Below are 144179 nucleotides of genomic sequence, written 5' to 3' on the forward strand. Positions count from 1 at the left end.
TAAATTATTATTATTTATTAATTCAAACATATCTAAAAGTTACCTATAATTCCTCTTATAACATATATATATATATATATATATATATATATATATATATAATTAAGAAAAAATCTCACTGTATGTGGACATGCCTGGTTCAAAAATCGAAGCCACGTGTATGTGTATTATGTAAATGTACATTCGATGACGTGCATATTTTGTATATTATTACATTGGGAGTAGATTTACATTAGTAGCTACTTAAGTGTTCTACACTATATGTAAATGTTTTAAAATAAAATTTATATAATTTTAGGTGTTATATTTACACATAACCTATTATCATATTAACTTATTTCTAAATAGTTTAATCGGCAAGATATCTAATTTATCTAGATATCAAGGTTTATGGTAAACACATTGCTTTAATATTGTAAAGTACATTATTTTATTATATAACCAACCCGGAAAACAGTTGGTAATTCTGCTAGAACATATATATGTATGTGAAATAAAATGGAGGTGGAAGGACCTGGATACTCAACGTTTCGCCCGACCTATGCGGGCTTCTTCAAGAGGGACGGTCACTGACATTTTATTTCATATCGTCGGATTTAATCCAGCTCAACAATCATATATGTATGTACAAGAAATGTATTTAGTGTTTATATGTATTACCGCATTCACCACGAAATTCTCCGGTAGCTGAACTTCAAGCTATTTACAATCAATCAGCCTATTTCAAAGGAATAATTCAAAGCCTAGAAGGGTGTGCTTCCAGGAATTGAAGACGTAAAAAAAGCAAAGACCAGCCAAGAAGAAAAATCTTCTCAACAATAACCAAGGTTTTTTGTAGCATTAAGCCTAATGCAGATTTAAACTGTTGATATAATTGAGTATATAATTAAGCTTTTAAAAAAGAAGAAAGCCATGATATGATTGATTTTAAGAAAATTTTTAAAATGTACATAAGAATAATTGATGACGAAGAGATAAAGACAGAAAGAGAGAAAACTAGAGTATCTATGATGGCATCTCAATTCATTTAATCTCTTTGTGCATAAGGTTATATTTATGAGACTTAAATTTACTATGTTATTTTAATGCTTTAATTAGTAATCCAATGCAAAAACATAAATTGCATATTCTATAATACACATAATAAAATTCATCCATATACTTAAAATGGTTTAGTATATATAAATACGTCATAATCACCTTTACACACGGTTCTCGTTAGATCACCGTGGTTAAGCAATATTGAGTCTGGTAAGAACAAGATAAGTGACTAATTTGGTAAATCCAGGCGCTGTATATAGGAGGACGCCGACACCTCCCTGTAAGAGTTGCAGAAACCCAACGTCGTCATATATCCCCTAACGGAGATAAACATGCGACTGAGGACGACTCGTTAATTTCATACTGCCATGGAACTGCCTATTTTGGAAGAAGCCGTTTAATCACGCATATGGTTAGTATCGATTACATTTAATATATATATATATATATATATATATATATATATATATATATATATATATAGAAAGCCTCGTTAGTGTCTTAAGTGTGCATTCTCAATTGTTTCATTTCATTGTTTCATCAACGGTAGTAATTACTTCCTATATAATTTTCTGGTGTGGCAAATGTTTAACCAGTAAAATTCATGATGGAAGACATTTCACAGGTTTAATGGATGCATTCATGTGGTTGACCCCCGGGCGAGCTAATGAGCAATATAACATTAGAGAAAATGACAGGCTTCTATTTCTCTCGAGTCATTATCTGTCAAGTCCAGGTGTCTCTTTTATAAGGTTTTCTTTAACTTTTCTGATTTGTGTCATTAATATAAGCATATCCTAGCAAAGATACAATGTCGGTTCTTAATGAGCGTTAACTCATAAAAAAGCCCTATGGATTCGCAATCATTAAATAATTTCTCTCCGATAGGCTCATAAGAGTAGTGGTCGATGGACAAAAATCGGAGGCCTGCAATATAAATACTGGAGTCCCTCAGGAGGCAGTTGATTGAAAAACCAGTGTGTTTTAACACAAATAATCAATTGACAACTGGAAAGAAATATCTATAAATCACTTTGATCTCATCCCGAAAACCTACTAAAGTGTAAACATTAGACACCGCCAAAAATGGCCCAAAAAACAAGTTGTTGTTTTTTAAAACGAAACTACATTTATTAAAATCCATTATTTCTGAGTAACTTTTTTTTCCAGAAAGATAAAAGCCTGAATTTTATCATATAGGAAACAGAATAATGTAAAACTTTTTCTACTATTTTTAGTTAAATTTTAAATGTTAAATTTTCCCCAAAAGTTAACAATTGATATTTTTGTCTTGCACAAAAACGTACATAAATATTTTTAATAAAAGTGTTTTTAAATAATTAATTCATATATTTGTTGTCTAACTAAGACTTAGGGTGATTTTCTATGAGAATATGCAAAAATATTATAATATAAATACCTGGATTTCAAATAATTCCTCTTATTCATATAGGCAACCAGTTACTTCGCGTCGATCTAGACAATGTTTACGTTTCTACTTGATAAAAAGCAAACTATGCAAAACCAAACAGGCAAAAAAAAACTTATTTTTCAGTGAAGAAAATTTCAATGCATTATTAACGCTGAAGCTGGCCAGTACCAGATAGCTGACCATTTGTATAAGTTTGGTTTTTAATGTGTATATGTGTTGGGGGCCAGGCTCCCCAAAATGGGGTGGGGCAATTTAAAGCAGAATAAAAAAATTATTTTAACGCGTTTGGTACACCGTAGTCGAAAGGCGGCAAACGTTTTCAAACGAGATCGAAAAAATGATGTTATTTTTAACAAAATGTGCACAATATTTATCGATTTTTTTGTATCGATTCTTCAAAGAATGCCCTGTTTAATAATGGGCATGCATTATTCGGCTCGCTAAAAAAAATTGTTGATTTATTTATCAAAAAATTTAAAATGGCTTTTTTCGTATAAATATCAAATTATTATTTTTTTGTTGTTTTACTTAACTTAAATTAATTATTTTACTTAACATATTCACTGAATTTCACACTGAAAAACTCAAAAGCGGGATAACTAAACACAATCGAAGTTCTGATATTCAGACGTCAAAATAAGATATGCAAACAAGTTTTTTTTTTAATCTATAATCCTGTCTCTTACAACAACACAATATGTTTTGTTCAGATTCAGATGATTATTTTAAGTATATTTTGAACCCCCTCAAAACAAGGGGGGTTGTAAGCAAAAAAAAAATATATATATATATATAGATATCGTTTATGAAAAATAAGTACACTTTCATGAAGTTCATTCTTCTCTTTATAATCGTTGAAAATTACCGATTGATTGGATAATTACTTGATTTTTGGTAGATTTTAAAAATACGGTCCGTCAAAAAGTACTTACCTGCCCCCACCCAGTTTTGGCGGTGCCTAGTAAACATAGATTAAAAATTCACGTCTGAATACTCGTTCTTTGTCCTTCGTTTGTGGAAGACATGACATATTTTTATACACACTTAATATATAATACACTGAATTATTATGCATACATTCAACATTATTAATAATTGCCTACAATTTAGGATGTAAACGTTCCTAGCACGCGGAAATATATATATATATATATATATATATATATATATATATATATATATATATATAAAGAGAGAGAGCGAGGGAGAGAGAGAATGAATAAATGCCATGTATTCATTCAATGCTCTGTAATAAGAGTGACCTTCTTAAATAATGATTGGTATATATAAAAACGGAAATACAAGTCAATAAAGAATATTCCCCACGTATATATATATATATATATATATATATATATATATATATATATATATATATATATATATATAATAAGAAAACTTAAATGCTCTTGTAACGGGTGTTATAAGCTAAAATCCGGTTTCTGACTTCCGGTTGCGCATGTGTACATAAATATATACCCATAACAGCATAAACAAATATACACAAATCGCTGAACCGGTTTCGTTCTAACAAATGGTCGGCCCGAGAGAAGCGAATATCTTAAATTTATTTAATAAAATCTTCAAGATATCAGAAGCAAACAGACAACATGACTACAAGTAATACGTATAATCATCGACCTGTTTTATCTATACGATATATATTATACTAAATAATCAATGTGACAATAAATCGTATTGTTTTACTGCGTACGTTTTCAGCGTCCCAATTTTGTTTTCGCGTTTAAATTATCCAAATAAACAATTGTTAATAATTTTTCTTTTCTTACATCATTCGTTACGTATAACATTTAAGTCATTTTAAGGCAATATTCTTACAAATAAATATATCTTAACCCGGCAATTTACCCACCGCCTCCTTTTTTAAAATTTATTCTCCATTTTTTCATATATTTTCTTCTACACTACTAACATGAATAAATAACTCTGAAATATGTATTTTTTAAATTGAGTTACAAATAAATAATCAACGCAACGTTAAAACGTATTGTTTTACTTTTCAGCGTCCAAATTTTTTTCGCGTTAAAATTAAAAGATATATCAAAATTGGAATTTAGCTTTAAGTAGTATGTTATTATGTTATCTGTTCAGTCCACATTTACCTATAAGTATGGTAAACATCTTATAATCCAATGTATTTAAGTTTTTTTTTCAAAACAAAAAAACAATTATAAAAAGAATGACTCATAAAAATCTAACTATATTCTTTTTTTCCTTCGAATATACTTTCATAGAAATGTGTCTGTTATGTCACAAAAAACTATATTTTTTTACGTCACAAGTGTCCCGCTCATACATTAATTATATAGCTAATATAACATAGTGACCTAACTTGCTACGTGTAATCCAGTATATATATATATATATATATATATATATATATATATATATATATATATATATATATTAGTTCTCGTGCGAAAGAGCAAGACAATATGTTTTAAATAATAGTAATAATAGAATAACAATAACAAAGACTTTCGCTGGCGAGGACTACTATTGAGCGTTACCAGTAATATATATATATATATATATATTTATATATCCATGTATATATATATATATATATATATATATATATATATATATATATATATATATACAAGTTAGAAAAACATTCTATCCAAGGCATGAAAATTGTTAAATAAAATGTTTTTACTATATGCTTTAAAATAAAGGTAAAAGATTCAAATTGAAATGTATTTATCTTCAAAGTGCATTTTTACAAATTTTACAAAGTAAGGTATAAAAATTTAATACCTTACCTTGTAAAATGTATAAAAGTGCACTTTAAAGATAAATAAATTTTAAATTGAATCTTGTAACTTTATTTTTAAAGCCTATAGTAAAAATAATGTTTTTCTAATTTGTATCTTTTTAGGATTATATATTATTTAATTTATTAATTTGGATTTTGAAAAAAATGAATGTGGTTTTGCATGTATTTATAAAAACTCTCCTACTCTCTATTTCAGTTTGTATTTCTCCTCATTTTGCAACCCCCTCTTTGTATTATTACAGGTCTGAATATTCTGTCTGTCTAAGTTTGTATTTCTCCTCACACCACAATTTTTTTTGCAACTCCCTCTTTTTTATACATGTCTGAATAATGAGAAAATTTGATTTTTTTAACAAAAACCTTTAAAATAATTTTTTAGATTAAATTTTTTAAACTTCTTACAGAATAGAAAATCTTTACAATTGTATATGGAACATATTTCATATAGGTTTCATTAAAAATATTCAGTAGATAACGAGAAAAATAAAGATGAACATTTCAAAAGGACTATAACTGGTTGCGGTCAATAGTAGTCCTCGCCAGCGAAAGTATGTGGTATTGTTTTTCTATTATTACTAGTATTTAAAACATTTATTGTCTTGCTCTTTCGCGCGAGGAATAATAGGTATTTAATTATTTTAATTATTATAGTAAAAAAAATAATTATATATATATATATATATATAAATATTCTAGGTAGAAAGATATACAAAAATTAACTACAATTTAATTTCAACAAGGGCCGTTGATAGTTCTCAATCAAAGAGAGCAAATGATCTGAAGATCATTAACGTTGCTTCACGCCAGTCATGTCGAAAAATGTTTTATCTCCCCTTTTAATTGAAAATGATTTTAAATCCCTTTTTAATTTTTTAATTTTTAATCTTTTTTTCTGATGAGATCAAATATGATTGAAACGGTCTGCACATCACAGCACGCTATTACTGTATTTACATAATGGAAACTATATATATATATATATATATATATATATATATATATATATATATATATATATATTATATTATATTATATTTAGTAATGTGATTGATAATTTAAAAATCAAATTATAATTAAATTAAAAATCCGTTTCATAAGAAGGAACAACAACAAAATCAATTATTTGTACGATCGTTTCGGAAAACAGTGTTTTTATTGTGGTAGACATCAAGTTACGGACAATAATTATTACATATAGTTTTTTAACAGACAAGGTTTCCTCGTCAGCAAATATCATGAAGGGTTTTTATCAAACGTAAAAGACACCATAAATAAAGCTAGCATTAAAAGTAAGGCAGATGTATCTGGAAAAAATTAAAATAAAGGTATGGATTTAAATTTGATAAGAAAATTTATATGGGTTAGAGATAGAAATGAAATAGAAAAAAAATATAAATTTGGTTTAAGTACTACATTATACATACATACGCAAATATATACATACATATATATGAAAAAATATACACATATATACATATACATAGATATACAGATATATACATAAAAATATAGGTATAAATATTTACCTTTTAATTTTTCGCCTTTTGAAATCGGGATACAATTCGCACATTAAATTCATAAATAAAAATGATAGAAACATAAACTGCATTGAAAATAAACCTATTAAGAGCGTAATAACATATAATATGGCAATGTCTTCCCGTATGCCAGTTAAGAAAAATGACCAAGACACAAAAAAAGATAAAACCAAACCACAAATATTAGATAATAATACAAATAAACAACAAACCAAAACCTGTAAACGTAAGAATAGACATAAGGAGACCCTATGGTTCAACCCTCCATATTCCAAAAACCTAGAGACAAACATAGCCAGAGAATTTTAAAAAATATTAGATAAGCACTTTAAAGCCCCCCATAGATATAATAAAATGTTCAATAAGAATTCAATCAAAGTCTCTTACTCTACTATGCCTAACCTTCACCAAAAAATAATAGTTCTAATAGTAAGAAAATTAATAAGCTACAAAATACAACTATACAAAATATAGCAGACTGTAACTGTAGAAGAAAAAATAAATGTCCCCTACAAAGCTCATGTAAAATTAAAAACGTTATCTATAGCTGCACAGTATCAAAAACTCCAAATCTACAAGAACCTATTAACAGCCATAACTCAACCACCAGATGAAATAATGACACCAACTTAAACCAATCTACCGATCAATTACAAATCAGCCCACCATATAATAATCCAGCACCAGACCTAACGGAAAATAATCACAATAAGCAAGAGGCAATATATTTTGGCTCCACATCTGGCCTAATAAAACATAGAATTTCAACGCACAAATATTCTTTTAAAAATAACTCTCTGTCAAACCAAACTACTCTATCCAATATATTTGGCAACTCAAAAATAGCAATATTTCTTTCAACTTGAAATGGCGAGTAATTGAATCTTGCAAACCATATACACCAGGAGATAAATTTTGTGCACTATGTACAAAAGAGACCCTAAAAATTTTGAAATATGAAGATATAAAAAATGCAACCACCCTATTAAATTCAAGACAGGAACTAATCTTCATATGCAGTCATAAACGTTGGTTTAAATTTAATAAATATAAACCACCTTAAATCATTAAAAATTACTTATTAGTAAAACTAGATTACGATTTTTTTTTTATTCTGTAATAAATTAAGTTAGACTAATTATCCCCCTTACATCCTTTAATGAAAGAAAATATGACTAATTATCCCCCTTGCATTATTCAATTATACAAATAACATTAACCTATAATTTCTTTCGAATTAAAAACCGCGGTGTCTTTAAATCAAAAGTATGCTAACGGAAATAAATTATTGCTAGGGCTTCTTCTAAAAATTTATCATTTAATAAGCTGAAAAGCTATAGCAAACATCTATATGAGTACTTTAACCATAATTCCTGATTTCAAAAGGCGAAAAATTAAAAGGTAAATATTTGTACCTATATTTTATGTATATATCTGTATATCTATGTATATGTATATATGTGTCTATTTTTTTCATATATAAGCAGTATATATTTGTGTATGTATGTATGTATAATGTAGTACTTAAACCAAATTTATATTTTACTCTATTTCATTTCTATCTCTAACCCATATTAATTTTCTTATCAAATTCAAATCCATACATAGGTTCAACGCTCTTATCCCCAGCTGGCATCAATTGTGATGGTTGGCTCTCGTCTGGGTGAGGGCCCGTGTTTTGACAAGCTTCTGGGTTTGACCTTTACTCCTGATCTGAAATGGAACACGTACATAAAGTCTGTTGCCAAAGTCGCTGGAAATATGGTGGGATCCTTCTACCGCTCCAGAAGATATCTCACTACTGATGCAATTCTCTATCTATATAAAAGCCAAGTATTTTGGCAACAGTATTCCAAAGGATGGAATACTGTTGCCATATCTGGGCAGGAGCTGCTAAAAACAGCCTATCTTGCCTTGACAGAGTACAAAATAGACTTCGTGGCTTAGTGGGGGATGCCCTTTTCTCTACCCTGCAACCTCTCTCCCACAGAAGAGACGTTGCGAGCCTATCCTTGTTTTATCGTTATTTCCATAGCAGGTACTCGTCTGAACTTCAATATCTGGTCCCCCTCGCCAATCTTTCACGAAAAACACCCGTCTAGCTGAATCAACTGTGAAAAATTCCCCAACTCTATATATGTGCCTGAATCAAAACGCGGATTCCATGAACAAAGCTTCTTTCTTAGAACTGCACGCCTGTGGAACTCTGTTCCGTCTGCCTGCTTCCCTCCGGACTACAACTTGGATGTCTTCAAGTCCAATGTTAACAAATTCATAATGAACCGCCCCCTTAAGTAAACACTTACTCAAATATCCACACTAACGTAATGTACTTGCAATAACCCTTATCCCTGAGTGGTTCCGCGCCTTGATAAGTTGTGATCACTGTGTAAAAAAACAACATTTGTTTTATTTTTTCCAGATACATCTTCCTTACTTTTAATGCTTGGTTTATTTATGGTGTCTTTTACATTTAATAAAAAACCCTTCACAATATTTGCTGACGAGGAAACCTTGTTTGTTAAAAAACTATATGTAATAATTATTGTCCGTAACTTGATGTCTACCACAATAAAAACACTGTGTTCCGAAACGATCGTACAAATAATTGATTTTATTGTTGTTCCTTCTTATGAAACGGATTTTTAATTTAATTATAATTTGATTTTTAAATTATAAATCACATTACTAAATATTAAATTAGTTCTAGGATATTTACCTATCGAGCTTATTATATATCTAAATTACAACGAGCACTTTTTTTATCCTGTATTTTAATTAAACTAGTAATTTCACTATTGCATTAAAATACACTCTGCTCTTTAGACTATTGTTCTAATCTGTTTTAAAATATATATATATAAATATCAGCCTCTAAATAACTTTATATAGATAACTTTCAATCCCCAAAACATAGCTATTCCAAGACACAAAATGTACAGAAAAAAAAACACACAGAGGGATGCACACAAACTAACCTGAATTACACAACCACAACTGTAAATGGAAATACAGAAATCCCTTATGATAGAAAATATAAAAGTGTATCCAGGAAATTCCCAACAGTAATTTCTGCCTTAGAAGCGTTCGAATTAGACGTGTTAAAATGGATAAAAAAACTAAAAATCAAGAAGAAACATGAATACATAAACCCAACAATGGAAAAAATCAATAATACTTTCGAAAATATTAAAGACAATCTGAACTTGATGATTCCAACAGACAAAACTATGAATGTAAACAGCATGGATATTGAAACCCACAACATCCTAATTATAACGGAACTACATAAAAACTATAGAATAGGAAATAATAAAGAACTGAATAGTATAAACTCTGAAACCTTAAAAATAAGTGAAAAAATATACATACAGGATAAGGCAGAGGGATATACACCACTTTGCCCACGCTTTACCCTAAAAAATCATAAACCAGAATTCAAAAATAATCCGAAAATTAGACTGAATAAATCCTACCTAAATGAAAAAAAAAATTACCATAACGTGTGGAAATCATCGGAAGAGGTAATTGAATGGTTCGGCACACTACCCCAAGACAAAAATAGAAAATTCCTTATGTTTGATATAGATTCCTATTACACCTCTATTTCACCAAATCTCTTTGAGGAAACAGTAGAACTAGCTAGAAAACTAACAAAGATAACAAAATTAGTATTAGATATTATAAGATTAGCAAGAAGACCTCTAATCAAATATGACAACAAACTATGGACCAGAAAGAACAGAAACTTCAACTTCGACGTCACAATGGGGTATCCGGATAGTGCACAAGTAACCGACATTATAGGTCTTTATATACTAAATGGACTATATAAAAATATTCCAGAACTAAGAGGAGGACTATACCGGTATGATGAATTATTCTACATGACCTCAACAAATAGTTTATTTGAAAAAAAAAATTAAACAATTCTTCAGTAAAATGAACCTAGATATAACAATAAACCCAAACCATAAATGTGTAAACTTCTTAGACATAACCCTGAATCTAGACAAGACCTCCTATGAACCCTACAATAAACCTAACCAAACGCTATTCTACATAGATCACAAGTCCAACTATCCGAATAGTATGAAAAAAGCACTTATTCCTAGGATCTCCAAAAGAATATCCAAAATATCACAAAATGAAAAATTATTCTATAAAAACAAGGAATATTATAGCCAAGCCTTAGCTAGATCAGAATATAAAGAACAAATTAAATTTGTTAAGGAAACTCAAAAATTGTCCACAAGATAGTAAACTAAGTAAGATAATTAACAAAAATACTGTTAAGCTATCATTCTCAACGACTGCTAACTTAACAAATACCATAATTGGCTCAAATAACACAAAATTAAACATATTTTTGAAAAATACAGATGGGACAGAAAATAAATCTTACAATGTAAAAGAATGTAACTACCGGAACTACTGAATGTCCAATAGGTGGTAACTGTTTAACTTCAAATGTAGTATACAAATGCGAAGTTATAACAAATAATGAAACTAAAGTATATCTGGGGAGCACCGGAACTGGCTTTAAGGACATATATCGTAATCACCTAGCATCGTTTTAAAATAAAACTGAGGACGATAATTACACCACAAATAACGAAAACAACAACAATGTGGAAAAACATTAAATCAACAATGGAAAGGATCATAACAATAATGACAACTACAACTACTATAACGGAAATAATATCAGAACCAATAGTAATAACGAAAACAACCGGGAAAAAAAACAAAATAAAACTCAACCACTTCAGCAATATAGATTAAGGAATTAAAGAAAAATAAAAATGAATATAAAGTAAGATGGTCAATAATTGATAAACGGAAAAATATAAATCTAGAAAATCGAACAGATGTAACCTATGTATATTAGAATCATACTATATACTATTATCAAAAGAAAAAATATTAAACAAACGACTAGATGTAATCCACGATTGTTTGCACAGAAACAGATATTTAATTTCACTCAGATTAGGAAACAAAAAAAATCCGAAACGTATAATATAAGGAAAGATAAAAGATGCAAGGGAGGGAATCTTGAATACAAAAAATGATTCCGCGAGGTGAACGTCAGAGGGTGCAAGGTCAGGAGTGTAGGGACGATGAGGGAGGATTTCATAATCACACGCCCGTGCCTCTGATCTGGCGACATGCGAATTGTGGACCGGAGCGTTCTCCTGCAGGACAACGCTCCGGTCCACAATTCGCATGTCGCCAGATCAGAGGCACGGGCGTGTGGTTATGAAATCCTCCCTCATCGTCCCTACACTCCTGACCTTGCACCCTCTGACGTTCACCTCTTTCCAGCCAGGAAAATGTGTTTGCAAGGAAAATGTTTCCCAGATGATGAAGCCTTGATTTCTGAAGTCACGTCGTGGTTGGCGGACCAACCTGAAGTGTTCTACAAAAACGGTTTCCAGAGCTGTATCAAACGATGGGAGAAATGCATAACTCTGGGTGGTTCATATGTAGAGAACGACTAATAACTTTGCCAAGTTTCGTTTCTCTATTGCTATAGGAAGTGGGTCAGGGGCATTACTTATTGCACGCCCCTCGTATCTTTGCTGATCTTGCCTCGTCTCTTGATTTTGGTAGCTTTCCTTAATTTTCTCAAAAGTGAAGCATAATAAGCTCCTGTAACTGTGGTACCCTTTGCCAGGAAATCTGTCATCACTACTCCGTCCTGGTCCCAGAAGACTGTGAGCATGACCTTGCCAGTGGAGGGCTGCAACCTTGCCTTGTTTGGAGGTGGTGAGTCCAAGTGCTTCCACTGCATGGACTGGGATTTGGTCTCTGGATCATAGTGATGGACCCAGGTTTCATCCTTTGTAATCTGTCTTTTGAAAAAGTTTGACACATCTTCTCGGCACATCTCCAAATTAATCCTCGAACACTCGACGCGTTCTCGCTTCTGGAATTGTGTGAGTAACCTTGGAATCCATCTGGTAGACACCTTATGCATATACAGATGGTCATAAATGATTGTTTCACAGACCCTGTTCTAATCTTGACATCTTGAGCTATTTGGCGAATAGTAATGCGCCGATCTTCGAAAATGGCAGCCTCAACTTGACGGACAGATGCCAACCCAATGGCAGAAGGGGGGCGACCAGGTCTGGGAGCTGTTTCCTGACTTCCGGCCATGTTTGAATTTAGGATGCCACCGTTTTACAAGGTCATATGATGGGGCATTATCAGCATGTTTCTTTCAGTTCATCAAAAGTCTCCTGTGGTGTGCGTCCTTTCAAATACAAAAACCGGATCACTGCTCGACATTAAATATGCTCCCTTTCACACCTGACTCAGTTCAAACACCTGTAAAACAGAAACCACAATTAGTTCAGAGCGGTAATTTGTCACAAAACTCGTAGAGATATAAATATTTGCATATGCAAAATTTCAGCTAGATCAGACAACTGGAAGTGGGTGAGGGGCATTACTTATTGCACGCCACTCGTATACATTATATATGTATATATATATATATATATATATATATATATATATATGAGCTTGTAACTGTGCGTGCAAAGTGTCTCCATCAACATTCTCTCTGAATACAGAATCTACAGAAGTAAAAGTTGATATATTGAGTATTTGGACCGGTAGCACATATTCGATTCGGAAGAATGGTTTAATATTCCTGGCGCTGTGTGTAGGAATTTAGTAATGTCGTATAGAAAACGTCTGGAAGATGTTATTAAAAACAAAGATTTTGCAAGTGGCTATTGATAAAGGCTGCCAGTAAATTTGAATTCGTCTATTTTTGTTATTATTAATAATATTTATTTTTAATATTTTATAAACTACAAGTGTTTCAGGAGATATGTAAATGGTCGATATAAATATTCATCAACACTTTAATAAAAATAATTAGTTAAAAATGTGTTTTTTCTGCCAAAAACGTAAAGGGTGCCAATAATTTCGGCTTTAACTATAATATATATATATATATATATATATATATATATATATATATATATATATATATATATATACATTAGCAGCTTACTCTTTCATATTTTCTTTTCCATTGATCGACCAGCAATCTGATACTCTGTGTATACAAAACTCGCCACTTGCAAAACACATTCGACTCGCGTGTGTTGCCATTGGATACGTAATTATGTAAGCACAACAAATTAAAAAAAGGCTAAAGTTATTATGACTGACGAACAAAGAAGATTACGATTAAATATGAACTGGGAGCTTGCAATCGAGAAAAATTTTATTACAACGATAAAAAAAAAACGAATGTACGTAGTTGATCTGACTTCGGACCAAAACGATGCTTCCTAAATCTATGTCTCAGTAATCATTATGATAGATCGATATAAATGGTTTTAAAAATGAAATTACTTTCATAACTTATAACTGATCCTGATCCACTAAAATGTGAGACGAAACACAATCGTCAAAATAAATATCTGTCATAAGAACGTTCACATTTTTATTAAATAAAAGTTAAAGTTCCTTCTAATTCTCTTTTGTCTTGGATATGACCTTAAACTATATTCGATGGTGAGGCCCCAGCTTGCGGGTTTTGGGGAGTGATGAGCCACCCTTTAATTGCCATTGCTCCCAGGTCCACTCTCACCCGGAGTGGTAGTACTTGTTAGGGTCCCAACTATGGATTGAATAGAAATTTGAAAAAAAAAAAACAAGCGTATTCTATTTAAAAAACTTTCTTCAAATTCACTGAATTCGGAATTAAATAACCTGAAAAGGGTTGATATGCCGGAAAGCAAAAACAACCAACCATCTTAATTCTCTTTCTTACACTTTGTTTGGCAATTGCTATTCTAATGCTATATTCAAGTGTATACAAAAACTCGTTCAACTGGTACTGCGTTTTCCTGGGGCAGCTGCTGATGTAGGTTTTACTAATTAAACAGAGTAAATTTCTAGAACAGTTCAATAAGAAATATTTTTAAATCTTTAAAGATTTTTTTCCAACATTTTACTGAGGTTGGTCGATGGTGTACTTTGTGCGCTGTTCTGCAACATTTAATAACACATACATTCTAAAAGAAGGAACTTCATATCTTAAAAGCTATCTAAAAGAATTTCAGTTTTCGATATTTTAAACTTTAGTCTTCGCCTCCCTTCACAGCCGACCAACAGCAACACCAGAAACCGTTAACGAGCTGCCATTACGATGTTTCAGTTCTAAGTTTGGTCCTGATTGATGCAATAATTGAACATCGTTTTTGGATTGAATAATAATTGGCCATTTCTCAGGCGAATTTAAAATAACCATAAAAGCTGATTAAATTAATAATAAAAAGTTTAATTCCTTTTTAACATCCACACAGAAGTGAGTACAATTGATCACCTTGTTTAAGCAACCCCCAAAATAAACTTCTCTTAAAGCGCAACCAAAGCATTTCTTTAATTCTGAATCTAGATTCAACATTGATTTGAACATCAAAGTTCAATATAGTGACTATCGCACACACATTTACATAACATACACGGATGTGCATATCTACTTACTCAGGGTCTGAATGAGTCGTTACAAATATTTTCATGCATGCTCTTGTTTCCTAGCTTTACAAACAGGACAGTAATCCTACACATTTTCATTACATTTGTTGAATTACATTTTCACCCCGAACAAGGTACATTGCCATTTTGATGTAGGGGGTTACTATCAGAGACATAAGCTACAGTGAAACAAAGGATAGTTATCTAGATATCTATAAAAGTGAGAGTGTGCATGTGTGTGAGAGCACTTCTCAACCTGTACACTAAAAGAATATTTTATCTATAGATTTAAGATTTTGTATATATGGTATTCAGAGATGTAAAAACTTTTTAATCGTGTTTTTCTCCGGAAAATGTTACTAAGGGGTCAAATTTGGGGATGTTTTATCTGTTAACTCTTTTACGAATAGGCGTGAATGAATCGTTCACATGACAAATTATGTATGTTAAATATGTAGATTTAAAAACACATTTTAAAGATCATGTCGAAGCTGATGGAATGGTTATCGTACGTTACTTATTGTCTTTAGGTATTGGTTTCGCTCTCAGCACAAGTATCTTTTTTTTATTACCAGAAATAAACTGTTTAGAGAAAACATAATACTCGGATGCACGTCTCATTTTCTGAACTATCTGATCTAATAGTTATCGTACTTGCCACACTGACTTTAGATTTTGCTTTGGATTTCTGCTTAATTTTTATTTTTTTTATATTTTCTTACAAGAAGTGAACAGTATAGAGAAAACAATACTCGCATGCAAATGTCTCAGTTTATTTCCATTATTTTTATTTCTTTTTATTAAAGGAATATAACGTTACGTTTAATGCCGGGCAATGCCGAGTATATATTATATTATTTAATAAATTATTTATTATGTAGTCAATAGAAACTAAATTAAAATTCAATTGATTTTATTTAACACAGTATATTAAGTTATGTATTGACTTAATGTTAGTGATGTATTAGCTTTATTTTTCACTGTATTATTTAAGCATCCAATAAATAAATTCATCGATTTCATTTGTTTCATATATCTCATTATTCTGGAGTTAATCCATCTCATTAACGCCTTTGTTTGTATAACTTTTTAGTCTCCCTAAGGCTGACTCATTAGAAACAAACATGTTCACAATATATGCTTATAAAACAACTTAGCTATTAATGTATAATTTAAGATATCTAGAAGCTTAAATAGTTTATCAAGCCGAACAAAATTTAGCATTCAATACACGAAAAAAATATATACGAACTTTAAAATATGGCGTGTATATAACTATAGGCATTCATTATCTGTGTGCATGTCGATGTAAATTGTGGTAAACGTGTTATATCCTGTGAAAACCGTAACGTTTTAACATTACAAAGACATAAATATATAAATAAATTTAATGCGTTTTGGTGAGCCCGCGTTTATTAGAAAACTAAGTGTTTTATCATGGTTAATTTCGTAATATTAATGATGCGTTTAATTTTCTTCCGCAGTGTTTAATATCTGCATTATATGAACCTACAAAACGGCAATTAGCTAATTAACCATTCAGGCAGTACTTAAAATTTGCAAACGAGATTATTTTTAACTAGGTCGAGCTTGTTCGTATATCATTTTCTTAACTTTTATAACAGCCTCATAATTAAACAAAAAAAAAAATGAATTACACCAAAAAATAAAAAAAATAAATAAATGAATAAATAAAAACAGATCCTCAGAACAGTTCGTTATATACATCTTAAAATTAAAGTTAAGATATTACTTCCATGGTGCAAGCGGTTATTAGGTATGATTGCCGTAATCTTGTTCGTAGCAGATATGTAAAATTAGTAAGTAAGCTTTACGATTTTAAACAGATGATGTTTCGCCTCAAATGAATTGGAATCTGATTCTAAAATTATATAAGCAATATCCTGTTATACAGTTAGTTAAAAGTCATGCGAGCTTCATGTTAACATTTATATATTTCATTCGATACTTGATTATGTCATGGAAGTAATTCGAAATGGCCCGTGTTGTATTGAATGAAGTGCTTGGAAATATTATGTAGTAAGTTATACTTTCAAGGAGGTTGAAATTTACATCATTATTGTAGGGACAACTAAAATAGAATTGCGAATTACTTACAACTTTTCCAGTTTTAGTTGACAGAAACAGATTATTCTACCCTAAATGTATTAAATAAAGAGTCTCCCTTGAAATTCCGTAGTGTTTTACAGACAGATTCTCGAGTGCGATCGAAATATTCCCGGGTTCGTCAAAATACACCTGAAAATGTCCGAGGTTAGATCAAATGAGATGTTGTGTAATAATGAGAACATTCAAATAATAATGAATTCAATGTTATCCAATTCCGTTAAATATTTTATTGTAGCTTATTTATTAATAGTTATAAATTAACACTTTATTTATTCATTAATAATATAAGAAAATAATGCATATTGTTCTAAAACATTATAAGTGTCTTAATATTTAAATAGAGGGCTCGCCATTGCCAGTGTTTTTAGAAAGAAATGCCAAGACATAATTTAATGAAGGGGAATGACAAAAAACATTACCTAAAACATTTTTCTGACTCTATTAATTCCTAAAAATGATTGTGTAGAAATTCACAAGCATTTTCAGTTTACTTAGATAAATATTAAGTAGTATATTTCGGAAATATGTAGTGCTATTTATAAGTAGAAATAAACAAGCTTTAAACGCTTTGAGAGTTGTGCATCATTTTGCAGTTAACATATATATATATATATATATATATATATATATATATATATATATATATATAAATATATATATATACTAGCAAAAGTACCCGTCGTTGACTGGGTTCAAAACAGCCTACAGAAAATGGACTCTGATTTATTAAAGTATGATAGATTATGAAAAGGGAGGGTTGTAAAGAGATAGCTTCGAATTTGGGAGTATCAAAACCAAAGCAAAATGTGATGAAAATAAAAATAAAATATATAAACCACATAATTTATTATACAATACCCGTTCACACTGAAACACTTATCACAATATTATGTGGATCTATATTAAAAAAACCTTGTTTAACTTTGTGGCGTATTTCCATTCTATGAAGGTCAGGCGCGAACGAACATCCCATAATTTTATTATACAATATTTCTTCAAATTGAAACATAATTATCGAAGTATACTTTCGCAGATAGATATGAAGAGTCTTTATTAATGTTTGTGCCTATTTCCATTCTATTGAGGCTAGGCGCGAACGCAGACCCCACAATTTTATTATACCATCCCTATTTAAGTTAAAACATACTTATCAAAGTATTATTATGTACATCTATATCAAAAACACATGTAAACGTTTTTTGTTTATTTTTTATTTCCATACTTTGTGGACCAGGCGCGAACGCGGACCCCACAATTTTAATCAAACACCGTTCTGCCAGATAAAACATACCCATTCCTCTGTCTCGATACATCTTGTATCATTATATGTCATCAGTTTTTTAAAATAGTCAACCAAATAGGAGTCTATTCGTGACCAGACACACACACATATCCACACACATTCAGATTTATATATATATATATATATATATATATATATATGTGTGTGTGTATGTATATATATATATATATATATATATATATATATATATATATAAGAGCAAACAGTTAATACAATATGTTAAAAAACAACATTGAAAAAGAGTTGAAAACATATTTAATCTGAAAAGGAAACACTTGAAAAGTGGATAGTCATTAATCCGCGGAGTTTCGAAGAAATACTTTCTTTCTCATCAGAGGGTAAGAATTCGCAAAATGCGGGATCGGATTTTGCATACAAAAGTATTTGATGAAACTACACGTAAGTCAAAGATCTTACTTGGTAACAAAAAATGAAGCAGAGGGAATATGGTGAAGAAAAAGGTGATTATACGTGAATGGATAGTCTGGTGAAAGGTAAATAATGCAATGACGGCAAAATCCAAAAATATAACTCCAAGAAAGTTAATTGAGTTTCCATTTCCATAGGTAAATCACGTAATTGGAAGATGGTCCAAAATAATCCAAAAAGTTTGAAATCCATGGCATAATTCACAAATATGTACAAAGAAAAGAAAAGGGGAAAATTCCAATAATATTAATAAAAGAAAAATAAGATATACTTTTCACACGACTGCCGAAACATAATAAGCTCTATCTCCTATTTGGTTTATCAAGCTTTTACATCTGGTTGAGATTACTTTGTAAATATTAATTCTTTAATATGTATAATATACTTTAGTTTTACCATCTCGGATCATTTTGGTAAATTTAATTGTAATTTTTATTTTATATATATATATATATATATATATATATATATATATATATATATATATATATATAGGGTGACCAAAAAAGCACAGGACATTCAATTGATTATCTGAGCATTTGACAGTCAACGGAGAAAAAACGCCCAAAGACCCTCGTGTTTTTATGTGATGTCTTGAATGTAATAAACTAGTTATGACCAAAGTTTAATTTCATTCGGACAACACACTAAGACACAGGGCGTAATTAGATTCGGGGCCCATTTTTTTGAGGGGGTCAGCTTTTATATATATATATATATATATATATATATATATATATATATATATATATATATATATACTAGACTACCTGTAACCCGTAGGGTCAGTATGTTATATTAGTTATGGAATCTCCCACTTTGCCGAAAGCACTCATACAGACATATTCACGGGCGGGGTCTACATTCGAAACACCTCCTTTTAACTAGATAAACAAAACTAGAATCAGCCGACCAGGCCTTTATGTGCTTCAGACTTCACACGCAACATAACATTAGCTACTTATATTTGCAATACCCCTCTCACACAGCCCTAGACTGTACTCTAATAAACAAAGTATCTGACAAGATGGATATAGCACTCTCCCTAGATACCAGCGCACAAGTACATGCATTTGGTGATTTAATTCCACCACAGAAACTGCCTTGAATTATCTACTTACACAAACTCGGCTGGTAGCATAACTTATAGCTTCTCTATATCTCATTGCCTATCACAGACGGTTACATTTCCGACGCGTATCTCAGAGAAGCATGATCAACATGTCTCACTTCTCGATCTGTTTCTGACCACAGTTTCCGATAATTGTATAAGGAAAGCACACAGTTCATTTGGGAATGCTGATCACGCTGTCAGCATGGTAAAAATCGCCCTGGATTTTCGACCCAAAACTGAAGAGCCGCTGCTCAATACAACGAGGTATTATAAAAAGGCGGACTGGAAACCCATCAAAAATCTCATCAGAGATGCCTCATGTGCAAATATATTTTCTCTTCAAGCTGAACAGTGCGCAAATGAAACCACTGAATGGTTCAAAACTGCAATTGAAGCACACGTTCCCCACGCTCCCCGAGAGTTTATTTCTACTTGTGCAACTGTCATTGCTCAAAAGTAGAATGCGTACCGCAGATTTAGCTCAAACAGACAGCAGTTTATAGAAGCTAGAAGTAAGTGTAATAGAGAAATAGTGGCAGCTACGAGAGAATATACTGAAACCACAAAAAAAAAACGCACCGAATCACAGAAATTAGGAATTTGTGATTTCTGGAAAATCTACAGCGGTGTAGTAAATCAACAATTCCCCCACTATCAAACAATCGTGAGTTGTTTGAACGGCAACCGAAAAGGCTAACACGCTTGCCAGCCGGTTTATCTCAGACCCCACATAGGACTCGGTAAACCACTCCCTCCCTGACTTTCCTTTTCGGACAGACGCTACACTGAATGCCCTTAACATCACCCCTTCTCATGTGCATTGTATCATCCAAACCAAGACACATCGAAAGCATGTGAATCCGATCTCATCCCGGCGCTACTATTAAAAGAATGCTCCACCGAGATTGCACCAGTTCTCTTCAAACTTTACAACAAATTCCTTAAAGAATCTTGCTCTCCTGACTGCTGGAAAACTATTCTGTGGTACCAGTTTTCAAGAATTATGTCGAAAGAACGAACCCATTAAATTATCGCCCCATTAGCCTCCTCCCACCTCTTGCGAAAATATTTGAGTCAATAATAAATCAAGCTCTAGTCCATCACCATACTTCTGACTGACCAATGAAATTAGGCAAGCCGTTCGACAGCACATACCAAAACTAATCTCTGACCGTATATACTATTCACTGGACAAAGCGAAGGAGGGTACAGAAGCACCCCTAAATATATCTAAGACTTTGACAGGGTCTGGCACGATGGTCTTCTACGGAAAATCAGAACATATTCTCTAATTGGGAGAATACATAATTAAATCCATCTTAAGCAAGAGAGGGATCCAGGAAGTCCTCAATGGTCGTACATCTAAACAATATGATATAAATACGGGAGTGCCTCAGGGGTCCATCCTTGGACCTTTATTATTCCCAAGATTCATAAATGACTTGCCTGATAAAATTGTTTCGGAGATGGGTATATTTGCTGGTGACATAACAGGCACAAAGGTAAAATGAACATGGGGAAATGGCAGAAACACTGGAGGATAACCTCCAATCATTAGTGGAATGAGGAAAAACAGTGATGGCCACAAAATATACTGCCAAGATAAGCTTGTTTCCTTCAATAATTACAAGAAACCTTCTTTACCACTAATAGCAATGGGCAAAAACACATAACCTGAAAGTACTTCTTTTAAACTCCTCGGCCTAATGTTCACAGACGGCGTGAGGTGGAACAGCTAAATTAAGAGCATTACCAAGGCTGCTGCGAAGAAGGTAGGCTCTCTCTACCGTGCTAGAAAGCTGCTTACGCCTAAAATATGCTGTACCTCTATAACGCCACTGTCTGTCCATGTATGGAGTATTGTTATTATATTTGGGCTGGCGCATCTGCTACTAGTCTCTCGCTTCTGGACAGGATTCAAAAGAGTCGCCAACCTGATAGGTCCTGCACTGTCATCTAAGCTACAGTCTCTGTCCTATCGACGAAATATGGCATCCCCTTGCCTGTTCTACAAGTATTATAATGGTGAATGTTCTGACGAACTACAAGCACTTGTATCCCCTCGACGAAATACTCCCGACAAATCCGACAAGCAGCTTAATCCCACCCTACACAGTAGATATCCCTAGATGTAAGAAAATCTTCTACTCCAATAGTTTATTCCCCAGAACTACTAGATTTGGAAATCTCTTCCGGGATTCTTCTTTCCGTTCCATTTTTGCACCGTTCCAATTTTTTAATAAGTCTGAATAATTATATTTATCTGGTGATAATAATATCGCCATAATTCAGTTCACGTGTAATGTGAACAAACATCTTGCTGCTCATCTCCCTTCATAATATCCCTGCAACTTATGTCCCCGATAGTAGCCCCCCCTACTTCAAAGTGACTCTGCGCCTTGTTTGAGTAAAAATAGAATCATTTTTTTTTTTAAATACGCAATTCTCTTCTCTGTATAGTTAACAGATATGGAAATCTAGATCAACACCCAACAACAAATATAAAAAATAACGATTTCATACATAATTCATTGCATTATTCAAAATATAATTTCAGTCCAGGGTAGTTATTCTTTTGTTTAACTCCTGTGTTTATTTACAAGTAAATCTGGAGTAGTTGGTAAAGATTTTTGCAATGCTTTCTGTTTTAATAATCACATACATACAGACTTAACACTAATAATCATATACGACTGTTATATTCGGCAATTTTACAAAACCTCGTGTGTTAACTCGAGAGCAACGGCAGTATTTGTAACGCTACAAAAGTAATACTAATATTTTATTAGTAATAATAAGTGAATAGTTGTTATAATACACATAAGAGCATTAATAGTATTAATGATAGTCATAATAATAGTTGTATCAGTAATAGTAATAATAATAGTAACTGAAAGATTACAAGTAATAATTATAATTTATGAAATAATAATATACATGTTATTAATAATAGTGTAACAATGTTTAGAAGCTATAACGTAATTCTTATTGGTGTCAAAGTTAATTAGTAGTATGAGGTGTGGCCGTCTAAGTCTGGATAAGATAATGGTTGCAACAAGATGACAAGTTATTTCTCTCTAAAAATACAATAAAATAGGAGCGCCTAATTCTCTTCATGTGAGACCAAATAAATGCCATGACATTTCTAACAGGATGAGTTATGATGGAAAATGGCTGTGATGTTCCGCAATATGTATTGTGTCCAAATGTGTCTGTTTGTTTGGACGTGCGTATGTGTGTAAATTGTCGGACCACGCGGATGCGCGGACTGACTGTAACAAATCCATGACGGATGATTTTGCACCGCTCCATTTTTTTTAACAACTCTGAATTATTACATTTATCTTGTGATAATAATATCGCCAGAATTTAGTGCTGCTATTTCTGGGAATTATCGTAGCAAAAAGTAAATCAGGATGTATTTGGGTCAACTGATTATGCCGGGTTTCGGCTGAGATAGAGGAAAACCTATTCTCAAAACACATACAACCATACGCACAGATATATATATATATATATATATATATATATTTATATATGTATATATATATATATACACACATATTTATATATAGATATATATATAGATATATATGTGTATATATACATACATATATATATATATATATATATATAAATATTGTCTTGCAAATTTTATATTGTTTTTAATTTAATTTTTAGCCTGTTGTGCGTATAGTCTTGGAAATTCCCTTAAAGTTTTTAAAACTATGAAAAAGATGTTTTCGTTGAAACATTATTTTGACAGTTAGTCAATTGATCGCCCGTATCACAGAATAGTTTTACTTACATTAATAGGCAAACTACCAATGTTCTTTAACAGATCATCAGTTGTTCATTATGAAACATTATTAAATCATGGCTCCTCACCATTGTTGATCATCGTATATATATATATATATATATATATATATATATATATATATATATATATATATATATATATAACTACTTCATTTATTCACATAAATTTATAATAACGCTGCATAAGCCTGAGGAATCCTAGACTGGATGAAACGCGGAATATTCAGTGTTGCTTAATCGCCATATATATTTTATAACTTACTATACGTGTATATATATATATATATATATATATATATATATATATATAACTGCTTCATTTACTCACATAAAATTAATATACGTAAGTATAAATTTATGCGTAAACTTTAGGTATTTAATTCAACAGTGCTCAATACGTAGGTAGAGAGAGTTAGTAAGTTATAAACTATATATGGTTATTAAGCTACATGGCATATTCCGCGTTTCATGCACTCTAGGATTCTACAGGCTTATGCGGGAAATTTGTGGTTGTCTCGCGTTTTTATATACACCCCTTCTATTGAGTTTTTAGTTAACCAATCAGCTTTCTAGTATCGAACCCGCCCTTTCTAATCAGCAATTGAGCAGGCACTTGCAGGACAAAGGCCCGTTTGACCTCAGGTTGTACGGTTCCATTGTGTGTGCTATTTAGCGTAGATATCTAGTGTCTTCACCTGTTATATATAAATGGGCGCATTTCCATTATTTATTATTGAAATCTTTTTTATTGTTTCACCATATATCATTAAAGAAGCAAAATTCAAAATTATTAAATTATGTTCCTATCAAAACTGCATTTACGTATTGAACATTGTTTAGGTAAATATTAAAAAAGTATTTCCTGTTTTGTAACATAATATGTAAAAATATTTTATTTGTATTAGCTAGAACTTTTTAATTTAGATACACGCACAATTTATTTGTATACATTTTTTAAGTAATATTTTGTGTGGACATACAGTATATTTTTTCAACACAAAAGATGCGTATTACTTACATTCTTCTGACGTGTTCTCATCGTGAGTTTTATTTTAACAACTTTTCGGTCAATGTAAAATCCGAATGGCTTCAGATGGAGGTCGTCGAATTCAAGTACTGAGAGTGTATATTATAAAGTTCGTTTTTTCACAATTTAAGGTAGAAAAGGTTGGATTGTCTGTACGACAGAAATCAATTTTCTTTATGTATAGAAGATATCTATCTATCTATCTATCTATCTCTATGTTTATCTACGTTTATCATAGTAAAAGTCCACGAATTCTTCTAGAATATTGAGTTAAACGTTATTAGGTGTTTTTTAAATTATTAACACGATGTTTTTTTTGGCATTTCATTTTTTTATTTCAATAATTTGATGCGCAGTGTATATATATATATATATATATATATATATATATATATATATATATATATATATATATATATATATTAACGCGAGCAAATACGTAGCTTTTGTAAATGTTGTTTTTCCAATATATGAAATTGAAAACTATTATTACAGCAAACAGAAAAATAGACGGATGTGGGGAAACAATGATACAATATATTTACGCGATTTCTTTTCGATTTCTACATTCCTTATAAATGATTCGTGTGCCATCGTGAAGTTTCCTCTTTTAATTAATCCTAATAAATTAAATATTTCAAAGCAAGTGAAATAAAAAGTGGGAGTCGACATCTTTATTTTGCGATTGGAGTTTTTAAGAAATACGTGTATATTTAAATCTTTGACAACAAGTAGAATGAAGCAAATCTTACGCAAACATAACTGAGTTCTTCAATCAAATTTGAAATCAATTTGAATATGAAGGAGAGGCTTGGGAAATATATGGGTTTGATGTATGTTTAAACGTGTTAAGTGCTCACTCGCTTGGGATCGAAGGTAACGTTGATAATACTAAGATTTCAGCATTAAATTTACGTTGATATAAGTTCAATTGTTTTTAGTTTATTTATAATCATGTGATATTTAAAGCTGATTTATGAGAATAAGTATTTTACTTTATCCAAGACAACGGAAGCAAATAAAAATAATGCCTCTGTGCATTCACTGAAATACTTCATTAAGCGTGTCAAGGCAGACAGAGATGTGGAAAAGGAAAGGTATAGGAAATAGACATATGGTATTTACATAGGGAGTGCTGATTAAGTTACTAATAAGAAACCTAACTTGGCCTTTTGGTAAAGATACAAGTGTAGTATCTGTTCCGGCAGATGCTGCACTTAAGATAATTTGTACCAGTCAACGGAGGGGAAACCCTCTATACTGGGACAATTATTATTTTTGGTAACCAGAGTGCCCCCTTTTTGCCTACTTTTAGGGGAGCTGGTTTTTACCTCACATTAAAAACGGCCTTGTGCCTAATTTGCTCAGTGGGGGAGCAAATAAACACCATCTGTTCCGGCAGATACTGCAAGCTATGACTAGCTATGACTAGCAAAGACCAGATGTGGGGGCAACCCCACATGCCTGACCATTAACCAGCTCCCATTTCCCACCTCTGGGGAGATGGTCCCCTTTTTCCCTTCCCCCTCCCTTCACTCCTCACATTAAAAATCGGCCTTGTGCCTAATTTGCTCGGTGGGGGAGCAAATAAACACCATCTGTTCCGGCAGATACTGCAAGCTATGACTAGCTAGGACTAGCTATGACTAGCAAAGACCAGATGTGGGGGCAACTCCACATGCCTGACCTTTAACCAGCTCTCATTTCCCACCTCTCGGGAGATGGTTCCCTTTTTCCCTTCCCCCTCCCTTCACTCCTCACATTAAAAATCGACCTTGTGCCTAATTTGCTCGGTGGGGGAGCAAATAAATACCATTTGTTCTTCAGATGCTGCACTTCTATTTCTTGTTCTCTTTCGGTGAAGGAGAAATCCTTCACGACTGAGACAATTTTTATTGTTGTACCTTTTCTCCACGTTAAAAAACGACCCTGGTGTCTAACTCTGTCCCGTGGGGAGGCATAGTAAATAGGTACTAATAAGAAACCTACATATTTGGTTTGAAAGATCTGTTCCAATTAGGTTGAGCTAATTTTATATTTTAAGGTTTTGTATATTAGTTTTCGGAATTTGGTTTTATATTTCGCACAGATTCCAGAGGCCGACATTAAATATTCTATAGCCCGCCAGAGTAAAGCTAAGAAAGTTGGAAGTTACATCGGCCGAGACGATGATCAGAAATGAGAATAGAAAAACAGAATAAAAAAATAAAACTTAGCTTCAGTAATCGGATTGGCTTAAAATACGTATAAACATTATAAAATACAGTATTCCTTAAAATGTTGTGCATACAAAGATATATTTAGTATACATTTATCTGCATATGTTCGAACGAGAGATTTGAATAGTATATGTGTGTGTGGGTGTTTGTGTGGGTGTTTTTGTGGGTGGGTGTTTTTTGTGTGTGTATGTGTGTGATATACCGACAGAAAAATGTATACATAAGCAAAATTAAAAATACAGCGTAAGACACGCCGAAGAAAGAGCAAGTAGTCGGCCAAATTGTCAGCAGATATCCCGACAGATTATGACAGCAAAAATTCAAAAGATATGTATTACGAAATCAGACAAGCTTTTGGATCGCAGCCTCCAACATTGGCCCGCCAGTCGATAAAATTTCTTTAAATAAAGAAACAGAAAAACTCATTTATTTTACGACTCTCAAATATGCGGTGTCTTAGAATGACCTATGTCTCTCATTTGTGAATTCTTTCATCTCTAGCTGTGAGACCGTTGGAATATCGTATTTAAAAAAGATTGGTCAAGCTAAAGAGGTCAAATTTACACATTCGGCCTGTAGTCAAAATGTCACCTTCATTTAGCTCTCTGATTTTGAAATTAATTTGGAAAAAAAATTCTTCGACGCTACAACTACATACACTTCGTGCTTACAAAAGTAAGGACGAACCTTTGAAAGAGGAAAAAACGCATCGTTCCGTCAAGCACGCACTGAAAATTAAATTATACACCAAGTCAGTAATCAGTTTTCGCTTCAGTTTTGTATCTTCGTGAACAAACATTATTTATTCCAGGGACGATAGAAATGTATCAGGATATAAACAAATCAGAACATGAATTATAAAAATGTAAACATATAAAAATATCAAGACGGTGGATTATTAGTAACATGTTATACATGATATAATATTTCGACTTGCCTTGTAAAAAATAAAAATATAGAATAAATGTATAAAAACCTTTATTGTTTCATTAACAAAGCTATTTAATTACTAGGTTAATCTATATAAATTTAGCTGAAATCTTCAATGCTATATGATGCTAAATGTCCATTTTTATTATGATCTCGCTTCGAGTTTTGTTCAGTAATTATTGTAAGTAACTATTTCTGATTCTTTTGAGCTGCTGGGATGATTGCGTGTTTCAGAATATTTTTCAATTAGAGACTTCATATTCAAATGTATTAATGAAAAAATGAATGTCTAATATTAGTTTTGCATTTTAAAATATATTTATTTCAAGGGTGTTATTTTACATTATGTTTTCTTTGTGTATAAAGTTAGATATATTCGTTTTCTAAAGGTACCAATGAACACAGTCTTGAATTATTTATATTTCAATTGTCATTTTGATACAACGTATCAGCCTCCGAAGAAATGATTCTTATTTCTATGGAACAATAATATGAATGGTAATATATAAAGAAAGTGGTGTTGTATTTTAACGTTTTGTTGAATAATTACTGAAATGTTTGTAGTAATAAAATAGTTGATTTACAAGAGTTAAACAAATAGTTTCTAGATAGATTATACACACGCTAATTTCTCGAATTGTTTAGAAAATAATTTACCACTAGCATTTCAGCCCGGCGTTGCCCGGGTGTTTGGAGGTGTATGCTGAGCAAAAAAAAAAAAGTTAATTTTTTAAATTTGATCCCTATTATGACCCCTTAAAATTTATTTTAATGTTTTGGGCTCACTTCAAGTTATTAAGTTAGATCCATATCCAAGGAACCTATATCGAAAATTTCAAGTGTGTAGACCCAAAATTATCGGAGGAGTTTAGTAGAGTTCTCAAATTTTAAATCGTTGAACATTGACCCCTTAACAGCAAAATTTCTAGCCAAAAACCGATCACATCGATTTTCCAAAATCTCAGTACCCTGTATATCAAATTTCGAGTCTATACACTTAAAATTGACAGAGTTATTGCGTAGGGAAATGTATACAGACAGACAAATACACAGACAGACACGTTCACTTTTATAGATATATATAGATTACTAGCATGGGTACCCGGCGTTGCCCGGATGTTTGGAGGTGTATGCTGAGAAAAAAAAAAGGTCAATTATTTTTAACTTTGAGCCCTATTATGACACCTTAAATTTTACTTTTGGGGGCTCTAATCAATTTAGTAAGTTACATCCATGTCCAAGAAAGCTTTATCTAAAATTTCAAGTGTTTAGACCCAAAATTGTAGGAGGAGTTTGATAGAGTTCTCAAAGGTCAAATCGTTGGACTTTGACCCCTTAACAGCAAAATTTCTGGCCGAAAACTAATCACATAGATTTTCCCAAATCTCAGTACCCGGTGTATCAAATTCCGAGTCTGTAGACTTACAATTGTCAGAGTTATTGCGTAGGGAAATGTACACAGACACACAGATACACATAGACACACAGACAGACACGTTCACTTTTATAGATATATAGATTGACTTAAACAAAGACATAAAGTCAGACGCGTAAAAATATTTTGGGGCGAGTAAATTTTCCCTCACACTCGAGCGGCGTCGAGTGATTTTTTTTTCCAAATCTCAAAGGCTGATAGTCACCTTTAAAAGAAAGTCGTTGATGAGATGAGGACTGATCCCAACATTGATGAAACCAAAAGAACATTAAAAGAGATTAATAAGAGAAAACATCCGGCCTTGATGGAATACCTGTTGCATTATTGTTATTTTAGGTGATAGCCTTATCAACGCAGTCCCTATATTTGTCATAGTAATGCTATCTCTCAAGATTGTACTGATTCAATAATGATTCCAATCTATAAAGGAAATGAGTCCTAATCCGAGGGTGGTTATTATAAATGCATTAGCTTTTTTGAAGCAGTGGGAAAAGTTATAGCAAAGATGTTGTAAAATTGTAAGCTTAAATGAATTTGTCTCTCTATCATCCCAGAGAATAAATGTGGTTTATATATTCTCTGCGCGACAGCTAATGGAAGGATGTATAGAGCAGCGAGTGCCTTTGTATCAAGTCTTTGTCGATCTTACGAAACTTTGGATACTATCAATCGCAATGCACTCTAGAAGTTTCTAATAAAAGTAGGCTGTCCTACTAGTGGTTTTGGAGTTGCTTCAGCAGTTACACTATAATATGAAAGCCTGAGTTAATGGACTTCTGTCTGATCCAATTTCAGTTAAAAACGCTTTCAAACAAGGTGATATACTTGCTCCTACAACATTTTCAATATATTTCTCTGTGATGCGTGTGCATGTTTTTAACAATTGCGATATTGTGTTCGGTTCCTCACATCAGGTTACCTTTAAAACCTTATAAATTTCAACGCTAAGTTGAAAACTTTTCAGCACCTGGGTCTTGAACTTTTATATGAAAAGGATACAGACCTTGTTTCACATTCAGAAACCGAGACACAGATAATCATCCGTCACACAGATAATTATGGATAACTTATCCGAGGTGTGTAAACCTTTTGAATTTGCCATCAGCTTAAAAGATTATGTTATGCATTGTCCTCCTACAGGAATACCATATGTTGAACATAACTTCTTGGTTAATGGTAAAAAGTTAAATGTCACAGAAAATGTCGATAAGATTCAGTTTGATGCAAGCATCATGACAAAGAGTGTGGCTTTGGCAGATACTGATGAAATCACCTCAAACCGGTGGATGATGGTTGGGGTTTAGGACATACATTCGTTCACTGCCTCGTTTCTTATTCGCAAAAATGCATAGGGACGACGAGTTTGTTTTTCTACTTGCAACGTGATTGCCTAGTTATAAGGCTTTTTTGCGTTTTCCATATTTTGCTGTGTTTGCTGACAGTCCTAAATCCGGCTTTAGTATCAAAATATCATTAACGTTTAAAACAGTTGATGTACTGTTTCATTTGTGGAATATTATGCCATGCATTTTCTCAGAGTGTATGTAGATGTATATGCTGATGGTTAAGCAGTCAGTAAAATCAGATGCTATAGCGCTCGTAGTCAGTTTAAACATGAAACATGGAGGTAGTTCTTATATAAATCTTCGGAATCTGTTTCAGTTGGACATTCATTATCGAAACACTGTTAGACGGAAACAGTAATTTGGTGTTTTGTTATGATTTTTTTTTCATTTTTTACAAAGACAATTGGGTGATCAAAGATTACTAGTGGGGACAGAACTGAAACTAAGGAAAGGTATAGCAATGTTTTAAAAAAAAAGATCTAAAAAGCTTTTAAATTGTCCGCTAGCATGAACAAACCGAGTAGATTCGTTAAGAGTTAGATGTGTTAGGCCATGAGCTAGTGAGACGTCATGGCAAACATCTCCCTTATTGGTTTTGTTTCAGTGGCTTAGCCATTCCATTGGACGCATTGAAATCTACATAGACGTACATGTTGACTGCTGGATGAAAATTTGCTTAGCGATAATCTCAAAAAGCTATTCTATCATTGTCGGCAAAGGACAATTATCTGGTCTGGGTAAATGGTACTCTTAAGTTTATGTAGGGAGGATCGGGGTCTTCTGTGTATGGAGTCTATTCCCTAGAGAAGCTATCATTAATGACCGCACACATTCTCTATCGATGGGGATTTTGAGGATCGGGTTTGGATGTAAAGTTTGAAAAGCCATTGAAGGAGAAACCGGTTAAGGAAGCAGTAAAGTTAATGCCAAATTCATACAAGACTTGAAGGTAAGGTTTGGTCTCTCGTAATTAGCCATACATCTCTAGAATGCTTTAACGTAGATCTCTAGTGTGTGAGTATGTATATGTACACTTCAACATTTTATTATTTTATTTATTTATTTATTTTTTTGGAGAGAGGCCACAAAAATAAGGGAAGTAGCTGGCCGTTTAAAGTCTTAAAATGGCCATTTGTAAATATTTCTTCATGTTATTGGCTATATACCGGGGTAGAGCAAGCTACACATTACAAAATAGTAGAAGACCGAAACATGCTCATGACTGTTTAGCAACACATTACTGCTTATGTAAAGATCAATTGAAAGTGTAAATGCAAAAGAACACTGCAAGGATATATATATATATATATATATATATATGTATGTATGTATAAGGAATGAAAAAATATACCAGCGGTGGTTGACGTTATGTTTAAAGAAAAAATAGAAAAAACCGAATGAAATTATTAAAAAATCAACGTTTCGTCCTTGTTTCAGAGGACATCTTCAAGATAATTGAAATAAAAATGTGATAAAAGAAAAAGTCATAGATCGTGCGAAAAAAGACAGTTTTTTAAAATCCAACCCATGTCGGGAAAGGACGAATATGTGTGCGTATTCGTTTTTTTCTATTTTTTCTTTAAACATATATATATATATATATATATATATATATATATATATATATATATATATATATATATATATATTTACATATAGTTAGAGTGATGAGTCTTTTAAATAAATTAGTTTGTAAGTATCTCCCTTTCATTGCATTTACTTAGATTTAACGTATGACGACATCAACTACGCACACTTAAAGCCATCACTTTCATTTAGTAGCGTACACGTGTTTTACTCGAATTATGAACTGTTATTGTTGTCCGATGTTTATTTTAATGCATAATGGCGTCATATATAGTGCACGGGAACAAAGATGCAGAGAAAAATATTAGTATCTATAGCATACTAATATGCTAAAGTGCTTTTTGTCAAATGATAATTTCCCCTCTCTCTTTCTTTCTTTCTTTCTTTCTCTGTCTGTCTGTCTTATACTTTTTTCTCCGTCTGTATGTCTCTATCTCTTGTAATCGATGTCTTCATCTGTTTGTGAATTCGTGTGTATACGAGGACTACAATATAACAAACAAATAAACTATGAATTATTCACATTGTTTACTGATAGGAGTGTTGAACATTTTGCGCAATCTTCAATCTGTATAAGATGCAAATATGCTCAAAGATAAAGCACTGTGTCACAACTGCTAAGAGTACTATTTCTTGCATTGGATATTTTTCTCAATCTTATTTAATTTCTCTCCAAGAAAAACCTTGCGTATCTAATTTCTTTGTTATCGTAATTTCCATAGCAGGACATAACTGAACTTATATTTATTTCCCCACTCATTTCGCTAAAACAATTGCTAACAATTTTCTTAGTATCTATCAGTTCTTAAAACTAAACATTCCTTCCTAGAACAGAATGTATGTGAAACATTATACCGCGAGGTTGCTTTCCAGGTAACGGTCGTTATCATGTCTAACGTGAACAGGTTCCGATTCAGCCGACCGCTTTAATAAACAAACACTACACAAACCCTATTTTAATGTTAATAACGGATTTGTATAAATACTCACCAGATATGCATTAGCTTTTATTTTCTAGGCGTTTTTAGGCCTTGATAGACGGAGACCACACACTAGAAAAAGAAGATAAATATTTTATCGTCAGAAATTTTATCTTGGTGTTTTTCATTTTTAGTCATTCTTCGTGGAGAAGATTATTCATTGTTCATGTCTGAAGCGAACATATTAGGATTGGCTACGAAAACGTAAATCAGAAGACTTCAACTTTGAAATATGAAAGTAATCAAAAAGTGGCGCCACCTGTCCATTTTAGTTCACTTGAACGGGAGAGTCGAAGAGTAGGATCGGTCGAGAGCATAAAGTCGGACACCACTTAGGAAAATGCAATGAGCTAAGAGACCACGTCGCCAGGGGGCAGCTGCTGTTAAGTGCTGAAATACGATTACCTTGAACAAATTCTTTAACTTAATAAATAAATTAACTAAAAATGGCGGAAAAGTAAATTGCACTGATTTCACTTCCTAAATGGGTCAATGTTTTTTTTCTTTGCGACAAAACAGTTTATGATAAAAAAACATAACACTCGTTTATTCCCAAAATTTTTACTTGCTCTTTGGCAATTTGTATTTTTCTTGAATAATTCGTATTGTCATTCTTTTTTTGTTGGTATATTCACACAAATGCCAGATCAAAACTAATAATTCTATAGTAATATGCACAAAGTAGATATATTTAGACAAAGCAAGGTACAAACGTTCTTTAATCAACACTTGAATTGTGAAAATTGGTATAACTAAATCGCAAAGACGTTAGGAAGAAACAAATTCTAAGAGACATTCGTCTTATTGATAATGGTTCAAAAATTACCCTTATGTTTCGAAATATTTTAGATGATATTTGTATTTTTTGTATAATTCCTCCAGCATACTCTTTGTTGGCAGATTGTAAACATTGAGGTTAATGCAAAACCATAATAAATCTAAAACAATACCTAGAAAATAGAAATATATATTTAAAAAAATATAACGTTTAAAGAGTTGCATAATAAACACTAGAGTTATATATGGTAAAAGCCTTGAAAAAGCAGCAGTTTAAAAAAGCAGTTTCTGTTGGATGCCGGTCCAGTATTTACTCAATCAACAATAACTAAAAATAAAAGAGTAACACATTAGGCTGGTGGGAACTCGAACTAACAATTTGTTATATACTAAAGATACACCCTTTATTAAGACGAATGAACCACTCAACAATAAGAGTATATTATTTTATTAAGTAGACTGTGAGACAACACCGTATTAATTTTACTCGATGATGGGGAATTTTAAGTATATTTTATAAAGGGGGTCATCACTTACCAAGGCCCAACTGCTCTTCGAATATAAAGAAATAATAAGAGTCTGGAAGACGGTGAAACAACACCGTTTTGATTAGTAATTGAGAATTGTATGGTTTAGATGAACGATCAACACGAGCTTATTTTCATTAGATTTGAAAACAACCATGTTATAGTTAGATAGGTACGTAGATCACGGTATGGTGCGCTACAGACAGACGGTTCTAAGAACGAAACTTTGTTTCAGAACTTTGTATTTAGTTCTAGGCACAGCTAGAGAGTGCAAAAAAATAATAAATAAGTATTTGTTGGGATGGTTTTTCTGGGAAGCATAGACTGTAGCTAAGTTGTGAATCAGCCATGAAATTAATTATAGAGCAGAAAAAAACTCACAGCGTCACTTCCGTTGGAACGACTGTTACGAAACGAAAATGTTTTCGTTCATTTTGTCACTGGATTTAGGAATTGGTTTTGTACTTTGTTACTAGATTGTGAAGAGGGTTTTCTACTCTGTCAGATGTGGCAACAGTACTCTATTTCAGAACATATTTGTCGCTTATGTTGTAAGAAAATTGCACCTAGAGAGATACAATTTATGGAGCAGTAGAATGATCCAACTTCGGTTCGGTTTATGAACTGTGCTAAATTAAGAGAAGTTCAACTTGAACTCAATTTTTATTAAATTGAAAGGGAAAAGACAACTACAACACTCTCAGCGTCATGGTAAGAATGTCTTTCTACACATTAACGTTATTGTTTCAGCTAAATTGTGAAACAATATAAATACCGAATTTGGTAAGTTAGAAAAAAATATCGACAACATTCGTTATGGACTTGAAAATAGATTAGCTTACTTACGTTCTCTTTTACCGAGTTTACTAATATTGTTTTCCACAAGGTGTAATTCCTAAGTAAGAAAGAAGAACTATTGGGAAACGAGTGTTTGTTACCACTATTTCTCATAAAAATAACGATACATTATGGCCTATAGAGTAGATTGTTCAATTTTGTTACTGACAATTGCTCAATATTAGATCGACGCGTTAGTGTGAAACAAAACGCCTCAGGGTAAAGCACTGAAAGTCATATTGAATTTTAACTAAACATGATAATGACATACACACATACATACAATGACGTCAACATACATACGTATACTTACACGCACACACACACACACACATCTATATATGCATATTATTCCTATTTCTTTCGTTGAGAAATCCGGTGCGTTTATATTTATGTCAGATGATTAGCATTTATAATCAATTAATTCTCCACAATTTCTGTGTTAATTGACGATAGCTTGGATGTAGAAGGCTAGTATACGTAATAGAGGTTTACTTTATGACTATGTTCAAGTCTCACATCTGACAATTATATTAAGATCTGAACATGAAATACTAGTGTGTGTAGGTATGAAAAATAACTAATAATATTTATTTATACAAATATAATTTCCTATATATATATATTCATATTTATTTATCTATACAAATACATATATATATATATATATATATATTTATGCAAATATCATTGCTATATATATATATATATATATATATATATATATATAATCATGTAAACTAAAAACGGGGTAGGCAAGTCAGACTTATAAAATGTGGAGACTTACAACTGCTGTGTGTGTATATATATATGTATATATATATATATAATTATTTTCTTACTATAATAATTAAATACCTACAGACACTAGTGTTTCATCCTTTCGGGATTCTTCAGTGCAGGGTGTCACGATTACTACCAGTCGAACGATTCGAACCCCGCGACACGAGACATCTCTGGCTCGATTAGCGGAGGCCGTATCCATTCGGTATATATATATATATATATATATATATATATATATATACACACAAGTTGTAAGTTATATATATATACATATATATGTATATATATACACACACACACACATATATATATATATATATATATATATATATATATATATATACGTATATATACAGCAGTTGTGAGTTCCCACATTTTATAAGTTTGACTGACCCACCCCGTTTTTAGTTTACAAAATGTATAATGATGGTTCTAAAATGGTGTTGTACTTTTTATCGAAATTATATAAATATATAGTAGCAAGCTTCCAGGCATGGGCCGGTCGTAAAATACGCTTAAATATAATATTTTGATGAATGCAGCTTACCTCATTATTATTAGATTATATTGGCACAATATATAGTGCTGATTTAAATCGTTTTTAAACCATCACTCATACGCCACCTCCGAGAATCGATACCAAAACATATGGTTTACGATTAAGTTTATCTTTGACGTTAACGACTATACTATGAAGACATATTTGCGTCAAGGCTATAAATTTCAACAGGAACGAATAGCTATTGCATTCGGCATATATATTCGTAACGCCGTTTTCGATCTTCACCTGCCAAGTTACATTTTTTTTAAATTTTCACAATTTTGCACATATTTCTTCAGCTAAAACCGTAATATAAAGTTTCGCTTGGTGTCGAATACCTCCTATATGAAGTTTCATATCTATATACTAAGAACTGACAGAGGAGTTTAGTAGACAAATTTTTTTAAACAGATATATGCAAGCATACATGAATATATATGTAGACATAGAATATCTGCATTAATATAATTACATGTAATAGCTAAATAAAGATTATCATCCCATGAAAAAAACGAAAAAATTAATTAATTGCAATGAATATTTTAAAGAATAGCTTTCGTACATTCATATCTGATTTACCTCTGCATTCCATGTTTAAACAGGATGTGTCCTCTATAGTATCAGATCGGACCGAATGGTTAATTGTAGGCATACCATCCAAAAAATTCCAACAAAAACCTAACAGCCAGTCATGGTTCTCCCCAGAATGTGCTGCTGCTATCGCGCACAGAAATCACTTTTTCCATAACTACCAACGTAATAGATGCACTGAGACTAAAGCTGCTTTCAGAAACGCCACCAACCACTGTAAAAGAGTAATAAAGAATGCAAGAGAGCTATATGCCCAGTCTGTAAAATCCAAAGTAGCTGATCAGCGGCTTGGTTCTCACCAGCTTTGGCAAATAATAAATAGGATCCTGAACAGAAGTGTGCGTTCTATCCCAACCATTATCAATGGACCAGAGGTAATCTCGTCAGCATCAGACAAGGCCAAAATATTTGCCAAGAACTTTGCAGCTATATTTCCGTGCATGAGGTCGCCAAGCTAATCAAGAACCTTGCTTCCAGTAAAGCAACTGGCCCTGACGGCATCCCAATTATAGTGTTAAAAAAGCTTTAACCAGAACTTGTTCCCATACTTACGAAACTGTTTAAGTGTTGCCTTAAGGAGAAGTGCTTTCCGACTCCCTGGAAAACCTCATAGGTATGCCATGTATTTAAGAATTCAGGTGATAAGTCATCTCCCTCTCAGTACAGACCAATAAGTCTCCTGGGTGTTATGAGTAAGTTGCTGGAATCCATATTAAATAGAGAACTATTAAACCACCTCAGCAGAAACAATCTTCTCAGTGACACACAATATGGTTTCCGTTCTGCAAGATCTACCGCAGATGTGCTAACGGTTATATCTCACAAGATTAGTGAATCTCTTGACAAAGACTTCCCTTCTAGGGCAATTGCTCTTGACATATCAAAGGCCTTCGAAAAAGTATGGCATAAGGGCCTACTTCACAAGATTTCCAGCTACGGTATAACTGGAAATGTTTTCTCAATCATTAAACCATTTCTCTCCGATAGGCTCATAAGAGCAGTGGTCGATGGGCACAAATCAGAGGCCTGGAGTATTAATGCTGGAGTCCCTCAAGGGTCAATCCTGGGCCCAACTCTCTTCCTGATCTACATCAATAACCCCTCCCCTAAACACATACTTAAATCATTTTTTGACATCTATGCTGATGACACGACCATCTATGGCAACACATCAAAGGCTGTAAATGACAAAGTTCTCTCTGATTCTCTCTCCTCTGATCTCGAGCGCGTGGTTCAGTAGGGAGAAGACGTGGCTGGTTACCTTTAATGCATCTAAAACCAAACTCCTATCTTTAGATGATCAACGCTCTGATCCCCATCTGGCATCAATTGAAATGGGTGGCTCTCGTCTAGGAGAAGCCCCGTGTTTTTACAAACTTCTGGGTTTGTCCTTTAGCCCTGATCTGAAATGGAACACGTACATCAAGTCTGTTGCCAAGGTCGCTGGAAAGATGGTAGGATTCTTCTACCGCTCCAGAAGATATCTCACTACTGATGCAATTCTCTATCTATATAAAAGCCAAGTACGTTCAAAGGTGGAATACTGCTGCCATATCTGGGCAGGAGCTGCTAAAAACAGCCTATCCTGCCTTGACAAAATAGACTTCGTGGCTTAGTGGGGGATGCCCTTTTCTCTACCCTGCAACCTCTCTCCCACAGAAGAGACGTTGCGAGCCTATCCTTGTTTTGTCGTTATTTCCATGGCAAGTTCTCGTCTGAACTCCAATCTCTGGTCCCCCCTCGCAAATCTTTCACGAAAAACACCCGTCTAGCTGAATCCACCGTGAAAAATTTTCCCCACTCTTTATCTGTGCCTAAATCAAAACGTTGATTCCATGAACAAAGCTTCTTTCTTAGAACTGCACGGCTGTAGAACTCTGTTCCATCTGCCTGCTTCTCACCTGACTACAACTTGGATGTGTTCAAGTCCAACGTTAACAAATTCCTAATGAACCACTCTCTTAAGTAAACGCTTCATTAAATCTTCACACTAACGTACTGTACTTGCAATACCCCTTATCCCTGAGTGGCTTCCGGGCCTTGATAAGTGGTGTTCACCGTGTAAAAAAAAGAAGCTAGAACTTTTACAGATGAATGCAATCCACGTCGTGTATATAAGAAAGTTGTAGTTTCTTTAAAAATAAATAGAAAAAAGGGCTTTTAATATGAATATCAATACAATAAAAAGTATCATCAATCGCAAGTAACGAACACTTGTTTCTCACAGAATTATTGAGAAATATATAAGCGTATGCATATAATTAACTTTGTATGTCTATCTATCTATATTGATCTATCTTAATCTCTCTCCCGCTATATATATATATATTTATGTATATATATATATATATATATATATATATATATATATATATATAGAGAGAGAGAGAGAGAGAGAGAGAGGGAGAGAGATTAAGATAGATCAATATAGATAGATAGACATACAAAGTTAATTATATGCATACGCTTATATATTTCTCAATAAACTTTCCTTTCGTAATTCTAATTTTTCCGATTTAAATTAAATTCTACTTATATCCATTACACGTTTATTAAGCACAATTTTCGAAGGTGTGGGTCAGTAAGACTGAGATTTATTTGGGCCATGAATATTATGTGATTTTGACTATTTGGTTAAAATTTATTGTAGGTAAATTGTCCTCATTTTCGATTGTCCTGTTAACCCCCTTTACAGAGATACATTTAACAACTGAAGATAGTATCTCGTAGCCATCCGATTCCTCTCCTTGTATGTGTGTCTTTCTATGCATACAGTAAAAACTAATAAACATCCGAAAAAATGTATTCTTTCTTGATCGTGGTTTCGCCAGATAAATAATATCTAAAATCCTAGATTTCGTAAGGGAGGTGGTTTTACTAGATATGTTATGCACATATAAATGGACTTGCTTCTAATTTTTACTAATAGGTGTGTTCTGTTATGCTGAGACATTCCTTAAAACAATATATGTTGTATTAGTGTGCGTGTGTCCAGTGAGGAATAGGCTTTGCGAAAAAAGAGATGTTAAGAGAAGGTGTAGAAAACAGGGAAATATAGAGAGAAAGACAAGGTTTGACAGAAATATCTTTAACTTTGGCTCAGGCAATATTGAGAATCCCAGCTAGAAATCTAAAAAAAAGCATGTAAGATTCCCGTAGTTATACACTGCGTATCAAAGTATTAACGAGTTTACATTTTTTTAACATATTTCAGGAACGAGTGAATAAAAATTCATGAAACTTTGAGAAAGCGCTTACAATACTATTCAGCTACTTCAGTCCGAAAATAAAAGTATTTAAAGCAGTATTAGCGAAACTATAGCAAACTATAGGAATATCTGTTTATTTCAGTATGTTAAGTTATTAACGAGGTTGAGAACAAACATAATATACCGATAACTTATTTATTGAAATAATATCTAAACATTACATAAACTAGGAAAAAATCCTTAGAACACAATAACTGCATAGCAATTTCTACCTTGAAATAATTACTAGGGCATATGCGAACCTTTATGAATGACTTGAAAAATGTGTGATTTCGCCAACAGTTATTCCTTGCGATACCTCTTGGAGAGCATCCCACATCTCATATTGGTTCTCATATTGGCGCCCGCTTGCATAGATGTGTCGCTTCATGATACTCGAAAGGTTCTCAATTGAATTCAAATCAGGTGAATTTGCAGACCACTCCATCTTCCATCGCCCAGAGAACTCCAGTTGGTGACAATACTCTTTGCCTTTGTTTGCTGCATACGAAGGATCATTATCCTACATAAAAATAATGTTTTTTTTCTGAACGTCAAACTTAGCTTCTTCAGCTATGGTTCAAAGTGCTCCTTCGGAAAAGCTCTAAGCATTTGACGTTATTTTCACGCCTTCTGGGACTCTCCATGGGCCAACTAAAGTCCTTCGATAATCCCAGACCAAATCTTTATCTCAACGTCCCATTATTGGCGCCTTAAACGCTGATGACGATGTCGTTCATTTATGATCCGTCCCTTGCTCCAGCCATCTGGATCATCAAGAATGACACCCACTTCATCCGTGAACAAAACTTTGGAAAAATCCGTTTTCATGTTGTCCTCTGCCCATTTCAATCGGTTTTGTATGTGACGTTGCTTTAATGGAGGCTTTGTTACTGCTGAACAGACTTTACCACTTATTTCACAAGGCGATATCGAGCACTTTTTGAAACATTCTTTAATCCGGCTTCGTCAAAGATTTCTCGACTTGTCTGTCCAGGGTTCTAAACAACTTCACGTTTAATTTGGAGTAGAGTACGGCGTGAAACAACTCCATATTTACCTTTATTAGCTCTCTTACTTACCTTTGTAGTCTACTTGGCAAAGTTCTTCACAGTTTAATGATACGTTCCTATCATGTTCGATATTTCGAGAGTATGTTTACTTTTTGCTAGCTGTTCTGTAATAGTAATCTTTCCAAAATTACTCAATGGAGAGTAGAAAACGCATTGTGGATGCGTTATCGGCAGCTCCTGTTACTCTCGCTTCTTCTTATTTGTCTCTAAGTCCTCATTTTTTAATGAGTGATTTTTCTGACAAAGGGAGAAGAAAAAGCTGTTTTCTAGGTTGGCAGTATTTTGCGCGAACAGTTGGCAGAGTTGGTCGAAATTTTCTGTTTCTATGTATATCCTTGTAGCCATGTCACTAGTAAGGGTGCTGGAGGTAAGCGTTTTGTCTGGGCTGACGTTATCCCCCTGATAGTCAGGGACCCGAACCTTGGATTTACCACTAAGGAGGCTGTCCTATCAGCAGGTGCAAAGTACTGGGGCTGCTGTATTGCCATTTGGTGAATGGAATCTGGACCATGCAGTAGCTTCTGGTGGGACCTCTCGATGTCATACTAGTGGGTAATTGTTACGGCTTTACCTTATCATGTGCTACAAAAAAAATTCTTCGTTTCTTTTTCTCTCTTAGTTTCCCCTCTCTGTCTTGCTCTAAGTAAATCTAGCGACCTAGTCCACAAATTCCAAAATTTCATCATGACAAGTTTCAAGAAAAAATACACGATTAAACCCGGTTCTCCAACTTCCAGCGTAGACCCCTACTACCATGTCTCCTTCTCCAACATCAGGGGTCTTCGTTCTAACCTTCCAGAGGTTGAAACCCAATTACAGGAGACTAAACCAGACCTTTCATTTTTAAGTGAAACTGGCATTGGACAGGCTATTTCCCTAGATGAGTTAGCAATTACAGGATACTCTAACTTAACTTCTAAATCTGACCCCCAAGATCGCCATGGGCATGGAATATGTGCCTATATTAAAGATAGCTTTCCATGTGGTGGGGACATCTCCAGGGAAGATCCTAACTTACCCTATATGTGCTTCCGGGTTGCTTTAGCTCACACTACTGCATTTATATTTACTCTCTATCGCCCCCACAACAGCGGAGTTACTATCTTTCAAAGCATATCTACTTATCCTTCAGCTAACATTCACGTATGTGGAGACTTCAATGTTCACAACGTCGAATGGTTGACCCACTCAAACAAGACCGATAATGAGGGGAGATTCTGTCATGATTTCTCCATTGCCTATGACCTCAATCAGATTGTTCAGGAACCTACCCGTGTGCCCGATAATGACGGCCAGTATGCGAGCCTACTAGACCTTTTTCTCACAACTTGCCCTGAACTATGTTCAGTTTCTGTTCTGTCGCCTCTTGGATCTTCCGACCACTCTGTTGTATCAATTAAGATAAAAATGAAATGTAATAAGTCCCCAGACGTAGCTCTTCATCGTACAGTATATCGATACACTAAGGCTGACTGGGATAGCTTCCGTACATTTATATCTGATCTACCTCTGCATTCCATGTTTAATAAGGATGTGTCCTCTATAGTATTAGATCTGACTGAATGGTTAATTGTAGGTATTGACCATTTCATACCCTCTAAAAAGTTTCAGCAAAAACCTAACAGCCAGCCATGGTTCTCTCCAGAATGTGCTGCTGCCATTGCGCACAGAAATCACTTTTTCCACTGCTTCAAACGTAATAGATGTATGGAAACTAAAGCCGTTTTCAGGACTGCCAGCAACCATTGTAAGAAAGTAATAAGGAACGCAAGAGAGTTGTATGCTCAATCTGTTAAGTCCAAAGTAGCTGAGCAGCGGCTTGGTTCCCACCAGTTTTGGCAAATAGCAAACAGAATCCTGAACAGAAGCGTGTGCTCCATCCCAACTATTATCAATGGACCTGAGGTAATCTCGTCAGCATCAGACAAAGCCAAACTCTTTGTCAAGAACTTTGCAGCTAATTCTACCCTTTGCGACCAAGACCGCGAACCCCCAATATTTCCTCCTGTATCAGAAAACACGCTATGTGATATACGTATATCTGTACGTGATGTTGCGAAGCTAATCAAAAACTTTGATTCGAGTAAAGCAACTGGCCCTGACGGTATTCCAATTATAGTACTCAAAAAACTTCAACCTGAACTAGCGCCCATACTTACAAAACTGTTTAAACGTTGTCTTAAGGAGAATAGTTTCCCATCTCCCTGGAAAATCTCATCAGTATGCCCTGTATTTAAGAATTCAGGTGATCGTTATCCCCCTCTCAGTACAGGCCAATAAGTCTCCTGTGCGTCATGAGTAAGTTGCTAGAATCTGTGTTAAATACAGAAGTAATCAACCATCTCAACAAAAATAACCTTCTTAGTGACACTCAATATGGATTCCGTTCTGCTAGATCTACAGCAGATGTCCTTACAGTTATATCGCATAGGATTAGCAAATCTCTCGACGGTGGCAATCTTTCCAGGGCAATTGCTCTTGACATATCTAAAGCCTTTGATAGGGTATGGCATAAAGGTTTACTTCATAAGATCGCTAGCTATGGTATAGCTGGAAAAGTCTTCTCAATTATTAAATCATTTCTTTCTGATAGGTTCATAAGAGTAGTAGTTGAGGGGCAAAAATCAGAAGCTCACAGTATTAATGCCGGTGTCCCTCAGGGATCCATCCTGGGCCCAACTCTTTTCCTGATCTACATTAATGATCTTCCAAATCATATCCTTACATCATTTGTAGACATTTATGCTGAAAACACTACCATTTATGGTACCACGTCTAAGACAGTAAACGACCAAGTTCTCTCTAATTCTCTCTCCTCTGATCTTGAGCACGTAGTACAATGGGGAAAGGAGTGGCTGGTTACTTTTAATGCATCTAAAACCAAGCTTCTCTCTTTACATCATCAACATTCTAATCCACATTTGTCATCAATTGAAATGAATGGCTCTCGTCTTCAGGAGGCCTCAAGTTTTGACAAGCTTCTGGGCTTGATCATTACTCCTGATCTTAAATGGAACACGTATATCAAATCTGTTTCCAAGGCCGCTGGAAAAATGGTGGGATCTTTCTATCGATCCGGTAGATATCTCACTGCTGATGCTATTCTCTATCTATATAAGAGCCAGGTACGTCCAAGGATGGAATACTGTTGCCACATCTGGGCAGGAGCTGCTAGAAAGGACTTGTCCTGCCTTGATAGAGTTCAAAATAGACTTCGTAGCCTCGTAGGAGATGTCCTTTTCTCCTCCTTGCAACCTCTATCTCACAGAAGAGATGTTGCGAGTTTGTCTCTGATGTATCGTTATTTTCATGGAAAGTGTTCAACTGAGCTTCAATCTATGGTCCCCCCTCGCCAAACTTTCACAAGAAACACTCGTCTAGCTGTAAACACTATCAATAATTTCCCCCACTCTTTATCTGTGCCTAAACCTAAACATAGATTCCATGAACAAAGCTTCTTTCTTAGAACTGCACGCCTGTGGAATTGTCTTCCGTTTTCCTGCTTTTCGGGCTGACTACAATATGGTTGTGTTAAAGTCTAAAGTTAATAAGTTCTTGATGAGCCGTTCCATATAAGTTATCAAATTTACCAAATTTTCATTTCTAATGATTACTATATTGACCAATTTCTACTGTACACTCTTTAACCTTTATCCTTGAGTGGCCTCTGGGTCTTGATAATGTGATGATGCCTATGTAAAAAAAAAAACACCTTTTCGGCCCATTTTATTTATGATATAAAATGCTTTGTTAATAATTTGACATACCTGAAATACCGCACATTCAGCAATTACGCTGGCAAGTTGTTTTCATTGCGCGGCACAATACGAAGTTTCACAGTACACGTAGCACAACATTGCCAATGTTTTCGAAGCTTTCGATACGAAACTACCGGTAAGTTTCTGAAACTGGTAAAAAATGTTCTCACGTTCATAATTTGACACGCAGTGTACATCAGTTAGACTGCTTGCATCTTAAGTATCAAGAACCTTTAAAATAGCGCCAATAATAAAAATGTATTATATAAAATATATTTGCTATTCTGATGAATTGCGCCCCTTATTTTTTGTATTTTGGAGTCACCACATATAAAGGCCCGAAGGCTACTCGAGGATAAGAGATAATGAATGTAAGGTAATAGTGCAGTAATTGTTAATTGGGTAACTTAGATAGAATTCGATTATTGATGGGGATGAAATTTTACACATTCTATTTTTAAAATACCATATTGTATTAAACCGGGAAGCAGGCTAGCCGAACAATGTTCAACATGAAGGTAGTTTTGGGACTGACTCTTTGTTCATGGAATCTGTGTTTAGATTTAGGCACATTTAGAGACTGAGGAAAATCGTATATAATGGTTGTAGACAGTCGGGTGTGTTATTTGTGAAAATTTAGCAATGTTGGAAACCATAGATTAGAGTTCACTCGAGCTTTTAGTAAAATAATTGCTGGTATACTGCTATTAAATAGTTAAACGAGATGATTAATTAGGTAATGACCAAATGCTATCTAGTTATTCAATGTTTGCGTTTTATTTACATACGACACAATATCATCAGTGACAATAATACACTATTTATTTTTAACTTAAATTAAAATAAAATAAAACTTATTAAACCGGATCCCATTATAATACTCTAATTAAACTGTAAAAATAAAAAAAATACTTTTACTTAAAACACCACATATCTACTTCTTACTTTGTGCAATTAAGCGTTACGCATAATTCCCTCAAAAAGTAAGCATAGATATATATAAATTCATGTATATATATATATATATATATATATACATATATACATATCTGTATATATATATGTATACACACATACACACACACACATATATATATATACTCCTATCCTTACATCATCAACGCTCTGATCCCCAGCTGGCATCAATTGTGATGGATGGCTCTCGTCTGGGTGAGGCCCCGTGTTTTGACAAGCTTCTGGGTTTGACCTTTACTCCTGATCTGAAATAGAACACGTACATCAAGTCTGTTGCCAAGGTCGCTGGAAAGATGGTGGGATCCTTCTACCGCTCCAGAAGATATCTCACTACTGATACAATTCTCTATCTATATAAAAGCCAAGTACGGCCAAGGATGGAATACTGTTGCCATATCTGGGCAGGAGCTGCCAAAAACAGCCTATCATGCCTTGACAGAGTACAAAATAGACTTCGTGGTTTAGTGGGGGATGCCTTTTTCTTTACCCTGCAACCCCTCTCCCACAGAAGAGCCTATCCTTGTTTTATCGTTATTTTCATGGCAGGTGCTCGTCTGAACTCCAATCCCTGGTCCCCCCTCGCCAATCTTTCACGAAAAACACCCGTCTAGCTGAATCCACTGTGATAAATTTCCCCCACTCTATATCTGTGCCTAAATCAAAACGCGGATTTCATGAACAAAGCTTCTTTCTTAGAACTGCACGCCTGTGGAACTCTGTTCCGTCTGCCTGCTTCCCTCCGGACTACAACTTGGATGTCTTCAAGTCTAATGTTAACAAATTCCTAATGAACCGCCCCCCTAATTAAACACTTCATCAAATCTCCTCACTAACGTAATGTACTTGCAATAACCCTTATGCCTGAGTGGCTTCCGGGCCTTGATAAGTGGTGATCACTGTGTAAAAAAAAAAAAAAAAAATATATATATATATGTAATAATTTTCGACAAGAAAATATTGGTTTTGTTTATTAACAATAAACCGCATAAAGTGACTTTCACTGTTTAATAATTGGTTGATTTCCCGGTCATTAAAGCAAACAACTTAGAAGGAAGATAAAATAATAATATATGTGAAATCGAGCTCATATTTTAAACTTGACTAAATGTTGGATTGATTTTGCATGTAACATTTAAAAGCCAAAGCTGTATGAGTTCGATCGTTGCTCGCGTGGTATTTACATTTTTTGTGTGATTTTGTCAAGTGTTTGAGTCATTAAAAATTAAACTATATTAGAGTTTAATGAATGTCTTACCATTCCCCATATTTGACGTAGTGTACAGAAATTAGGACATCGAAAAAGTCATTAAAAACTTGATGAAGCCTCAATGATGTTCTGGAATCTTATATTTTTTACCTATCTTTAAATGACACTTTATATGGGTATGCATAGTCGTTCCTGTATGTTTGGTCGTTTGAAACGGCTAAGACGATTTTCTATTAATTTCACACAGATGTTATCATATCTGTAGAAATGTTTTTGAATTGGTTTTGTATCACTATGTCCCTGATAAGTACGGAAAATCGATATTGGTACAAATCAGATTCGGTAAGGGACAGTCAGAATTTGAACTCATTGAACGCCCTTTTAAGGACTAACATCACAAGTGCATTTTGAGAAATTTTATCACCACATTAAGCAGAAATGCGCGGAATTGTCCGTTATATTGGGTTATATATATATATTTAAAAAAATAAATACATTTTTAAAATGAGTTTATTTAGACTGTAGATACGAAGCTAAGACAGTTACTTTTTTTTAAAACAGCCTTTAATATATGTTTATGTTCGGTCAACTAGCTATCTTAATATGCGGTAAATTATTTACGATATTTATTAATATTTGCAATATATATATATATATATATATATATTTATATATATATATATATGTATATATAAGTATGTATATATATATATGTATATATATATATATATATATATATATATATTTTTACTTTAAAACCTAACTGTATTTTAAATGAACAAATGTTATCTTATCTGATTTCGAATTTTGAATTCGTCTCATACGAAATAATTAACCAATATAACATATTATATATTCACATAATCAAAGGAAGATGATTGTATTAGCGATTTTGTTTACTTTAGATAAATAAATTCTCATTAACATAATTATATTTTATTCTAAACATATATACACCACATAACAGTACGCATATATACACACCACATGACAGCACACCACATGACAGCACACACACACACACACACACACACACACACACACACACACACACACACACACACATATATATATATATATAGAGAGAGAGAGAGAGCGAGAGAGGGGGGGAGAGAGTGAGAGAGACATATCATATACACACACCGATATACTTATGCACACATATATGCAGACATATAACCCTATATATATATATATATATATATATATATATATATATATATATATTTAAATATTTTTTGCGGGGTACAAAATTTTATTATGGCTATGTAAAGACTAAATTTAATTCGAAAACATTATTTTAGATTGTGAAATTAAAAAATAAAATTGATGTTACAGCTGACCGGTTTCTAAGTTCGCTCAACAGAGCTAAAATCGAACTTAATTACGTTTTAAAAAAAAAGGTGGAACAATGAATCGGAGATGAAAAAGTAGGGGGAAAAGGGGGGTGGATTAATTATTTAATAGAAACTAGATTAAGACCTAAGAGATTCTCTTTTTGTTTGCAAAAGAAGGTCTCAGACTCTTAATATATATAGTTTCTAAAATTTTAAGATGATAAAGAGCGTGCGATTTACTAAGGATTGAAAAAAGTCCACACTAAAATTCAAAGCGCAAATACGATTATTTGTAAGGTGCTCTCCTATAGATGAGCCATGCGTATTGTTCGGACGTTTTGAACAATATCTATGGCTCATCTATATAAATACATAAATATATATTAAGAGAAAGTGTGAAATACAAATATATTAAACTGCCTACTAATTTATTTTTAGACATATGTTTCATCTTATATATATATATATATATATATATATATATATATATATATATATAAACCTAAAAAAAAAAGCACAGTGCTACTTTGATGTAAGGGGCTACGACCAGGGACATAAGTTGCAGGGATACTATGTAAGGAGTTTAGTAGCATTAAACTTCTGCGTGTCGGCACAATCGTGGAAGCAGAAATATTTGTAAAACAGGCAGAGGGATGCAACATTTCGTCGATGCGACAGAAGTTGAACCTTAGAAACATTTCCTCGGAGACAGAGAGCCAACCTTATTCGCAGCAAACTTGGCAATGTATATTTTTCACTCATGTTCTCTGTGAAGGTTAACCCGGGGAATTTGAAAGTAGTTTCAAGTTATGTATCCTTAGCCAAGTCTATTGGTGGGTTAAGCGGTTTCTTGTAATTATTGAAAGAAACAAGCTTAGTCTTGAATGTGACCATTGATTTTGGTTCCCCTTCCACTATAGATTGGAGGTCTTCCTCCAGTGTTTCTGCCATTGTCTTTGATAAGTGTTCATTTGTTTCCCCCTAGTGCATGTATAGAGCGACGTGTAATCAGCAAATATATATTGAATTATTTCCAAATGATATGTATACAGGGTGCGTGAAATATTTGAGGACACTTAAATTTTTGTAGTTGAAATTAAAAATATACTAATTAATAAGTTTGTTATCAGAATCACATCGTAAATACTATGATAACTAATGCAATTATAATACACGCTGTAATAGTCTATTAAAGCGAACGGCAGCAATTAAGAAATTGGAACGTTTCTAAAAGTCGCCAATGATAGTTTTCGGTATTGTTAACAGTGAAGCGCACATCATGCCCCCTGATTTTTTCCGGCAGATTTTAGAATCCATGCAGATGCCTATATTGCGACTCCCCAAGCATGGGACAGAGAGCGGTTCTAATGTAAGCCTATGTCTTCCAACCGGGTTGTGCACCATTCTATAACAATCTCTAAACCCAGGATTTGATGGCAGAGAATTTGCAGGATCGCCAGACTTTAATACCTTTTGATAATTATGTGTTGAGCGTCAAAGGAAATCAATAATAATCCTCATAACAACAAATCCTTGCTGATGGGAGCAATAGCCCGAGCAAGGAAAGGTAACCTGATCTAGTTCAGACTCGGAATAAGTCGGTAATAGTAGCCAAAGGACTAGACATACAGAAAAAAAAAACTTAGAATGATATTATATTTTCGTTACAAGACATTGTAAATTACGACGATTAAACAGTTTCATATTTTTTTGTAAAAGCATTTAAAATATTCTCTGAAAACTAAGACGTCCTGTATATAATATACAGTGAAGTGGAACAAGTCTTAGAACAAAACAACAATGTTTATTCTTTAGCAATTTGTCAGAAATTTTCTTTAATAGTTTAGTTTCTCTCATTGATATGTATTTTTTGATATAATTTGTACTAACTTGCTAAAAAAAGTGATATATGTATAATATATATGCATGTATATATATAATGTATCTATGTGCATATATATATATATATATAGGTATATACATGTATATATATGCATATATGCATATATTTGTATATATATTTGTATGTATATATGTATATATATGCATATATATACATGCATATATATATATATATATATATATATATAAAAGTGAACGTGTCTGTCTGTCTGTCTGTGTGTCTGTGTGTCTGTGTGTCTGTGTACATTTCCCTACGCAATAACTCTGTCAATTTTTAGTCTATAGACTCGAAATTTGAAATACCGGGTAATGAGATTTGGGAAAATCGATGTGACGGGTGTCAGCCAGAAATTTGGCTGTTAAGGGGTCAAATTTCAACGATTTGACCTTTAAGAACTCTACCAAACTGCTCCGACAATTTTGGGTCTAGGCACTTGAAATTTTCGATATAGGTTCCTTGAACCTGGATCTAACTTAATAAAGTGATTTGAGCCCGAAACTATAAATTTTAAGGGTCATAATAGGGGTCAAAGTTTTTAAAAATTAACCATTTTTTTTGTTTTTTTTGCTTTTCTTGCACAACATACACCTCCAAACACCCGAGCAACGCCGGGCACCCCTGCTAGTATGTATATATATATATATATATATATATATATATATATATATATATATATATATATATATATATATAACGTGCGTGTGTGTGTATGTGCGCATGTGTAGATTTTTTAATATGTTCGGTATAATTGTCTCCAGCGCAAAGTCATGTGCGTTTGATTCTTCTTGAACTTGACCAAAGAGAAATGTCATGGCATTAGTTCTTTCTGAAACATTAAAAGGTTTGGGCACTCCTCACTGTTTTACCATTAATGTGAGACCTAAAAGACCTTCCCTTAAATAAAATAAGTATATGACGAAAATCTTCATAAAATAATAATTTTCCACATCTGTGTTTACAGTCCACACATCACATTGGCAATTAATAATAAAGCCCTCTCACATATGCGTACACTCCTTAGATTATTATTCATCTTTATCTATTCATTGCTTTATCTTACCCTTCAAAAAGCTCACAATATCAGACAAAAACTATTGTAATCTCACAGATTATTCTTACTAAGGCCACCGATAAACACATGGTAGAGAAGCAGGGAAAATACGTTTAGGAAATTCATTATTTAGAGAATCTGCACAGGAAATGTCATTCGATATATAATATAATACAAGCAGCATTTTTTCATTGTAAAGACTTCAAACACAGATAGAAGTTTATTTTTTAAAAAATCAACGCAGTCTCCCAGAAATGTCACACCCATTTTCTATATATATTAAATAAATAATATATTAAATATATAATATATATATTAAAGCTTCCATATGTGTTCACTGCCCGATGTTTCAGCCAATCGCTCATAACACTATTGACTTCATCGTCACTATCAAACTTCGTGCCTCTCGTGAAAGCTGCCAAGGAACCATACAGGTGAATGTCTGAATAAACCTCGTCTATGACGCAAGAAGTCTCATTCTTATAACTTGAACTTATATATTGTTCATTATGATTTTATTGCTCTGCCTCAGCAGTCCACCGTGGTCTATACTGTTTACTCTACTTTCTTTCTCAATGTATACAATGGTGATTAGGCTTTGCATATCTAGAAATAATGTGAGTATCACATTTCGGGACCACCGGGACTTGGACTACTTCTTCACTGAAGAGTCTGCATGCTTCCAATCCATGAACTGCCGGTTGGAATAAGAGTCTTTAGTCAATACTTTGTCTCCTCGTATGTTACCACGTTCTTTAGAAAATAATGATTATCCTTCTCAAAATGGAACAAAAACACTCGTGGGACATGTCGACGGTTTCACGTTTATGTTCTGCAGTAAGCATCTTTAAAACTCACCCGCAGCTGGCCCCGGATTATCCAAAGTTATCATAGACAATTTTGTGGGCTGCCTCAACAGATAACCTCAAAATCTTTGCAATGTCGTCCACTGTTCTTGTGTTTATCGGCTGACCCGATCACTCCAATAGATCTCACTTCTCCAGGCTTCCCAAACATTACCTAATCTGCAGCACTGACCTGTCATTAAAACAATTTATCCTAGTTGTATATACTTTTCTGCTAAAAAAGATTGGCATCATACACAATTGGTATTCTTCTATAACTTAAACTATTTTTTACCCTTCACCAACCATAAACTTGGTAACTGACCGCTGGTAAATCCTGGAGCTGGTTCTAAGTCGGCCATCTTTCTTTATCCCCAAAACTCCCTAAACTGTCTTGAATCTGAAAATAAAATCTAATCCACGTGAAAAAGAAGTGAAAATAAATAAATAAAAATGTAAACTTAAATCTGGATTAGAAGTTCTAATACTAAAAATTATTGCATGATTAATATATATATATATATATATATATATATATATATATATATATATATATATGATTATTTACTTTTGTCGCCGAATGGCTGCAAAAATCAATTTAATTATAAAGCTTGTACCAGGTACTGCCGGTGCTGTTGCTGTTCAAGGGTGCAATAATTTCCAAATACGTTCTATTCTCGCAGTAAGTAAGCTGAATAAAATCTGATTGTCTTCAAGTCGAACGTAAACAAGTTCTTGATTAGTCGTTCAACTCTAAGTAAATCTGTCTACCTAGTCCACAAATTCCAAAATTTCATCATGACAAGTTTCAAGAAAAAATACACGATTAAACCCGGTTCCCCAACTTCCAACGTAGACCCCTACTACCATGTCTCCTTCTCCAACATCAGGGGTCTTCGTTCTAACCTTCCAGAGGTTGAAACCCAATTACAGGAGACTAAACCAGACCTTTTATTTTTAAGTGAAACTGGCATTGGACAGGCTATTTCCCTAGATGAGTTTGCAATTTCAGGATACTCTAACTTAACTTCTAAATCTGACCCCCAAGATCGCCATGGGCATGGAATATGTGCCTATATTAAAGATAGCTTTCCATGTGGGAGGGACATCTCCAGGGAAGATCCTAACTTACCCTATATGTGCTTCCGGGTTGCTTTAGCTCACACTACTGCATTTATATTTACTCTCTATCGCCCCCACAACAGTGGAGTTACTATCTTTCAAAGCATATCTGAGAAAATTGATCAAGTCCTTTCTACTTATCCTTCAGCTAACATTCACGTATGTGGAGACTTCAATGTTCACAACGTTGAATGGTTGACCCACTCAAACAAGACCGATGATGAGGGGAGGTTCTGTCATGATTTCTCCATTGCCTATGACCTCACTCAGATTGTTCAGGAACCTACCCGTGTGCCCGATAATGATGGCCAGTATGCGAGCCTACTAGACCTTTTTCTCACAACTTGCCCTGAACTATGTTCAGTTTCTGTTCTGTCGCCTCTTGGATCTTCCGACCACTCTGTTGTATCAATTAAGATAAAAATGAAATGTAATAAGTCCCCAGATGTACCTCTTCATCGTACAGTATATCGATACACTAAGGCTGACTGGGATAGCTTCCGTACATTTATATCTGATCTACCTCTGCATTCCATGTTTAAAAAGGATGTGTCCTCTATAGTATTAGACCTAACTGAATGGTTAATTGTAGGTATTGACCATTTCATACCCTCTAAAAAGTTTCAGAAAAAACCTAACAGCCAGCCATGGTTCTCTCCAGAATGTGCTGCTGCCATTGCGCACAGAAATCACTTTTTCCACTGCTTCAAACGTAATAGATGTATGGAAACTAAAGCCGCTTTCAGGACTGCCAGCAACCATTGTAAGAAAGTAATAAGGAACGCAAGAGAGTTGTATGCTCAATCTGTTAAGTCCAAAGTAGCTGAGCAGCGGCTTGGTTCCCACCAGTTTTGGCAAATAGCAAACAGAATCCTGAACAGAAGCGTGTGCTCCATCCCAACTATTATCAATGGACCTGAGGTAATCTCGTCAGCATCAGACAAAGCCAAACTCTTTGTCAAGAACTTTGCAGCAAATTCTACCCTTTGCGACCAAGACCGCCAACCCCCAATATTTCCTCCTGTATCAGAAAACACGCTATGTGATATACGTATATCTGTACGTGATGTTGCCAAGCTAATCAAAAACCTTGATTCGAGTAAAGCAACTGGCCCTGATGGTATTCCAATTATAGTACTCAAAAAACTTCAACCTGAATTAGCGCCCATACTTACAAAACTGTTTAAACGTTGTCTTAAGGAGAATAGTTTCCCATCTCCCTGGAAAACCTCATCAGTATGCCCTGTATTTAAGAATTCAGGTGATCGCTCATCCCCCTCTCAGTACAGGCCAATAAGTCTCCTGTGCGTCATGAGTAAGTTGCTAGAATCTGTGTTAAATACAGAAGTAATCAAACATCTCAACAAAAATAACCTTCTTAGTGACACTCAATATGGTTTCCGTTCTGCTAGATCTACAGCAGATGTCATTACAGTTATATCGCATAGGATTAGCAAATCTCTCGACGGTGGCAATCTTTCTAGAGCAATTGCTCTTGACATATCTAAAGCCTTTGATAGGGTATGGCATAAAGGTTTACTTCATAAGATCGCTAGCTATGGTATAGCTGGAAAAGTCTTCTCAATTATTAAATCATTTCTTTCTGATAGGTTCATAAGAGTAGTAGTTGAGGGGCAAAAATCAGAAGCTCACAGTATTAATGCCGGTGTCCCTCAGGGATCCATCCTGGGCCCAACTCTTTTCCTGATCTACATTAATGATCTTCCAAATCATATCCTTACATCATTTGTAGACATTTATGCTGACGACACTACCATTTATGGTACCACATCTAAGACAGTAAACGACCAAGTTCTCTCCAATTCTCTCTCCTCTGATCTTGAGCACGTAGTACAATGGGGAAAGGAGTGGCTGGTTACTTTTAATGCATCTAAAACCAAGCTTCTCTCTTTACATCATCAACATTCTAATCCACATTTGTCATCAATTGAAATGAATGGCTCTCGTCTTCAGGAGGCCTCAAGTTTTGACAAGCTTCTGGGCTTGACCATTACTCCTGATCTTAAATGGAACACGTATATCAAATCTGTTGCCAAGGCCGCTGGAAAAATGGTGGGATCTTTCTATCGATCCAGTAGATATCTCACTGCTGATGCTATTCTCTACCTATATAAGAGCCAGGTACGTCCAAGGATGGAATACTGTTGCCACATCTGGGCAGGAGCTGCTAGAAAGGACTTGTCCTGCCTTGATAGAGTTCAAAATAGACTTCGTAGCCTCGTAGGAGATGTCCTTTTCTCCTCCTTGCAACCTCTATCTCACAGAAGAGATGTTGCGAGTTTGTCTCTGATGTATCGTTATTTTCATGGAAAGTGTTCAACTGAGCTTCAATCTTTGGTCCCCCCTCGCCAAACTTTCACAAGAAACACTCGTCTAGCTGTAAACACTATCAATAATTTCCCCCACTCTTTATCTGTGGCTAAACCTAAACGTAGATTCCATGAACAAAGCTTCTTTCTTAGAACTGCACGCCTGTGGAATTGTCTTCCGTTTTCCTGCTTTCCGGCTGACTACAATATGGTTGTGTTCAAGTCTAAAGTAAATAAGTTCTTGATGAGCCGTTCCATATAAGTTATTAAATTTACCAAATTTTCATTACTAATGATTACTATATTGACCAATTTCTACTGTACACTCTTTAACCCTTATCCTTGAGTGGCCTCTGGGCCTTGATAATGTGGTGATGCCTTTGTAAAAAAAAAAAAAAAAAAAAAAAAAAAAAAAAATTTACCGAATTTCCATTGCTAACGATTACTATATTGTCCAATTGACTAGTGTCCACTCTTAACCTTTATCTTCAAGTGGTATATTTATGTAAAAAAAGAGAAAAAAAGGAGTTCCCCATGTTTTGATAATGCCTTATTCAGTGTAGTTAATTTAGGAGGGAAAAATAGGATGAGGAATGAGAGATGGATAAATAGAAAGATAGAGAGATAGAAATAGGAAAGAGAAAGTGAGAGAAAAATAGAGAAAGAGAAGGAGATAGAGATATAGAAGGATTGAGACGGATGGGGAGAGGGGAAGAGTAAGAAACAGAGAGAGAGAGACAGAGGAAAAGAGAGCGACAGAGAAAAAAATGAGCTCAAAGAGAGATAGAGAGCGTGATAGAGCGAGAAAGATAGATTGAGAGGAAGGGAGAGATGGATAGACAGAGATATTAAGAGAGGAAGAGAGAGGGGGAGACAAAGAGACGGTGAACACGTAACTTTTTTCCTCGATAAGTGGAGGACTAATCCTTCGAGACTGATGCCATTTTTATTTTTGTTAATATCCAGCGTACCTTTTTTTTCGGGGGCTAGATTCTCCACACATTAGAAACCGAACGAGTTATCTGTACTTTCACCTAACAATTTAATAAACAAAAAGATATTGTAAAACTTAAATTTAATGTGAAAATACTATTTTAAAAAATAGCATGGTAACATAAGTGCATCAGCGTCACTTTATTTTAAATCCACAATGATTTAAATTAAAATGTTGTGTAATTAGTTAAAAAAAAATAAATGGTACTTATGCATTTAACGAACCAGCGCTACCTCAGCCTTTATCTGGCTGGTGACGTCGGAGAATGCCGAGCATTGCTGATGAAATAATAATAAAGCTACGTGAGAGAAAAAATAAAGTAAAATTTTAAATGTAGAAGCATCAACAGAAAAATAATTGGTACTTATGAATTTAACGAACCAGCGGTACCTCAGCCTTGATCTGGCTGGTGACGTCGGGGAAAGGCGAGCGTTGCTGATGAAATAATAATAAAGCTACGTGAAAGAAAAAATAAAGTAAAATTTTAAATGTAGAAACATCAACAGAAAAATACATAAAAAAACTACCGTTAATTTATATTTCTTATTTAATCTAAATATATTTTTGTCAGATAAATAAATTTTAAACAATTTTCTGCAAAACATAATAGTAACTTTTTTAAAGAATTTTTTACAGTTTACAAACAAAACTATATATATATATATATATATATATATATATATATATATAGTCATCAACACACAGCTCATCAGTGCGGCTAGACAAGTAACTACCTCAAGCCAAATACATATTTATATTTGCCGAATACCTGCGAGTAGTTTTTTTCTTTTTCTTTTGTTATGCTAGGAAGAAACCTTTTTCTTAGGAGGATGCATTTTCCTCACACTTTCTTAGTGGATAGAGAGTTTCAGTATTCCTATTTGGTACGCTCACCAAGAAACACTCCTATCAGCGGGGTCGTAACCACCGATCAAATTGTTTTTCTTTATTTATTTATTTTCTCTTCCAATTGTTATCGGAATTCTCGTTTGTTATTAGATGCAGGAGCGTCGAGTTGAAACTCAGCGTCCGGCGTTGTTATTGGCTGATTGTTATGTTACGTCAAGCAGCATCTCAACCCGAGCTGCTTACGGAGAAATCTGAACCGAATGCTTACTTACGTCTGGTTCGTTAAATGCTAAGTATCTAATAATTTTATTTCCAGTTATGCTATATTTCTTCCATTTAACAATTTCTGTTTTACTCTTTTGGTGAAAAAAGTGTGTTTTATACGCATGAGTAGTCAGAATCTTTATTTTTTGTCATTTGAAAATAGTCGAGCGAAAAGAACCGATCTTGAAAAAATAGTTTTATTTTGCATGTTGTCATATCTTTTACTTTTAAATATATAAAAATTCGTTTGCATTAGATAAAAACACTATCGCAAATATGATGGAAAACGGTCTTGAAGTTTTCTAGTTTTTCTAAAACGAACGACCCAGGAGTTTCATTTTCATATATATATATATATATATATATATATATATATATATATATATATATATATATATATATATATATATATATTCTACGCCAAATTCAGCTGACCGAATTCCCTAAGCGTAAATTGTTTATAGCGTAGAAGACTTGTTTAAAACCAACAGCATATTTTGGAACACAGTCTGTGAAAATTAATGCAACGGACTAAGCAGAGAGTAAACCGTAGTTTAGCCTTGTCTAGATGCATGTCTTAAAGATGACTAAAAGTTTTCCCTCCCAATATATATATATATATATATATATATATGTATATATGTCTGTATATATATATATATATATATATATATTCTTTTTTTCAGACTTGTTTCCCACAATTTTGTGGGTTGTAGGAAATCACAAATGGAATCCACAAAATTGTGGGAACCAGGTCTGAAAAAAAGAATATATATATATATATATATATATATATATATATATATATTTATATCAATAAAATCCAAATTGATACAAATAGCTGAAATATATAGAAGAATTCATTTATTTCTATTTTGTTAAGTAAATCATGTGATATTCAAGTTTAAATTTATTGTTTAAAATTTTTTTCATTTTTTGTCTTTTAAATATAAACATATAAATGAAAGGAAAGCGTTTTATCTGGAGAAATTCTTGTTTTTTTAGGTTCCAGATAGACAGACTTGCAGTTGTGGTAAGTGCGATATATAGAATGTATTTATTTATCTAGCTAAGCTACAATAACAGAATACTAAATTATTAGGAAAGAGAAAAACGAAATGTTGCTTATTAAAGTAAGGTTGGGTCTTTCTTGCTATGATCTTTGACGCCATCTTCTTCTTCTCGTCGCCCCCATGAAAACTCGGCACAGTCCATTTTCTCAGGGATTCAGACAAACCTTTTCTGAATCTGGTCTTTCTGCCACAGCGATCTTTCAGAATCCTCCTAAAATACGTTCCAAGAACAGATCTGTGACTTCGCAATCCGACGACATCACACTGTGTGCCAACACTGAACTACCTGTTCGACCTGTCTCTCTAATATTGTTATAACACTTTTTATAACCCAGAATTCTGCTCGCAAAATAAATTTTAATCGAAGATAATGTGATCAATTGTGAATTGTATATATCGCACTTATCACAACTGCAAGTCTGTCTATCTGGAAAAATCAACAAGCATTTCTCTTTTTATCGTTTGTAATTTGTTTAAAACAAAGTCTTCGACTGCTAGTAGTAATAATAAAATAATAAATATTTATTCATTTGAACCTGGCAACAAAACTAATATCTAAAATTCATCTTCCACGAGTTTTGAGGTTTCAAAAATATATGCACATTTAACATGTGGTTAAATGATTATCGAGAAAAAAGGCAACTTTACAGTCAGATATTTAGGAACTTATAAAAAATCCGAATTGGAATTTTGTATGGAATCGGTAATTGTTTTGGAATTGTGAAAAAATATGGGAATCGTCCCATCACTACTATATATATGTGTATACATACAAACACACGCATATATATATATATATATATATATATATATATATATATATATATATATATATATATATATATATACCGGTTATAGGGATATTTTTCGTTTTTTTCTTATTGGCGTCAAGAGCTCCTAGGTCGCCTGAGAGAGTTTCTTGGACTGAAACAGAGATCTATTTGTAGCGACCCTCTGTAACTATTTTCCTTAAATAATAATAATAATAATAATAATAATAATAATAATATATATATTTATATATATATATATATATATATATATATATATATATATATATATATATATACAGTGCCTCGCAAAATTTACAGTACACATTTGAAACTGTCAGTTTTTGTATTTCTAGTTTCCAAATGGTAATGAGACATTTGTATAAACATAGAAAATGTATTGAAACTAAGATAGGAACAGTGAGAAAGAAAATAACAATTTAGCACAACCCGAAAAGAAAAATCAATAATTAGCCACGCAAAACTTTACAGCACATATTCAATTCATTAGATTTCTCAATAATTTTATGACGGTTTATCATGGTAAAAGTTTAGTTTCTAGACTGTTCAGACTAGACTCCATTGCAACAGTAAATTTTGAAGGAGCATATGCAGTAGTGTTATGGCACCGGGTGTCTTACTAATACCTGCAACTACTACTATTCTCTTTATCGTCTCTATATCCTTGTACCTTTCTTAATAACTATGTAAACCACCCACTACGAGTTGAGTTTTCCATGTCGTTCTTGTCGACCCAACTGAGCCCAACAACAAATAGTCATCGAAGTTAGCAATTAGTAAAAGTGTAGCGTCATTCGTTATCTAATAACCGTATTGTACGCAACCACATAATGGGAAAGAATAAACAAATTGGTCAAGAGCACAGAAAACGAATTGTGCGTCTTCATCAAAGTGGATTGGGGTATAGAACAATATCCAAACAGTTGATGGTTCTATGGGTTTTGTTGGATCAATAATCCGGCAGTTTAAGTCTCATAAATCAACCCTTCCTCTCATTCTCCAAAAATACTCTAACATGCTGAAAGGTTATTAACAAGGAAGGTTATGAATTCGTCTAGAATTACTCTTGGAGAGCTTCGGATGGAACAGTGAAACTAAAGTTAGCAAGGACACAATTAGTAGAACGATTTACCTTAAAGGAATCTTCCCTAGATCAGCCAGGAAACCCTCTTCTTAAGCCGAAGCATTTTCGTGCTAGGATTGATTTTGCAAATGAGTAGGCAAGCAGGCATCTAGAGTTTTGGCATAATTTGCTTTGGTCAGATGAGACCAGAATTGACTTGTTTTACAATCAAAAAACAACGACATTTCGGAGAAAAAAGGTACTAAATACCAGTCAACAGACTCCATTGCAACAGTAAAATTTGAAGAAACATCCATTATGATCTGGGGTTGTTTTAATGCAGGAGGTGTAGGAAAAGTGGAAATAATAAAAGGAAAAATTAATGGAACACTTTATAAGAATATCTTGGAGAAAACCTTAAAGAAATTGTGAAGTTGCTCAAATTGAAATCAGACTGGAGTTATGATCCAAAACACACTGCAAAAGTCACACAAAATGTTTTAAATTCAAATAAAATGAATGTTTTAAAGTGACCTAGTCAATCTCCCGATCTCAACCTTATGCGGAGAATTGAAATTAGGGGTTCATGGAAGAGAATTCTCAAATCTGCGAGAATTTGTTTGGAAGAATGGAATAAACAACACAAGATACATGCAAGAAGTTTGTAGGAGATTATTCAAAACGTCTGCATGTTGTAATCAACAATAATGGTTATGCTACAAAATAGTAGATATTATTTTGTAAATGTGTTGTAAACTTTTGCGTTGCTAATTGAGTTTTATTTTCGCGTTGTGTTTAATTATTATTTTTTTATTTTTCCCACTGTTCCTATGTTAGTTTCAATGCATTTTCTATATTTCTAAAAAGTTTCATTACGATTTTGAAGCTAGAAATACAAAAATAACTTACAGTTTCAATTGTGTATTGTAAACTTTTGCGTGGCACTGTATATATATATATATATATATATATATATAGGGGGGTTGTGTGTGTGGGTTTGTGTATGTGTTTGTATAGCAAGTTAAAGCTCTTTAGGAGGAAAAACTCGTGATTTAAAAAGAAGTTATGAAGAGTGTTCGATAAAAAAGAGCAAAAAGTTGCATATCTATTTACATAGATAAATATTACATAATCGCTACATTAAGCATGCTAAGAAAAACGAATAGAGAAACAGAAGAAGCAAAAAAGGGTTTGTGTGATAACACTCTTATAAGAAATGACAGGGGTGAACATTTTAATTCATCTGTGAAGAAAGTGTTGGGAGGGAAAGTGTCAAACATGAATTTTGTCTGTCGTAAGTACAAAGGAGGTCGACTCAAGGGGCTGGGTGGATAAGGAAAATGTAGCCAGGGACACACACACATATATTCGTATAAGTAACTTAGCCGAACGTGAACCCACAACATGCACATACATTCTCATATATATATATATATATATATATATATATATATATATATATATATATATATATATATATATATATATATGAGGATCTATCTACTTCCATTAATAAACCTGCAAAAACTCATGCATTGATAATTAGGTTATATTTTCTTAGGTATAAGCCCTAGTTACCACAATAAAATTTTAAATTTCTCTGTTGTTTCTATTTCTTCTTTTTTCGTTCCTTCTCCTTTTTATTTCTATTTCATCCTGTTATGTCTTGACGTTCTCTTTTTCCGTATCTTTCTCTGCTTGAAGTTAAAAATGTCACTTCACCGCCCCCCTTTTTAATGTTTCTTTATATATTTTGAAATATATATTTTATCAATTCTCCCAATTGAAAACCAGGCGCTTTAAGTAGTACACTGATTTTATTACGTTGTCTGATAAGGACTTTTGGTTATTACTGATCAAATGTCCGAAACATTAGCATGCTCAGTGTATCGACTCTGTAATATTTGTCTATATACATCAGTATATTAAAATATATATATCTGTATATATACACATATATAGAGAGATGTATATATATATATATATATATATATATATATATGTGTGGGGGGGTATGTATATATGTGTGGTTATATGTGCGTGTAATACATTTGGTAATGCAACATATATCTGTTTAATGTCTATATTTTATCTACATACTTTGAAGAGTTATTTTTCCTATTCAATTATAGATATCCGGTTCGAATGTTGACTTTAGCTAGATCCCTGTTGATTATCTGTAAAAGTAGTCTAGACATCGATCCCGAACGTAGATTACCAGTTGCTGAAGCTCGTCAATTAGTTATAGATATTAAAGGAACTGATTATAATCACTTTACACACACAGATGCACGCATGCGGATATACTTGTAAATGTACACAACAGACACACATATATATATACACCACAAAATATATATACATACATATATACACATATATATATTCAGACAGACATAGTATACATTTTGTGCGTGCACACACACACACACATATATATATATATATATATATATATATATATATATATATATATATATATATATACTCATGCTGATATATAATATGCAAACGTATTTAAAATATAAATCATTATTTTATGCTTCTATAAGCCGCGAGTAAATCCATTTCCCAGGAGAGTTTACTGATATCTAATATAAAAACCTTCTGTTAAAATATTATTAACATATGACAAATTAGATTATACAAAAACAACGATCATTTTACACACACATACCTATATATCAATTTGCGTTTGTTCTTGCGCTGACCCTTAAAAACACTTTTTAATATACTCAGTAATGTGCTAGCGACAACATTAACATTGACTAATGTTTGAAAAAAGAATTTTCATTAATTACTAATTAATTATTTTAGTTTTTCATCACATGATTAGTCTCGCCTCTCTATTGCGCGTGATGCTATTTAGGAATAGTTTCTACATTCTAGATAAGTGCATAGAATTTAAGACGAAAACTATCTAGTACACGGCTATATATATATATATATATATATATATATATATATATATATATATATATCCGTGTGCTAGATACAACAGCACGTTTGAACCAAAGTCAAATAAAATATCTGACGAAGAGATCTTTCTCGAAAGATTATATAACACGGATATACTACCACACCGATCTTCCCAGGTGACCACGGTGCAAATATAAATATAATGTGTATAAGAAATATAAGAATATGTACACATGTATTTGTAAGTTGTATTAATAAAACTTTCTCACTTTCCGTTACCTCTGTATTGTACCGCCTTCTACACATTCTATATATATATATATATATATATATATAAGTGACATTATCTGTGTATGTGGAAAGATCTTAACGAAACACTTCTTATGGTATAGTACACGTATTTGAGAATTGATATAAAGTGTATTTAACAATGTTGACTAAATCTGATTGGGTTCTAACCAGCAGAAATAGTCGCTTATAAGTAAATTTTGACAAAGTAAAACAAGAGTAAGTCTACAAAAACTGTTACTTTTCCGCATGCGCACATACCCATTTATCTGTTCAAGTCCTTAATTTCGAACATTTTTAATCAACCTGTCATAGTTTTAAACGGTTACGACGAAGGCTTAAGCGCTGAACATTTTTCGTTTCTGTTTACTTGATTGCACCAATCATATGTTTTAATTTTTATTAGGAAAAATATAATATTTAGAAAAAATTGATAGATACGAAATCTGCAAGTAAAATATATTTTTACAGCCACTTTTCAAGGCCAGAACGCACTTGGGGATAAGGGTTATTGTGTGTACAGTACGTTATTGTTAGAGATTTGATAAAGTGTCTTACTTAAGGTGGCGGTTCATCAGGAACCTGTTTACATTGGACTTGAAGTAATCCAGGTTGTAATCACGTGCGAAACAGGCAACCGGAACAGAGTTCCACAGGCGTGCATTTCTAAGAAAGAAGCTCTGTTCATGGAATCGACGTCTTATTTTTGGCACAGATAAGGAGTGTGGAAAAATTTTGACAGTGGTTTAAAAAAAACTATTATACAACAAGATAGAGAGGGCTACTATAGTTTAGGTAAAATATAACAATTAGAGTGTTGGCTCCAAAATAATTTTTTAAAATCGGAATCTCTACAAATAGAAATATCATATTTAAGCTTATTTTTTCACTAGGCAACGCTGAGCGGCCAGTATATATATATATATATATATATATATATATATATATATATATATATATATATATACTGCGTGTCAAAGCGTTAACTGTTAATCTATTTCTGAACTAAGAGGAATCAACTAGTCCTATGAATACCACTGGTTTCAGAGACAAAATGGAGACATTCAGGAGATACAGCTGAGATCCGTTTCCCTGATAATCCTTGAAATAAAAGGAAGGGATCTCACAGGGGTCCCCAAAGAGAAGATGTTGGAGTTACTGGGCGAATTGAAGGTCCCCGCCCAGTACATAGTCCGGCGCAGTTATGCCATGTGGGATCTCCTTTTGCCAACAAAGGAGGAAGCGGAAAGAATAGCAAAAGGGGACCTCACATGGACGAACGTAAGGATGAAACCTGAGTACCAATCGAAACTGAGATCTACGGTCACGGTGATGGGGGTGCCGTGTTTCATAGATGGGGACCAGCTGTGAGCCACGATGTCCCTGTTTGGTGAGAGGGGGTACAGCCAGTGATGGGGCCCCGAAATATACGAACTGGCGACTACAAGATCCCTATGAGAGTGGATAGGAAGAGATTCAATGAGATCCCTTCCCAGCTGATATGCGAGAGCTGGCAGATGCTGGTGATAGTCTAAAGGAGAAGGCCGCAATGCTGGCATTGCCAGAAACCGAAGCATGTAGCCAAATTCTGCCCTCAGAAGAAAGCGCCCGAGGAGGAAGAAGATATAAGGAAGCCAGCGGAGGAAATAAAATCTACTGCTTTCTGTATGAATACAAACGCCGAATTGTTTTCTCAGAAAAATTTCCACACGAGGAAATAAATATATGAAGGAAATATTCGTTTAATAACCAGGTACGAATTTTGTAAAGTTTTTTTTTTCTATAGAGTTGCTATTATAGGAAAAGTAAATGAACGAATTGGGTTGTTTTGTCATATTAAGTAATTCCATACCGTCCAAAAAATGGACGAGTTTGCAAAAGAAATTTTGGAAATGGTGAAATTCCTACAAAGTTAACAATTCGTACTTGAAAAGGGGTTAAGAGAAGAGCAATTGGCAATACAGAAACAAAACGAAGAGAAGGTAAATTCAATAAAATATCTCGAGGAAAAACGAGGAAGAGAAAAGACAGAAATGAACGAATAAATATTGGAAACGCAGTTAGATTTACTGAAATTCGTCGAGGAAAAACAGGAAAGACAAAGGTAAAGAAATGAATAAACAAATATTGGCATTGAGAAAATTATAGCAACAAAACTAGTCAGATAAAAAAATGGATTTGATAACGCAAGTTTTATTGAATAAGGACAGCGGGGGAAAAACAAGCACGGCTTTTTCCCAAAATGCGATCTGGTCAGCTATTGATACATTTCACTATGCTCATGAGGAATATTTAACGTTGCAGGCATATTTCAAAAGACTTAAAGACTTTTAAATTGATTGCAGTGCATGGACGGATTAAAAGACGGTTCGTTTATTGCTACGGAAGTTAGGTACATCCGAACATAACCAATTCGTGGACTCTATTTTACCAAGAAAAACCAACGAATTGTCGTTTGATGAGGCAGTCAAAATATTAATGGAGTTATACCTACTAAAAAGAAGCCTTTTTCATAAAATATGGAAATGCATAAATCTTACACGTAAGTAGAGTCAGGACTATACGACATTTGCGTCTATAGTTAAGAAGCACTGTGACGATTTCAAATTGTCGTCATTAACGGCGGACAATTTCACATGCTTAATATTCGCACAAGATTTGATAGCCACAAAAGACGCCGAGATAAGACGTCCTGCTCTAAATAAATTGGAATTAGAACCTGATTTGACGCTTCAAAAACTGGCTGAAGATTGTCCGCGGTTCGTTGCAATGAAGCCAGATTCCCGAAACCTAGAGAAAGCAGGTATTGCGCACATAAAAAATACGCTTCAAAAATAAAGGACACTCGCCCGTTTGCAATTACCAACGAAGAGGTTAAAGACCCTTCACAAAATTATCAGGATAAATAAAATCCTAGGACCCCTTGTAGCAAATTTGGAGGACATCATAGGTACAATGCATGTCAGTACCAAAGGAAAATAACATGTGACCTATGCAAGCAAGGAGGGCACAAGGTCTTATATTGCAGAGTAAAAGTAGAAAAAAGAGCTACGTAAACACTGCAAAAATTGACCCTTCACCAACAGAGAACATAAGAAAGTATGTTAGGATGAGAATCGGAAATAAAGAAGTAAAACTGCAGCTCGATTCAGGGTCGGATTTATTAATTATAAATTTTCACGCGTAGGAATAAAATAGGAAAGCCCACGATGACAAAGACGAATAAAGAAAAAAAAATAATTTTGAGAGTGAGCTAGTTATTGATGTGTCACTAAAGAGAACGACAAAAAAAAAGCTAAAAGTTTTCGTTCTAAGGAACGCAACGAACTTATTCGGGATCGATTGGATTCAGGAATTTGAATTATGGGACTCGCCAATGAGTGATTTTTGTCACAAAGTCGAAAACCGAAAGTCGAAGCCGGCAAACTCAAAAAGGATCTCAAAAATCTTTCCCAACTGTTTTCTCCGAAAATCTTGGATGCTGCACAAAAATAAAGGCGAGATCCGAATTGCTAGACGAAGCAAAACCAAGATTCAAAACGTCACGGATCGTATCGATTGCTTCGAGGGAAAAATGAAAAAGAATTGAAAGCACTAGTTAACACTGGGATTTTAACCCCTCTACTCTATAGTGAATGGGCAGCCCCAGCGTATTCGTGAAAAAATCTAAAGATATTAGGGTATGCAGGGACTTTTCCACCGGATTGAATGTGGAGCTCAAAGACCATCACTACCCACTACCAAACCCAGACGAAATATTCGCTAAGTTAAATGGCGGAAAATATTTTTCAAAAATAGACTGTAGCGAGGCATACCTAAAAATACCAGCAGAGAAAGATAACTCGAACCTGTTGTGTATCTCAACGCACAAAGGACTTTATAAATTCAATGGATTAGCATTTGGTATAAAAGTAGCACCTGCAATTTTCCAACATGTAACTGATACTTTGCTAAGCGGTTTAGATTTCGCAATAGGCTATCTGAATGAGATCCTTATGCGTAGTCAAAATGTTGAACAACACAGAGATCATGTATTTCAAGTGTTTGACCAAAAAGAATACTGCTTCACATTGAAGGAAGAAAAATGCGATTTTTTTAACGAATTAAATACTTGGGTCATATCATTGATAATAACGGGTGGAAATTCGATCCAGACAGGTCCACAGCTAGAAAAGACATGACAGAACCTCATAATGTAACTATATTGCAGATTTTTTAGGGCTCGCGAACTATTATCAAACGTTCATTAAGAACATGCATGAATTGCGTGCGCCATTGAATGTACTATTAAAAAAGAACAAAAAATATTACTGGACGCCTGAGTTCCAGGCAGCGTTTAAGAAATTAAAAAAATGTATTAACGTCAGATTTATCCCTGACGCATTTCAATCCGAAACAAGAGATTGTTGTCGCATCTGATGCAATTTCTTATGGGATCAGGGATGCATTCTAACTTAGATGCCTGATGGGTCCCCTAAGCCAACACCATGCGTCAAGAACTTTGCTTCCTGCCGAGAAGAATTACTCACAAGTCGATAAGGAAGTACTGCGAATCATATTTTGTCTTACAAAATTCCACGGATGTTTACACGGTTGTAAGTTAAAATGGCAAATTAACCATAATCCGCATATAACCATCTTTGGTTCTAAAAATGTCTACCAACTTACACAGCCAAAAAACCGCAAAAACTGAATTACGATTTCAGTATGGAATTTATTACATATGCGAAGTTAAGTCACGCAGACGGATTGTCGCGATTAATCCCGAAAACAGGGGAAGCGCGAGAAACACAGAAATAGCGTCATTACAAAGTGAAATAGACTATACAAAAATATTATGTAATACGATCAAGGAACTGCCAGTCACTTTGGAACATATAATTAGGGAGGGGGAAGAAGATAGTTTAATCAAAGAAATGAAACAAAAAATTAAATCGGATGAATCGGCGGCGGAAGCTTATTCTATGTGCAATGACTATTGTACCGAGAAAGAGTAGTAATCCCAGCTACACTACAAAAGAAAAATTTTATACGGAGTACCTTGGGGCTACGGGAATGAAGAACCTCATGAGGTCCTACGGTTACTGGAAGAGTAGGGCCACTTATATAGAACCACGGTAAAGTCGTCGGCTACAAAAGCGCCACAAATACAATTTAGCCCGTGGCCTAAAGCGGACCACACATGGCAAAGAATACACGTAGATTACGCAGGCCCACTAGATGGAAACTATTATTAAATAGTGGTAGACAGTTTTTCAAAATGGCCTGAGGTATTTCGATGTAAAAGTCCAACGACGGGTTTTCAATTAGTGCTCTTCAAGAATTGCTCGCTAAATTTGGCGTTGTCGATGGTCTTGTGCCAGATAATGGACCACAATTTACTTCAGCAGATTTTAAAAGCTTCTGCGAGGATATCCAGGTTAACCACATAATGACGCCAACCTGTCATCCCCGATCAAACGGTCAGGCAGAGAGTTTTGTAGACACGTTGAAAAGAGCCCTAAAAAGGCTAAAAGAACGACTTCAGAACAGACGTTACAACAGTTTCTACAAGTTTACCGAATTACGCCAAATGAAAGGACTACATCGAAGATATCGCCGGCAGAGTTAATGTTTGCGAGGAAAATTAAGCTGGTCTTCGAGAAACTTTTACCAAAACAGGTGAAACCGGCGAATACTATAGTTCCTAAAGAGAGGTATTTACCTGGTGAAAAAGTATTTTTCCATGTACACAAAAATAATAGTACGATGTGGGAACTAGGAAAGGTCTAGAAAGGATCGATCAGATGGTCTACATTATCGAAGATCTAAGATTTACGCACAAGAAACATTTAAACCAAACTCGGAAACGTATAATTTATGACGAAAGACAACCGAAGACAAGAAGAATTAATGGACCAGATATATGACACGTTCGACTTGGTAACACCAAAAGCAGCCGGACAACACCGGTCCTCCAAGAAAAGGAAAATGTCCGACCCGATAGAGATCAACCCCAGAGAAAAGAGTTATACGATAATCCCTGGGGAATGAAAAGCTCAGTAGGGGGGGTACAATCACTAAATGGAATCAACTAGTCTTATGAATACCACTTTCTCAGAGGATAAATAGAGATGTTCATACCACGTTTAACCGCATGCTACGAACACTTTCCTCTCATACAACTTTAGTGACACCTGTATTCTTTATGATAAATACATATTATATTTTATACACTTTTCACTGCTTGTGGTTTCTTTCATTTGTAACCCCTAGCACCGGTCTACAAAATTAACGAGATAACACTTTTTTACCAGTTTCAGTTGTGTAATAAATTGCGAACAGACGGGCTTACCTGACAAACGCAAGAGGTGTGCACTCTGCAAAGCGGGCACGTCCAAAGAAAAATGGCAAGATTGCGGCGGCCGGTTAATATTGCCAAGTAATCACGCAAAATCTCGTGTTCTCTCGCACACACGAGAGTTCAGCTTAGCATAAAAACGGGTCACGGTGAGCTAGAAGGGAGAAGGAAAAACGTAGTCAAGACAAAGACGACGCTTCTGACGACTGAGAAGAAAGAAGAGCAAGAGGAAGAAGAGAACGATACATGAGAAGACGAGGTGTGTGCGGTTTTGAGTAAATCGAAACAGACAGAAAAAAAACTCTGATTACATCAGTATCAAAAGCTGCTGAAACGTTGGCAATGATGTGCTGCGCGTACTGTGAAACCTTCGTACTGTTTCGCGCAATGTAAACACCTTGCAAGCGTAATTGCTGGATAAACGATATTTGAGGTCAAATTATTAACAAGGCAGTTTGTTTCGGCAAAATAGTGGGTCGTAAAGGTACATTGAGTAGTTATAAAAAGAGTCCTTTTACAGAACAGCTAGCAGAAGTTAAAACCACCCTCGAAATATCGAAAATGATAGGAAGGCACCATCAAACCGTGAAGAACATTGAAGCGTCTTACAAATTACATGAGAGAGCTGATAAAGGTAAATATAGAGCTGTTTCCCGCCGTTCTCTACTCCAAATTAAATGTAAAGTTTTTAAGAACCCTGGGCAGATAAGTCAAGAAGTCTCTGACCAAGCCGGATTAAATACTGTCTAAAAAAGTACTCGATGACTCCTTTTGAAATAAGTGTAAAAGTCTGTTAAGCAGTGGCAAAGCCTCCATTAAAGCAACATCACGTACGAAACCAATTGAAGTGGGCAGAGGGCAACATGAAAACGGATTTTGCCAAAGTTTTGTTCATGGATGAAGTGCATGCCACTCTTGATGGCGCAGATGGCTGGAGCAAGGGATGGGTTCTAGATGAACAGCATCTTCATCAGCGTTAAAGGCGCCAACAAGGTCATGGTGGGATAAGGATTTGGACTGGGATTATCAAAGGTACTTTAGTTGGTCCATGGAGGGTGCCAGAAAGTGTAAAAATGATGTCAAATGCTTACATAGCTTTTCTGAAAGAGCACTTTGAACCATGGCTAAAGAAGCAAGGTTGACGTTCAGAAGAACCATTATTTTCATCCAGCATTATGCTCCCTCGCATTCAAAAGCGAAAACTATTTGCAACAACTGGTGTTCTCTGGGCGACGGAAATGTAGTGACCAGCAAATTCACTTGATTTGAACACAATTTAGAACCTGTGGAGTATCATGAACCGACGCCTCTATGCAAGTGGACGCCAATTTAAGAGCAACGTTTAGTTGTGGAATGCTCTCCAAGAAGTATCGTGAGGAATAACTGTTGATGAAATCACAAATTTGAATAATTCTATCGACCAACATCTTTTGCAAGTCATTCATAAAAAAAGGATCGCATATGCCCTACTAATTATGTCAACGTAAAAATTGCGATGTAGTCACTGTGTTCTAAGGATTTTTCCTAATTCATTTAATGTTTGAATATTATTTCAATAAACAAGTTATGGGTATATTATGTTTTTTTCTCAACCTCGTTAATAACTTGACACACTGAAATCAACAGACATTCCTATCTTTTGCGATAGTTTCGCTAATACTTCTTAAAATACTTTTATTTTGGGCCTGGAGTAGCTGAATAGTATCGTAATCACTTTCTCAAAGTTTCATGAATTTTTATTCACTCATTCATTAAATATTTAAAAAAATGTAAACTTGTTAATAATGTGATACGCAGTGGATATTTACTACCGGACCTAAAATATGCTTAAATATAATATTTTGATGAATACAGATTTCGTATTCATTATTATATTATATTGGACCCAGTATGTAGTAATGCTTTAAAAGTAAAAAAAAAAAAAAAATAAAAAAATTGCGCCATCACCGGAATCAAAGCCAAAACGTTTAGCTTACGATTGAGTTTTTTCTTTTTATGTTTTTGCATGAGCGATGAAAACATGTTTACTGAAAGGCTAAAAATTGTAATATTTTAACTATATTTATATCGTCGTTCGACCTTCTACTCGCAAATCCTATTTTTTTTTAAATTTTCAAACTTTTCATCGATTTTCCCCGGCGAAGGCTCAGATATAAAGTGTCGCATGGGTTAGAATATCCTATGTATAAAGTTTCAGATATAAAGTCTCTCATGGGTTAGAATACCTTATATATAAAGTTTCCTGTCTGTAGATTAAAAATTGACAAAAAAGTTTGATAGGAAAAAATTTGTAAACAAATATATATATATATATATATATATATATATATATATATATATATATATATATATATATATATACGTATCCTGTAAAAATGTATAGAAAGAAGTTTGTGTTTACTATAATCGTTTCACGCTAATATTACGCAAGTATAAATCATGAAGAATATCTACATGAATATAATTACACGTAATAATAAACTAAAGACGATCGTCTCATGAAAAATCCAAAAATCTAATAGGAAATTAATTAAAATTGATGATTAAAAGAATATGCAAATTAGAAAGATCTTTTGCAGATCAATGTAATTCCACGACTCATGTATTATTAAGTTGCTTTCTTTAAAAAAATAATAGAAAAAAGGGTTCTTAATATAAATATCATTACGCAAAACAAGTATTGGAATATAGATAAATCGGATTAAATATCGAAATGTAAAAATCATTGAATTTCACGGGTTCATTGTTTGAGATCAACAAAAAGAGCGCAATATTTTATTCAATTTAGGTACGCAAAATTATTATTTTTATAAAAACATTTTTATTACATATTCACCCCAAACAAGGCACATTGCCACTTTGGTGTAGGTGACTACTATCAGGGGCAACAACTACTGGGGTACTATGTTGGGATTTGGGCAGCAAGATGTCGATTCACGTTACACTTGAACTTCTGCATATCAGTACAGTTGGTGAAGCAGGGACCTGGAATGGAATTCCAGAGTCTAGCGGTTCTGGGGAAAAAAACTACTGGAGTAGAAATATCTTTTACATCTAGGGATCTCTACTGTGTGGGGTGGGACATAGCTGCCTGTCGGGTTTGTCGAAGGTGTCTACGTCGTGGGAGCACATGTGTCTGCAGTTCGCCAGAGCATTCACTATTAAAATACTTGTAGAACAGGCAGGGGGATGCAACATTTCGTCGATGGGACAGAGACTGAAGCTTATATGCCAGTTCGGGGCCTATCTGATTGGCGACTCTCTTTTGAACCTTGTCTAGGAGCGAGAGACTAGTAGCATGGGCGAATGATGGCCTTATAAAGGTACAGGATACTTTCGGATGTTAGTAGTTTTCTAGCACGATAGAGAGCCTACCGTCTTCGGAGCGGCCCTGGCAATACTTTCGATATAATTGTTCCAACTCATGTTTCCTGTGAACGTTAGGCCAAGCAGTTTGAAAGATGTACTTTCAGATAAAGAGTCACTGGATATTGCTATGGATGACAGAGAAGGTTTCTTGTAATTATTGAAGCAAACCAGTGTATTCTTGGCAGCATTGAATGTGACCATCGATTTTTGTCTTCATTCCACTACTGATTGGAGGTCATCCTCTAGTGTTTTTGCAATTTCTTTAGATATGTATTCATTTACTTTCCTGCCGTACCTGTTATAGGGTGTGGTGGCATCAGCATTTAGATGAACAACTGTCGAGGACAAGCTGGTTTTTTCTCTTATCTAAGAAGGATTTAATTATGTTAAGTATTCTACCAGTGATATCGTATGATCTAATTTTTCTGAAGAGACCAGCATGCCATACCCTGAAAAAGCCTGAGATATATCTAGAGCTACCGCTCTGCCCTCCCCCGGTTTGTCCAGTAAATTAAAACACATATCATTTTTATATAAAATATCTCACTAGGCAATGGAAACTGCTGGTTTTCACCAAAGCTAGGTTTGATTAAAAGTTTGGTCTCGATGAGAACCGAGGCTTTGGTTGCTTATATATATATATATATATATATATATATATATATATATATATATATATATATATATATGTATATGTATATATATATATATATATATATATATATATATTGAAAATGAACAACTACGACAAAGGAAGTTGTAATTCTATAATATAAATCTCACCCGTCTGTTTAAATGTATTTATGTATGTGTGTATGCATGTTTATATGTTTATATGTCTGCCTGAAGCGATGGGTTTTCACGAGATCAGTATCGTTTCCATAACATCGGTATCGTTCCAAACGACAAATATCGAAGAATTTTCTAAAAACATTAATTCCCTCACCCTCAACTGGGAACTTTTCTACAGGGAGGGGTCGCTTTTTCGTCCATATTTTCGGTAGTCATCACCTCTTTTCGATTGACTTGCTTAAATTTAAAACTTCGTCACTTCCGGTTTGGCGAAGGACACAGCGGCAAAGACATCACTTTTTTCACGTTCTTTTCCTTGTTTGTGTCCGGGTTCGAGCCTGCTTGCCTGCTACCACTATTTCTTTTTTTGCTTAATATATACTTCCAAACACCCGGCCAACGCCGAGTACCCAGGCTAGTTTAAAATAAACGCATTTTTTACTCTAAGTGTTTTTACATTGTAACTACCATTTTAAATGCACTTTTTTACATAAATCCAATCACGCAGTTTATTAATGAACCCGTTACGTCGGTATAACTCTACATTTTGCATTTACTTCTGATCTCTTCGTTCATTCTCATTTAATTCAGGGCAATGTTTGGTCTCCCTGCTTGTTTAAAATAAAGTAAATAAATTCGAGGCACTAAACTCCTGTTCAGTAATGTGTAGAATAAACAGTCAGCATATGCAGCAAATGCGTTCTTTTAAATAAGTAATTTTTTATAAAACTGATTTGATTTACCTCGGTTTTTTAAAATATTAGTTGTGTCATACTATTAGAATTAATCGGATCATTATTCTCATGCGTAGTGTTATTCAAACACAATTTCGATCGATGTTGCCTCCTACCTTCTTCAGGTGTCTTCTATAAACTCTGGGATGTTTCTTTTGAACTCAGCAATATGCACAGAATTTCAAAGGGAGGCTTTTATTTAACTCACGGCAATGTCATCTCCTCGTTCCATAGGATGTGGTTGGGTAGAAGTCATTAGTAATACGCAGCTGTATTTTTCGCGTCACCCGAAGGGAGAATTTTTTTCAAGAGAATCACCACTTATTAAAGACCAGATTCCACTCGAGGATAAAAAAGAGTGTACAGTCGACAAAAGGACTACATCATAGTAATCGTTAGAAGTGTAAATTTGGTAAATGGGAATACTTACGGGAACGGCTCATCAAGTACTCGTTCACATTGGACTTGAAGACGGCCATATTGCAGTCAGTTGAAAATCATGTAAACGGAACAGAGTTCCACAGGTGTGCAGTTCAAAGAAAGAAGCATTTTCATGGAATCTACGTTTATGTTTAGGCACAGATAAAGAGTGGGGAAATTAGTGTTTTCAGCCGAACGAGTGCTTCTCGTAAATATTTGGCGGAGGGGGGGGCATAGATTGGAGCTCGAACGAAAACTTATCAGAGGCAGGCTCGCAATGTCTCTTCTGTGAGAAAGGCGTTGCAAACAAAAGAGAAAAGAGCATCCCACACAAGACTACAAAGTCTATTCTGAATTCTGTGATGTGACAGCAATACTCCATACTTAGACGTATCTGGCTCGTATATAGGTCGAGTATTGTATCAGCAAGTAGATATCTACTGGATCGATAGAAGCGCTCCATAATTTTTAAGCAACGTTGGCAACAGATTTGATGTACGTATTCTATTTTAGTTCAGAAGTAAAGGATCAAGCCCAGAAGCTTGTCAGACCAAGGACCCTCCCTAAGACGAGATCCATTCATTTAAATTGATGTCAGATGGGGACCAGAACGTTGATTATAAATGTAAGTGTTGTTTCAAAGACAAAATACTACACACAACCCCAACTCACTGCAGCAGTGTCGTCCGTCGGTACTTTCCGTAGACACGTTTTCACGTCTGTTCCCATTTGCTCCAGTGGACTGTTTTTATAAAATACAGAGTCCTCCAAGTTTGCATATGTGCGCGAGAGCACACGAAATTCTGCGAGATTGCATTGTTATATAAGGCCGTAGGCGCCATCTTGGACACTTTTCAACATCATGAGGCTGCGTCAACAAAGCGCACACCGAGGCCAGTTAAAAGGTAAGCCTGCGTTCCCACAATTTTCTCCACAGTAAGAAACTGTAGGAAAAAAGCTAGCAGGATATAACGTAGGCTTCAAAAGTCAACCGAGCCCCAAATTAGCGCTGAATTTATAACACCGCATCATGACTTGTGTTCCACTTTTTCAGGCCAGTTTCATCGGACGTTCCTATTCTTTACCTGCCTTCCCACCTTATAACCGCAACACCTTTGTTTTGTGTCACTTCTTAGAAAGTTTATTGTAGGTGAGAGTTAATCCTCGCATTTTTAGGGAAATTTGTCTCGGTGGTCGTGTTACTCTGATGCTAGGTAGTGGGATCTGATTCGTTACTTTGTGCCTGGTCGGGTCTTCTTATTCACCTCCATATATGTGGCAGATGTATCGTCTGCCATCAATACGTCATCATCTGTCTTTTCCACGTCCATCCTCTTGTGTATATCACACGGGAATACGCTGTCTTCCATTCTTTGCCTTTGGGGAGGTGAGTCAGAGGTGGTTATGAGCGAATTATCTGGCGTAATACTTATAAGAGGAACCGACGATTGCGTAATGTGATCCTCTCGCTTCCATCCAACCATATCCGTGATTGTCGATTACCGAGGGTCTTGACAACTTTCCCCGTTTTTGTCCATCGTCGCGGATATAGTCTCTCTTGATTCTGCACCTGAACGGATTCGCAATTTGAAACAGTTGAAGTAGACGGCTGTGCACTTTGTGCTGTTCTTTGTTTAGCACATTCCTTTTTGCCATTGACCTTCCTCTCAATTCCTTTGGCTTCTGTCCACCGATCGTGAATTATGTGCTTCTCGCAAATTATAGGAAGCTGATCCCTTATTGTTCGACTATATAGAATTTTGGCTGGAGATAAACCGATGCTTTGGTAGAGCGTATTCCTATGTGTCATCATCGCATGTGCTGCCTTATTATGACGGAGATAGCCGTAGCCATCAATGAAGCCAATAAGCATTCTTTAGGCTTTTTTATGGCCAGTTTAGCTCGGCCATTACTTTGGGGTAATGTGCGGATTATATACGTCTCTTTATCCCTCACTCTTCTAGGAACGATTTATATCGCAATGAGTTGAATCAGATCATATCTCATCTGGAGTACCATACCTGCAGAACCAACCCTTCAATCCATTGCATACTGGTGCAGCCTTTCCTGTTGGTAGCGGGACAACTTATATACAGCTGGTGTATCTGTCTGCATATAATACGTAACTCTTCCCATGCATATCTATTAGGTTCGTGATTGGAATGGGAATTCTGGGTTTTAGTATGGCATTAGTGGTTCACTCAGTTTGGATGGTACGGTCGAATTGCATTTTCGACATTGTGCCCTTGTTTGTCGGATACTAGCGTTTACATTATCTTTGTATAACCAAACTAACACGTTATTCGCCCCTTTATGGGCGGAGTGCAGTGCTTCTAGTACCTCAGCTCTAAACAGCTTTGGTATGTAAATTGTGTCCCCATTTCATGGATACCTCTCCCAAACAATATAGTTTGTCTGGCATCGCCCAGAATTGCCGAACTTTCGGTTGCAGTTCGTGTCGTGACTTCAGGAAACGTCTTGTATATACATATATATATATATATATATATATATATATATATATATATATATATATATACATATACATATATATACATATATATACATATATATATGCATACACACACACCCACACCCACACACACACACACATATATATATATATATATATATATATATATATATATATATATATATGTGTGTGTGTGTGTGTGTGTGTGTGTGTGTGTGTATCGCTAACCTTCAACATTCCTAGCCGCAGCTGCAACGAGTCTATCTCAGGTTATTGCTTTAAATTTGGGGTCATGTTCCGATGAGTAACGCCAATTCCCTGTCGGTGTAATCATCCTTGATAACAGGTTTGTCCGTTTTCTTAGTGTAGGGTCGGTTTTAGTGTAGGCTCTTTGTTTTCTTCTGTGAATGTATAAACTGCTGGACTAGTTGCAAGTTAGGTTCGTCGTCGCGTTGTCCTGACGCCATTACTATTCCAATTTCTCTAAGAAAAACATCATGTAAAAATAGATCCTGTTCGTATTGCCACGTAAAGTAAATTTATAAAGTCCACCGAGACTAGCGCTGAATTTATCACATCGCATGATAACCGGTGTTCCACTTTTTTTGAACCGTCTTATCGGTTGTTTTCATTCTCTACACAGGATATTTTTGTTCGGGAGGATCGTGAATGTGTTAAGTTGGAAACGAATTACAACACGGCTATTTATATACGACTACACATAATTGAAAAAACTTATACAAGAATGAAAGAATTATTTAACTCAATAATATTTTTAATGAGGATTAAAAATTTGATGATTTATGTGAGATAATGTTCCTCTCCGTAAAAACGAAACATATCCTGAAATGTCGAAACTTGGTGACTATTTTAAAACGATCGAACATTCTGTTGATTTAAGCGTAATAATAATTAAGACTATTGCCTGTAAAAACTGATACAAAAAAATCAGTAAGTTGAATGCAAAAAAAATGTTTCAACAGTATTAAATACAAGATGTAAAATATGTAGATTCGTGCATTCATGGTGTCAAATCCTCTAAACGTGAGTTTTGAATATTGTAATTACAAGACGTAGAACACTCTGTAAACTCTCCATTGCACCAGACAAAGAAAGTTTATACGCATTATTTTTTGGGTTGCATTCAAACTTCTTTGTTAAATTCATACTTTACAAAACTATATTTATCCATCACAACGCTTCCTGATATATTTATATAGGTTTATTTCTGGCTTCTTGAACTTTTGATAGTTACATTTTTTTGTAGTTGTAGTTGTAGTTCACATCTATAATATCTAACTATGTAAAAGATAAAACAAAACATGGAGGCAGATATGTTGGCAAGTTATTAAGAAACGTAGAAATACTCAGTCAATTTCATGTATGCATTTTAAGTCTTATATGTTTAGACGTGTTATGTTGTGACTTGATGGAATCATCTCTCTCTTATGCCAATGGAAATGGAGATTTTCTTTTCGGTGTGTGCAGACAATTAAAAAACGAATAGAAAGAATTAGACTTACTTTTTTCAGGGAAACAACAGATATTTATTTACATATACTTTCCAAACTAATGCATTGTATCTTGTTCAAAATTATTATTCTACTTTAATGTGTCGAACTAGACGCTACCGTGTCAAAAACTTGGTAGTCTGTCTTTATCCGACCATTTTTAGGACGCTTTCCTTCCTGTCGCTCTTTGCACATGCGTAAAACACTTGTATCTGTTCTTTTTACTTTTTCGTTCTTTTTGTTTTTGCTGTGATGTCAGTTCGACCACTACTAAGTCCTTTGCTTCGTTGACCTTTGTTGATGCTGCCAAATGCGCATCCGCGCCCTGTTTTATTCCCAATGCCTTTAATTCTTAAATCATTATAAACACACACCCTTCTTCTTCCTTAATAATACGTTTATAAGAGAGAGATAGACAGAAAGAGAGGAAGATAGAGAGATAAAGAGAAAGATGAAATAAAAAAAGAACGTGAGATAGGGAGAGAGAATAAAAGATATTGAATACTATAAAAGAGAGAGAGAAAGAGTTTGAAACATGAAGAATACACATACATATGCACAGCCATTTTTTAAAGATTTCGATTTTCTGATGTCACATATTTTATACTCATTTTATGTGTTATATGAATTTCCGAACATATAAAAAAACGATAATTATTTTTATAATCTAATATAAACGGCAAATAAATTTAATTTAATATAAAATGCAGAAATTAATATAAAGATGCATGACGTGTATGAAACCATTTCTTATTGAAATTATTTCAAACGCATGAAGGGTTAAAGCATAAAATAGAAAAAAAAATCATCTTCGAATATTTCTGACCGAAATAGATTCTTTTGATCTATAAACGGCCATTCGTTTTTAGCTGATTTCCTCTGATCAGTGGAGTGGGCACTTCAAAGTCTTAGAAACCTTAGCTGGGAAACGGTTGTCTATTCTTAGGATCATTAATGGCAATAAAACCAATCCTATTCAGTAAAATGGTTGTATTTGAACCAATTTAAAGTTTACAAAACGAACCACGAGGAGACGAATATCGGCAAATCTGCAGTTGGTATATATTTATGAAAGATTGATTTTGTTTTTGAAATCGGGTAAAAACCCCATAGGCGTATGATATCTGGTCTTAAATAATTGGCATATGAAATGTGCGTTAATTATCAAATCTGGTGTAGCTAGGCTTCAGAAGGAAAAATAGAAGCGAATTTGTATACTCGGCCACGCGTTGCTGTGGCTCAGTTCGTTTAAATGGAACATATTCCTCAAGAAAAATTGCATTTAGTATTGTTTATTTACTTTTAATATTTTCTGCAATTTTTTCCCTCAAAAATAGATTCCTTTTTTACCAGAAATTTTTAGGGGAAAGTTTTTTTTCAGGAAAACTTGCACTTGTTCTTTTAAAGAAAATGGATAGTAAACGTTTCTTTTTGCAAACGGAATTTTTATGTGAGAAAAGAGGAATGCTTTATAGAAACACTGTAAATAGTAAGGTGAAAGTAGAGAAAAGTGTTTTTTCTCAAGAGAATGTACAAATGTATTTTTTGTGCAGATGTTAAGAAAATAACTAGGAAAATGCTCCTATCATTAATTAATTAATTAATTAATTATGCAAAAAAATAAATAAAATCTTGATTTAGTGTTTCAACATTTAAACAACGCTTGGTTGAATCCGGTGGAATGAAATGGAATCAGGGTGGGGTGTCCAATTCTGCATGAGTATCATTTTTTTAGTGTTGTATTCAATCTTTTAAGTGGGCTATCAGCGATTGCAAACTAACAAATTTAACCAAAATGCGAAAAATTCAACAAATAAAATAATTTTAATAAGTGCCCAGCTTCTAATAAAAATCAAAGTAAATCAACCCCATTATATGTTCCGTTGTTGTAAATATGGATGAGAAACTTAAATTTTACTCCGTATTATCATTTTTTAAAATTGTGCCCCAACGAATATAACCGAAAAAAAAAACGGTGCTTCTACACAATTTATTGCCGAAATTGGAGACGCCATTTTATTTCACGCACCTTCTGTGCTAATTCTGGTTAGACTATGGCAGAAGCATGTAATAAATAACCCAAAATTTGAACTGTAAAACGATTGCCGGTAAAACAAAAAAGGAAATAAAAAAACAACCCACTTCACCGTTAAAAAAGTAAAAAACAATCATTTAAATTAATTTGTTGCTGACCTTTCAAAGTTGCTTTAATTAAAAATAACGTTTCCAATTATTTATTTGTTGGAAAAAAAAGAAAAGTAAACTCCTGTCACACATAGTAATTTAGGTGACTGAAATAGGAATTGAAAGATTAAGAAAAAAACTGAATTTCCACAAAGGGGAAAAAAGTGTTTATACACGGGAAAAAAGTTATGGCCGATGTCTGAAAGAAATAACCAAAAATATTAAGTGGAGAACGATTGCAGTTAAAACAAAAAAAAATCAATCAATAAATAAACAACCAACTTCCCCGTTATAAAAAGAGATGGTATTTGTTGTTGACCTTTCAAAGTTGCTTTAATTCCAAAAAACACCTTTACAAATATTTATTTGTAAGAAAAAAAAAAAGAACAAATATTTTATAAAAATCCGATGTTACTTTCATTACGAAATTGTTGAATTTCAAATTTTGTTACGCAAATTTTTCACTACCTGTTTGTCCAATTGCATTTTGATAAATTATTATAAAATAAATGTATTGGGTTTGTTTCGATTTTCAAATGTCGCTCACCTAGTTTAAACCCTGATAAATATGCCATGTGATTCTTTGTTTTTAATAACGAAAAATGTTCCACGAAAAACTCTCCCGTTCTCATTAATTAAATCGAAACATTTCCAATTAAACCAGTCCTGGAATAGACACCCCAAACCGTCCAATGTTAGAACTGCTTTCAGAATAGACAACCCGTAACCGTCTCAACATACCCGGAAACCTATAGATGTTGACATGTGGAACGTGAACGATGATATTTCCGTAATGTTATAATCTACCGGCATATCATTCTAGGCAGAAATTCCTAACCTTCTTTTCACTCTAATTAATGTAGGTGACTGAAGTTGGACGTTGAAGAATAAGGACAAAACTTCCCCAAGGGAAGAAAGTGTTTGTGGACGTGAGAAAAATGTTATGAGGAATTCGCCAATTCAGTTAAGTTTTGAAGTAAAGTAAATCCAATGTAAAAATATATTTCGAGATAAATATTAGTTTTCTTGGTATAATTCAAAGTCAACTCCTAAGATATTGAGGGAAATATTACAAAAAAAACACCTTGTTTGTGCTAAAAAAAGTGAAATTCATTTTGCTTTGAGTTATATCGTAACAATGTTTCCAATCGCAATGAAATCTGAAAGCACGGAACAGTAGGTTCTTCTATATTACAAGGACACATTCATTGACATTTCTGTTTAAAACACAATGTAACCATAATATTGACTTTTTCATTTACACTTTAAATTCAAGCAAACTTCACCACCCAAGCAGAATGTCTAGTTTTTAAATAAACTGAATAACACGTGGTTTGATATGACATAGGCGCGTTCGACATAAATGTTTATTTTTCGAGCACAACTGAAGTGGGATACTTGACTCTTTTAATTTTAGACTTAAATTAAAGCCATTTTATATTCAATGAATTTTATAAAATTAACCGCATGTACTCTACAGTGCAAAACAGACTGCAATGTAGTGTGGACTAATTCAGTATAAAAAGAAATGAGAAGGTTCCTCCCGATGCACCGCGATGGCTATCCAACTAAAGCATGTAACAAATGGAGTGGATTAAAAAATGGGCGATTTAATTAAATTAAATGGCATTAACAATATGGGGGTTAAATATTCGTTCATCATCATACAATCCCAGTCGGGCCTTCCTGCTAAACACACACACACACACACACACACACACACACACACACACACATATATATATATATATATATATATATATATAGAGAGAGAGAGAGAGAGAGAGAGAGGGTTAGGGTTAGGGTTAACAATATGGGGGTAAAATATTCGTTCATCATAATACAATCCCAGTCGGGCCTTCCTGCAAAACACACACACACACACACACACACACACACACACACACACACACACACACATATATATATATATATATATATATATATATATATATATATATATATAGAGAGAGAGAGAGAGATATATGCATGTATAATATATAAATATATAAATATATATATATGTATATATATGAATTATAACAACCATATTTATTTCAAAGAGAATAGAAACCATAAGTTTTTAAATCATAAAAAACTGAATTTACACAAAGGGAAAAAAGTGTTTATACACGGGAAAAAAGTTATGGCCGTCGTTAAGGGAATATCTTTTTTATTAACAAATAATAAAAGATATTCTGTTAACGAGGAATTTCCAGTGATTTTTCTTTTTTTGTTTTTCTGAAATAGAACGTATCATCCTTTTCCACAACAAATATAATTTAAGATATTCAACGACTTCTTTTTTCATTCTAAAATAGAACAAAGTCTTACTTTTCACAGTAAATATACTTTCAAATATTGTACTGCTATTTTATTTTCTTCAATTTATGCAATCCAGAAGTGTTCTTATAAAGACGAAACCTTCATAGACATATAACTTTTTCTTTATCTCTTTCGCTTTCTTACTCTCTATCACTATATATAAAAGAAATTCAGTTATAACTTGTTTTAAATTAAAATTTAAAACAAGTTATCATTCGACAATATGTATATATATATATACATATATATACATATATATATAATGTATATATATATATATATATATATATAATTATTTACTATAATAATTAAATACCTACAGACGCCATTGTTTCATCCTTTCGGGAATCATCATTGCAGGGTGTCACGATTAGCATCAGTTGATAGATTCGAACCCAGCGACAAGAATTCTCTGGCTTGATTAGCAAGTCTCGTATCCAATCCGCTACCGTAAATCGCGTGAAATAACTTTGAAATTTAAACACTTTATTGTTAATGTTATTTACGTCAGTCAGAGTGATCTACTCCTTATATGATAATCTATGCGCATATATATATATATATATATATATATATATATAAAGATAAATATCCTTGAATCCCTGCAACGTGTAACTAACTATTAAATAATAAAGTATGATTAATTTCATGTTGTTAGTTTCTTTTAATGCATTTCTTGCAAAGTTTGTTATATTTTTTGCAAAGCTCTTCTCTTTGATGAGAACAATTGTATTTTTCGAAACTCCATGGAATAAGGTATTTCTCATTTGTTCATACTCATTGTCGATTAATAACATTTTTTGTAAACATTCCTTACAGGTTTATATGTTTTTGTGAAAACTTACATTCATTTTCATTTACAAGGAATACCTTATTTTATGGAGTTTCAAAAATATCAATACGAGGGAATATATATATATATATAATTATAATGTGTATATATATATATATATATATATATATATATAACTACTTCATTTACTCACATAAAAGTAATATACGTAATATATACTCACATAAAAGTAATATACGTAATATATATATATATATATACACATTATAATTATATATATATATATATTCCCTCGTATTGATATTTTTGAAACTCCATAAAATAAGGTATTCCTTGTAAATGAAATTTATGCATAAACTTTAAGTATTTACTTCAAAAGTGCTCAATACGTAGGTAGATCTAGTTAGTAATTTATAAAATATATATGGCGATTAAGTTACACTGAATATTCGGTGTTTCATCCACTCTAGGATTCGTCAGGCTTATGCGCGAATTATGTGGTTGGTTATCGTTTTTATATGGTCCTCTTCTGTTGAGGATTTTAGTTAGCCAAGCAGTCTTCTAGTATCTATCGCGCCCCTTCCTATCAGCTAAAGGGCATGCATTTTATCGAACAAAGGATATGTTTTAGAACTAGTTTAGTGGTTCAAGGCAGACGTTTTCTTTTTTTATATACACAAATATACATATGTGTACATACATATATGTACATATATATACATATATATACATCCATATATGTGTGTGATCGTTTATGTATATTCATGTTTATTTAATTTAATTATTTGTTTATTTTCTATTGTTTTTGTTAGTTTTTAAACTATTTTGTATCGCTATTCTAGAGTCAATTTTATTACGTGAACACAGTTATTTGCTATTTCTCTTCTAAAGTTTAATAGATTTTGGGGTTCTTTAAAGTACAGGATACAAATTTTTCATTAAGGCATAATTTACATGGGTTGTCTGAATGCCTACACGTGGTAGCTTGTCTTATTATTTTCCATTCGACTACCGGCGAATGTCCGCTTCGCGCATAAGTCTGACGAATCCTAGTGTGGATGAAACGGCGAATATTCAGTGTAGCTTAATCGTCATATATATTTTATAAATTACTATATATAGATATAATTTTTATGGGTACATAATTTTATAACACTTTTGAAGAACACCGAATATAATATAGTGTCATAAGTATTTGCTCGGGCTTTAGGATTTTTTTTCTTTTTGTTATAGTTTAAACATAAACGATTAAAAATAAACTTTCGAAAAGACCCAGATACACTTCTAAAGTATATATCTCTTAAGCATAAATTATATATATATATATATATATATAACTACTTCATTTACTCACATAAATTTAATATACGAAAGTATAGATTTATGCGTAAACATTAAGTATTTACTTCAAAAGTGCTCAATACGTAGGTAGAGCTAGTTAGTAATTTATAAAATATGTATGGCGATTAAGCTACACTGAATATTCTGCGTTTCATCCACTATAGGGTTCGTCAGGCTTATGCGCGAATTCTGTGGTTGCTTCTTGTTTTTATATATGTTGAGTATTTCTAGTCAGCCAATCAGCTTTCTAGTATCCACCGCGCCGCTTCCTATCAGCCAATGGGCATGCGTTTTATCGAACAAAGGATCTTTTTTAGAACTAGATCAGTGGTTTAAGGTAGATCTTCTCCTTCTTTTTTTATATATTTATATAAATATACATATGTGTACACACATACATGCACATATATATATATATGAAATGAAAAAATTAGGCCTAAAAGCGGACGTATCAGCTAACATAAAAATAACAAACTTCCTTGACGTCACGTTAAACTTAGATAAAACACATATGAATCATACTTAAAAGATAACGTTACTCCAATTTACGTAAACCCTAAGTCCAACCACCCACCATCAATTATAAAACACATTCCTTACTCGATCGTAAGTAGACTCAGTAATAACTCAAGCGATGAAAATGCATTTAACTGGTCAACCAATATCTACGAAACAGCCCTAAAAAATAGTGGATACAAAAATATCGATATCAAATATTTAAGCAACAAAACACCAACAACTATAATAAAATTAAAAATAGAAGAAAAAGAACTATAATTTGGTATACGACCCCATACAATCAAATGTTAAAAACAAAACTTGGCAAGAAATTTCTAGCTCTTATTGAAAAACACTTTCCCGCAACCAACCCCTTACACAAAATCCTCAATAAAAATACCTTGCAGGTATCTTACAGTTGTTGCGAAAATTTAGAGATGATAATTAAAGCACATAATAACAAAATACTAAATGAAAACAATGTAAACAACAACAAAATAAAAAGTAGACACCATGACAGAAATAAAACCAACACTAGCAGAAATAATAATAATAATAATAATAATAATAATAATAATAATAATAATAATAATAATAACAAAGCAACCCCGGACAAGAACAACCATACCATAAATAAAAATACTAATAACGAACAAGATAAATGCAATTGTAGACACCGCACACTTTGCCCAGTCCAAAATAAATGTCTAACAAAAAGCGTAGTTTATCAAGCAACAATATTTGCGAAAAAAACCTGAATAACAAGAAATATTACATAGGACTAACTTCCTTATTTTTCAAAATCCGATACTATGACCACAAAAGTACATTCAAAAATAAAAAAAAACACCGTATAAAAACAACACTAGCGAATAAATACTGGGAACTCAAAGAAAAACGACCCATGTAAATTATGCCTCCATGAAAAATTTGCTATCCTGTACTTTAAAGAACCTCAAAATCTATTAAACTCCAGACGAGAAATAGCAAACAACTGTGTTCACAAAATAAAACTTACTCTAGGATAGCGATACAAAATAGCTTTAAAACTAACAATAACAATAGAAAACAAACAAATAAATAAATTAAACAAACATGAATATACATAAACGATCACACATATATGTATATAGATATGTGTGTGTGCATGTATGTGTGTACACCTAGGTATAGTTAGATATATATATATATATAAAAGGAAGGAAAAGATCTACCTTAAACCACTAACCTAGTTCTAAAACAGATCCTTTGTTCGAAAAAATGCAGGCCTATTGGCTGATAGGAAGGGGCGCGGTGGATACTAGAAAGCTGATTGGCTAACGAGAAATCCTCAACATATATAAAAACAAGAAGCAACCACAGAAGTCGCGCATAAGCCTGACGAATCCTATAGTAGATGAAACGCAGAATATTCAATGTAGCTTAATCACCATATATATTTTATAAATTACTATATATATATATGTATATATATATATGTGTGTGTGTGTGTGTGTGCGTGTGTGTATACAGTAGCAGGACCCGTTCCCTGACGTTGCTAGATGTAGCATAGTATAAGAAAACTAATAAATTAAGCATTGTTAAATTTTCCTTTTCAATTCATCTTACTCATAAATATTTTTTCTAGAACGTTTTTCACTGCAATTAATAAAATTATAGTATCGATGCCCGGCGTTGCACGTAAAGTTGTTAATTTTACGATCTTTTTATCCGAGTAAATGTCCAAACGGATTGTTACTGTAGATTTTTATGTAAAGCTGTCTGTGTGTCTTGATTGGAAAATGCACATATACAAAATATTGTTTAAAAAACAATTTGTTTGTATAATGTAATGTATTTTTGTTCTCATCAATTTAATGTAGAAAAAAATATTAAATGAATTTAAGTAGATAAAATATTAAATCGAGAAAACAAAACAGGTTATAAAAATGTTTAAAACGATGATTTAGACGGATGGCTGCCCTAGAAATAATTTAGAATTATAAAGAGGGGTCAAGAGTAACATTTACGTAAACGGGTATTTATGAGAGGTTTTCGGAAAGTGATTAGCCAAAAGTTAAGAGGTTTTGTCCATATTTTTACAGCAAGAAAAGTTACTTTTCAGCACGATAATGGGATGCTTCACCGACAAAAAACAATGAACTCTGTGATACTGTGTGCTTAATTGGGTCAGGCTTCAAATAACGGCTTCGAATTATTTGTAATTCTCGACACAATAAATCGAAAATGCAGACGTGTTGAGAGACACGTAAAACAACTAGGTACATGATATGAGGGTCAGTAAAAGGGAAAATCACTCAGATTAATTAGAAGGGAAAAGTAAAATATGCCATCAATACGTAACAAGAAAAAGGATGTAACAAGATACCTAATATTTTTTTAGAGATGTATGAATGTGGGGATAAACATGTTTAGGGAGTTTTACGCTCTGATGGAAGAGAAGGGAAATCGCATAAGGTAACCGTCATAGACAGGGATTCAGTATATATGGGCAGTAGGAATTACTGCGAGAGAAAGGGGTTATTTAGTTAAGGATGATATTTCCGATTATTTTTTGTCGGGTCCTAAGGGTTCAAGCTACGAGAATTAAGTGAATCACTAAGATAACAAGTATATTGCATAATTAGAAGCCAACCACTTAAAAGGTTTAAATAAATGAGCTTTGCTGCGTGTTCGAAAAGAATTAAAATAGGTAGAAAATGAGGCAAAGCTCTAATTAATAGTAAAACCCACAAGAACGTTTTGATGTCACAAAGAAAGATGGATTCAATATATTCAGGTAAAAAGGGTTCAAACTCAGTCAGTGTCCAGAAACACACCTAGGAGTCATAGCTAAGAGACTCGGAAGAGAGGAGAGTTGAGTTAACCGAACCGTTTTGGAAGCGACCAGAAATGAAAGGAAGACAATGTAATTCTGCAAGGCATTCAAATAAATAAATAAATAAATAAATAAATAAATAATAATAATAATAATAATAATAATAATAATAATAATAATAATAATAATAATAATAATAATAATAATAATAATCGTCACAGCGGGCCACAGTGTGAAGATCAAAGACACAAAACAACAAAACAAATATGCGGAAATTACCAGAGACCTTAAAGGAATACTGAACTTGAAAATCAATATAATGCCAATAATTGTAAGAATACTAGGAACAGTTCAAAGAGAAATCGGAAAGAACGAGAGGAGTTGGGTAATTCAAGGAACGGCAATACTGAAAACATTAGCAACAAATTATAATCGGACATATAGAAGTTGAAACAGAATAAAAATAAACAGACGAAACCAAGAGAACTGGTACACCAAAAGTGGCAATTACTCATTCACCTATTTCTCCTCCTTCCCTGAAAAAAATATCGTCAATGCGACTAGTACCGTACCAAATAATCAAAGGATTAAGGAGAACAGAAATACTAAGGAAAACAGGCACTAGCCAAACTTTAACTGGATGAGTGCCAGGAGGGATGAGATTTTAGATCGGCTTATTGCCTCTCAAATTTCAGTGAAGACGAATGGCCACTACTAACACGAAATCAATAAGTGTTGTAACGCTAAAACAATTTAATTCGCAAACAGTATCACAAGAAGAGAGAGAGTACTGGAAATCTAGAGAGATATGTTGTCGCTCACACTCAAAGGAACACGACAAGTTGTTATCAAAAGGAATTCCTCCGTGTGAAACTCTGAGTGTGAAACTCTGAGTGTGAAACTCTTAGTGAGTTCTTAATAATAATAATAATAATAATAATGATAATAATAATAACAGAAACAACAACAGCAATAATAATAATAATACTAATACTAATAATAATAATAATAATAATGCAAATCGAAGAAAAGACACCTCATAAAATCAGCAAAAAACACTCAAGACAACACTACAAAAAATGGCAAACTGAGAAGGACTAGATTCCGAGATTATACACGCATACTGGTTACAAAATGTACGATACAACCTCGAAGGCTAATTTTGAACTTAAACGATGTATTCACAATGCATAAGTGCCAAAATGCATGACCAATGATAAAACCATACTGGTACAAAAGACACAGAAATGAGAACCGCCTCCATCAACTACATGCTTAGCTACCATGTGGTAAATATTAACAGCACAACTTGAAGAATAAATCTACACCTCTTTTAATTATCGTACATTACTTCTCAAGGAATAAAAAAGAATTAAAAAAAACAGAGGAACATTTGAGCGAAGATATTCTAAATTAACAATTTCATTAAAAATTGAACGCGAATATGAAGATTTGAACAGATTGAAATGAAAACTCAAAGAGGATTCGTTATCTCCACAACTATTTATAAAAGCAATGATGCACCTTAGAAGTATTTTTTAAAATATGCCGGTCCGGATACAAGTTTACTAATACAGATGAAAGAATGAATCACCTAATGGACGATCTGAATTTTTTTGCAAAAAACAAAAATACATAAGAGATGTTAATATACATAATCCGAATCTTCAGCCAGGATATTTAAATGGAATTCGGTATGGCGACATGCGTACTACTAGTTAAACAAGGAGAAACTAATAAATACAGAAGGCATCGAACTACTCACTTAAGTAGAGATGAGGGAACAAAATAGCTATAACGTCTACAAATATCTGGAAGTTCTGGAAGAAAACATTATCAAAGCGACAAAAATGAAAGAGATAATTAAAAAGAAATCCTTCATAAAAATGGGGTATTTCTTTTTAATTCTCTCTCTCATTTTTGTCGCTTTGATAATATCTGCTTCCAGAACTTCATGATATTTGTTGGCGTTATATGAATCTTGTTCCCTCATCTCTGCTTTGATGGGTGATTCGATGCCTGCCTTCCAAGAAACTCTTATAAACTAAACTATATGGAAAAAAATAAGAAAACGTATGAAAAAATGGGTAGTGTAATGAATAAGACACTTCAGACTGTTTATATGGTAAAAAAGACCAGGAATTTGATGATCATGCACAATGCTCTACACTCATTGGATGATGCTAACATACTCTCTGTAAAAAAAGAAAGACAAACGAAGAGAACTAGATTGTATAGAAAATTGTGTGAATGGCACGAAAAATAGTGATAAACAGACAAAATATAAATTATCACTGAAGCAGGTGACTATGAAAAAGTGAGAGAAAACATAGAGGCAAGATGTAAGCAGTAAAAAGACAAAAGGGAAGAGAAATCGTTTCACGGGCGAATCATAGGGATGACAACATCTTAGACTAACAGAAACACTTGGTCCTTGCTAAGGAAACATAATCAGAGTAACTGAATCCCTTATATCAACTGCAGAAGATAATGCGAATAGAACAATCATAAAATTCTATATGACATGGACGTACATAGATAAAACTATGTAAACAAGAAAACCAGATGTCATAATAGCATAATAGTTAACAAGAAGGAAAAATTCTACCAGTACTTACTTTTCGCCAACACAGAAAACCACAGAGTGAATATCAAGGGGACTAGCTAGAAAGCTGAAAAGGGATATGGATATACACCAACAATATTAGTAGCAATAGAAACAATCCCAAAAAGAATCATGCGAGGGATTGCTATCAGATAAATGTTTGCAAAGATAAAGAGATAGCAATAACAAAAACGATTGAAAGAATGCAGAAACCTTAAATGCAGAGACTAATACACATTAGCTACTGTCGCTAGCCTTATATATATATATATATATATATATATATATATATATATATATATATATATATATATATATATATATATATATATAAATAAATATTGTTAGTAAATCACAAAGAAACATCGCATGGATTCAAGGAAACTGAAACTGCACAGCTTTAATTACTCCATTCCTATATAATTGTGTCACTATCAACTGAAATCAGACCAAATAGTCGAACAAGGTCAAGAGGAGTAAAAAGATAGAGGAGAGTAAGCACTAAATAGTATTCACCACGTCTTTCCATAACATTTGTAGATTAATTTTTTGCGTGATCGCTATAGCTGTTTTCCATTTATTCCCCTTAGTAGAAACCACGTGTCTTCATTGGAATGTGAATGGCAATAAGCCTTCCTAAGTCCGTTTCCCACTCATCCAGTGGAAGTCTTTTTAGCGCTTTCTCCCTTGATTTTCCATTCTCCTGGGCCCTCTTCATTTATTAAGTGCCGTATCGGTTCAGTCAGTTACATTTTGGGGAGGGCATTTCTGCCGTTTTCATTACTGTTTGCCATTGTATCTTTTCAGTCATTCTTTTGAATTTAAGTTCTCCCATCCTTTTTCCAAAGTTTTCCGGAATCGTTCTTAATGCTCCTACTCTTATAAGCGTTATATTGGCTCTCTTTTTCTTCCATATATATTTTCGGTGCTCTACCAAACTCTGTGTATTTGCACATCTTCTATAGATTTTAACACAAACCGCTATCAAAGTTTTCTCTTAGTTATAATCCCTTGAGTCTATGTGTAATCAAGTCTCCACAGGTGTCCAGTACTCTTTATCTCGTTTGATAAAATATGCAAAATAATTCCGGTCATTGAACCATTCGCTTCCCATGGACTTATCACAGAGAGCAAACATTATTATTCACGAGAATTTAGTTGGCAACAATGTCCCGTCCTCTTTGCATTCACCCAGTTGAGATCTGCTTAGCACTTTCTCCTACTTTTTCTGTTCATCATTATCAACCCTTGATGACTCTTTCGTGTGGCGCCTCTAAATGCCGATATGACATTAGTTAAGCGAGGTCGTAGTTCACTTAAAATTTTATGGTTTTAGTTTTCTTGGAATCAGTTACAACATTCAAGTATTTTCACTTCAAATTTCAGCCCTTTTCACGTTATCGCCCTATGTCTTCCACATGATTCCAATTTCTCCAAGTATTTTAGCCATCCTTTTTAGGATTGTTCCTAATGCACGTAAAACTATTGGGATATGTTAATTTTCTTCAGTTTCGATAATTCTTTCAATTCACGGGCAATTGCCGCGTATTTCGTTTCTCTGTCTCTTTGATATCGCCCTGTGGTCTGTTATGATAGCAAAATCTAAAATTTGGTCGATTTTTTTCTTTCTTGGAATTATTATGAACTCCAATCTCCTTACTTGAACGAGTTCATTATTATTATTATTAGTAGTAGTAGTAGTAGTAGTAGTAGTAGTAGTAGTAGTAGTAGTCGGAAGAGGAGGAGGACGAGCTTTTGGTATCTTAGTAGTGGTATTTTGTCTTTTACATTTTTCATCTTCTTCCGATTATTAATCATTAGGGATTTAACGAGTAAAACGGGAAAAGACATACACGTCTAAATAGGTTAATATACGCAATCAAGATTAGACCGCTAATACCAAGAAAGTCGGCTGCTTTATTCGCATTTGGTGTAAATTTCAGAAAGATTACTGTTGATTTTGAATTGGCTTTAAAATTATTTTATTAATATTTTGAATTAAAATTAATATTCATATTCATTGAACCTTCTTCATTTTATTCGTTCATATATTCATCCTTGAAGTATTAGTAACTAATTAGTAATGCTTAATAACTGAAAAGGCTGAAGCTTGGTACTAATCCCCTTACTGGCCAATATTAATTTGCACGTCTTTTTTGTCAAAAATAACTTCATGAAAGTGTATAAGCGGTCGAGTGCTTGTAAAGACAGAGATCTCAGATGTATTAATTAATACTCAATCAAGTTGGATGTTTACTGACGAACTATATACAAGAGTAGATCATTCTATTAAAAAGTTGTTTTCATTCAGACAGATATTATAAATAGCAGGGAGTGTTTTTGCTTAAGGATCGTTTTTTTTTTTGTAATGTTTCCATTTTTCGAATAGTCATTATCATGCCTCACTCGATTTGTGTAGCAAAGTTCCGCAGTTGTTTCGCAAGTACTTTCAGCTGATTTTCAAAAGTCGTCTGCACGAAGATTTTGATTACTGTTTCATTTAAAATGTGAACGTATTTATATTTCTAAGTTCAAATTACATTTAAGTTATTGAAATAGTAAAGCGTTCTGTGTGTATACAAATACGTTTTAACGTGTACAGAACGTGGCTAAAAATAAATTTACAATAGTTGAAATGTTTGATTTAAAAATGGTATAGAATTTACAATTTTTTTCTTTAATTATTTTATCAGTTTACAATTTTAAATTACAACACACATATGTATATATATATATATATATAGAGAGAGAGAGAGAGAGAGATAGAGATAGAGATAGAGAGAGAGATGGATAGATAGATAGATAGATTGATAGATAGCCTGTCGGGGTGAAGGTTATAGGCAAAGAAGCAAGCGTCCACATGAGTGTACTTTGTGTGGTTGTACGACTAACCTTACTCCGAGAGAGAGAGAGAGAGAGAGAGAGAGAGAGAGAGAGGGGAGAGAGAGATAGAGAGAGATCAAAAATGGCGGCCGTGGCTCTATAAAGTGTGGTCTTCTGGAGTCGCGCAAGATCACACCGCCCACGGTACACATATGCAGATAAAAATCAGTCAGTTTCTTTTTATAAAAAGCCTGTTGGCAGAGGTGAGTGGGAAAGACGCGTGCAGGAAGTTGAGAGAAAAAACTGTGAGGAGGAGTAGATAATACAGAGACGAATTCTATCTCTGAAATTCTTTGTTAAAATATCATCCAATTTAATTGCAAGGCATTTCGGCATAATGTGGGGCAAGTTAAAATTAATACAAGATTTGATGGCCCGACCCCGGTACTTGATTAAGTGGAAAAGGTTGAAATGACTTACCTGGGGTCTGGTGTGAAGACAACGTTATTCCTCTACTTCTGTTCGAGAGCGCTTTCGCAGTATAACAACCGCTTAGTCCAGAGGAAAAACAGGATTATGAGAGGATACAAGCAGCACTATAAAAGGCGTTTGCTATCGACTCCGCCACTGCTTGGGAGCAATTTGACGCAAGAACCTTACGTCCAGGCGTAATTGTCGACGAGTATCTGGCTGAGCTGACGAAGTTGACGGTATTGTTCGGTGGGCTGCATGATCGGGCCTTGGCATGCAAATTTCTCGCAAGCCTTCCAACCAAAGCAAAGCAACTCCCGTGAGCTAGCTCAAGCAAAGTTCATTGCCCCTTAATAAACTGGTAGACCGGTTCAGGACAGTTCTGGTGAATATCTATCAGATTAGAGAACCGGTAGCTGCTGCTGCACAGCCCACACCGAATCATGATAAGCCGCCTCAGGGGGCCGGCCCGCGTGGTGAAGTCGTGTGTTTTATGTGCAATGGCAAGGGCCACATTGTGAGGAACTGCCAGCGGCGACTGAACGTTGTTCGCTGCTACCGGTGTAATTATACATATAGTCCGGAATTGTGCGGGTAACGGAGTCGGGGACAAGGTGGCAGCGTCGATCTGTTCCTCAAGCAAAAATTAGACGAGGCGTTTACGACCATGCAGCACTCCTCCATTAGGGATCGACCATCCAGACTTTTGTGTCGAATTTGTCCAGTAGCAGAAGGCGTGGACCACCTCATATAAGTGGTTGGAAAACCAAGAACCAGCCACACTGCGGAATGGAATAGCCAAGTACCATGTGCCAGACCAAATGAAACCTGCATATATAGAAGAACTCTGTGAATGGATCAAGGATAGCTGGTTAATTTTCTACCCCTATGAGACTTGAACCTCCTGATCTCACGGTTTTTCAGCACAACAAAGCAAAGCCAGTGATGATGCGTTCACGGCAGATACTTACATTTGTGCCAACAAGCTACGAGAGTGGTGCTAGCAGGGTCCCACCGTGTCCCTGCTGGATGTAAGGAAAGCGTACCTGCAGGTCCGGATCAGCGAGACAATGTGGCTATTCAGACGGTGGTGTTTGCTGGCAGGAGGTACTACTACGACTAATATTCGAGCTGAGCGTTACACCATTAAATAATGAAGATATCGTCAAGGCTGTGTTGTCACAGGCAGAAATAAGAAATGATGACATATACGTGGAGGAGGGGCGTGTGCCATCGTCACGCGTAAGGTCCAAACGTTTGGAGAGCGGTGCCCGTGTCTTGCGTCGGACCTTGAAGTGGAGGCGCGGGACTGCAGTTCTTGAAGTGCTCAATGTCTTCTGCAGGCGAGCTTTATTTTTTCTGTGTAGAAAACCTGTGTGGCACCTACCAGCCTGTTGATGGATTCATACAGCAACAGGCACCATAAGCAAGCGCAGTCACCAATGGCTGGGATGATGAAACAGCAGACGACTTGTTGGTTTGCATGGTTAAAGAGACCATAGCAATGGAAAAGCAGGATGACCTCGTCAAAGGGCACTGATGCTTGCAGGGAAACGAACTGAACGTGTGGGTGAATGCGAGCCCTTTGGCAATTAGTGTGCCGTTAGAAAATAATGTGGCTTCGATTGAGAACGCCTGCTGATTGGGACAGGCGAATGACGCTGCTCATATAAACCTGGCAAAGTTCGATGCGGTGATAAAAAGCATTAATCTTGCAATAAAGTAGAAGGACAGGAAATTACGCTATGCGTGTACCATTGGATATCGAACTATACGAGTACCGCTATGCGTGTACGCACTGGCCGTACCAGTGGATATTGCACACACTGACAAGACCAGTGCGCGCACTAAGGCAGCCACCGATATACTGATCAGACAGAGGTTGGACACCGTAAGAAAGCTGGTAACAGAGAACAGCCTGTCTGTGGATTCGGTACTGGAAACGTCAAATTGCAACTTTGCTGACAGGCTCACTCATAAGCCACAGAGATTTTATGAAGCCATGAAGAAGGAAGCAGCCTCCATTGAGTGTGGAGTTCAATGTAATAGTAAAAGAAGCACACGCCTACCTGTGTGTGCTTTGTGTGGCTATATTAGTAACTTTAAAGTGGTCCTGAGAAAGAGAGAAAGAGATTAAAGTGTGGTTCCGTTGAATCGCACGAGATCAAACCGCACACATATGCCAATGGAATGGAGCCATGTTTTGTTTTGTTTTTTAATAAAAAGCCTGTTGTCAGAGGGGAGAGTGGCTGAGGCGTGTTGAAAGAGAATGTTGTGAGGAGGAGGACACGGGGAAAATACAATGAAGAATTCTATCTGTGAATTGTTTTCCAAAATACCAGCCACTTTAGCTGCATATACATAAGTAACTATATGTGCACTCACACACACACACATACATACACACACACACACATATATATATATATATATAACTACTTCATTTACTCAGATAAAATTAATATACAAAAGTATAGATTTATGCGTAAACTTTAAGTATTTACTTCAAAAGTGCTCACTACGTAGGTAGAGCTAGTTAGTAATTTATAAAATATATATGTCGGTTAAGCTACACTGAATATTCCGCGTTTCATCCACTCTAGGACTCTGCAGGTTTATGTGTGAATTTTGTGGTTGTTTGTCATTTTTATATGCTCATCTTCTATTGGGATTTTTGTTAGCCAATCAGCTTTCTAGTATCCACCGCGCCCTTCCTATCAGCCAATGAGCATGCATTCATCGGACAAAGGCCCATTTGACCTCCGGTTGATCTGTTCCTTTGTATGTGCTCGATTTAGTTTCTTGATCTGTTTTAAAACTAGGTTAGTGTTTTTTATGTTAGTTTATATATAAATATATATATATATATATATGTACATACATATATGCACATATATATATACATATATATTCATACATATATGTGTGATCGTTTATGTATATTCATGTCTATTTAATTTATTTATGTGTTTATTTTCTATTGTTTTTGTAAGTTTTTAAACTATTTTGCATCGCTATCCTAGAGTAAATTTTATCATGTGAACACAGTTGTTTGCCATTTCTCTTCTACAGTTTAATAGAGGTTGGGGTTCTTTAAACTACAGGATAGCAAATTTTTGATGAAGGCATAACTACCGGCGAATGTCCGCTTTCTTTGAGTTCCCAGTATTTATTCGCTAGTGTTGTTTTCATACTGTGTTTTTTTTATTGTTGAATGTACTTTTGTGGTCATAGTATCGAGTTTTAAAATCTAAGAAGTCATACCTACGTAATATTTCTTGTTATTCGGGTTTTCTTTCGCAAATATTGTGGTCTGGTAAACTACGCTTTTGGTTAGACATTTATTTTGAAGTGGGCAAAGTGTGCGGTGTTTACAGTTGCATTTATCTTGTTCGTTATTAGTATTTTTATTTATAGTATGGTTGTTCTTGTTCGGGGTTGGTTTATTATTATTATTATTATTATTATTATTATTATTATTATTATTTCTGCTAGTGTTAGTTTTATTTTTGTCATGGTTTCTACTTTTTATTGTTTATTTGGTTGTTGTTTACATTGTTTTATTTAATATTTTGTTATTATGTGCTTTAATTATTATCTCTAAATTTTCGCAACAACTGTAGGATAACTTTGAGATATTTTTATTGAAAATGTTGTGTAAGGGGTTGGTTGCGGGAAAGAGTTTTTCAATAAAATCTAGAAATTTCTTGCCAAGTTTTGTTTTTAACATTTGATTGTATGGGGCCGTTAAGTTTAAGAACATCGGATTTATTCTTCACCAGTTTTTGTGAAGAACACGCAGGGTCCTTAACAGAAGTGTGTCCCACATCCTAACTATCATCAATAGACCTGATGTAATTTCGTTAGCATATGACAAAGTAAAACCCTTTGCTAAGAACGTTGTAGTGAATTGTACCCTTTGCGATCAGGCCGCCTACGCCACCCACATATTTTCTCCTGTGACTGATAACATACTATGCGGCATACAAAAACATGTATTGGATGTTGCCAAGCATATGCAAATATTGATTCCAGTAAAGCAATTGGCTCCAACGGTATTCCAGTCATAGTGTTCAAAAATATTTAATCGGAACTAGCTTCCATATTTACAAAGCTGTATAAACGTTGCCTAAAAGGGAAATACTTCCCAACAATGTGAAAAACTGCCCAGTATTTAAAAAATCTGGATATCGGTCATCTCCCTCTCAGGGTAAACATTGCGTCATGAGTAAGTTTCTAGAATCTGTGGTAAAAAAGAAGTGATAAACCACCTCAGTAAATGTAAACCGCCCAGTGACATGTAATGCGGTTTCAGTTCTGCTGGATATACAGCTGATGTACTAATTGTTGATCACACACGATTACTGAATCTATCGACGGGGGTTTTGTTTCTAGAGCAATATCTCTTGACATATCAAAGGCTTTGATAGAGTATGGCATAAAGTTCAACTTTTCAAGCTCGCGTACTATGGAGTTATTAAATATTTTCCATGGGATATGCAAATAAAAGGGGTTTGTCGGCAGAATTCAAAAACTCATTGTATTACCGCTGGCATCCCTCAAGTTTCTTTTCTGGGCTCAACTCTGTTCCTAATCTTCATAAATTATCTCCCAAATCACATTCTAAGATGATTGGTATTCAGACGACACCACAATCTATGGCAACACTTCAAAGGTCAGTAATAACCAAGATCTTTCTGATTCTCTTTCTAATAACTTGGAGAATGTTGTGCCATGGGTGGGGCGGGCGTTTGAGGAAATTTAATGCATCAAAAACCAACGTTATCTCCTTTCATCATAATCTCACGCTAATTTAAATCAGTACCTCTTTCCTTGGGAAAAGCTCCATGTCTTATCAAGTTTCTGAGACTGACCTTAATGCACTGATTTTATTTCTTGGATTTTCTTTAAGAGTTTTTGTTTTTGATTAAAAAATACTTTTTAAAAAATTACATCCATTCTGTTTATTGAAAATCAAAAACAACACTTCTCGATGGCAACGATAATAGTAGCATAACAGTTTATACACGTCACTTCAATTGAAACTAGTGCAAAAATATCATTAATTATTCTTTAGATTAATATATATAATTCAGCGAAGCCTAGAAATATCTAAATCCGTTGGTATTAGAGATGCCATACTCACTTATTATCTGTTTTTTTATGTAAACGGCTGTGAAAATAAGCTTAGGAATTATATGATTTTGATCTCAGTTTCTTTTGAAGGATTATAGGGACTAAATATAGCGAGAGAATTACCAAACAGAAAAATAGAAGCCGCAATAACCAGCATGTAGTATTGGCAATAATCTGCAAACTATGTCTAGTCAAGCGTCAACATACCCTTATAATGGGTCGAGGGAGAATTGTAAACAAAGTGCTCCTATTAACCCCTAAAAAATTTTTTAAATATAGGAAACCTAAACTGAACGAAAACAGAAAATCGAGAAGTAGTTCACTGTAATGTAAACATATTTAGGTAAAATTTCAAGAAATTTGGCTCAGCTTTTGTGGAGTCCACAGGGAAAGAACTCAGACAACCCGAAAAACTACTTTGTGTTGGATTATGTATGTGACTTCTTCTGTATAGACTCCTAGGCAGCTGAGCCGATTTTAATTAAATTTTACACATACGTACTTAATGTATCTTGCAATGTTCTTACACAAGAATACCTAGGGTGCTGTATGTGTCAGACAGTCTTGTTAGATGAGGTTTTGTATCAGAAGGCCGTCATTGTTCAAGACATATTGTCTATTTCAATAAAAAACATCGTTTCCGAAACGATCGTACAATCTATTGATTTTGTTTGTTTTCCTTTTAAAACTGATTTTTAATTCCAAATTATGAATCATTTTACTCTCTCGCTCTCTCCCTCCCTCCTCTCTCTCTCTCTTTCTCTCTCTCCCTCTCTATCTCTCTCTCTCTATATATATATATATATATATATGCATGTGTGGACAGAAACTTTTCAAAATGCTATTTATTAAAAAGGGGTGCTTGTATAATAGACGAGATGTTAATAGTATAATAGACCACCCAGTATTACTTATAAAAAAACATTGTAGACTTTATTGCTAACATGGGAGGATTCGTTCTTCTCGTGATTTACGACTTGGATGTGATTGTTCCCTAAAAATCCCTTGGACTTAAACTGATGCTAACCTTTAAGCTACTCCTCCCTTAATAACGGATGTCTTTCCAGATATAAGTCTTACTAGAAAAATATCGGGAAAAGTCATGCCAACAATAGAATGTTCGGATTCATAGAATATGTTTAGGATGATTATCAATAGATATTTATGAAAAATTAAGATGTTTCTGAAATGTAATTGTATCAAAAGTCTTTGTCTAACGTAAAGCAACCCAACTTTTTGATTAAAACGTCAATCAGAGGTTCACTAATCACAAGTTGAGTCGAGTAGAGTTCGTTGTTCACAACACGAGATGCACGTTGACGTTCTCTATTCGTATATCTTAAACGCATTCCCACTCCTCCCAGCGACTCGCGTTTTATAATGTTTAGGGCACACCCAATTTGCATATACCACCCGAGACTGCTCGAGATCTACACGTGACCGGAGGCTTTAAAAGACAAAAGCTGCCATCTTGGCCTGTTTTTTTTTTCTTTTTCTGTCTTTCAGCATCCTGCCGAGACAGATTCTCCCCCGTTTCTGAGGTAGGCCCTCTCTAGGTCTACCACAATAATTTATAATAATCCAAAATCCACGTGAGTTACTGGTTTAAAAAGACAATGCAAGATTGAAAGAACATGATGAGTAGATTTAAATGTCATCTGAAAATTTACTTTGTAGTCGCAATTTACGGAAATCTCATTTCAACAACTAAATTATAACAAACGCTTTTGTAGGTATATACAAAACGCCAGAATGTCCGATCGAATATCGTGATGATTTAACGATGTGAGGGCGGGCTCGAAGCTTTTATCCGAATATTGAGTGTTTAGAGGAGCTAGTAGCGTCAAGTAAATACGCGATGATCCTGATGCCTCCTTGTGAGGTTCGGTCGATGAATTTTCTGCATGTTGGGATCAATAGATACACTCGTCTACACGGCAATCTGTTCGTATTCTGTTATCAGTTAAGTGATTCAAATGCACTTTCCTCTCTAATTTGCAGCCGTATCTCTCTTATCACATTCAGATAAAAGTCGTCTAGCTAAAACAACTGTCAATAGTCTTCCATTCTCTTTCCTTATCTTTCTAAAACTAAAAGTGTTTTGCTTAGAACTGCTCGCCTCTGACACATACTATGGGCTCCTTTTAAGCTGACTACAGTCACTATGAAAAAATGACATTCTTATTAATGATACTTAAATAAATAGACATAAAATCAATTCAAGTCAAAAGAATAAAAGCATTGCTCAGGACTATATAAAATTAAAAAAAGTGAAATAATATCCTTGCCTCTCCATCACTTTAGCCGATTCTGTATCTTTTTTTTATTCCCTCTCCTCCTGTTACTTTTATTCGTTCTACATCTCTTTTTACCTCACGCCTAATTCATTCCACCATTGTTGTACTGTGCTGACAAAATGTAATTCAACATGCCAGTAATCTAATAACGTTTACGGTTAATTTATCTTCTTCTCTAAGATTAACGCGTAGTTTATTTATTAAAAATATTTTTTTAAATTTTATTTATACAGATATTATATATATCATACTATAATAATAATAATAATAATAATAATAATAATAATAATAATAATAATAATAATAAAAACTAATGGATTCAAGAATCTTACGTAGGACAAACCTTGGCGTAGATGCGTATTATAGGTAGTGAGAACTTTTGCTAGGAATTATTTAGACAATAAAAAACTTAGTGACAAGGATGTCCATAGATTCCCTTCCCACACTTTGATTGGTCTTGTGCTTAAGTTAGTTTTGTAAACTTTTTTTTCAAAAATATATACATTCATGTGTAATTCCCAGCATTCTATCGACCAAATAATTTTATGATCCGTTGGTCTTTCAGCTAAAGATCAAAGTGTAGAATAAAACGTATTTGGGAATCTAAGGTAGGACGACCGTATGATTGAAGCTGGTATTATGGTGGTATTATGGTGGTATTATAGCGCTTAAAAACTCTAATTAGCTATAGTTTTGACGATTTAAAAGATGGTAAAAAATAACTAAAGATTCACTTCCCCACATTTTGAATGGTCTTTCCTCGAGATTATTGACGACTTTTGTATAACTTTTGAAAATAAATATATTTTCTAAGTGTAGTATCTGTTTTCAGTAAGCTTTCATCAACAGCATAGACATATAGCAACATTGGAAGCAATAGACTACTACTACTACTACTATTACTACTCCTACTACTCAAGATAAAGATTTTGTCAAATATTTATTAATATATTCAAGTGCTGATGTTTCTACCAAAGACCACGCAGTTCTATGCGTGTGTTCCTGCCAATCATTCTGTGTCCTCCTCTTTGACAAGATTAGCCAGCTGATCGGAAGTACTAACTCTATACGATGCAAAAACGGTTTCCTCGACGCATTCTTTAGCGCTCATTATTCAAACCACAACGTTGACAGGCGACCACCTCCCCTGATCAGGAAAACAATTAAATAAAGATTTAATGGGTCAAGGGAAACAAGGGGCGCTTGGGGCTGTCATACAGCGATAATATATTAATGGTTATAGCCTCACATCCGGCAGCCGCCACGTACACCAACACGCGACCTACCAACATCGCCTGATTTTTTCAAATGTTAAATGTTATCCTAACAAAATCGCTAATTGAATTGCAATTTCTCTGCTATCACCCACATCGTTTTTAATAGCAATTCGTTTATTTATTAATCATTTTTTTTCAATTTTATATTAATTTCATAAATGCTATCTCGACATTTGAATTTCTGGTTTCGTCGTATAATTTAGCCATCTTTTTATCTTGAAAGACGCTCAGTTTTCTAAATGAAATAAGAGGAACATCATCTCCAAACATATTTTTGAAGAGAGAACGTGTATTTCTATAGACAATGAGTTGACTGAGAACTTAATTGGAACAAGCAACAGACAGTGGTTATCCAGTTCCATATTAGTTGTTCTACCAAGACTTAGAGGTTTAGCTTATCAAATTCTTAAATGCATTTTAGTGAGTATTAGCTTTGATTATTTGCGTAGCGTTGTTGAATGTACACGTAATGTATATAATATATGCACAGTAACAATTGTTCTGCTATTTTACAAAAAAAAAAAAACAGAGACGAATTTCAAAGTATAAGTTTTATTTACAATTAAATTTTTAGTTCATGGACAAAGAAATACGTTAGTTGTAAGGGGTTGCTTGGTGTATGGCTAGCAAATAAAAAGGTGACAAGATGTCAAACCACACTAGCTCCTGTTTTTGCTCTCGTCTATCTTCTGTTGTTTTTTTTCTTTTATATATTCACAAATTGGCATTCCTAGAAATGTAAACACCAATATATGGCATTCTTCTTTTCGATCTTACATTGCGCAATTCACAACTTGGTCTTGGAATTTAAATAGTTCTTTGTTTTCGTGATAAGGTGAATTCTGATCATTTTTATGGGACACCAAAAATGTAGATCAACTCCATCTGGAATGTGCGTGTGTGCACACCTCTGCTTTCAAATGTACGTCGCCAGGTTTCTATATCCAATATTTGTTCGTTTTGTTTTACGGCATGACACACATTTTAGCGTTATTTAGAAGGTAAATTATTTCATTTTGATATTTTTGTTATTAATGTTTCACGTTCTTTCTATATTCAACTATTTATTCATGTTGTATAGTTTGGTTGTTTTTACGGCATATCAACCATTTCAGGTTTTATTCATTTCGATAAATATGTTTATGAATCATGGAGTTTAAATCTTAAAATATTTTTAATGGTGACTGGATGTTTTATTTTACGGCATTGCAATACTTTCGGGGTTTTTTTTCTGCCAAATTCAGTAATTTAGGAAACTTTTTCTACTTCAAATCTTCAGGTATTTATTCGTCGAGTAAATCTGGTTGTCTTATTTAAATACATATCAAACCTTTTAAGTTTCAGATATTCAGTCTTTAAGTTTTATATATGTGTACATATTTATTACTGGTGTTTTTTTTATTGTTAGGTAAGGGATTTTAATTTTTACTTTACAAAACATGATTGAGTTTTGAAAATGAAGAGAAGAAAGAATAGCATTAATGTTTTATGTATTTTAAGTCAACACGTTTTTAATTTGAAAGAGAATTGACAAAAAATATAATCGGTAAAAAGTGAAAAGTCTGTAGATTTTTACTACCTATTCATTATCTTAAATATTAATTCAAGTTTAAATTAATTTTCTAAATTACTTCTCAGTATTTAATTACTTTACATGCATTAATTCTAAATTTTGTGTAATATTATACTTATTAGTGGGGTAACGATTCAATTACCTCTTTCCGATTCCAATACAATAATTAATAATGTTTTAAATGTTTGATTCTGACAGGATTACTGATTCTGATTCTAACTCTTTTAACTTTCTAAATAGTTTGCTAAACAGTTATTATTTGGGGAGTAGATGTAAATCTTCGAGTAATATACGCATATAAATATACAGTTACAAACATGATCTGAAGATTTTATGAAATAAATAAAAAATGTTTATCTTTTCACCATGTTATCATGAATAGAAGCGATGGAAAATTCAGTTTTTGGTAACGACAAAAATGGCATAATTAAAAGAATCGTTTTAACATCGAGAACAGACGTAACCTTTTTTTCTCGATTCCAATACCGATAACAATGCCGTACCCCCCCAATTAATATTTTCTGATTCATGATTGTGTTAAGCGTACCAACACTAATAACTAACATTTTACCTTTAAGATTAACAGAGTGCATAACAGAGCTGTTGACGCTGGGTTAGCAGCGGCAGCAGCAGCCGCCATATGCAGAAGACGAAGGTTTCTGCAAACAAGATGAGTTGGATTTATGTATGTTTTTCTCTGCTCAATCTATATTTAACATAAATAATTTAATAAAGATGGCGAACGTAATATGTAACGCCTTCATAAATAATGTTAATGGCAGAATAATCATGCATAATTTACAATATATTTCATTATATTATATAATTCATATATATTTATTAAATATTATATATATATATATATATTCCTATTAAATTGTTTTTTGTGTGTGTATTGATATTTATATTAAACCCATTTTTCTATTTATTTAAAATTAAAATATAACATTCCTATATGACATAATGTAACCGTCCATATTAAAAACAAAATGAATTCAATATTATCCCATTAAAAGTGTTAAACCACTCAAACTATTCATTATTAACTGTTTATTACGTTCCATGAACGTTTATGGTTCTAGTTGTGGCTGATTAATCCAAAAGATCTAGTTAATTTGCATATTCTTTTAAACATTCATTTTCATGAATCCCTGTTAGTCTTTTTCGGTTTGTTATGGAATGATCATCTTTAGTTTAGTATTATGCGTAATTATATCCATACAGATATTCTACATGGTTTATACTTGCGTTATAATTGCGTAAAAGTTTACAGTAAACACAAACTTTTTCTATATACACTTACGTATTTGTATATGTAATGGTGTTAAATATATATATATATATATATATTCAATTTTCACCCCAAACAAGGCACAGTGCCACTTTGAAGCAGGGGGCTACTATTAGGGACTTAATTAGCGGTGTCATTATGAAGGGAGAAGAGAAGAAAGAGGTTTGTTAACATTACACTTGAACTTCTGAATATCATTGCAGTTGGGAAAGCAGAATCCCGGAAGGGAGTTCCAAAGACCCGCAGTTCTGGGGAAGAAACTATGGGAGTAAAAGGCTTTCTTGAACCTAGGGATCTCTACTGTAAAGGGATGAGACTTAGTAGCTTGTCGGGTTTGTCGGGGGTAGTTACGTCGGGGAGGTACAAGTGTTTGCAGTTCGTAAGAGCATTCACCATTGAAGTATTTGTAGAACAGGCAGAGGGATGCAACATCTCGTCGATGACAGAGGCTGAAGCCTAGATGACAGTTCCAGACCTATCAGGTTGGCAACTCTCTTTTGAACCCTGTCCAGGAGCGAGAGGCAAGCAGTAGATGCACCAGCCCAGATGTGACAACAGTACTCCATACATGGGCGAATGGTTGCCTTATAGAGGTATAGGATACTGTCAGGCGGAAGTAGTTTTCTAGCACGGTAGAGGGAGCCAACCTTCCTTGCAGCAGCCTTGGCAATGCTCTCAATGTATCTATTCCAGTTCATATTCCCTGTAAACGTTAGGCCGAGGAGTTTAAAAGAAGTACTTTCAGGCAATGTGTTCTTGGCCACTGCTATTGGTGGTATAGAAGGTTTCTTGTAGTTATTGAAGGAAACAAGCTTAGTCTTAGCAGCATTGAATGTGACCAACCATTTTTGTCCCTATTCCACTATGGATTGGAGCTCATCCTCTAGTGTTTCTGCCATTTCCTTGGATATGTCTTCATTTGTTTTCCCCTCATATCTGTTATAGAGAGTGGTGTCATCGGCAAATATACCGATCTCCGAAATAATTTTATCAGGGAGGTCATTTATGAATATCAGGAATAATAGAGGTCCAAGGATAGACCCCTAAGGTACTCCCGCATTTATGTCATATTGTTTGGATGTATGTCCGTCAAGGACAACTTTGATTTTTTCTATTACTTAAGAAGGATTTAATTACATTATGAATTCTTCCAGTGATTCCATATGATCTAATTTTCCTTAGAAGACCGGTGTGCCATACCCTGTCAAAAGCCTTAGATATATCTAGAGCCACCGCTCTACCCTCCCCTGTTTTATCCAATGAACGGTATATATGTTCAGAAACTACAGTTAAGATATCTGCTGTTGAACGGGCTTGCCTGAATACATATTGTTTGTCAGTCAGGAGTTTAGCAGCTGTTAGGTGCTGGACTAGGACTTGATTAACTAAGGACTCAAATATTTTGGCGAAAAGCGGGAGGAGGCTAATGAGGCGATAATTTAGTGGGTCAGTTCTTTCACCAGAATTTTTGAAGACTGGTACCACAGAGGCGGTTTTCCAGCAGTCGGGAAAACAAGATTCGTTAAGGCATTTATTGTAAAGTTTGGACAGAACTGGAGCAACCTCGGCAGAACATTTTTTTTAATAGCACAGCCGGGATGTCTGCATGCTTTCTTTTGGCTGTCGCTATTTCCATCTTACAATGATTTCTAGCATCTATATTTTTTTAATCTTTGACTTATGCTGTACGAACCCGCGAAATTCGTGTTGTCTTTGTGCAATGGCATATATATAAGTTATAGATAAGTTTAGCTCAGTGCCTGATTAAGATAATTAAAATAAGGGTCTCATTTATGCATATAGATGCTGCAATTATTTGTCTCACTACAGATTTACAGCTGCCATTGCACACAGACAGCACGAATTCGCGGGTTCGTACAGCATAGGTCAAAGATTAAAAAATATAGGTGCTAGAAATCATTGTAAGATGGAAATAGCGACAGCCAAAAGAAAGCATGCAGACATAACTAGGAAACGCATAGAATCTCAAACTGTAGGAAATCGTGATTTCTTGAAAGTTTATAATAGTGGACTGAACAAAGGCAATCAGTAATTTCCCCACTATCCAGCAGTCAGAGGTTGCTCGACAACCGAGAATGCGGAACTGCTTACCCGGAGATTCGCAACCAACTTTACTTTAGAACCAATAAACAACTCCTTCCCAAATGTGCAGACTGAAGCTACACTTGACGATGTCAAAATCACGTGATATTATAACAAATCTTAGACGTGTGGACCTGGTCTTATCCTTGTTATACTAATTAAGGAATGCTTAACTCAGCAAGCCCCCGTACTTTCTAAGCTCTACAATAAATGCCTTGCTGAAAGATGACCTTTGTTGTACAAGTGTACAAGAATTCTGGCAAAAGGACTGGCCCTCTAAATTATCGCCATATCAGTCCCCCCCTCTTCGCTAAAATCTTTGATACATTAATTAATCAAGCACTAGCCTACCACCTTGCAAAAGCTAATCTTCTCTCTTATTAACAGTATGGATTTAATTAATGCCGATATTTTAACAGTCATCTCTGAACGAATATGCCATGCACTGGATAAGGCAGGCGAAGCAGGACTCTAGCCCTGGATATATCCAAGGCCTCTGACAAAATATGGCAAGAAGTGCTGCTAATGAAAATAAGATTGTGTGGTATGACTGAATGTATACTAAACATATATTGATCCTTCTTAGACAATGGGACAATTCAGGTTCTCATTGATGGAGATATATCAAAGCAGCATACAATTAATGAGGAAGTCACTCAGAGGTCGATCCTTGGACCATTATTTTATCTGATATTCATAAACAACCTTCCTGATAATATTGTGTCCGGGATGGGTATATTTGCTGATGATCAAACGATCTATAACATCCACAAGAAAAGAAGGGATGCACATAAATCTAAGACATTGTAGAATCGTTAGAAAATAACGTCCAGACCGAAGCTGAATGGGACCGTAAGTGGATGGTAACATTTTATCCTAGTAATAATAAGCTTTTTTTTTACCAATTACAAGATGCCTTTCCAACCACCGATACCCATTGCAAATAAAACAATACCCGAGAATTCTCATTTCAAACTCCTTGGCCTAACATACACGGGGAATATGGACTAGAACATATACATTGAAGGCATTGCGAAAATTGCTACAAAGAAGATGGGTTCTCTCTAACGAACTAAAGGACTGAGAGTATTCTGTACTTCTACAAGACCACGATATTCCCATGCGTTTGAGCTGGTTCATCTGCCGCTAATCTCTCCTTCTTGAATAAGGTCTGAAAAAGAGTTTTCAATCTTATATTTCCAAATGTGTCAACTAAGCCCCAGCCCCTTTCCCATCGCTGCAGTAATGTGGTAATTCTGTGCCTATTTTACAGATATTTTTAGTGGAATGTGCTCTGATGAACTCGTTTCAATTCATACAGCTCGAGGTATATATCACTGGCAAACCCGCTTGGCAACAAAATATCACCCTTCACTATTGAGTGTCTAAATGCTAGAAAGCTTTCTACTCTAATAGTTTCTTCTCTCGAACAACTAGACTTTGGGATTTCATTCGTGATGCATGCCTTACTGACTGTACTTATATGCAGAAATTTTATATAAAGTAAATCTTTCCTAAGCCTGGTTTCAATTCGAAACCCTTACGCCCAAGTGGCGATATGCCTTATTAAGGGTAGACGTGAGTTAAAAAATATATGAATACAATTGGTACCGTCCGTTTCAAATACAAACAAACGGAACCTATAAGCTTTCGATGTATCAGACTCTCTTCTGCCTTTGATTTTGCCTCTCTGAAAAAAATGCGACTCTGGTATTGTGTGAGTTGTTGACAGTATTTTGTTCTGTTTATATTATTTTTACTAAATGGAAATTATGAACGGCAAGTCCTATTGATATTTTCGATATATGCAAGTTAAAAGGTTTTTGTTTCGTGATCTTGTAATTTAAGTCGATATCAGAATGAGTAGTGATAGCATTCTCTTCATAACATTTCTATATATAACATTAAAGCGAAGACAAAAACTTTGTTATTCTAGGGTTGGCTGACGTAAATATTTAACTGACGAGATCACGTACTGCCTGATCAGAGTAGAATTTAAAATCCTTAATGCCCATTTAGAACTTGTAGCAGAAAACTCCCTTACCTCTAGAAAACGTCGTGTTCCTGTAACGCAAGTTTTAAGGAAATAGATTGTTACATTAAACGTAAATTAAGAATATTTTTTCGTTAATATTCTACACTGCATCTTTAGTTTTTTTTCTTTTCCGTGTTTTTTCATTGTTACGGCTAATTTCTCAATTATAAACTACACAGTTAATATGACTGGATAAATAATTTTAGCGTTGGGGAGATACTGCCAAGTTTACGAAAACACTTTGATCACATTAGTTGCCTTCAGGGGGGGATCGAATTCCATGAGCTCGCGTTTCAAGAAATAAACCAAAAGTAGGCGACGCCACATCAAACAATGCCGATGGTATTAGCCCATGAGACAATATATTATCGCCGCAAGGCTAACCCCCCTTATGGTACCGTAAAACAATCCACATAAACTGGGAAGACAATGTATTTTCTCACAAATATTTAAAATAAATCCAGTTTCTCTGTTTAATGTCATATAAAAGAATTAATATACATTGCTCATTTGGAATTTTTTAATCATTCTCCGTATCTTCAATGTTATTACTACAAAGTGATGGACGATGTAATCCGCGACATTCTTCAAATGCGGAAATGATATCAATTTGTGAACGTTTTTTTAATCTACGTTGATAGTTCGATATCGTTCAATTAGCCATGACTTGAGGACCCTCTTAAGCAATGTTTACCTGAAGAATTCGTATTGCTCCTATTGAGAAATAAGCATTCAACTACCGGAAAACTTTCGCAAATACATCTGTCGCAAAGGGTATAAGTATAAATTCATAATTTGTTTAAGTGATACGGTTGTGATTGAACCCTGAACACGGAATATATGAGATTATAATTGCGAGTTACTTAATATTCTTATCAGATTATGGCGCACTTTAACAGAGTAAAACCCTGTTTTATATAAAGTTCACTTAGCGGTACCCGAGTTTGACCATGCGAACCTCTAGAATACCGGAGGTTTAACTAGCCAGGTCTGTGTGAGAATGACATCCAAGATCAAAGAAATATCCTAAAAAAAATCAAAATTGTACAAATTACTAATCTTGATCAAACCAATTATAAATCTTAATAAGGCATATAGAGATTTCCTTTTGATGTAAAATATGTTTCAATTGGATTGTGTAAGCTTAAAAACTTAGAAACATTTTCAAAATTAAAATTTACTCAGTTCCGATGAGGAACGTAATAACAAGCATAGAAACAGTTTTTTATTTTCTTTACGTCCATCTAAAGATGATGTCACTAAAAAAGCGAACACGAGTAGTTTTTAACGTTAGTTATATTTGACAAAACGCTTATTGTAAACAATATTTGACCATTTGTCTAAAGCAGACACCAAGCTATTTTACGGTGAATTTTTCCTCAAATTTACAAAAAAATGTGTCTTGTTTATTTTTATTAACTTCTCTAATTAAGGCAGATTAAATATTTAGTTAAAATAGGAATCGTCAATTGGTTGCCCTATATCTCATGTGTAATAAAACGACTGAGAGCGATAATGTATTTTAATTTCTTGTGTAACCGTTGACCTTAACATAATCACAATTGCTTCATTTAAAGTAAATAATGGCACGGTGAAGTGTAATTTATCAAATCATAAGATGCATTAGCTGATTATCATTGGTGGCCAAATCAAGAATCTCGCTTTCATGTTTTCCTACATTATGCGAAATAAATGGTTTCTCAAATTCCAGGAAATGTTTTCATCGCGCGCAATATGGCACCTCTCGGTACACAACGGACACTGACGAAACATTATTAATTAGTAACAAGTGCTTTCATCTCACTAACGACGTAAAATATCACAATTAATTAAAGTAAATTTTAGATTCAATATGATATTCTAATCTGGAGCGTTATAAGTATGGATATGCTCGGCTGGGCTCCAATTTCTAGTTCCTCCTCATTAGACAATCATAGCAAGATCTCACTGCTAAATCCGATAGGAAAATGTCATTCTCTTCTTTCCCCACGTGTCTAGTGAAAGTATCCAGAGATCCATATTATTTTGAATGTCCTACGTTCTGTGGATAAATTATCGTAGATATTCTTTCCCGCAGTTTGAAACGTAGTCGTCTTCAAATTCAATTACATAGTAGAAGAGCTGACATTATTCAATATAGCCGGCTTCAGCTTTAATCACCGCCTCGATATAGGTCCGGAACTGGGGGCATACCTTTTCCATAAGCGATTGTGGATGGCGGAGATTACACTAGTTTGGTGTTATAGGAGCTCATATTTATGATGTTTTTGACGTACGACCAAACGAAATAGTTCAGTTGGTTCATATCGGGGGAGGAGGGGGCTAGTAAGAGAAGAGTACAGAGTCGTAGCACTCCTGGTGCCAAGCCTGGGTCTCTTTGGACTTGTGGGCCGGCACCGAGTCTTGCTTCCACACCTAGGGTCTGTCAGCGGTTACCTGATTGCAGCTGAGGATCACGACACCCTTAAATACTTCCAGGTACACTTTAACGCCAACTTCGAATTTGTAACCTGGCATCATGTGGCCCTCGCATAAAACCACACCAAATACCATAGCGCTGTCTGAAAACTTCGTTCATCTGCACCTTCAAACGATGAACTGTCCGGATTAGCATTTTGAGGGTGCTGGCAATGGTCCTGTTTTCATTACTTGGATTGGTAGAGAACATGAGTTGTACTGCGGTGCTTCTTGATCCCATTCGTTGAATATTATGCCACTTTCAGGCATAATAGAAGGCTTTAATCGCGGTTGCGATTTGTACACAACTGGCCAACTAGCAGATGAAATGTAACAACAAAATAAGAGAACCGAAAAACGGAAATGGAATCATGTTGTCTTTTCTAGAGCGGCAGTTTCATCGTTCTACTCTCTATCAAACTTTCTCAGGTGTTTAATTCTGAATTTGACAATTTTGAGAAAGATCTTTCGTTAAAAACCCTTTATATTTCGATATGTGTATTTATTTATCTATATAAATAAAACAGTGGACGAATATGTGTGTAAATATTTAACAGGTAAACTATTAAACTACTGGTTACATAGCACTGCAATTCTCAGGAAATAATATTCATGCACCAAGGGTGGTTTATATATTTGCTTACATGCGTGCATATCGCATCCAGACATCAGCAAATGTACATATAAAATGTTCATTAAACATTAGTCGACATTTTGTTTTGTATGCGCACGTTCGTACTTTCGTTTTTTTTTTCTCGGGCTGGAACGCTCGGTTCTTTTTAATTTCCATTTTAACTAATTACACCAACTCAGTTTTTAATGCATTTATATTAAAAAAAAAAAATTAAAATAAAAAAATAACGAAACCATGCGTACATTTTATTCGCGGTTTGAAATTTGTAAGTATGAAAAAAAAACTATAAATATTTTTACGATCTCATATTTACTTAATTTCATACATTATTTTAAGAAGAGGAGTGGGAATGACATACGGAATACGGACAGTGCTGAAATAACGCGATTATTTAGAAAGCCATTCTTAATATGGGGAGGGGAAGGTATTATTTAAACTATTCTGTACTTTCACCTAACAATTTATTAAATAAGAAACTCACATGTATTATCTCTATTTTTGTTAGTATTAGTTAGCATTAAGATCAGTATTTTTTTTAGATTAGGTCCACCTCCACAATTTTATTTTAAATGACATCTTTTATAGGTTTTCGACAACAAGCTGAATACGAAAATCGCATTGAAATTTTGCAGAAATAATTAGTTATTGAGATATAAAAAGTTGTATTATGCACTGTATTCTTTAGTGGCCATCTTTTTTACGCACGTGCAGTGTCAGTCATAGAAGAGTAGATTTGTTTATGCTGAGCGCACGCGCGTAAAAATGATGGTCGCCAAAGAATACAATGCATAATTCAACTTTTTATATCTCGATAACTACTTATTTCTGCAAATTTTCAATGCGATTTTCGTATTCAGCATAGTAAAAACCTTTAAAAGTCGTCATTTAAAAGAAAATTGTGGAGGTGGACCTAATGTGAAAATTTAACTTAAGATCTGTTTCTCAATCCAATTTCTTGATTAGTTTAGTGTAAAGCAAGTGTTGCCTAATCAATAACTGCACTTTGAAATATTTATTTTTGAGTAGCATTAATTTTAAATAAGATGCTTCTACAGTGTAGTACACATATTAAAAAATACAAACAATTTATAATGAAATCATGTATTTCCAAAAACGTTTTCCGGAAGTGATGTCATGTGTTGGTGATGTGGGGGACAAGCACGATTATGTTGATTTAAATAGAACTCTGGATGCTGCCAGGGATTACCAAACCTTCATTTTTAGGTAAGGTTGGGGTGTGGTGATTTAGTGCCGGTTCATTCTCCCAAGCATTACCACCACTTTTTCTGTTTATGGAGAGGGGGCCAGTAGATGATTTCGCTGAAATGCTGCATTATGACAGATACTACACTTTGATCTTATCCAAAAGGCCAAGTAAGCGTAATATAGTTTTCTACCAGGTATTACCTCCTCCAAAAATAAAAAAATAACCAACACATCATATATTTTAAGGGGTGGGGAGGGGAATATGCAGTAAGTCCCGGTAATGGCTGAAGCAGCAGCTTATGATCTCAAAAATACTTGATTTCATATATATTGTAAAAAGAAGTGGGAATACGGAGTCAGGCACACGGAAACGGCTGAAGCAGTTTACGATCTCAAAATTACTTTTATATTAAAAACTGAAACTACGATTTAGACATTACATTATTTCATGTACGTTTTTAAAACAGAGAGGTGGGGGACATGAAATCAGCCCAGTAAATGGCCGAAACCGTTTACGAGTTAAACATTACTATATTTCATTTATATCTTTAACAGTGGGTTGGGACTTACAGAGTCTGTCCCGGAAATGGCTGCAACATTTAACGTTTTAGACATTAATTTATTTAATCTATATTTATAACAGTGTGGTGGGAGATAAGAAGCCAGTGCCGGAAATGGTTGAAACAGTTTACGATTTAAAAAATTACTTTATTTAATGTATATTTTTAAAAGACATTATTACATAATTATTATTTTCGTAAGGGGGGGGGCAATAAGATGGGTTAAAATTATAAAATTGACTGTCGAAATTAGTAACATATCAAAGAATTATGAAAAATGATGAAATGTGAGTTAATTGATTGGTGTAATTTTTATTGAAATAATCGACCCAGACAATATATCAAAGTTATTATTTTCGTAAGGGGTGGGGGCTTAAAATTATAAAAAAAAGTATTGTCGAACTTAGTAACATATCTAAGAATTATGAAAAGTAATGAAATGTGAATTAATCGATTGGTGTGTTTGTAATGAAATAATAAACCCAGACAAAATATCAGAATTATCATTTCGCAAGGATAGGGGTATTATGTTGGGTATAATTATAAAAAATGATTGTCGAAATTAGTAACATATCCAAGAATTATGAAAAATAAGGAAATGTGAGTTAATTGATTGATATATTTAATGAAATAATGACCTGAACAATATATCAAAGTTATTATTTTCATAAGAGGGGTTGCGATAATGTGGGTTACTATTATAAAAAATGGTTGTCGAAATTAGTAACATATTCAAGAATCATGAAAAATGATGAAATGTGAATAAATAGATTGATGTGTTTTTAATGAAATAAATAACTCAGACAATATATCAAAGTTATTATTTTTGTAAGGGAGGGGGTGATTATGTAAATTAAAATTATGAAAAATGAATGCCGAAATTAGTAACATATCCAGGAATAATGAAAAATCATAAAATTTTTATATAAGGATTGATGCATTTGTAATAAAATAATCGGCCCAGACAATATATCAAAGTTATTTTTTTCGTAAAGTGTAAAGCGATAATGTATCTTACAATTAAAAAAAATAATTACCGGAATTAGTAATATACTCATGAATTATGAAAAATGGTGAAGTGTGAGTTAATTGATTGGTGTGTTTGTAATCAAATAATCGATCCAGACAATATATCCAAGTTATTATTTTAGTAAGGGGTGGGCAATAATGTAGGTTAAAGTTATAAAAAAATGATTGTCGAATTAGTAACATATCCAAAAATTATGAAAAATGATGGAATGTGAGTTGATTGGTGTGTTTGTAATCAAATAATCGATCCAGACAATATATCTAAGTTATTATTTTAGTAAGGGGTGGGCGATAACGTCAGACAATATATCAAAGTTATTATTTTCATAAGGGAGGGGCAATAATGTAGGTTAAAGTTATAAAAAAATGATTGTCGAATAAGTAACATATCCAAAAATTATGAAAAATGATGGAATGTGAGTTAATTGATTGGTCTGTTTGTAATGAAACAATCGTCCCAGACAATATATCAAAGTTATTATTTTAGTAAGGGGTAGGCGATAACGTTGATTACAAATGTAAAAAATGATTGTCGAAATTAGTTACATATCCAAGAAGAATAAATCTATTGGTGTGTTTGTAATAAAATAAACAACCCAAATAATATATCAAAGTTATTATTTTCGTAAGGGGGGGGGGGCATAATATGGGTTAAATTATAAAAAAAAATGATTGTGGAAATTAGTAACATATCCAAGAAGAATAAATCTATTGGTGTGTTTGTAATAAAATAAAAAAAAACAAATAATATATCAAAGTTATTATTTTCGTAAGGGGGGGCATAATATGGGTTAAATTATAAAAAAAATGATTGTCGAAATTAGTAATATATCCAAGAATTATGAAAAATGAGGAAATGTAAGTTGATTGATTGGTGCATTTGTAATGAATTAATCGGCCTAGACTATATATCAAAGTTATTGTTTTCGTAAGAGCGTGCGATAATATCGATGAAAATTATGAAAAATGTTTGTCCATATTAGTAACATATCCAGGAATTATGAAAACTGATGAAATGTGAGTTAATTGATGGATGTGTTTGTAATGAAACAATCAACCCAGACAATACATCTATATTATTATATTTCGTTGGGTTAAAATTATGTAAAATGATTGTCGGAATTAGTAAAATATCCAAGAATTTATCAAAATAATTTAATGTGAGTTAATTGATTGGTCTGTTTGTAATGAAATAAGAAGCCCAGAAATTTATCAGTTTCTGTGTGTAATCAACAATATTTTTTCTGAATTTTCAATGTTAACTTCTGGGAATGACGTCACAGTTGTAGTGGTGAGTAGAAAGACACGATTATTTTGCTTTTCTACGTACTTTGGAGTTCTCTATGAATTAACAAACCTTCACTTTTGGGGTGGAGCTGGAGAGAGTAATGTCCATTTTGGGGTGGTGCAATCTCGCACAATGTCATATTCCAAAAATATGGAATAACTATGGAATCATATTCAGGAAATGACATCGTTTTTCTTACTAATGTGTTGTTGGCGGTTGTGGTAGTAAGTGGGGTGGAGAACTATATTTATATTGAAAATTGTGGTAAAGTAAACGTTGTCTAATGATCATTCGCATCAATGCATTTCTATAATTATATGGAAAACCTGCTGAGTTATGGTCAAGAAATGATATCATTACACTTAAAATGATGCTGTCAGTAGTAGGGAGGGAAAGAGCACAGTAATGTGGAATTTTGTAGTGAAGCAAGGGTTGCCTAATCACAAAGCTTCTCAACACATTTAATTGTTTGTAAAGCCGGCTGAGTAATCTCTGAAAATGTCTTTTTCCAAAAAAAATTTATTGTCGATAGTGGGGAAAAATGAAACAGAGTAATGTGGAATTTGATAATAAAGCAAGGCTTGTCTAATCACTTAACTTTGTCAATGTATTTATGCATTAATTTTAAAATCCTGCTATGCACCTTAAAAAAATGACAATAATAGTGCCGATAGTGAAGGAGGAAAGAAATGCAGCAATGTTGAAATTTATGATGAAGCAAGGGGTGCGAACTCATTAACCAACACAATGTATTCATGTATTATTTTGGAAATCCTAATGATCCATCTTCTAAAAATGATTTCAATTTTCTTAAAATCATGGTAGCCTTGGTGGCAAGAGAAATTATTTCATATATGTTGTACAATGCATGTTGAGAGTATGTTAAATTGTTTCACATATGCATATAAATTGCCCGTCCGAAGGAAGGTAAACATATTTTAAATATATGTGGTAAATTACCCGTCCCAAAAACGTAAAAATAGTTCATATACATTCTGTAAATTACCTGTCCTAGGGAAGGTACAGTTATTTCATATGTGTAATAGCCATCCAAGGGTAGGTAAAATATTATTTAGCTCGAAATAGCAAATGGTGCATACACATTAAAAATTCCTCTCTCCAAAGAATAACAATTATTTTCAAAATCAACTTCAATTTTCTCATTGTGTATATGGTTCTGAGAAATGTCGGGTAGCCCAGCAAGTAAAATAAAATACGCATCAGATGCGGTTGAAGCCACATTACAACGCAATATTACGAAATTAATTTTTCTTTACTTGTTTGCAATTTATCAACAGTATAGATTTATTTGTTTTATTATAATTAAATAAATAAGTTTATTAATTAATTATTGATAAATTTCAAGCATATTTGGTTATTCTCATAATATTTGGTCGTAATTTAGCTTTCATTTGCACTTGATGCGTATTTTATTTCATTCAAATTAAATCAACGTTCCTATAACGGAAAAAAAACACCGGACGTTATTTATTCATAATTAATTTTTTTACTTGGGGGCATCGCTTATCAAGGTTGCGGCGCCACTCAATGATGAGTATTCGTTAGTGTAAGGCAGACGCTCGATTAACATCGTGATGATCAGTAACATGTAAAATAGTAAAATAGTGAAATATGAGCAGGATTTAATTATGTAACAGAATGTCTCGATTAGAACTTGATGAAAACGATCATGTAATTGCTAGATAGGACGCAGCTCAACCATTTTGTGTTTTTATCATTCTTACGTTGTATGTTTTATAAACAAGTTGATTTTATTTTACCTTAGCGAAACATGATTGAGTTTTTACATAACATAACCACTTATCAAGTCCCAGAGACCACTCGAGGGTAAGAGTCAGGAGTGTATAGTAGAGAATTGGACAGTATACTGATATTTATTAATGGAAATTCGGTAAATTTGTAAACTTATGTTGACCGGCTCATCAAGAACTTGTTAACGTTGGACTTGAATATAACCATATTGTAGTCAGCTGGAAAGCAGGAAAACGGAAGACAATTCCACAGGCGTGGAGTTCTAAGAAACAAGCTTGGTTCATGGGATCTACGTTTAGATTTAGGCACAGATAAAGAATGGGGGGGTTAGTGATAGTGTTTTCTACTAGACGGGTGTTTCTTGTGAAAGTTTGGCGAGGTGGGACCATGTACTGAAGCTCAGTCGAACACTTTCCATTGAAATAATGATAAAGCAGAGACAAACTGGCAAACTCTCTTCTGTGAGATAGAGGTTGTAGCGAAGATAAAAGGACATCTACGAGGCTACGAAGTCTATTTTGAACTCTATCAAGGCAGGACAAGTCCTTTCTAGCAGCTCCTGCCCAGATGTGGCAACAGTACTCAATTCTTGGACATATCTGCCTCTTATATAGATAGAGGATTGCATCAGCAGTGAGATATCTTCTGGGTCGATAGAAGGATCCAACCATTTTTTCAGCGGCCTGGGAAATAGATTTCCTGTACTTGTTCCATTTAAGATTAGAAGTAAAGAGCAGGCCCAGAAGCTTGTCCAAACTTGAGGCCTCCCGTAGACGAGAGCCATTCATTTACATTGCTGCCAGATGAGGGTCAGAATGTTGATGACGCAAAGATAGAAGCTTTGTTTTAGATGCATTAAAATTGACCACCCGCTCTTTTTCCCATTGTACCACGTGTTCAAGATAAGAGGAGAGAGAATCGGAGAGAACTTGGTCGTTTACTGTCTTAGATGTGCTACCATAAACGGTAGTGTCATCAGCATAAATGTCTACGAATGATGTAAGGTGATTTGGAAGATCATTAATGTAGATCAGGAAAATAGCTGGGCCCAGGATGGACCCATGAGAGATTCTAGCATTTATACTGTGAGCTTCTGATTTTCTCCCACCACTCTTATGAACCTATTAATGAGAACTGATTTTATAATTGAGAAGACATTTCCAGCTATACCATTGCTGGAGATCTTGTGAAGTAAACCTTTACGCCATACCCTATCAAAAGCCTTTTATATATCATGAGCAATTGCCCTAGAAAGGTTGCCTCCGTCGAGAGATTAACTAATCGTATGAGATATAACTGTAAGTACAGCTGCTGTAGATCTAGCAGAACAAAAACCAGATGCTTAGATGTTGAATTACTTCTCTATTTAACATAGATGCCAACAACTTACTCATGACGCACAGGAGACTTATTATCCTATATCAAGAGGAGGATGAGTGATCACCTGAATTCTTAAATACAGGGCATACTGATAAGATTTTCCAGGGTGATGGGAAGCAATTCTCCTTTAGACAACGTTTAAACAGTTTTGTAAGTATTTACAAATTTGTAAGTTTGTAGTTCTGGTTGAATTTTTTGGAGTACTATAATTAGAATACCGCCAGGGCCGGTTGCTTTAATAGAATTAAGGTTTTTGATTAGCTTGGCAATATCACGTACGGATATTTGTATATCACATAGCGTGCTTTCTGATGCAAAATGAAATATTGGGGTTTGGCGGCCTTGTCTCAAAGGGTAGTTTTAGCTGCAAAGAGTTTGGTTTTGGCTGATGCTGACGAGATTATCTCAGATCCATTGATAATAGTTGGGATAGAGCACACGGTTCTGTTCAGAATTCTTTTTGCTATTTGCCAAAACTGCTAGGAACCAAGCCACTGCTCAACTACTTTAGACTTGACGGACTGAGCATACAACTCTGTTGCGTTCTTTATTCCTTTCTTACAATGATTGTTAGTAATCCTGAAAGTGGCATTTGTCTCCATACATCTATTATTAAGTTGGAAGCAAGGGAAAAAGGGATTTCTGGGAGCAATGGCAGCAGAATATTCTGGAGAGAACCCTGGCTGGCTGTTAGGTTTTTGCTGGAACTTTTTCGAGAATGTGAAGCGGTCTATACCTACAATTAGCCATTCCGTCAGGTTTGACTATAGAGGACACATCCATTTTAAACATAGAACACAGAGGTAGATCTGATATAAATGTACGGAAGCTATCCCAGTCAGCCATAGTGTATCGATATACTGTACGATGGAGAGGTACGTCTGAGGACTTATTACATTTCATTTTTATCTTAACTGATACAACAGAGTGGTTGGAAGATCCAAAAGGAGACAGAACGGAAACTGAACAGTTCAGGGCAAGTTGTGAAATTCGCATACTGGCCGTCAGTATCAGGCACGCGGGTGGGTTCGTGAACAATCTTAGTGAGGTCATAAGCAATGAAGAAATCATGACAGAACCTTCTCTCAACATCGGTCTTGTTTGAGTGGATCAACCATTCCATATTGTGAACATTGAAGTCTCCACATACGTGAATGTTAGCTGAAGGATGAGCAGATAGAATGTGGTCAATTTTCTCAGATATGCTTTTAAAGATAGTAACTACCCTGTTGTGGGGACGATATAGAGTAAATATAAATGCAGTAGTGTGTGCTAGTGCAACCCGGAAACACATATAGGGTAAGTTAGGATCTTCTCTGGAGATTTCCCTACCACATGAAAAGCCATATTTTTTATAGGCACATATTCCATGCCCATGGTGATCTTGGGGGTCAGATTTAGAAGTTAAGTTAGAGTATCCTTTAATTACGAACTTATCTAGGGAAATAGTCTGTCCAATGCAAGTTTCGCTCAGAAATTAAAATAGGTGGCAGTTTCGCTTAGAAAATAGGGTAAAATAATAATAATAATAATAATAATAATAATAATAATAATAATAATAATAATCTCGGCCATGAAAGTGAGATTTTCCTCTGTCGATGTTTATTAGAGTTGTCCACAAATTTTTCACAAATACGAAACAATACACGCTAACTAAAAAAATACGAAAATATCTAACCAGTAATTTTTCCCTTTTTTTCAAAACAACCACCAACATGCCTTAGGACGGTCGGAAGATAATCCGACTTAAACGTTGCAATAATAACACTCAAGATACGAACAATATAAGTTATAGAAACAATCAGTCCTCAACTAAAAAATTCTAAACTTTAAAAATAAAAAAAAGAATATTTAATTTCGTATATGGTAGTGCAATTGACCACTTATCGCTGAGAGTCCGTGAAATCGTTTTGAGGTCAATCTACTTTTGGCCATTGCCTTGATAAACTGAACTTAAACGATAGAAACCAGCTATGGAAAAAGAGTGTAATAGGGTATGTAAAGCTTACTTATTTATCTTGCTTCTAGCAACTACTGCTTATTGTTTTAGAACCACATTGGCATTTTCATCTATGTTGCCACGTCATATCTTTCTTTTATGTGAAATAGCTAGTAACTATAGCAATGTTCATAAAAACAAAATATACCTTTGATTTTGAAAATGGTACACCCTCTCCTATCTTACAGTCTTATGCCTACTTTATTCACTTTCTATTAGCATTGTCTTCATATTGTTCTTATTTATGTTGCGTTCTCTTTCATATTATTGCTTTACTTCTAAGCATTGCTTATAGTTTTTACATGAGTCAAAATATCACTGAATAAATGAAGAATTTCTAAGCTTATATACATTACGATTGCTTGTTTATATGATATTGCGCACTATACATTAGAATATATATATATATATATTACATGGAGTTCACCACTTATCAAGGCAAAAGGGCCACTCGGGCATAAGGGTTATTGTGTGTACAGTAATCAATGGGATAGTGTAATAATAGTATTGGAGAATTGATAAAGTGTCATTACTTAAGGGGGCGGTTCATCAGGAATTTGTTAACGTTGGACTTGAAGACATCCAGGTTGAAGTCGGGAGGGAAACACGCAAGCGCAACAGAGTTCCACAGGCGTGCAGTTCTAAGAAAGGAGCTTTGTTCATGGAATCTACGTTTTGATTTAGGCACAGATAAGGAGTGGGGAAAATTATTGACGGTGGTTTAAGCTAGTCGGGTGTTTTTTAAAAAGATTGTCGAAGGAGGACCAGAAAATGGAGCTCAAGCGAGCCCTCACCATGGAAATAACGATAGAACAAAGATATGGTCGCTACGTCTCTTCTGTGGGAAAGAGGTGGCAGGGAAGAGAAAAGAGCATCCCCCACCAATCCACGAAGTCTATTTTGTACTCTGTCAAGAGAGGATAGGCTGTTTTAGCAGCTTCTGTCCAGATGTGGCAGCAGTACTCCATCTTTGGACTACTTGGCTTTTATATAGATAGAGAATTGCATCATTAGTGAGATATCTTCTGGAGCGGTAGAAGGATCCCACCATTTTCCCAGCGACCTTAGCCACAGACTTGATGTATGTGTTCCATTTAAGATCAGGAGTAAAAGGCAAACCCAGAAGCTTATCAAAACATTGGGCCTCCCCTAGACGAGAGCCATCCATTCCAGTTGATGTCAAATGGGGACAGAGCGTTTATGATGCAGTGAAAGGAGCTTGGTCTTAGATGCATTAAAGGTAACCAGCTACCTCTTCCCCCACTATACCACGCGCTCAAGATCAGAGGAGAGAGAATCAGAGAGAACATCATCATTTACGGCCTTTGATGTGTTGCCATAGATAGCCGTGTCATCAGCATAGATGTCAACTAAAGATTTTAGTATGTGTTTTGGGAGATCATTGATGTAGATCAGGAAGAGAGTTGGCCCATTATGGACCCCTGAGGGACTCCAGCATTAATACTGTGCGCCTCTGATTCCTGCCCATCAACCACTACTCTTATGAGCCTATGAGAGAGAAATGATTTAATGATCGAGAAAACATTTCCAGTTATACCGTAGCTGGAAATCTTGTTAAGTAGGCCTTTAAGTCAAACCTTATCGTAGGCCTTTGATATGTCAAGAGCAATTGCCCTAGAAAGGAAGCCTCTGTCGAGAGAGTCGTTAATCCTTTAAGATATAACCGTTAGCACATTCGCTGTATATCTAGCAGAACGGAAACCATATTGCGTGTCGCTAAGAAGGTTATTTCTGCTGAGGTGGTTGACTATTTCTGTATTTAGTATGGATTCCAGCAACTTACTCATGACACACAGGAGACTTATAGATCTGTACTGAGAGGGAGATGACTTATCACCTGAATTCTTAAATACAGTGCATACTGATGAGGTTTTCCAGGGTGTTGGGACGCACTTCTCCTTAAGGCAACGCTTAAACAGTTTTGTAAGTATGGGGGCAAGTTCTGGTTGGAGCTTTTTCAGCACTATAACTGGAATGCCATCAGGGCCAGTTGCTTTACTGAAATAAAGGTTCTTGATTAGCTTGGCGACCTCACGCACAGATATTTGTATGTTGTATAGCGTGTTGTTTGTTATAGGAGGAAATACAGGGAGTTGATGGTCATTGTCGCATAGGGTAAACTTAACTGCAAAGTTCTTGGCAAATAGTCTGGCATTGTCTAATGCTGACGAGAGGATCTCAGGTCCATTGATGATAGTTGGGATAGAACGAACATTTCTGTTCAAGATTCTGTTTGCTATTTGCCCGAACTGGTGGGAACCAAGCCGCTGCTCAGCTACTTTGGATTTAACAGACTGAGCATATAGCTCTCTTGCATGTTTTATTACTCTTTTATAGTGGTTGCTGGCAGTCCTGAAAGCAGCTTTAGTCTCAGTACATCTATTACGTTGGTAGCTATTGAAAAAGTGATTTCTGTGCGCGATGGCAGCAGCACATTCAGGGGAGAACCATGGCTGGCTGTTAGGTTTTTGTTGGAATTTTTTTGATGGTATGAATTGGTCTATACCTACACGTTACCATCGGTCAGGACTGATACCATAGAGGAAGCATCCTTTTTAAACATGGAATGGAGAGGTAGATGAGATATGAATGTACGGAAGCTATCCCAGTCCGCCATAGAGTACCGGTATACAGAACGGTGGAGAGGTACGTCTGTAGATTTATTATATTTCATTTTTATCTTAACTGATACAACGCAGTGGTCGGAGGATCGCAGAGGAGAAGTAACGGAATATGAGCATAGCTCAGGGGAATGGACAGAAAAAGGTTTAGAATGCTTGCCTTCTGACCGGTCGTATAGGGAACACGGGTGGGCTCGCGAATAATCTGAGTGAGGTCATAGTCAATGGAAAAATCATGACAGAACCTCCCCTCATTATCGGTCCTTTTTTAGTGGGTCAGCCATTTCACATTATGGACATTGAACTCACCGCAAATGTGAATGTAAGCCGAGGGATGAGCAGACAGGATGTGGTCAATTTTCTCTGATATAGACTTAAAAACAGTAACTCCGCTGTTGTGAGGGCGATACAAGGCAAATATAAATGCGGTGGTGTAGGCAAGTTCAATCCAGAAGCACATATAAGGTAGATTATGGTTTTCTCTGGAGAAATCTCTGCCACACGGGAAGCCATCTTTAATGTAGGCACATATTCCATGCCCGTGGCGATCTTAAGTTAGAGTATCCTTTAATTATGAACTCATCTAGGGAGGTGATCGGCCTTATTCCGTTCCGCTTAAAAATAATATGTCAGGTTTCGTCTCCTGTAATTGGGTTTCAACCTCTGAAAAGTTAGAACATAGACCCCTGATGTTGGAGAAGGAGACATGGTAGTAGGCGTCTACGTTGGAGGCTGGGGTTCTAGGTTTATTCGTGTTTTTTTTTTGTTTTTTTGAGATATTTTGTGTTGAGGATTTTGGAATTTGTGGAACAGGTCAGCATACTTGGTTAGAGCAGAACAGAGAGGGAAAGTATATATTTTTTTATTTTGTAGCACATGATAAGGTAAAGCTGTAACAATTATTTGCAAGTGAACTCATGTCAGGAAGCTTGAGACATAAGCCTCATAATAAGTGCATAACTTGTCGTTAGTAGTTCTGAAAAATATTTTATTGAATTAATCGCGCAGATTAATCAGAAACAATAAGAACCTTTAACTGTATGGTTTGGGGGTTTTACCACTATGAATGGGATAATATTGAGTTCATTTAGATTTTAAAATGGACGGTCAAATTATGTCATCAACACATTTTGTGCTCCTGACCGCATACTATTACAAACCTGAAATGTCTCTACAGTAAATCATTTTTGTGTGACAATGTTCCCTTCCGTTAATCTTAAAGGTTACGTAGTTTTTTTATTATATTTATTGCAGCATAAAAGATCACGTGGATGGTATCCATTCAATGGAATGGTATTTGATTTGTTGCGCATACAACAAAACAGGTCATATGCTTTTCTTTCTCATATGTTTATGTGTGTTTTCTGTGTGTTTAAATGCCTATGTATGCATATGTACATGTGTGTGTGCGTACGTATCTATATGTATGTATGTTTATGCATGTGTGTATATGAAAGTACATATGTAGGTATATGTATTAATGTGTGCATGCTTGTTTATAAGTATATATATATACATACGTATATATATATACAGAGAGAGAGAGAGAGAGAGAGAGAGAGAGAGAGAGAGAGAGAGAGAGATCATATATCCACACAAAATGATATAATTTTTAATATTTATGTCTGCAGCGGCGAAGACGTGGGTAGAGTTAAGATGTTAGTTGTAATCACTTAAACATTTTATAGTAAAATCATGTTTAGTGAAATGTCCACAAACATCTGTTTACTAACATCTGTGACCAAAGAAGCTGGGATAGACACATATGTATCACCTGTAAGTATTTCCTCATTTAATTAGGTGTATTTTATTTTACATAAACATAACATAATATGATCATTCATACATTAATAGCTAGATATGTGTATACAAGTTTCTGTGATCATAGCTTATCGAATAACCCACATAATAATCATAAGAGAGATACTGTCATTCTAATTAATCTAGTGTAAGACTGAACGTAAAAATTTATAAACGCTCCTTAAAAATACATTACTTTCAGTGGATTTACAGATATGAAACTATACAACTATTATCTATTATATATATAAAGAGGGTTTATATATATGCATATATATATATATATATATATATATATATATATATATATATATATATATATATATATATATATATACTAGAATTTTAGTCCGGCGTTGACCGGGTGTTAGGATGTGTCTGTTGAGCAAAAAAAAACAAAAAAAGTGGAAGTAGGAAGGCAGGCTCTAACCCGTACAGCGAAGGACGAAAAAAACCGGGGAAAAAACCTGACGTATATTCTGTTACGACCACCGGAAGTGACAATTGAAAGGGGCGCATGGCTTTCAAAAATATTGGCGAAAAAGCGACGTTCCCTGTAGAAAAGATCCCATTTGAAGGTGAAGATATTAATGTTTTTAGCCAATTTTAAGATATTTGTCGTCTGAAAGGCCGGACTTAAAAACGATACTGATCAGCGTAAAATCCGTCACCTCTGTCGAAAGTTTTAGACAGATATGCAAACATACATTTATATATTGGTAACTAAAAATTTTTTACCAAAACAGATTAAAAAGCTTGCCCTATCTCTGAATACCCTTTATGTCAAATCTGAAAAGTTTAGACTAGAAATTGTCTGAGTAATCTGTTAGAGACCACAAAGGTATTTTTTTCCATTATTATGACCCCTTAACATTTATTTTTTTTTGCTCAAATTAAGTTATTAAGTTAGATCCATGTCCAAGGAACCTGCATCTAAAATTTCAAGGGTTTAGACCCGAAATTGTCGGATTAGTTTGGTAGAGTTCTCAAAGGTAAAATCGTTGCATTTTGACCTCTTACCAGCCAAATTTCTGGCCGAAAACCTACCACAAAGACGTTCCCAAATCTCAGTACCCTGTATATCAAATTTCGAACCTGTAGACTTCAAATTGACATACTTATTGCGTAGGGAAATGTACACACACACAAACATATAGACATAGACACGTTCATTTTCATATATATATATATATTAGCATGGGTGCCCGGCGTTGCCCGGGTATTTGGAGGTGTATGTTAATTAAAAAAAAAGCGATCAATTTTTTAAAAATTTGGCCCCTTTTATAACCCGTTTAAATTTACTGTTTTGGGCTCAAATTAAGTTATTAAGCGAGATCTATGTCCACGAAACATATATCTAAAATTTCAAGTGATTAGACCCAAAATTGTCGGAGGAGTTTGGTAGAGTTCTAAAAGTTCAAAGGTAAAATCGTTGAACTTTGACCCCTTAATCCCCAATCTTTTGGCCGAAAACCAATCACATAGATTTTTTCAAATCTCAGTATCCTGTACACTAAATTTCGAGTTTGTAGACTTAAAATTTACAGAGTTATTGCGTAGGGAAATGTACCCATACAGACACACATATACACAGAAAGACAGATACACAGATACATTCATTTACCTTTCGTTTACTTTTTCCTTCGAGGAGGTATATATATTCCTCTGTAAAAATTAGTTAAAGTAAAAACGTGGAACCATATACAAGTCAGCGATATGAAAGAATATTTTTATAAAAAGTATATTTTTGCAAATATTTACTGGTCATTGTTGTAAGTAAAATTTAATCAAATTTTATATCTTATGCAAACTTATATATATATATATATATATATATATGCATATATATATGCATATATATATATATAATATTCTGAAAACATAAAAATCGGATATTTGTTAATGAAGAAAGATATATTCTAAGCAACACGGTTAGTAATTTTCTTTGCAAAAGTTAAATTAAGACTGTACATATATATATATATATATATATATATATATATATATATATATATATAAAAGTGAACCTGTCTGTGTGTCTGTGTGTCTGTGTACATTCCCTACGCAATAAATCTGTCAATTTTAAGTCTACAGACTCGAAATTTGATGTACAGGTTACTGATAGTTGGGAAAATATATGTGATCGGTTTTTGGTCAGAAATTTGGCGATTAAGGGGTCAACGTTCAACGATTTGACCTTTGCGAACTCTACCCAACTCTTCCGACTTCCGACAATGTTGGGTCTACGCAATTGAAATTTTCGATATAGGTTCCTTGGACACCGATCTAACTTAATAACTTGATTTTACCCCAAAACAATAAATTTGAAGGGGTCATAATAGGGGTCAAAGTTTAAAAAAATTGACAACTGTAGTCTCTTCCAAATTACTCAGATAATTTCTGGTCTAAATATTTGAAATTTTACATAGAGGGTATTCAGCGACAGGGCACGTTTTTTCATCAATTTGGGTCGAAAATCATTAGTTACCAATATATAAATGTATGTATGTATGTATGCCTGTTTTCATGTCTGACTTAAACTTTCAATACAAGCGACGGATTTTACCAAGATCAGTATCGTTTTAAGGTTCGATTTTTCATACGACAAATATCGAAAAATTGGCTAAAAACATTAATATCTTCCCCTTCAACTAGGCACTTTTCTACAGGGGGGCACTTTTTTGGCGACATTTTTGAAAGCTATCCTCTGCTTTAGATTGTCTAGCCTTAATTTTAAAACATTTCGCTTCCGGTTTGGCGGTGGTCGTAACAGCATAAATGTAAGGTTTTACCCCGTTTTTTTCCTCCTTTGCGATACGGGTTCGAGCCTGCCTCCCAACTACCACTTTTTTTTTGCTCAACATACACATACAAACACCCGGGCAACGCCGAGTGCCCATGCTAGTATAACTGTAAAAGTGAACGCGTCTGTGTATCTGTGTATATATGTGTCTGTGTACATTTCCCTATGCAATAAGTCTGTCAATTTTTAGTCTACAGACTCAAATTTTGATATACAGGGTACTGAGATTTGGGAAAATTAATAATTATATATATATATATATATATTCGAGAGAATTATGTTGTTTTTTTTTACCTACAGAATAACTAATAAAAGCAATTATCTCTTAACAACTTTTGCATGTACCAGAGACATAAAATCCTAAATTTTATAGAATAAAAACCAAATAATATAAAACAATATATAGAATGGTTAATCGAATTTGAAATTTTAATTTTACCCTAAGAAAATCCATGGGCACTTTTTTCACACTCATATTAAATATTTTTTAATGTTTTAAAATCGATTAAACTATTTTTATGTCTAAATAAAAATTGAGAACATTTGTTATAGGAATATCTAAAGTAAAACTTATGAATAAAAAAAGCACAGAAATAATTACATTTTTAATTTTATTTTGTTTCGATAGATACATAATAGAATTATTTCTTTGTATTAAACAAATAATAAAATAGAAATTTAAATGAAACCAATAACGACTATTATAAACCAATGTCAAATTACTCGCACATATTTTTTAAATATTAAAAAAATACTATCAACATTCCCCCTTTTTTAATTATGAAATAAAATAGACTATTTGTAACAGTAAACCGGTATTTTTTTAGTTTTGGAAATTTTTTGCAAAGTAAATCGGTTAATTGATCTGTCAAAGATACAGAGTTACTTTAAAAGAAAGATAGATGAAAATGAAATGCCATTCATTTGGAAGAGAAAAGATGTAAGCGTGACACACAAAATAACACACACTATCGTATTGATATATAACGTATATAGAAGATAGGAGGTTCTGTGTAAATTACATGAAATATTTTCAATACTAATTATCTTGTTCCTAACTTGTACATGTTTGGATAAAATGTGATAAGATTTCAGTTGATTATATAATTTCAAAAATGAACAATATATGAAATAATTTACAAAACTTCTTTATATATAATATTTCTCTTCTCTGGTCATGAGTATTCTGATGACAAATGTTCACTTTTACATTGTTCATAGACATTGCGGCTACATAAGAGGCTACATAAAGTTGTCCATGAGTAAAGCAAGGTTGTGGTAGGTGGATCCCAACTTTATCGAAAGTCTGTCTTGAGCTTTATCAATGGGCATTGAATATGATAGGCGGACGGGAAATTGAGTCCTGTGCAGATCAAATGGAACATTTACGTCACTGAGAGTAAGTTTAATTCTTGGAATTAAAACTCGTGCCTGAGATTAGATCCACTTATGATTGAAGCTAGAATACTGTGGTTATGAAGCTCCAATATTTCTAAACGTGTTCCATTCCATAGTGCTTGCGTTAATGAGAAGCAGCATAATAATAGATCTAACTTTGAGATTAAGACGATGCGGAGGCATATCTGAAGGCGTAAGTGAATTTATGAATTCCATCGGATAATTATTACATTGCCTGTTTATACTGAATCTGTACTTATATATGTTTTGCTCTCAGTTGGTAGTCTTCGTAGAATATCTTCATTAACTTCCAAACAATCTACATTTTTTTCGTGACAAAATAACTCTACTTTTCATTTCATGTTGTGTACAATTATCACTAAAGGGTCATTGCATACACACTTTTCTGGAATATCGATCGTGTCATGAGAAACATTATCAAGTGAATCATGAGGTCGACTATTTCCAATTTGTAAGAGTCATTGTGAGAAAACTTGTTCGTTTTAATTAGTCCTCATATTCTGAGAGAGTTTCAGTTGATGAAAATGGTGCCACATTGGAGACTTCTTTAGGCATACATCCAATACTGCAGCAGGTGCAGCTCCAGGAACCATAGGCAGAATTTGCCTGAAGTCTCCTCCTAATATGATGACTTTACCACCAAATTTACAATTATTGTTTTATAACATCCTGTAAACAATTATCAATGGCAATCAATGCATATCGAGGGGTCATTACACTTCGACAATAATGAAAACTGAGAATATTTGCTTGGTCAGAATTATGTGGAATGTTGCATGAAAATATCTCAGTCAAAGGAAAATGAAATTTGAATATATTGTGAATCGTTTTTCCATTTTTCAATAAACCTGCTGCAATACCTGCCCAAGCAGAAGATCTAACAACCACATTTTGAGTCATCAGGTAATCATGTATCATATTAAATAGAAAAGTTTTACCAGAACCGCCGGATGCTTCCAGATAAAACAACCGGTGCTTAGTCTCTAATCCTCTATCTATTGCATTTACAGCGTTAATGATACTAACAAAAACAGTTCTTTGCTCAATATTTAGTACTTTAGGATTAACTTCTTGAATTTCTTTAACATATTGGATGACAGGAACGCCATTGATTGGTTCTGGCAGACAATGCATCGCACAATTCATGTCATTTTCATTCAGAATCATGTTTATGTGATGCAGAGCGATATTTTATGCAATATTATTATCATATTGACATAAAAGGTTCTCTATCATAAGGTGTTTCTTATCTTTCCATAATTATAAAGCATTTTGTGGTGTACTGAATAAACAAATCATTGCAAACATGTTAACAATCTGCCGTGGCATTTGATATACAGCTGCCTCACTTAAAGCCATTTGTAGTTCGCTGTCATCTTCAAGCAGTTGTAATCGAATACAGGCATCCTTAAAGGTCGGCAATACTTCACCTCCTACAGTTTTCAAGTCATGAAAAGAAGTTGCACCTGGTACATGAAGAAGAAGCATCCTTAAATGGAATCTCTCAACATTTCTAGGACTGGCAGAGTACATTCCTGTTACAATCTGGCGGTGACGTTGTCTTTTGGTCCAGGTGTTACTTTGCTTGTTGGATACATAATATTCAGGGATATAAATATAAAGGTGGGCTCTTGAATCCACGTCACTTTGCTTAAGTTTGAACCATGCAGTTAATTACGTATCGTGTCCTTCTGCGCGGACAGCAGCCTGTCTTTGTTCACCTGGCCTATAATAAACTTGTTGCTCATCAGTTAAATGGAGCGCCAGTCGATAAACTGTGTGTGACTGTCCATATATTTTATATTCTGACAAACGCCAAAATGCTTCAGGCAAGGATACGTATCTACACGAAATATATTGCTTAATTTGATTATGTTAATGTTCATTAGTTTCATTGTTTTTTATTCATTTATTCCACCATTGCGCAATCATGTCCTTTATATACATATTTGAAAAAATATTTCACACTTTTTTCCGAGATACACACTTCTACATTAATGTGAGCACCATATTTTCTGAATAAATATTTGTTATATGGTACTACAACCCTCCAGTCAACCTCATGGGCACCCACTCTAACAGAATCTCCATTATTTCTGCGTCTATATAGAGGGTATCCAGAAACATTTGTAATATTCTCCTTCTGATACGACAGGTCTCAGGTTTGTTCTGTCCCTACATACGGAGTATCAAACATTCCTTGAGATATTTTTTTCGAAAACTGAATATAATCAATCAGAATTTTGATTAGCATTTAACCTCAGATTTAATGCTTCACTAGTCTCAATTACATAGAGCTGTCCATATTTTTTCTTCATTTTCATTTGGATGTAAATTTGTTGCATAATGATATATTTGTCCTTGCAATCGAAAACAATATGGACCGTGTCCTGGGGTGGCTTCACTACAGTGCCGAAAGAAGCAAAGAAGGAGTGATAATTCCTAATGATTTTTCTAAAGTTGGTTGAATCACTGTCATTTCCTTCAAACAATTCCCTTAGAATGACCGGATATTCTAGCAGGGGCTCAAGTGAAACTTTTCCATTATGGCAGCAATTCAGAGACTCTCCCTGGAATCGGAGAGCCTGGATGTGTTCACAAATAACATTCATTGGGCCAATATAGAATCCATCAGGACTTATATATTGAACACAATTTGCATTATTCCTTCCTATGTTATTTCTAGTTATCCTCTTATTTTCAAGGTTCATCAGTCGTTCTCCTTCAGTCATGTCATTTCTTCTAACTCTCATCTGTTGTCTGTTGATGCTTCGTTGCTCTTGTCTTTCTTCTTCGTACATTGCATATCTTCTAGTTCGCAAACGTTCTCTTGCTTGAGTGTTATACAATTCTCTTTCTTCTGCATTCATTTGACTCATTCTTCTCTGCATTATTTCTCTACTACGATTATTATATGCATTTCTCTCCTCCTCACTCATTTGACTCCTTCTTCTTCGCATTTGTTCTCTGTTTCTATTAGGCTTGTTTTTCATCCGCCGTGAACTGATTCCGCCTTCCTATTTTGCCGTTTTCTGGCTGTCTGTCTTCGTTGCCTCCCTCGTTCGTCCATATTGAAGGTAAACAACCACAGTAGATGGAAATTATTAAAACACACTTCAACAGGAAATGGTAATAAGTGTAATAAGTATCTAGCGCAAAAAAATAATTCTCTGCCAGCAAAAAAAATAATAATAATTTGACCAAAATCCGTGAACCAACTCCAAGATGACCGTAATTGTCTGCTCAAAAAAACGTCAACAAGATTACCTAAAAAAGTGAATCGCCGGAACATGAAAAAAAAACGGACGATGCAAAATTGAAAGTTTGAAACCAAAGGCACACTTTGAGAAACAACTATAAAAGTATTTTATTGAAAACAATGTGTTAATAAAAATAATTTATTTAGAAAAAGTAAATGTCATTTAATATAAATATATATATATAAATATATATATATTTATATATATATATATATATATTCTTTAGATTTAATGTTTTTAAAAAATATTTTATATACAAAACAAGTTTCATCTAGCTAACAATGTGTCGCTTTTTTGTTTATAAGGTCAAGGATTTTCATGAAAGTTGAGGTTTCACAACATTGGAGGAGTAACTATAATTAACGAAAACCACTCTCTCTCTTTCTCTCTCTCTCTCTCTCCCAATAAATAAATGTAAAAAAATAAACAATGAAAAAAAAAACAAATAACTGCTCAATTTTTGTCCCCACCGACCGAGAAATTTGTTATCGTTTTTTATTACGGAATAACTTAAAATCAATTACTTCTTAACAACATTTGAAGGATAAACCTTAAATTTTATAGAATAAAAAACAAATTTAGTGTTCGTTAAAACAATGTTGTAATAAAAATAATTTATTTAGAAAAATGAACTGTCATTTAATATATATATATTTTTTAGAGTTAATGTTTGTAGAAAAATATTTTGTGTACAAAACAGATTTCGTTTCTCTAATGTGTCGCTTTTTTGAGGTTTCATACCGTTGTAGTAAGAGTGATAATATATTACGAAAAAGTCAGACTCTCTCTCTCTCTCTCTCTCTCTCTCTCTCTCTCTCTCTCTCTCTCTCAATAAACCAATGTAAAAAAAACAATGAAAACAAATAAAGAATTGCTCTATTTTTGTCTCCACCGGCAGAGAGATTTGTTATTGATTTTATTATGTAATAACTTAAAATCAATTATTTCTTAACAACTTTTGTAAGATAACACCCTAAATTTTATAGAATGAATATATATATATATCTATATATATATGTGTGTGTGTGTGCGTGTGTGTGTGTGTGTGTGTGTGTGTGATAACATGCTATTCAAACAGAACCCAGAGCGTTCGGAAATGTGTATTCCTAAATTAAATGTATATTCCAAAAAAAAATCTCAACTAATCAAATTTGCCGGAAAGCGTGACACACAAAAGAACACACACGCTATTGTATTAATATATAGATAGCAATAACAAAGACTTTCGCCGGCGAGGACTTCTATATTGAGCGTAACATGTTATACAGTCCTTCTGAAATTTTCATCTTTATTTTTCTCGTTATGTACTGAATATTTTTGCTAATGAAACCTATATGATAGAATATCAATAACAAAGACTTTCGCTGGTAAGGACAACTATATTGAGCGTAACCAGCTATAGAGTCCTTCTGAGATTTTCATCGTTATTTTTCTCGTTATGTACTGAATATTTGTTAATGAAACCTTTATGAAATATGCTCTTTATTAAATTTCAAAGATTTTCTATTCTGAAAGAAGTTAAGAAAAATTAAACTAGAACATTATTTTAAAGTTTTTGTTAACTTTTTTAACGTAGACATCACCACATTATCAAGGCCAAGAGACAACACGAGGATAAGGGTTAAAAAGTGTACAGTAGAAATTGGGCATTATAGTAATCGTAAGTAATGGAAATTCGGTAAATGTGTTAACAAGTGGAACGGCTCATCAAGAATTTGTTTACGTTAGACTTGAAGACGCCCATATTGTAGTCAGATGGAAAGCAGGAAAAAGAAAGACGATTCCACAGGCGTGCAGTTCTAAGAAATAAGCTTTGTTCATGGAATCTACGTTTAAGTTTAGGCACAGATAAAGAGTGGGGGGAATTATTGATAGTGCTTTCAGCTAGACGAATGTTCCTTGTGAAAGTTTGGCGAGTGGGGCATAGATTGAAACTCAGTCGAACACTTTCCATGAAAATAACGATAAAGCAGACTCAAACTCGCAACATCGCTTCTGTGAGATAGAGGTTGCAGGGAAGAGAAAAGAACATCTCCTGCGAGGCTACGAGGTCTATTTTTAACACTATCAAGGCAGGACAAGTCCTTTCTAGCAGCTCCTGCCCGGATGGGACAACAGTATTCCATCCTTGGACGTACCTGGCTCGTATATAGATAGAGAATTACATCAGCAGTGAGGTATCTACTGGATCGATAGAAGGATCCCACCATTCCAGCGATCTTGGCAACATATTTGCTGTACGTGTTCCATTTAAGATCAGGAGTAAAGGTCAAGCCCAGAAGCTTGTCAAAACTTGAGGCCTCCCCAAGACGAGAGCCATTCATTTCAATTGATGCCAGATAGGGATCAGAACGTTTATGATGTAAAGATAGAAGCTTGGTTTTAGATGCATTAAAAGTAACCACCCACTCTTTTTCCCGTTGTACCACGTACGAATGATGTAAGGATGTAATTTGGAAGATCATTGATGTAGATCAGGAAAATAGTTGGGCCCAGAGTGGACCCATGAGGAACTCCAGCATTAATACTGTGAGCTTCTGATTTTGCCCATCAACTACTACTCTTATGAATCTATCAGAAAGAAATGATTTAATAATTGAGAAGAAATTTACAGCTATACCATAGCTGGAAATCTTGTGAACTAAACGTTTATGCAATAGCCTATCAAAGGTCTTTGATATGTCAAGAGTAATTGGCCTAGAAAGGTTGCCTTTGTCGAGAGATTCTCTAATCCCATGAGATTTAACTGTAAGCACATCTACTGTAGATTTAGCAGAACGGAAACAATATTGTGGCCATTAAGAATGTTATTTTTGCTGAAATGGTTGATCACTTCTGTATTTAACACAGATTCCAGCAACTTACTCATGACGCACAGGACATTTATTGGCATGTACTTAGAGGGGGATCAGCGATCACCTGATTTCTTAAATACAGGGCATACTGATGAGATTTTCCAGGGTGATTGGAAGCTATTCTCCTTTAGACAACGTTTAAACAGTTTTTCAAGTTTGGGCGCTAGTTCTGGTTGACGGTTTTTTTTTTACACAGTGATCACTACTTATCAAGGCCCGGAAGCCATCTAGGGATAAGGGTTATTACAAGTACATTACGTTAGTGTGGAGATTTGATGAAGTGTTTACATAAAAGCGCGGTTCATTTGTTAACGTTGGACTTGAACACATCCAAGTTGTAGTCCGGTGGGAAGCAGGCAGACGGAACAGAGTTCCACAGGTGTGCAGTTCTAAGAAAGAAGCTTCGTTCATGGAATCCACGTTTTTATTTAGGCACAGATATAGAGTGGGGGAAATTTTTCACAGTGGATTCGGCTAGACGGGTGTTTATCGTGAAAGATTGGCGAGGGGGGACCAGAGATTGGAGCTCAGACGAGCACCTGCCATGGAAAAAACGATAAAATAAGGATAGGCTCGCAACGCCTCCTCTGTGGGAGAGAGGTTGCAGGGTAGAGAAAAGGACACCCCCCACTAAGCCACGAAATCTATTTTGTACTCTGTCAAGGGAGGATAGGCTGTTTTTTTGCAGCTCCTGCCCAGATATGGCAACAGTATTCCATCCTTGGACGTACTTGGCTTTTATATAGATAGAGAATTGCATCAGTAGTGAGATATCTTCCGGAGCGGTAGAAGGATCCCACCATCTTTCAAGCGACCTTGGCAACAGACTTGATGTACGTGTTCCATTTCAGATCAGGAGTAAAGGTCAAACCCAGAAGCTTGTCAAAACACGGGGCCTCTCCCAGACGAGAGCCATCCATTACAATTGATGCCAGGTGGGGATCAGAGCGTTGATGATGTAAGGATAGGAGTTTGGTTTTGGATGCATTAAACTTATCCAGCCACGTCTCCCCCCTCTAAACCACGCGCTCGAGATCAGAGAAGAGAGAATCAGAGAGAACTTTGTCATTTACAGCCTTTGATGGGTAGTGGGCGTGTCATCAGCATAGATGTCAACGAATGATTTAAGTATGTGTTTAGGGAGGTCATTGATGTAGATCAGGAAGAGAGTTGGGCCCGGGATTGACCCCTGAGGGACTCCAGCATTCATATTGCAGACCTCCGATGTTTGTCCATCTACCACTACTCTTATGAGCCTATCGAAGAGAAATGATTTAATGATTGAGAAAACATTTCCAGTTATACCGTAGCTGGAAATCTTGTGAAGTAGACCCTTATGCCATACCTTGTCGAAGGCCTTTGATATGTCAAGAGCAATTGCCCTAGAAAGGAAGCCTTTGTCAAGAGATTCACTAATCCTGTGGGATATAACCGTCAGCACATCTGCGGTAGATCTTGCAGAGCGGAAACCCTATTGTGTGTCACTAAGAAGGTTATTCCTACTGAGGTGGTTGACTATTTCTCTATTTAATATGGATTCCAGCAACTTACTCATAACACACAGGAGACTTATTGGTCTGTACTGAGAGGGAGATGACTTATCACCTGAATTCTTAAATACAGGGCAAACTGATGCGGTCTTCCAGGGAGTCGGAAAGCACTTCTCCTTAAGGCAGCGCTTAAACAGCTTCGTAAGTATGGGAGCAAGTTCTGGTTGAAGCTTTTTTAACACTATAATTGGGATGCCATCAGGGCCAGTTTACTTGAATCTAGGTTCTTGATCTTGGCGACCTCATGCACGGATATTTGTATGTTTCCTAGCTTGTTCTGTGTTATAGGAGGAAATATGGGGAGTTGATGGCCTTCGTCACATAGGGTAGAATTAGCTGCAAAGTTCTTTGCAAATAGTTTGGCCTTGACTGACGCTGACGAGATGAGCTCTGGTCCATTGATAATGACGTTTTTTGAGTACTATAATTGGAATACCGTCAGGGCCGGTTGCTTTACTGGAATCAAGTTTTTGATTAGCTTGGCAACATCACGTACATATATTTGTATATCACAGCATGTTTTCTGATACAGGAGGAAATATTGGGAGTTGGCGTCCTTGGTCGCAAAAGGTAGAATTGGCTGCAAGGTTCGTAACAAAGAGTTTGGATTTGTCTGATGCTGAGGAGATTACCTTAGGTCCATTGATGATAGTTGGGATAGAGCACACGCTTCTGTTCAGGATTCTGTTTGCTATTTCCCAAAACTGGTGGGAACCAAGCCGCTGCTCAGCTACTTTGGACTTGACGCACTGAGCATACAACTCTCTTGCGTTCTTTATTACTTTCTTACAATGGTAGCTGCCAGTCCTGAAAGCGGTTTTAGTTTCCATACATCTATTATTTTGGAACCGGTGGGAAAAGTGATTTCTGTACGCAATGGCAGCAGCATATTCTGGACAGGACCCTGACTGGCTGTTAGGTTTTTGCTGGAACTTTTTCGATGGTATGAAACGGTCAATACCTAAAATTAACCATTCCGTCAGGGCTGATACTATAGAGGGCATATCCTTTTTAAACAAGGTAGAGGTATATCCGATATAAATATATGGAAGTTATCCCACAAAGCCATAGTTTTCTTATTATTCAGACCAAAGGGGGGTGCAAAAATGAGTTGTGGTGTGAGGAGAAATACAAACTAAAACAGAGAGAACATTCAAACCTGTAATAATACAAAGAGGGATGCAAAAATAAGTTGTGGTGTGAGGAGAAATACAAACTGAAATAGAGAGAAAAAAAAACAAAACGCATTTTTGAATAGTAAACGGGATTTAAATGAAACTATCTGACATTTAATGGAATATGCATATATATATATATATATATATATAGAAAACAGTTAAGTGTCTGTCTGTGTGTCTGTGTGTACGCAATAAGTCTGTCAATTTTCAGTTTACAGACTGAAAATTTGATATACAGGGTAATGAGATTAGGGAAACTCTTTGTAATTCGCAGTAAATTGGCCGTTAATAGGTCAATGTTCAACGATTTGACCTTTGAGAACTGTATCAAACTCCTCCTCCAATTTTCTATCTAAACACTTTAAATTTTTTATATAGGTTTGTTGGACATGGATCTAACTTAATAACTTGATTTAAGACTTGAATTAATAACTTGATTTCAGTTCGTATTACAGGGTATATTGTTCACTTTTTAAACAAATGCATATTATTTACTTGGAAGATAAGTGTAATGTTGTCAATACAGTAAACCCTCTAGTAGAATGTAAAGTTCATAATCATGATTATTCAAGTTAAATAATCATATTTATAACACTGCTTATTATCCCAAACAATCATATATTGCCACTTGGTACGTAATTGATTAATACTTGTGACCCGGTCTGAGGGCTGCATCCAGTTGAGGATCAAGATGTTAGTCCACATAACACTTAAGCTCCTGCATATAAATTTAGTGACAGATTCTCATAACTTATTACACGCATTAACACTGTTATAGTAAATACTGAAAATTATATACATAAAATAATATTGGGCACTGCTATAGTAAGTACTGAAAGAATATATACATAAAATAGTATATCTCTTTCTAACATTGAGTTGCATACACAAACTAATAAATAAATACATGTGTGTCTATATGTTTGTGTGTTTGTAATGTTTTTCCCTGAATAATCTGATGTTTTTTTTTAATTTTTACCCAGACACTTTTATAGGCAAACAGAGGAAAGATTCGTATCAAGGATTGTCCATGCAAGTACGTCTGAAGTTTACGCAAACATCAAGACTAAAGATGTCCTCTCGGTAAACATTTGTTCAGATTTTCAAGTGGGTGTTTTGATGAAATCTAAGATGGCCTGCAAAAACATAAAGAACTGTTTTTTCACAATTCGACTAAAGTTTTAAGTAGGATCTCAGATGTGTCCACCAATATGGCTACATCAATCAACTCTATTCAAGCGACAAGAATGATACTTTATCGCTAATGTCTCATTTATCCGACTCTTCTTTATCATTGAATAAATATTATCTCCGAATGCAATTATACGCCGTTTTAGCTGGCATGGAGCTTATCGGTAAGTGCTTTCTAAATATCTAGACACATTATCTTCATTTCTGTTTTATCATGTTTGGAATCGTTTTCCTTGCAGATTGAAATTCAGGATGGTTCGGGAAGATTTGTTTTGCATATCAGCTTATGGATTCGAATATTTATTTGCCTGTTATTTACACAACATTTAACGTGTAATACCCCCCCCAGATAAAATTTTAAAAAATCGAATTTTTTATATTTAAGGATGTACAAAACTATATATAATTTATTAAAATTATAATACTAGACATCAGGTTGACAAGAAAATGTTTGCGGTTTTTATACTTTTGAATTCAGATCACATATCCCAGTTCAAGCAATATTGTTAAACTATTGCGGTGTGGTGATGCTGAAGTTGCTGAAGGCGTTTTTGATTTCACTTAGGCTGTTCAAGCATTTCTTAGGCAGAAAGTAATCAAGATGCCTGAAAATTTCGTCGACCGTAGGTGAGAGGTCTGGAGAGTATGACGAATGAGGTAGAGTTGCGTAGCCCTGCGGGGTTGGTTTAGCAACGGTCGGACATTGTTGGGGAGGGGAATTGAGCTTATTCTGTTGACTAATGCTGGGTGTTGTAAAAGTTTCTGATGCATTTCATCAATTTGTTAATAGTACTTCTTCGCTATGATGGTTTCGCCTTCATTCAATAATCTGTAATTGACGAAGACAGTCGTAGACCATCAAACAGTCAGCATAACCTTCTTTTGTTGCAACTCTGGATTCGGGAAGTGTCGTAGAGCTTTGCAGGCATAAACCCACTTATATGCGCGTAGACGGTTCCTGAAAAAAAATTCTCATCGCAAGTCGCACTCCAATGTAAAAACGGGTCGTTATTGTTGCGTAAAAGCAGAGAAAATGACACGTCATAAAGGTACTTCTTATGATTATCATTCAATTTGTGAGACACCCATTCATCAAGCTTGTTTGTTTTCTAATCTCTCCCAAGTGGTTTGAAATTGTCCTATAATTTACGCCTAA

This window comes from Euprymna scolopes, chromosome 8 (assembly GCF_053919585.1).
Source record: "Euprymna scolopes isolate OS-2025 chromosome 8, ASM5391958v1, whole genome shotgun sequence".
Classification (NCBI taxonomy): Eukaryota; Metazoa; Mollusca; class Cephalopoda; order Sepiida; family Sepiolidae; genus Euprymna; species Euprymna scolopes.